We start from the raw sequence: 144,179 nt of genomic DNA on the forward strand, positions 1-144,179 counted from the left end.
GTTATGCCAAAATTTGAAGTAATCAAACAATTAATATATTGCACGACCTTTTAACTTGGCGAATATAAAGAAATTTTGAGTGTTTGAAACTTTGAATTAGTTTATTCGGGAATAATATTTATTATTTTTACTAATTTTTCAAGAAAAGTTTTTATGAAACACCTGAAATGTACACTTTGTCCCTTATTTTTATAAACAAAGTAAGAATTTAATTCAAATATACTGATAAAGACTTTTTCTTAAACAATTTTATTATAATTGTAACATAAGATAAAAACAATAACAAGTTTCAAAGTCATATCTAAAAAATTATTTAAAAAATGATATCTATATATTAAATAGTTGCGTGTGTGAGTAGAGTAGTAACTCACAGAATAAAAGTTCCTCCTGCACGCAATTTTGTAAGTTGATATTGATGTATGATAGTGATATTGGGAGAGGGACAGAAAGCATGAAGATGAATCTTGTAGCTTGGAACTTTTCTATATTTCAAACCAAAAAGAACGTCACCATATTCAAGATTAAATAATATTGTGTCATAGTCAATATAATTTTGTTCTGCACGCGGCTAGCTTTATAGAAGACAGAAGCATATGAGATATGAATGGAAGAAAAATTGCTTCTGGAATTGCACACAAAGTCAAACCAGGTCGCTTCCTTTCATGGAAAATCCTCAAAGGATTATATCACTTTGGATGAAGAAATCAAACCCAAGTACCCAACTGCCAGTGATGGAGGAATTTGCACGAAAGACACATAATAATAATGAAACAACATATATATATATAAAATAAAGAATGAAGAAAATAAAGAATCAGCACACCTAAATGCATAAACTAACATTAATTTTCGTAGAAAAAATGGTACATTGAGACAATCCCACCAAACACTCCCACGTGCAGAAGTTCATCTTCTCCATTCAAAATTTGAACAACGCCTTTTATAATGGGGTGGTGTTTGTCTGAATTGTTTAATGAAGTTAGTCAAAAATGATATATGTAATTATGTTATTGGTTGTGCATTATTTTTAACTATAAGGTAAAAGAAAATGCATGGCATGAAGGCTGGAATGTCCCTATATATATGTATAAAGAAATAGGGTAGGCTTAGTTCTTACGTTTCAACTATTTATTGATTGAGAGAAAGGTTTGCTAGCTAGGGAGAGAAAGAAGAGAAAGAAGGAAAATCAATCAAGGTCTTGCAATTCTCATGAACTGTGGAGTCGTGTTGGGTTTCTATTGTTGGGGTTGGGAGTTCTTAACTGCCCTTCTTCTCTTCTCCTCTTATCAACCTTGTTGAATATCCATCTTTCTCTTCTTCCTCTTTTTCTTCTTCTTCTTCTTCTTCTTCCTCACAAAACAAACCAAAATATATATTTTTGACAAATATACAAGACACCCAAAGAAGAATAAAACAAAATGGAAGCATCAAGTGATAAAGGGTTGTTGTTGGAATGTGGAAGGAAGTGCAGTCCACCTCCATTTTTGTTGAAGACCTACATGCTTGTGGAAGATCCGGCCACCGACGCCGTCGTGTCGTGGAATGCCGACGGAACGGCGTTTGTGGTGTGGCAGCCGGCGGAGTTTGCTCGTGATCTCCTCCCAACACTTTTCAAGCACAGCAACTTCTCTAGCTTTGTACGCCAGCTAAATACTTACGTACGTAACACCATGAATTAACTTACTCTCTATCTAGCATATAATTAGTAATTACATGATTTCAGTTTTTTTTTTATTTGATGTCTTGTTGTAAGTTTTGATGATTTGAGAAGAAATAGAGCAAAACACATTCACCAGAAAAATTGATGACACAATTTACTTGGTATAGTTTAGTTTTACTATATTTTAACAACTTGACCTTAATTATAAATTACGTATTTTATAGAGTGAATTGTATTTATGAAAATTAAACTTATGGTAATTACAGCTCAATATTTCTCGCTTTAAACATGTGTATGTTGTTGGTTTAAATGAATTGAAAATTTCGCAAATAACAAGAAAATAACAGCTCAAGTTTTCTTGTGTTGATGGAACTGGTTACCGATATTTGTTTGACCTAGCTTAGGCTTTAATTAGATTACACTATTCTTCTTTTATTAGGAAGGAAGGAAAAACCTGATGTTAAGTTTCTCATTTAATTAAGACTAGATGGAAGGAAGATATTTTATTTCTTACAGTGGAAAATTTTCGTTTCAAAATAATTCCATTTTTTCCGACCTTTAACAACTTTAACAATTTGAGAAAAAAAACATAAAGTAAAGTAAAAGAATAAAGAAAGATAAATTATGAAATATATGTAAAAATAATATAATTGTTTCATGTATGCTGTTTTTGTGCGAAGTCTTCAAGAAAAGAACAAAATCACTGAATGAAAGCATAATAATACTGATATGAATGTGATCATACTGCTATGTTTGTTTGTTTATTTTGAATTCTTACCCTGTTTACGGCATACACATATTGGTTTGATGTGTCTGGTCAGAGTTTATACCTATACTAATCAAACTTTTCAAGACAAGCACTAACAAAATTCAATTTTAGTGGGCGTGAAGCCGTGCATGACTTAGTAACACATATTCCTTAAAATAACAACAATCAAAAGATCATAAAACATTTAAAAAAAAATTATTCATAAAGGGATTATTCATCATAAGTTCATTTCTTAATTTCTTACCAAAAATGAGTTGACAAGTTATAATAAGGTTTACCTACAAAATGATGAAATTCAATGTATGTGTTTAAGACCTACTTGAATTATTATAGCTTCTTCTTGACATCTGTGATTTGGATTTTGGTCCATATTAAATTACATATTTTCCTTTGAAAGTTGACACCAAAACTAACAAAGAATTACATTGCAGGGCTTTCGTAAAGTTGCAACAAGTAGATGGGAGTTTTTCAATGACAGGTTCAAGAAAGGTGAAAGAGAACAGCTATATGAGATTCGGCGAAGAAAAGCTTGGACCAACAAGCAACAACCTAATGTACCAAACCAAGGCACACCTCAAGATTCTGATGAAGATCAAAGGTCCTCATCAACTTCATCATCTTCTGGCTACACTACTCTGGTAGATGAAAACAAGAGGCTTAAGAAGGAGAATGGAGTGCTGAACTCTGAGCTCAGAAGCATGAAAAGAAAGTGTAAGGAACTGCTTGATTTGGTGGCCAAATATTCATCAGATGCAAAAGAGAAGGAAGAAGATGAAAGGCCAATGCTGTTTGGAGTGAGGCTAGATGTTGAAGGAGGGAGGGAGATGAAGAGGAATAGAGCTAAGATAAGTGAAAGCGCAAGCATTATGCTCTCTCAGTCATGCAAATAAAGTATTTTAGTATACATAGATCCTGAAAAAAAGGAATAATCATATATTTTATTAGTTAGGTAGGATACATACAAAGAGTATTTTGTCCTTATATAGTGTTGTAGTTACTTTGGATATCCTCATTCATGAACACACCCTCAAGCATATGCTGTAATTATGTAATGTGATTTGGGAAGATGACACATAACTAAAATAGGCTCAAGAGGCCATTAATTAGTTTATTGTTGTGGAATGGGACAAATTACACATGGAGAATCAAAAATAATAATTCCGTGATTGTATTTATTTGAAGACAAATTACACCAAAGAGTATTAATATAATTCAATGTTATAAAATAGATAAAATAATTAGAGCTATTAAGTAAGGATATTAACTAGTTTAATATAAAATATATATTATAAAGAATATTAAAAATTACAAAGAATACTAAATAGTATTTACAAGAATATGTCTTCTCATTCAATATTAGTGTTTTGTTGTTGTGCTTAATGCTTATTGTGATTTGATCATTCATAGCTTGCTATGAATATTTGACTCATTGAACATCGAAAAATATCTTTTGTAATTTAGAACTGGATCAAAATACTTAATGAAACTTGATTTTAGGAATAAAACTTCATTCATTAATTTTCTTAAACTATTGTTCTTAAAACAAGTTTACTTATTAAGTGTTCAAGAAATTGACTTTTAATAGGAAAACTTAGCCTTATTCTACTAATTATGATTTGAGTATACTTGTGGGCTAACTTTAGCATTAATAGAAAGAAGTTGAGTGATATATTATGTTTGGTGAAGTGGAATCCTAACAATAACATGCTATATCATTTCTTAATTATTTTGCATTCTAAGTGTTTGATAAATCCCAAATAAAGTTTTTTATTTTTTCATAGTTTTATATTTTTTGAACGTCAACACAATTAATGAAAATATTATTTTGTCTAAATTAGTTATATCAATTGCAATTATTACCCGCACAAGTCTTTTGGAAGAACAATAACTACTTACTATTTATTATTGTGACATGATACACTTACCATTGAATGAATAGTGCTAACATAATAACATCCTTGACTATGTGTTGCGTGAATGGACAAAATGGGATGAGTCTATGGCTTATGCTGAACAGATGAAAAATTCAAACCTACTTTATTTATTTTTATAAGTTCTTCAAATGTCATTGCATAAGGTGAATATGAACACATGAGACATCTTATGTCAAACTTAATTGAAGAAAATAAAAGCTTGAATGACACAATAATTATCTCTTAAGAAAAATCACATTTTTTAAAATAAATGATATAATTTATGCTTAATTTTACACTAAGTCAAATGTCTTCATCAATCTTATCTCTTCCCGTGCTAGTCCAATCTTCTCCCAAACAGAAGAACATGATGATGAATAATTATTGAATTTTATAATCACAATATTAGTAAATATAAAACATTATAGTTTTTTTTTAATATTTATTACTAGTATTAGTATTAATGCTAGATTATATATATTATTTTAATTGAAATTTTAATTAATAGATTACTAAAGTTGGCATATCTTTGTCGTAGGCTGACAAGTCAATAAGCACAAATAAACAAAACACACAAATTTATTATTTTTCACTAATTAAGCGAAAAAATATCATATTTAAACGAATTGCTTTGAAGCAATTTTTTCTTTCTTCAAATGACTAATAATTCAAATCTCCCATTGGTTTTTATTTAAACAACAAAACATATTTTATTTAAAACGTTTTTTTCTCCAAACGACTAATGTTTCTCCTCTCTTGCTTGAAGTAAGTGTTAGCTCACATTAAATGAGACAGTGACATATTAACTTAAAGCATATGTTATCGCAGGAACGGTTATCGAAAGAACATTTGGAGTCCTAAAAAACGATTCCCAATTATCAGTAGCGGAATGCATCATTACTCTATGAACATTATGATCGATATTGTTTTAGCATATTGTATTCTTCATAACTTTCTTCGGATGATGAATAATGATGAGTCTTTGTTGGAAGAAGTTGATCGTAACTTGATGCAAGGAGATATAGATGTGTCACACGCACAAATTCGTGAAAATGACTACAGGCTCGGGTCACAAATTAGGGATACTATAGAAAATATGGACAGGTGATTGTAATAATTAATTTTACGTAACATCCGTAAACTTATATTTATATTGTTGTAAGAACAATTTCATGATTTAATGTTGACATCCACCTTTATTAATATTTATGTATGGAACTATTTATTTTATTGTAAAAGTTCAATCTTTTTTATTAGGTTTTATCATGGATCGCGGGAAGGGTATTGCTCCGGAGTCATCTGCAGGCAAGGTTACCAGACTCGAGAGTCTACTCAGACTTGTGGGAGCCTTGTAAACCCGACTCGTAAAACCGACTCATAGACTCGTAAGAGTCTACTTCACATAAAATTTTAACAAAAAAATAATAATTCATGATACCAATTCCATAATATTGAAATAAAGAAGTTCATACACCCACAAAATAACTAAATCAACACAAATGTTATCAAGTTTAAAAGTCTCATTCATCTAATCCTCTAAGGAAATCATCTCCAAGATCTTCATGATCATCTCCATCATCATCTTCATCACCATCTTCATCATCACCTTCATCACATCAACATCATCATCAAAAACTATATTATCAAAATCAGTTGCATCTAGAATTGAATCATTTAAACTTGTTCCTCCAGCTAAGTCAACATTCACACCATCACCTTCAACTTGAGTTTGCTCAAGCTCAACAACTTCATCTCCTTCTTCAGTTATCCATTCATTATTGATTCAATGTCTTCAAATGGGAGAGCAACAAATCTTCTAATTTGTTTGTTTCTCAACTTCGAGTTATACATTACATAAACCAAGTCATTCATTTTCTTCTAGTGCAAACAATTTCTTCTTTTAGTATGAACCTATAATTAAATATGATTTTTTTTTCAATATATAAATCAAATCAAGAAAAACCTTAAATAACTTCAAGAACATGAATTACCATTTCAAATGAGCTCCAATTACGCTCAACCTTGAAGAACTACAAGTTAAACTCAAAACTCGAACAACAAACCTCTTTAGTTCTGGAGTTCTATCCCCAAACATCTCCCACCAATCTCCAGGTAACATACCTTTCCTACTCACCTTTGCATTTTCCAAAGAAAATGTTCCTCTTGAATAGTGAAAATCAGTAAGTTGCAAATTGATTTTTGTCCTTTCTGCAACATCTTTAACCAATATTTTCATGCATATGTACAACCCCTCCTTAACCTCAACATCATCATTTCTAAAGTTTGGTTTATAGTGTAATTGGGGGTTTAGGTAATAGGCAGTTGCATGGAAAGGCCTATGAAGTTGATTATTCCACCTCTGATCAATGATTTTCCAAATAGGTTTATAACTACGTACCAATTATGTTATATTAGAAATAATTACACAAATAAATAAGTATTTGAATTTAAAATGGAAAAAAGTTAGAAATGTTACCTTTTCTTGATATTACTAAAGTTTCTTTTAATCTTCTCTTTGCCACAATCCATCTCCTCATATATAAATCTCATTGCGGGTTTTACATCCGAATCTACCAATCGAAGGACCACCATAAGAGGTGATGGAAGAGGCCCAAGCTCAGACCCTAGTTCAAGCCCAACAACTAGGTCTTGGCAAAGAGGATTCAAGAAGATTGGGACTCTGCTACTGATGGTAGAGAAATTTTTCTTTATATGTTCAAAGAAGACCACAAGAAGTAAAGCCCAAGCCATGAGAGCTAGTTTCTTTATTTGTAATTTCAGTAAAATAGGGTTTCTTTAGCATAATAGAGGGGGTGTGCTTATCATTGTAGCTTGAGTAAAGCCTTTTAGGATAAGAAGTTAACCTAGCTTCTAGAAGTTTTCTCTTAGGGTGCGACATTGACTTTAGTCAAAACCCTAGCAGCCGCTCTTTTGTGTATTCCCCTTCCTACCCTTGCTCCTTGTTCTCCAAGGCACTTGCGCCTATATAATGGGGTACTTGGCTCATTTTTTAATAAGATCAATTTTATGAGTAAAATGCTGCCAAATATTGCAAGCTTCTACTCCCTTGTCTAGTCTCTCTAGGTTAGACACTTTGATCTTCACCTCCACCTTTCTCCAAGTGATATGGCCCAACCAATCACTCTCCAAACCTTTCATGCACCTACAAGGAACCCATAACTCTATATGATCCTTCCTTGATCCATCACATCCATTGCTTCCTTCACCCTTTTCAAATCTCCAAGAAGAACAACCCATCTTTTGGTATCAACCCATCATTTGGTATCTAGATCCAAGGTTCTTCAAGAGATAAGTGTTCTCTTCATTTTATTTTTATTTTTATTCAAATTTGTGTTGTTCATCTTGCCTTCATTGTCTTGCTTTTTTTTTATGTCATTTTAATTGTGTTGTTGTTTTTAAATTGTTGTACGGTTTTATTTTGGTTCAAATTGTTCTTGAGCTTCCAAACTGTTTTTAGGTTCCATTGAGTATTTTGTGTTGGCTGTTTTGTTTTTAATTTTATTTGAGTCTTATTGATATTTTAATCAGTGCAAAGTGTTTGTGGTTGAGTCTTTTTATTTTTGAATCCATACAAGTTTTGTCAAAGTCATGTTCATCCTACAATGTCATAAATTCCTAGTGGTGCCTTTTATTGTTGATTTGATTGCTTGATTTTGATTTTGAGTGCAGTTTATATTTTTGTTTTTGAAGCTTTAGTGCCTTTCATATTTTCATATTTGAGTTCATACTTGTGTGTTAGTTCCATACAAGTTCTTTTCCAATAATTTCTATTGTGTTTTTGAAGTTTCCTTGTTGTTTTCTAATTCCAGTTTAGGATTTCTCTGTTTTCACTGTTACTATGCTGGCTGGAATCTTTCCTAGAAATTAATTCTGTGGGTGAAAAATTCTGAAATTTTGGATTTGAGTAGTTTTATGTGTTGAGAAAAAGTGAAAAAAAAAGAAGTACATCAAAATTCAAAATACAAAAAAAAATGATAAATGAAATAAGAACATAGTGCAAAAATTCTGATTCTGGAAAAACGGTGATGCGGCAGTGATCTTGAAAAAAATATTAAAATTATTTGGCTCACTGTTTTGGTGAAATTCCAACGCCTATTTTGAGATAAAACATTGAAGTTTCTGTGGTTAAAATTTCAAGCTCAATTTTGAAGTATTTTATCCAGCATAAATTTGGACTTGATCCAACTTTGTATAAAAGTTGAGCAACAAAATTTGAGAAAAGGATCAAGTCGCAAGGAGAGTTCTTACTCTAACTCTTATCCCAAGAAAGAGTATAGAAGAGAAAGGGAGGATAGTATTTCAAAAGATAAACCCAAAGAAACTCCCAAAAGTGTAGGAAAAGGCGTGTCTACCTCACAATCCCGCAGTAGAGATATCCAGTGCTTTAAGTGTCTTGGTAGAGGTTATATATCACCCTAATGCCCAAATAGGAGAACCATGATCTTAAGAGAGAGGGGTGAGTATAGCGGTCAAGATGATGAGTCTAGTGGGGAAGAAGAGAAAGAAGATAGTGAGAGGGCATATCCTTGTGAGGGAGAATTAATGATGATCAGAAGAACCCTTAACAATCACCCTAGTGTGAACCACGAAACACAAAGAGAGAACATCTTTCATACAAGATGTAAAGTTTTAGAAAACATTTGTTCTCTCATTGTGGATAGTGGTTCTTGTTGCAATTGTTGTAGCACTAGGATGGTTGAAAAACTTGATCTACAATTAGTACCGCATCCAAAACCTTACAAACCTCAATGGATCAATGAAGATGGGGAACTAACTGTAGACAAGCGAGTAAAAGTCAGTCTTTATGTGGGGACCTATAAAGATGAGATTTTATGTGATGTAGTACCCATGGAAGCCTGTCATATCTTACTGGGAAGACCATGACAATTTGATAAGAAAGCTATGCATAATGGTCTTACCAACGAGATTACTTTTACTCATAAGGAATTTTATTTTACTTTATCCTTTAACACCCTCACAAGTGGTAAAGAACCAAGTACAAATGAAACTAAAAAGAGAAAATGAGAGAAAAAAAAAGAAAATAGAAAAAAACCTTAGAGAGAAAGTCGAGGCGTGGGAGAAGAGTGTTCCTTCCCACAAGGTCATTCTGAAAGAAGAAAAACTTGAAAATAAGATTGAAAATATACTTTTATCTTAACAACCTTCAGGCCTTCTTCTTTGTAAAGGAACACTTGTATGCACTGCTACACTTTCTAAAGTTTGTGAGTTACCTCCTCAAGTCCAAAAACTTTTAAAAGAATTTGGTGATATATTCCCTAAGGAAGGACCCATTGGACTTCCACCTATTAGAGGTATAGAACACCAAATAGATTTAGTTCCGAGAGCTAGTCTACCAAATAGACCAGCTTATAGAACTAATCCTGAGGAGACTAAGGAGATAGATTCACAAGTTCAGGAATTGTTGGAGAAAGGCTGGGTTCAAAAGAGTCTAAGTCCTTATGTTGACCTGTTTTGTTGGTGTCAAAGAAAGATGGCACGTGGAGAATGTGTTGTGATTGTAGGGCCATCAACAATATCACCATCAAATACAGGCATCCAATTCCTAGACTTGATGATATGCTTGATGAATTGCATGGGTCCACTATATTTTCTAAAATTAATCTCAAAAGTGGATATCACCAAATAAGAATCAAAGAGGTTGATGAGTGGAAAACTGCTTTTAAGACCAAATTTGGATTATATGAATGGTTAGTGATGCCTTTTGGACTCACTAATGCACCTAGCACTTTCATGAGGCTTATGAATCATGTCCTTATGGATTGCATAGGTAAATATGTAGTAGTTTATTTTGATGATATATAGTATATAGTCAAAGCCTTGAGTCCCACCTAAGTCACCTTAGGGAGGTTCTTTTAGTGCTTAGGAAAAATAGTTTGTTTGCTAATATAGTGGACTAAGAAGCATGAGCAAGCCTTTCAAAGGTTGAAAGCTCAACTCACTAATGCACCCATTCTAGCTTTACCAAACTTCTCAAAAACTTTTGAGCTAGAGTGTGATGCATCAAGAGTAGGAATAGGTGTTGTGTTGTTGCAAGGTGGGCACCCAATTGCATATTTTAGTGAAAAACTTCATGGTGTCACTCTCAACTATCTCACCTATGACAAAGAGCTTTATAAACTTGTGAGGGCCCTGCAGACTTGGGAACACTATCTAGTCTCAAAAGAATTTGTCATACATAGTGATCATGAGTCTTTGAAATATTTGAAGGTTCAACACAAGTTGAACAAAAGACATGCAAAGTGGATGGAATTTCTTGAGCAATTTTCATATGTTATCAAATACAAGAAGGACAGTACAAATATTGTGGCAGATGCTCTATCAAGGAGACATGCCCTCTTTTCTAAACTTGGAGCCCAAATTCTTGGATTTGAAAACATACCTGAACTTTATAAAGAAGATCATGATTTTGCACCCACTTTTGTTGAGTACCAACATAGAGCACAAGGAGGTTTTTATGTTTCTGAGGGGTACTTATTTAAAGAAGGAAAACTTTGCATACTCCAAGGAACACATAGAAAACTCCTTGTAAAAGAAGCACATGAAGGAGGACTCATGGGCCATTTTGGAGTTGATAAAACTCTTTAACTTTTAAAAAGAAAATTCTTTTTGCCACACATGAGGAAAGATGTCCAAAGACATTGTCATAGATGCATTTCATGTTTAAAAGCTAAATCCAAGACAATGCCTCACGGACTCTACACTCCTTTACCTCTTGCAAGTGCTCCTTGGGAAGATATAAGCATGGATTTCATATTAGGACTTCCTAGGACACATAGAGGTTTTGATCCATCTTTGTGGTAGTGGATAAGTTTAGCAAGATGGATCTTTTCATACCCTGCCATAAAGTGGATGATGCTAGCAACATCTCTGAGCTCTTCTTTAGATAAGTGGTAAGACTACATGGTTTACCTAAGACCATAGTTTCGGATAGAGATCCTAAATTTGTAAGCCATTTCTGGAGAACTCTTTGGGAAAGGCTTAGAACTAAGTTGACTTTCTCAACTTCTTGTCATCCTCAAACGGATGGATAAACTGAAGTTGTAAATAGATCTCTTTCCACTATGCTTAGGTCAATCATGAAAGGAAACCACAAATCTTGGGATGAGTACCTTCCTCATATTGAGTTTGCATATAATAGAGTAGTTCATAAAACTACTAACATTTCTCCATTTGAGGTTGTGTATGGGTTCAATCCTCTTACTCCTTTGGATTTGTTACCTCTACCTAATCCACAAGATTTTGTGCATAAGGAAGGAGTAACAAAGGCTGAATTTGTAAAGAAAATGCATGAGAGGATTAAGAACAAAATACAACAACAAACAGAGAAATACAGGAAACATAGCAATAAGGGGAAGAGAGAGGTGATTTTTGAGGAGGGAGATTGGGTTTGGCTTCACCTTAGAAAAGATAGATTCCTTAATCAGAGGAAGTCCAAACTTAGTCTCTGGGGTGATGATCCCTTCCAAGTTCTCAAAAGAATCAATAATAATGCATATCAAATTGACCTGCCTGAAGAATATGGAGTACATACTACCTTCAATGTTATAAATCTAACACCTTTTGCAGGTAGTGAAGATGAAGAGGCAGAAGCATGTGATTTAAGGACAAATCCTCTTCAAGAGGGAGGGGATGATGGAAGAGGTCCAAGCTCAGGCCCTAGTTCAAGCCCAACAACTAGGTCCATGGCAAAGAAGATTCAAGAAGATTGGGACTCTGCTACTGATGGCAAAGAAACGTTTCTTTATATGTTCAAAGAAGACCACAAAAAGTAAAGCCCAAGCCATGAGAGCTAGTTTCTTTATTTGTAATTTCAGTAAAATAGGGTTTCTTTAGCATAATAGGGGGTGTGCTTATCATTCTAGCTTGAGTAAAGCCTTTTAGGGTAAGAAGTTAACCTAGCCTCTAGAAGTTTGCTCATAGGGTGCGACATTGACTTCAGTCAAAACCCTAGCAGCCGCTCTTTTGTGTATTCCCCTTCCTACCCTTGCTTCTTGTTCTCCAAGGCACTTGCACCTATATAATGGGGTGCTTGGCTCATGTTTTAATAAGATCAATTTTATGAGTAAAATGCTGCCAAATATTGCAAGCTTCTACTCCCTTGTTTAGTCTCTCTAGGTTAGACACTTTGATCTTCACCTCCACCTTTCTCCAAGTGATATGACCCAACCAATCACTCTCCATACCTTTCATGCACCTACAAGGAACCCATAACTCTATATGAGCCCTCCTTGATACATCACATCCATTGCTTTTGCCACCCTTTTCAAATCTCCAAGAAGAACAACCCATCTTTTGGTATCAACCCATCAAGAGGGGCAACAACTTTTAAGCATATAGTTACATTCTTCCAAAATCGACTATCTAATACCACATTTTGAACTTTTCTCCCTTCTTGTGAAGTTCCAAACTTGCTTGTTTTCCATTCTTCAGAGTTAAACATAGTCATCAATGATGTTTTTATTTCACAAACAAGCTAGGCTCAAGTATGTTGTGGCAAATCTAGTCATTCCAGGCCTTATCAAGTCCCTTCCATTTGTATACTTTTTCAAAATGGTAATTAGCATTGCTCTACCATAAATGTAGGTAGTGATCCTTCTTCTCTTCTTGATAGTAGTTTCATGGACCTTTAATTGCTTCTCAAAATCTTCAAAGATTAAATCAATATAATGGGCAGCACATGGAGTCCGATATTAGTGCTCCCTTTTTTGCATCAAGAGTTCTCCAGCTTCCTTGAAATTTGCAACATTATCAATAACTACCTGCACTATGTTTTCCTCACTTACAAATTCTACTGCATCATCCAACATTTTAAATACTTTTTCTGCAGTTTTTGAGATATCAGAGGTATCTAATGAATAGAGAAACACAATTCCTTTAGAATTGTTCACCAAAAAATTACAAATTGAACGTCTTTTCTTGTTTGTCCATCCATCAGACATAATGGTACAACCTGTTCTCTTCCATTCTTCCTTATCTTCCTTATACTCTTCAAGTTCTATATCAGTTTTGTCCACGACTTGCTTCAGAACCTTCTCTCTAATATCATGATATGTTGGAGGTTTATAGCCAACACCATATCTACCAATCATGTCACACATCTTTGCAAAAGCTAGATTTCTAATAACATTGAATGGGATGACACTTGTGTAGAAAAATTCAGCAATTTGAGCATCAACTTTTTCTTTATCACCTCTGTTGTATATTTGATTCAGAGTAGCTTGAGCACCATCAAGAGATGTAGATTCACTTTTAAACATCTTGCTAGTGATACTCTCATTCTCTTCCTCACCATCAGTTTGTCCAAAACTATTGAACTTTCTTTTCTTCAATGAGGCATATTTAGCTTCCGAGACAACTTTCAACATTAAAACTTTGATTTCTTCTGGTACTGATACACAATGTTCAAAGTCATGTCTTGTTCCAACAAGATGATGTTTGAATATGAAAATTCCTCCATTAAATATTTTTGAGTAGTAATTACATTAAACTTTTTTTTTTCGTTCCCTTAAGCATCAGTTCCATGTTTCCATCCAACATTTGTTATATTTCTTGCAACATTCTTACTTCTAGGTGGTAGTGGTGGAAATGCTGAATTTGAATCACTTCCAAACATCTTACAATGTGCCAAAAACTTTTTTAAAAAATAATCAATTAGGCAAAATTTTAAAAAATTCCAATCTGCCCTAAAATTAAATAAAAACAAATTTGCCCAAAAAGCTAAAAAAAAATCAATCTGTCCTAAATCCAATCACCAAAAATCCCCAATCCTTTATTAAAAGTCTCAACTTAATTTAACAAACCCTAATAAAAACCCAATTTGTTTTAACCCTAAAAGCCACCACAGCAGCAAGCACGACGTACCTGGTTGAGGCGACGATGCGGTGCAATGAGGATGCGCGACGTGATGCTCTGCGACGGGCGAGGCGATGTGGCGCGGTGCGGTGCAGTGTGACTAGATGCTTGGGCAATGGCGGCAGGGATGAAGATGGCACCGTGAGAAGAATGGAGCCAAATAAAAAAAAACCCTAAAAACTAACCTAATCATAATGAGATGCATCGTTTTGGGTTTTTTTTGTGCAACTTGGTGACTCAACCTTAGACTTGCGAGTTTGGCCGAGTTTGACCGAGTCAACTCCGAGTTTACTCAAAAACGAGTTTGCTCCCGAGTTGACTCGACAACCTGCACGTGACCCTTAAACTCGTAAGGGTTTACAAGTTAACCCTAGAGTTTGATAACCTTGTTTGCAGGTATCCGTGAACACAAAAAATGGACTACCAACATGGATTTCGACTGCTGGATGCTATGATCAATGAGGCATCTATGGATAATTGCATTGATGGTAGTTGAACATCCCAGGATTACACAAACATTGTTAAATCCGTACATGAAAGTGGATTGGTAGGGATTACAAAAAATCATGTGAATAACAGGCAGAAAAGCCTTAAGGACAAATGGTGTGAGATCCATGATCTATTTAGTGGACTGAGTGGTTTTGCTTGAAATTTTTTTAGACTGAGTATGAAGTGTGGGATGTGTTGATAAAGGTAATGTATTCAACCTAATGTTGACTTATCATATACATTGACTATTAATTATGAATATCAATGTATTTCTTTTCATTAATGAACAGGCAAAACCCACAACTGCAAAGTGGCGCGTTAAACCCATCAGCCACTACAACTTGATGGAAGACTTATGGGAGCTTGATCGTGTTAGCAACCACAATGGGAAAACAACACTATAGTCATCAACTCGAACTCAATCTCACCTTTTTAATGTAGATCCTAACAATCACAATATGGAGTACATCCCAGAGGAGCCGAATATTGATGCCACCCAATTTGAAACTCCTCGCTCAGTTGGCCCTAATGTCGATTTATACAGTCCTGATCCTAATTTGATACCCTCATTGATAACACCTCAGTCATCCCAGCCATCAGGTGATACTTCTTCTTCAAGGGGATCAAAAGAAAAGCCCCCATGGTCGATGTTGTTGATATGCAATTAGAAATGCTTAATACAAGGTTTGAAGGATTAACTGATATCCTTGGGAGGGGTAGCAATCATTCATGATGTGATTCCACTAGCACACTTTGAATGATTCTTGACATTCTTAGGAATCATCTTGAGTTAGATATGAGATAGACACTTTATCATAGAATTGGATCAAGGTTCTATGAACAAGAACTCACCAAAACTAGTACCAAAACCCAAACTCATATGGAAGTTCCAATTATTGTCAAATTGAACCGATTGAAAAGGAAGAAAAGGCAAAATGCACCGAACAAAATACTTAAGAACTGAATTGAACCAATCAAATAAGCTAGAAAATGAAAAGGAAGCAAAGATGAAACGCAGAAAACATAAGACCGAACCAAAAACAGCAAGAACACAAAGAAACCGAACTGAAATTCAAAGGAAACAAGCTATGGTATGAACATAAAAAGAGAAGGAAGGAAGGAGAAGAGAAAGCTCATGAAGATGGAGGAATGGTTGGATGATCACGCCACTAGGAGAATGGAGACTCCAAGATAAGTGTGCAAGCCGCCACTTGAGGTAACCATTGAACTCTCAAGATAAGACTAGTGAGGAAGGCACAAAGCTCTCCAATTGCTCTCACAAAAATTGAGTATAGTTTCTCTAATCAAAATTCAAATCTGCAATATACAAGGGCAGCACCTTAATTTATAGCCTAGAGGTGCTGAAATGCAAAGCTAAATGAATTCAAAATTCCCCCCAAATACAAATGAAAGTGGCGCAAACTATGGTCATGAAGAAAGTGTGACCTTCTCTCTCACTTTGGCACCTCCCTAGTTACTCCTACACCTATCTACTAACGCACCCCCCCTAAGACTCCTAATCTAAAGACCTAAAGATGCTTTAACAAAAGAGGTTTCTAATGTTTCCCTCTAAGCACCTTCAAACAAAGAAATTACAAAAAGAGAAAATAAACGTCCATTAGCTCCTAAAGCTTTGAACATGCTTCTTGTAAGCCTTTGAGGTGGGCTTTGACCTCCATGGGCGTCCTCCACTTGAGCCTCAACCTCTTCTTGCTCTTGATGATTGGCCTCCATGTCCACTTGAGCTTGATCTCCATCAATTTAGATAGGTTATGTCATATTATTAAGTGACAAGTCATTTCATCTAAGGTTGTCACTTTGTCATCACAACGAGTGGCTAATGCTACAAAAAAAAATCTGCAATATAACGGACACCATGTTGTTGCAAAAGAAGAATGAAACTTCATATTTCATGAACACACTCGCACACTCCGCTATACAGTTCTTTGAATCTGATATCTGAAAAAGGTTAGTAGAGATAAACATACAAGATGAAGATCTGTTGAATACCTATTACGACTTCCTATATGATCATCCTAATGTGAAGTAACTCTTTGACTTACCTCTTAAACGAGGAATGAGAAAGCTTGTGAAGATAATGTCTACAATTTCCTAAACAATGTAAAAATTTGGTTATCTTATATTATGCATATGTAATTTTATTTTCGAATATGTAATCTTAATTATGACACAAATTCTATGCAATTTATAATATTTGTTATGCAAGACTTTATCCATGATTTTTTAAAAATATTATAATTTATTGTATTAATATTTATTTCATAAATAATTTTTGCTTCATCAAATTATATATCAATAGAGTATCGAAAATAATATACTCCAACACAATAACAAAAATAATTTTTTAATTTCATACAACAATAATTAAAAAATAAATAAATCAAAATTACAACTTTTTTTAAAATAAAGTTTATGAATACAAAAAATATACATCATTTATATCTTTTTGAAGTTAGCTCTAATACAATACCAGAAATAAAATTTCAATTACCAAAACAATATTTATTTCAAAACAATTATAATTCACAACTAATAATTAAATTATTTTTTCTACAATTTTTAAATACAAAGACAAATATGTAAACTACATTTTTATAAATTAAAAAAAAAATACAATTTCAATCACATTCATTACATCACTCCCAAACTATCATAATAAACTTTTCTTACACTTTTCACTCTATCTCAACACTTATTATTCCTATTAACTTTTAACTTTTGAGAGTGATTATGTTTAGTAATGTTAAGATAACTTGATATGATGAACCGAATTGAAAAAAATAATATAAAATGGATTAAATAAAAAATTGACTTAAATTGATTATTCTTTTTTCTTAACTTGTTTAGTCTCTCTGTACACCAACTATTCTATAGATATTTTAAAAAATACTAAAAATTGTTGCATTAATATATATATATATATATATATATATATTAACTTATTTATCAAGTCAGTGTATCTAAACCTAAAATTGATTTAATCCATATTAAGACAAAGTTGGACCAAACTTAAAATTTACAACGTATTATAGTACTAAGGATCTGTTTGCATCTGTATTTCTATCTATCTACTTCTATCTCCCTTCTTTGTGACTTTTCTTACTCTACAATAAAATCATCAAATAAAAATTAAATTTAAAAACAAAAAATAATTAATATATATATAATAATTAAATTAAAAACCATTTTAAAAATTAAAAAAGTAATTAATTTTTAAATTAGTTTCTATTATTAATAAATAGTTTAAAATTAGTATGTAATTAATTAGAAAAATTTTTACTACCAAATTTAAAATCTAAATAATTAATAGTCAAAACTTTAATAGTTAATTAAATACCAATTTAGAAACTATTTCTTAACAATAAAAATTAATTTAGAAATCAATAATTTTTAGTCTTTAATTTAGTCATTATAACAATTAATTATTTTTTGTCTCTAAAATTAGTTTTTATTTAATAATTTTTTTTTAGTATTAATAGCAAACAATAGAGTTGAAATGGGAAAAATAGGACATGTAATTCAACAAATATTTGGCGTGAAAAGAGTATTACATTTTGCATTTCTAAATTCATTATGAATTGAATATTTAAAATTGGATTGTAAATTGTTCACTAAACTTATTCAATAATAATAATCACATTAAAAATTTATCAATCCAATAGAATTAAAAATCAATTATAAATTACACATCTTGAAATCCTAGTTACAAAATATATATTTAAAAAATATTTAAAATTTATAGTAATTTTTTTAAATAATTTAAGAATTTTAAAAGCTTAATTTTGTCATTACATGTGTTGTAAGCATTTGCCTTTATCATAGCAACATAGACAATTATAATGGGAATATGATATGTAAACTATTTCTTCGTGCACCTTCATATGGAGTGTGAAAAAGTCCAAATTACCCTTAGATTTTTAGATTATAACTACATAAATTTATTTTGAATATTACAAATTGCACTCCATAAATGTATTCCAACTTACACAATTAAAAAATACATTTTAAATTGTAAAATCAAAATCTACTTCAAATACAAAATATAACAAGACTAGAACATACTTCAAATCCGAAATCCTCCAACCTCCGATGCTATGAAAGCACTACGTGTTTAGAAATAGGTGAAGAATTAGAATACCAATTGGTTAGATCACAACATAATTGTTGTAAGGTTTCAGAGGACAGGTATATGGGAATTTTGGTTGAGAGAGATCGTTCTTGAGTTCATGAGGCAAAACTTTGATGTCTGGGGATGGTTAAGCGTGCACACATGGATACAATCAATTGGATTCTCAAAGTCCAACGACCCATTTTACTTGTACTTAATGACAACATTGAATCTTTGATCGCTCTTCATAACTCTCAATTATTCCTTTTGTTTGAATGACCCATTTTGTGCAGAGTAAAATAACAACAAACAACTCTATCGAACTCCCTATTTTCCACCATTGGGGGTTAGAACGGAACAAGATTAATTAGGGGTAATCCCAAGATGTATCACCCTCAACTAAACAGTAAGATTAATTAATATATTTACAATTCAATGGCACTATAATCTTTGACTGTACAATATCCATGGCCTTAGAATCTCGTCCAAGGCCTCTATGTTTAATCCAAGCAGGAGAAGTGAAGGAGTATCATCATTTTGATACATTTAACACGTTATAGCCAACAAGCAGCAATTTGTGAAAGGGATTCTAAAATGGGGACACCTCATGGATTAGCTGCAAAATGATTAAATATTGTCTCTAGAGTTGACTGGCTGATGCTGTACTCCGCAATCCCTAATGTATTCCTGTAAATATATTTTGGTGGAATTTAGTCACGATTTTTGATGAGCAGGAAAAATAAATAACAGGGCTCTTGCATTTACCTATTTCTTTCAAGAAGTCCAAAAACATCTGCCAAGGAAAAATCCTCATTATATGGTAACTGCAGTAAACAAAAGATGAATTACTTTGAACCTGGATACACTTCATTCACATGCATATACAAATGTTCCACCTTGGCAGAACAAAGTGAAGATAAACTGGCGACCATCAATGACAAGATGTCTGACATTATTCAAGACATCAAACCCGTAACCAAACTCTCTTAAAAGGTTAAGGTATCAAGTAAAGAATCATGAATGATTTTACATCTCTAACATTCTCCCTCTTCGTGCATTAGACTTTAATCTTGACCTATGTAGCTTGGATACTTAGTAAGATGCAATACGGATACAGAAATATGACAGTTTCTTCAAGTTAAGAATTAACAAATTTAGTAAATAATACATTCTGGATACGTTAACAAAGATTTATAAAATATTTTATATATAATGTTGGTAAAGAAAGAGATGTTGATCAATTCTCACTAATCCATAATTATGATGATCACGATTTTACAAAGACATTTGTGATCATAGCAAAGAAATATAGTTTACGCCTACATGTTAGTCTTACTCAAATAAATATTGACAATAATAGCCTACAATTTAGAAATATCATTACTAAATTATTGTCTAAGACTAGTTATTTCATTCTTCTCTTCTCCGTTACCACCATCCAAGAAAATGCCAAAAAAAGTGTAGTTTCTAAATTTGATTCATCAAGAGGTAATTCTGCCAATACAAGAAGTCAAACACTATCATCAACATGATCATGGTCCACTGATGTCCCACAAATTTGTCACTCCATTTTCATACAGTTATATCTTTCATCTTTTGAAGACAAAAGTCAAAGGTTAGAATTAGAAAGTGGACTTCATAACTAACCCAATTTCACAAAACTGGCTTGTAAGGTGAAGTTTGCACCTATTTATATACTATACTTTGGTTATATTTTTTAGTACCCATTTACATTGAAGACTAGACATTTTCAGTGTAAGACTAGATATCTATGGATGGTCCAATAGTAGGTTACACATAGGTCTAATGAACCTCAATAGAATATGGCTCAAATATCATACTAAAACATAGACTTCTAGTCTAACTCAACTTTACAAAACCAATTATTAAGGTGAGATTTGCACTCATTATATACTATAATACGATCATATTTATAGTTGATGTAAGATCTGCGAAAATTAGAATGCACATTGTTAGATATTATTCGATATTATTAGATATTATTTGATATTATGAGATATTATAGATATTGTTAGATATTTCATATTTATGTAATGGGCTTAGCCCGTATGTTTCTTTTCCTATATAAACATAACCCTATGTGTTCAATATACACAAGGGATTTACCCTATTCTTTCTTTTCCTTTAATACACATAAACCAAGTATTCATCCCTTCTTGGATCAAGTGAGAAAATCAAATTGGTTACAAGTTCACATAGTTCAATCCATCTATTGCTTACTCATTCATGGATGTTTGAGTCAAGGTTGGAAACTTCATAATTAATAAAAAGCTTTTAACACCTCTCAGGTTACATGGAAGTCATGTTGGAGAAAGGTAAAGATTTATTTTTCTCTTCTATTTATGCCACTTTGAATCCCTAAAATTGGTATGTAAAAGAAGGATCCAAATATGGTTGGTTGTAGGGCAAATAGGCATACCTTCCAAGAATACGTAATCAAGAAATGGATGCTTGTTGTTCCCATTCTTTTAAATAGAAGTTCAATTTTAGCACAAGGAAGGGTAGGCTAGCACATTACCTTCATGTCCAAAGGACCTTTGCATGAACGGCTTCTAAACTTTTCATGTTCTTTTCACCCAACAACTAAGTGTTTGGAATTTGCTGGTTCATGACTTCTTCTAAAGTAATTAAATCAATTTATTTAACTCAAAATATAAGTAACATAAAATACGGGATTGCTTCTACGGTTGAAATGCATTCCCACTCCCTTTCAAGATTTAAAGTAATTTTTGTTGGAGATCTCACATCAACTAAAAATAAGGACATGTCATAATATATAAGTGGGTGCAAACCTCACCTTATGAGTCGGTTTTGTAAGGTTAAGTTAGGCTTAAAGTCCACTTTCTATGATGGTATCATAGTCATTTAGAGTCTATCCTAACGAAAGGTTATTGGACTTATCAGGCCATCCATTATCGAACTACCATAAATATATAGTTTCACACATGAGTTGACAGGTTTCGGCATGACAGGTGTGTGTTGGAGACCCCACATCAACTAGAGATAAAAACATTTCATAATATATAAGTAGATGCAAACCTCGTTTTATGAACCAGTTTTATAAGGTTGAGTTAGGCTTAAAGTCCACTTTCTAAATAATTTTGAACAATACATATGACAAGACAACTGAATTTATTTTCTCCGAAATGAAATCAAGAGTACATTGGCACTGGATTAAGGAGATCAGCGAGGGAGAAAACAAATATTGGTGTGGAGGGCAACAATTGAGAAGAAATGGGGATAAAATCCAAGATAAGTGTGATTTTCATATTAGTATGGCATTTCTTTCCCTGAATATCTATGAAATTAGTTACAAAGTAAAACTAGTCTACTTCAAGTTTAGATAGTTAAAAGATTACACAGGCCTTCAGATAATCCGATGTGAGGAATTTTCAATTATAATAGAATTTTCGCATTGACAAAGCTGGTAACTAAAAAATACCTGATATCTGATGCTCAAACCATTGCACCCTTGGCATCTTGCTCCACGAAATGAAGAGAGAATAAATGAATCAATTTCTGAGAATTTTTGTTTAGACAGCCACCACTCAGAAAATACTGGCAACGGAATGCCACCTAATTACCAACACAATAGAAAAAGGGGAATTAATGCTAGGAGAGAACTTATGAATTTTGTAAGATTTCAAAATAAAATAAGATCTTTGTGTTATCGTCACAAACCAACGCTCTTTAAAGCTACTATTAGGTGAAGGCTCATGATTGGTTTTGTATGAGCATGTTTGGATAAACTTCTCTACAAGTCATTGTATTACAAAGTGGAAAACAGAAAGCAAAAATAAAATAAGCTTTTCCCATAATCTAAAACTAGTTTATACATAAGATAATTTATAAAAGCTATCTTATTTAGCTTTTCCAAAATCTGATTTTAATTTTTGCATAAACTAATTTGAACTTATAGAAGAAACTTTTTTCACATTTTCTTCTCCTACAAATGTTTGTGGAAAAATTTATCCAAACAGGATTTAGGTATTTAAATGTGTCTCTTTTTCTTCATCATTAGCTCAGAAAGAAAATTATGAAGAATTTGCATAAAATTAAGTATGAACTATAAAAGATGATATTTAGTTTGTCGAAAAAGCTGACTGAAGTTTGAAAACCATCATTCAATTGACACGGATTTTTTTAATTCAATACACATAAGACAGTGGAATTTTTACAGTGTTTTTGTACTTGCAAAAGCTGCTTAAAATATAACTCACACATCTCTGCTTCTGTTATTATAAGATAACTTAAATTTGAAATTAAGATTTTCCCGAAAAATTTAGTATTTTAATTATATAAGGATTTTGGTCAATACATGTATGTATACTTACAAAAGCATTAAACACAATACGAATTCTTTCTTGAAAAAAGGAATTCCACAAAGAAAAAAAAAGATTGTTGACTTCAAAAAGTTTCCAACGATACGTACCACCTCGAAATAGTTGTTCTGATAATTGTTCCAGAGAAGCTCCATCACAGACAGGCGTACAAGAGATTAATGTCTTTACTCGTTCTTCATTGCCAAGCCAGTGCCCAATTAAGCTTATCATTTCTCGTGTCAAGCTAATCTCTGCAATGGAGGTATTTCCTGCTGATGTGACAGAGTCAGTGCCCCCAATGCAAATTTCAAGGTCATTAAGTAAGCTTCTAGGATGAGACGGGACTTCAAGAAGTCTTTCTTGAATAGCTTGGCAGAGGGTTTGCAAGTCCACAGAACTCACTTCAGTAGGTTTGACCTGGAAAAGGGTAACCAAGAATCACATATTTTAAGATGCTTTTTGTCTAGTAAAAATGAAGCTAAAAAAAGTGCCTTTTGTTACTGTAACCATAAATACCTCTAGTTCCAGATGATTCCCAAATCTTGTTTTCAGATGCTGTGGACTTCCAATGCATCGTAATTGTCCACCAACCTTAAGAAAATAAACAAATAATAGGTATATGTTGGTGGGTGCAAGGCAGAGCTTCAAGAGTCAAGAGAAACGAAAATATGTTTGTACCATTATCCCTATTCTGGTACATAAGGCTTGGGCTTCATTCATGCTGTGTGTAGTCAGAATTACTGCAGTCTTTCCTCGTCTTGTTGAGATCCTAGATATTACATCCCACATGAACCTTTTGGCAATGGGATCCATACCTAGAAGTGTAAAAAAATCAACGCTGATGGATGTTACTTTTCCAATTCATCAAGCATAGCAATATGTCTCACATAGCTAATCTATGTATCTACATATAGCTTAAAAAACTCTTTTTCCTGAAATGAGAGGTCCAGTTGCTTCGTGTCAAAAATCATTAGACCTATGCTAAGACCCATGAATGGAGAACTAGCCCCTTCACTTCAAAATAAAAACACAATTAACAAATAAAAATGCAGAAACCATTTTAAAACAAAATTTTAATAAAAGAATTGAAGGCAACAAATATTCAATTCTGGATCACTTGGTGAACTGGGATTTTATAGCATCACAAGGAACCACATGAACTAAACATTTAGGCTTCTAAATCAAGGACCAAGATAGCTTTTAGCGCAATTCTAAAAATTAAAATGGTAAAAATGCATTTTCATGATGTTTAAATAAATATGATTATTGAGAATAACTGTTATTGTACCTGTTGATGGTTCATCAAGAATGACTATAGGTGGATCACCAATCATTGCAATTGCAACAGACAGTTTTCTTTTATTCCCACCACTAAGTGAAAATGATGGTTTATTGGCATGTTTCAACAAGTCAAACTCGGCCAACTTTTCCATAACAACCTGTCCAAATAATCATAGGTAATGAAAGAGAATATAGTATATGAGCACACACATATAATATAACATAATGAGGAATCAAATTACTCAAACTCTAACCCTGAAAAATGTAATCTCCATTATATAATGTGTGTGAGTGTTTAATATATATATATATATATATATATATATATATATATATATATATATATATATATATATATATATAAAACAATGTTCATAACATTGAATTTAGTAGTTTGTTCTATTCAAATATTTTAAAAGTATTGATGTGAATCAAGCAAACAAAACCATTTAAAGCAAATTTTATTTTGTTTGAATCTGTTCTATGTGAAGGATAAATTCCAACTGAAATGACTAGGCTTTGAAGAAAATGGTTAATAGGAAGTCACTGGTGCTATCACCCTATAGATCAATATTGGCCATCGATGACTCCTTTTTAAGTCTTAGACTGTTTAATAACTACTATTTAAATTAAAGAGTTGAATGGTTAGTATGACAAAAGAGTTTAAATTTAACTTAAGGGCGAAAAATAATTCAAACTCTGATTTCCTTTTATATCTTTCATATATAAGATGTAATGCCAATGTTCATATACTGTAATTACTTTTCTTGGCTTTTCAAATTTTTAAGGATGTTTGCATGAAATTATGAATTATAAAATGATTATGCACAAATGAACATTATTTCATAAATTATCCTAACCATAAAGATAATTAGAAATTTCTTACACATACATTTTCCATTGCAAAATCTGGAACACCTTTTATTCTAGCATAAAGCTCAAGATGCTCTTGAACAGTTAAGTATTCCAATAGAGCATCAAATTGTGGGCAATATCCAATCTGAGAGTAAAAATTAAGATACACAAGGATCAGATGGATTCAGGTATATCTTAAGTTGTGAGTGTTCGTTTCTGAAGAAAATATCACATACATATCGACGAGCAGCCTTTGGATGGGAACATATATCTTTGCCAAAAATAAAAGCAGTCCCATCAGAAGGAGATTCTTCCCCTAATCGGAAAAGCAAAACAGAACTTCAGTAATAATAAACCCAAAAGAAGTGTAGAGAAATGCCTAGTTCACAGCTTTTCAACACTGAGAAATTACAATTAAAAAAATCTTTTCTAATGTATAATTGTTTAAAATCTACTAAATTTTGCCTAACATAAAAAAGTCATCACCTTGGGTTTGTTTAAGATAGAAGATTGAACTTATTATTAGAATAAGAATATAAAGATATATTTTTCTCTAACTATATTATCTTTCAGTTACAAACAACATAACAGTTGAAAGAAATAGATAGATTGTACTTCTGAGATGTGTTTACAATTGTGATTACAGTTTGAATTTATAGACTATTTACGACCTAATTAAAGAAAGAAATAATCGGTAATTAAAGCTATACAAATCAAATCAAATCACTAAAAGATATCAAATTTGTCCTAATAAATAGATAATGAAATCTGCACTTAATTACAGAATAATTTTCCTAATTATGGAACAATAACATTACCCTTTAATTCATTTTGCCACCTGTCCCTTTTTGGGTGACTCTATTTTCAATTTCGATTTGTTTGCTTTTGCAAGGTTAGCAACTATAAATGTTTTTGTTCAAATATATGGTGAAGCAACAAAAACTAATCTCTTTGTGTGTGTCTATTCCATAGAGCATGTATATATATAAATTTATATATACTAGAATTGATTATATTTGTAACAAACTTGATTCATATGATTTATATACATTGAGAGGAGGCTCAAGAACCATTAGCTATGGTGACAGATGGTAAAAAACCAGAAGTGGAAAAGGAAGTGAAAAGAGACTTATTGCCAGAGATATGATCAGTGACCCCAGAGTTCAGGACCCAAAGGATCAAGAGAGATGGGCTGAGTTAGAGCATCAAGTGAAGGGTTGGTGTGTGCAACAAAAGTAGTGGAACCAAATGTCTGTCGTTCCTCGTACCAAATGGTTCATATTGCTCTCAAAAGGTGTAAGAAGCTTAGTCATTTTGAAGGGAATGGTCCAGCCAAAGCTGACACAGATTTTGAAACACGAGAAATATAGAAGTTGCACATATCTAGAACCAAACATAGAGAAATGGGTAGATAGTTCATCAAAGAGAAGCTGGACAATAGACTAATAGCTTTGCCCTACACCTCTTCTTTCCTACATTTCCTACTTCCCTTAATATTTTCAGTTTCCCTAGCTTATAAAAGAGGATTAATGCTTGTTTTACAAACTCATCAAATAATATTCAATTTCCCCTTTTCATGTTCTTCTCCTTTCAAGCATGCCCCAACAATTTTCAGCAGTTACTTTGTGTTAATTTTACTATGTCTCAATGTATTTCAAAGAGTTTTTGGTTGAAAGAAAAAGTAGAATCCCTACTGGACATCAGTTGTCTCTTAAGAATGTGCAGTTCTTCTACATACTTTGGAATATTTCTATTTCTCTTATAGGGGAAGCATCTAGTAAATTTACATAGACATCAACATCTATGTTGTATGTGTCTTGTCTACACTTTTTCTTTTTAATCTTTTCTTCTTGGTCTTGAATTATTTAGCTAGAATATTTCTCATCCTGTATTTGAACTTTTCTCCTTTATGTTAAAGTAAAATGCAGGTTTTCAGAGGTAAAACACAGGGCTTATCAACATAACATGTAGTAAAATATCATTCTCATAAATTTGACATACCGCATAGCATAGAAAGAGTTGTGGTCTTTCCAGCTCCATTTGTTCCTAAAAAGCCAAAACATTCTCCTTCCTGGACTGAGAAAGTTAAAGAATCTACTGCAACCTTTCTTCCATGATGCTTCTCCTCAAAATATACCTTAAATTCAGAAAATATCACTATAACTGAGCATGATGGCAATGATTGAAATGCACAATATTTTTCTTTACAAAAAATTTGGTAAAGTAAATATTACTACGAAATACCTTACGAAGATTGCGCAGGTAGATAATGGAATTATCAAGGGAACCTGAAAGTACTCTATTTCTTTCTGTGTTTACATCTACATCTTCATCAAAGTCCATAACAACAGTTTCGGAAGAAGGTTCCAACAGAGGTTCCAAATAAGGACTATCATGCCGGAAGATATTAATTTTTTCCCACCACTTCTTGACCATGAATGAAGTCAAGTTGATAGAAGGTAAAATTTCAAGTGCAAGTGTCAACAGAAAATAACTAAAGCTCTGTCATCAAGAAAAAAGTGGATTAGCTAGAGCAAAATAATTTTGTCCCAATTTATGTGTGTTTTACACTTGGGTTTTGTTGACATTATTCTGAAACAAAGCAGTTAATGCAGCTTTGTATTTTCAATGTAATAAATGCTGTTTCTTAAATCTGCCCAAAGATCTAATGTAAACAAAAACAATTTGTCTAATAGTTTTCAGTTTTAAACGTTGAAACTTGGAAAGGAAAAAACACAATATCAGCAAAATTAGATTGAAATATTTGCACCTCAACAGCAAGATAACAGATGGAAGCCCCAGTAACATTCCAATCAAACACTCCATCACTTGTTTTATCTTTCATGCCTTGCCGCAGAAGAGCTAACGAAGCAAGACCATCAGCAAAACAAAATCCAGGAGATATTCTGAAAAAATTCTGGAAGAGAACATCAAATGAATATTATTATTATTAACTGTTTGCCCAAGTGAATTGTCAGAAAAACCGTTTCTAATATTATTCATAGAGAAGAAATTGCTCTTAAATAGAATACAAAGACTTAATGGGCCCAAAGTGTTCTCATAAGTCAAGGTTTGTAGGATAGAAACAGACCAAAACCCAAACTCTTAAGACTCATTTTATGGTTTTATAAGATTGTTAAAGATTTGATTACCTTAAATAAAGAAATAAGATATGATTTAACTACGTGAAATAGGAAATATGTTAAAGGTTGTCAAACTCGAGTTTAAGTAAACTTGTGGGACCTTTTAAACTTTGCATTAAAAAAAGTATTAAAATACATATAAATCATATAATATTATATGAAGTTATAAATAACTTTTAATATTTTTGTAGTGTAATATTATTATTATTAGTAGTAGTAGTATATCATATTATACATATTTTAAATATTTTTTATATATCATTAAATATTTTTATATTTTTTTAATACTATTATCCTTTTTTTTATTTTTCTAATATTATTATCCTTTATTATTACTCTAGTTTTTTTTATTCTAGTTGATTATGTGATATATTATGCTTTACATAAAAAAAGAAATTGTTGGTCTTAAATGGAGGCCCAACTGTCTAACATGGCTAGAGAGGAGTAAAAAATCAAAAGCTAAAACCCTAATATGATCTACCCTCTACTTTTTAGCTTATTTGAAACTATAAAGAGAAAGGAAAATAGAGTAGTGAGATAGCAAAGAGTGAAGAAGAATCTAAAACACAAATAGCATAGAGTGTAGTGGAGCTGAGAAGACACCAAGCAAGATCTATTGGTGCGATAGGAGAACCCAATATCAACACCCAAAACAGAACCAACGAAACATGAATTTTCCCTAGGTGTGTTTTGCATAAATCATGACCGAGAAACAAGCAAATCCAGTGCCGATTTTGGCTTTCTTAATGTCCAATCAAGCTTACTGAAGAGCCTCTAAACTTGCGATTTTATACAAGCCTACTAAACACAATTCTACATGTGAGTTAACTAGGTTTGAGGGTGTGGAGTTTAGGAGTTGACTAGTGATTTTGATAACCAAGATCTTAACAAATATTTCACATCATTAGAGATAGATTTTGTTCCTCACTATAAATACGAGTACTCACATGTGTACAAGATAGTAACAAGCAAGTGGCACTAGAGTGTACCATCCTTCGTGCCTTGTTATTTCACTCAAACTTCCTCTCTCGGATAAATAATACCATTTAGGATCTTTTGTTCTCTGGTAGTCGTTATGCCCTCTTAGTACTATTGCTTTCTCTCAACTGTTGCATACTCGAACCATTTGTGCCCTCTAAGAACTTTCGCTCCCTGGCAGTTTCTCATGCCTTTCAAGTATTTTTGCTCTCCAACAACTAACTTACCTTTTTAGCATTTTTGGTGTTTGGCAATCGCTACACCCTTTCCGCACCATTTTTTCTTTCAAGCATTCACACCCACCAAGCATTTTTTGATCTTCAAAAAATGTCACGCCCATTGAATACTTCTTCATTTCAACAACCATTATGCCTTTTAAAACTTTCTACTCTCCAACAACCACAACTTCCTTCAATCTTTGTCACGACCAATCATTGCAAGGTGCTACTAGTAACTCAATGCATCATCTTCATGTCAGGCTTCTCCATTGCTAGTTTGTTAGCATGCCATGTCCACACACCTTCACCAAATTGATTTGTGTTAGATATTATGAGATATTAATGACTCGCAGTGAAGTAGATCATTCACTTTTTTATAGTCACTCGAGTGTTGGATGTATCTATCTTGTAGTATATGTTGATGACATTGTTCTTACAGGTAGTGATCACCATGGCATCGCACAAGTAAAACACTTTTGTCAACAGTTTCAGACTAAAGATCTTGGCAAACTCAGATATTTCTTGGGAATTGAGGTAGCACAATCCAATACTGGTATTGTTATCTCTCAAACAAAATATGCATTGGATATTTTGGAGGAAATTGGGTTGATGAATTCGAAATTTGTTGATACTCCCATGGATCCCAATGTCAAGCTTCTACCCAATCAGGGGGAGCCCCTTTCAGATCCTGAGAAGTACAGGAGATTAGTTGAAAAATTGAACTATCTCACTGTTACTCGTTCTGATATTTCCTTTGCATTCAATGTGGTGAGTCAATTTCTTAATTCTCCATGTGATCATTGGAATGCAGTTGTATACTGAAGTACATTAAACGCTCTCCTAGAAAAGGTTTGTTATATGGTCATAATAACCATACTAAATTCGTTTGTTATTCAAATGCTGATTGGGCAGGATCTCCATCTGATAGAAGATCAACTTCTGGATATTGTGTCTCCATTGGTGATAACTTGATCTCTTGGAAGAGCAAGAAACAAAGTGTTGTAGCAAGATCTAGTGCAGAAGCAGAATATAGAGCTATGGCATCAGCTACTTGTGAGCTTATTTGGCTTAAACAGTTACTTAAAGAATTGCAATTTGGTGAAGTCACTCAAATGACACTTATATGTGATAATCAGGATGCTCATCAAATTACCTCAAATCCAGTCTTTCATGAAAGGACCAAACATATTGAGATTGATTGTCATTTCTTTTGAGAAAAGATTATATCAAGAGATATCAAGATTGAGTTTGTAATTCAAATAATCAATTAGCAGATATTTTTACTAAACCCTTACGAGGGCCTAGGATTGATTACATTTGTAACAAGTTTGGTATATATGATCTATATGCACCAGCTTGAGGGGGAGTGTTAGATATTATTATATATAATTAGATATTATTAGATATTATGAGATATTATAGATATTGTTAGATATTTCATATTTATGTAATGGGCTTAGCCCATATGTTTCTTTTCCTATATAAACATAACCCTATGTGTTCAATATACACAAGGGATTTACCCTACTCTTTCTTTTACTTTAATAATTTGTAATGCTTTGTCATCTCTAGCAACCAACTAGTTGACATGGTCACCAAGTTTCTCAAGGAGTCTTATTATTAGTGATTGAATTCGTTCCTTAGCATACATAAGAGTCTTGTAACAAACTTGACACAAGTTATAAAATGAGGGGTAGTGTTAAAGATATGATATGATTTGATCACATCAAATAGGGAAATATCTAGATAAATATTTCTTATTATTAGTGATTGATTTTGTTCCTTAGCATATATAAGAGTAGTCACATGTGTACACATTACACAATTACATGGGAATAATAGATATCCATCAAGCTGGATGGGGAGTGTTGAGTTTTTTAGGAGACATTATCAATCTTTGTAATTATTAAATCTAAGATATTGTAGGACACTAAAGGGAAATTGTAATCATTATTCAAAGGTAGTAGAGCTTTATATATACCCTCTTGTACTGGTTTACAATTGGATTAATTGAATCAAAACTTTTTTCTCATATACCTAAACTCTTCTTAAATATTATACAAATGTATATATAAGATAATAATGACAACCCATGACGGTGACCACTCACTAAATAACCTAAAATATGCAGATCTATTCATGACATGTGATAGAAAGAAACCAGTCTATTTTTAGTATCCACTTATCATGGAAACCCTAAACGGTAAAGCAGAAAGTAGTGACAGTAGTAAGCAGAAAAAACAAAATTGGGAGCTCAAAGGCTTAAAATATTGTGTTGGCCTTTCTTTTACTGAAAATTAGTCCACCAAAAATATTTTCTCCTGTTTTTTGGTGCTTCAGAAAAAAGAATTACCCAGTAAAACCAAATAAGTAAGGCTGGAACACTTGAAGAAAATTAAAGGGGATACCTTAAGAAAAGAATTGGTACTCATTGTTGATGTCATGAGTCCCATAATGAATGAGATAACCATTAGTATCAATCCGGTGAAAAAGTGGATCAGCAGAACCACGTTCTGTAAAACAAGTGAATCTCTTAGCATTTTATAACAAATATAATTAACAAAGGAGAAAACAAGTCTCCGCATACCTGAGCCATGGTGTGGTCAAAAAAGAAAAATGTAAGGCAATAGGTTGATGATGCAATTGCAAGTCCATATTCCAATAGCATGAGGATTGTTGGTAACAAAGAAACGCCTCCGACAAACTGTTCCAGACCTACATTCAGTAGCAAGAATTAGCATTGACATCCATGGTATGATACTGTAAGATAGAAACCCCAACAACGGGGTTAAGGCATGGCAGTATTGCGGTGCATCAGGGATCATATTTCATACCTATTCAACCACCTCAGAAAATCCCAGGTGGTGATGGTTCTAATGATTTCTTTTTGGTAATTGAAAGTTTAGGGATAGGACAGGATTGAAAGGTTCTAATATTAAAATAACTAATTATCCCAAAAATTTGACTTAACAAAGTTAAGCTGTCCGAGAAATCAAATATATCTATCATGCTATGCAAAGGCTCTCCACTGTGAGAAGTATATGCAAATAAATAACTGTTACGAACCAAGAAAAACACACCCAAAGATAAACCGAGAACACAAATTCTACTGAATAATCTCTGTATTATTGCTTCTGCATTTTACACTCAGAACATCCACAAAGGAAACGATTATTCCTTTTACACAGGACTTTCCCTGTCTACCAAACGGAATTCAAAAAGGTAACCCCCTTCACTAAACCGGTTGGTCTTTATTAAAAGACCACTAACCACACTAACCGCCACTACCGCACTAACCGCTACCTTACAAACACTAACCGCTACTTTATAAATCACTAACCGCTATCTTACCCTTTATTCCTTATATTTTTCCTATAATATACCTTCCAAGTTTTGTCCTGATTTTGTGTCCTAACAATAGCACTATTATATTGTCCTGAAATTTAATTGATATTTTAATACACTGATGAAAAAACTAAACTAAAAGATAAATCATATAAATGAGAGCTAATTAATATCCCTTAAATATCTCCCAGACCAGGAATAGTTTGTCTCATGTGAGTTTTCCACTTTTAATTCTCTCTTTCTTTACTTGGCCTAGTAACATGAAAAACACACAAGGATCTATTCTCCACCACAAACACAAATATGTACGTTGAACATAATACAAAAAAAACCCACATATTTTGTTAAAGATGAAAATAAAAGGCTTAAGATCAAAGTCACTGCTTAACTTTTGAGAAAAGTGGTTTTAATGTACAAGAACAAGTTAAAATATGACTTCAAGAATGATAAAAACATACATAGTTAATCCCTAATAGCTCCACAGAGAAGACGAACCCATAAGCAATACAGCCGGATTAAGATATTCCTAATGGAAGAATGAAACCATCTTTGTTGATGAATAGGATGGGAAGAGAAAACACAATACGAATCAGAAAAAATAAAAATTTGAATGATTGAGCAAAGAAAAGAAAAAGAAAAAACAGTGAAAAAAACCTATTATACTTTGAGAGAGGTGAAAGAACAAAAGTAAAAGAGCCCAATGTCAAGGGTTGGTCAGCACAGTGATAGGCTATCCCATAAATGGCTAGAAAACATTGTGTTATTATGGAAATCTCACCAGAGAAAGGTTGAACTTCAAAAGAGAAAACAGTTAGGGTCCCTCTAGGCGGGAAGGGCACATAAAACCGACTGATAAGGTGAGGTTTGCACCCACTTATATACTATGAAATGTACTAATCTCTAGCTGACGTGGGATCTCCAACACACACCCCTCATGCCAAGCTACCAACTCGTGCGTGGGACTATATATTATGAGTGGTTTGATAACGGCCCGATAGCGGGTAACCTAATAAACACAACAAACAATCGCTAGGATAGACTCGAAATAGCTCTGATACCATATTAAAAGAAAAGAAAGAATAGGATAAATCCCTTGTGTATATTGAACACATAAGGTTTTATATAGGAAAAGAAACATATGGGTTAAGCACATTACATAAATAGAAATACCTAACAATATCTATAATATCTCATAAAATCTAATAATATCTAATTATATCTAATAATATCTAAAAGGTTTCTCATGATTAATAGAAATGGGGTGAATCCCAACATTCTCCTCTAAAATAGCACCAAACAACACCATTTTGAGGCCCGAAGGCCTATTTGCATTCATGAGAAGTGATGACGATGATTTCATGCAAAAGCAGTGACAATTCACACTCGCTACTATACATATTGCTCCAAGCAAGTCATTCAAAATTGGCAGGAGTGTGATCACACAGTTCTAAAGTGGTGCTATCACATTTGAATGACTGCTATGAATAAGAAATTCTCCAAGGTAGAAAAAAATACAATGAAAGGATAAGCATGATAATATAAATTGGAACATTTACTACATTAACATTGTATAGCAATACCTAAAAGGTAAAAAAATGAAATAAATAACAAACAACCTTTGTTTTTGAAAAAAAAAGGGAAACTCAATGCACAAGGCTCCCACCTGGAGGGTATTAGAGTTAAGAGAGTAACTTTTGTATTGATAAAATGTACAAAGGAAAACAAGGATTCTCTTTATATAGAGAATGAAAAGAAACAAAGCGGACAAAAAAAAAACTATAAAAAAACTATATCAAACAAAATACAACAGTAACAATGGGGTTTGGAGAGGGCAGATATATACACCTATGACCTTTAGCTCACAAGGCAGCCATCTTATTGCAACAATGTTTGGTCTTCCTAATAAAATAATAGATTTTATTGAAAGAGATGGAAAAAGTCCAAATGATATAAATTCCTTGTCTTAAAGAAACAAAAGAATAAGGACAGGTCAGGTAAGCCAAATTTGCCAATCTCTCTTGTGATAAAGTAATGTAAATAAACTATTAGACTTGGGTTCGTGATCAATGTTAGTTTTCGCAGCAAATTAAATGTGCAGATAAAACTAAGTATTAATAATTATTTGGATACATACCAAAGATGTAAAAGAGAACTATGGCAAAAGAGGCTGGAAACAAGAAGCCCACAAAGTCCCAAATATATGTAGAAGCCCAATATGACAGGATAGAAACCTAAATAGCAAGTTCAATGTTAGATGATTATTCAGAATGAGATAGAAAAGCAACATTGAATGCTGTCTCATTTGAAAAATTATATACCCCACTGATTAGTTGTTGCTGCTTAGCTTTCACTTCACGTTCCTGTACCAATCAACAATTTACAAATGTTTAGACAAGAAACAAGCAATTTGAGAATGTCAGTAGTATTTGACACTCTAGTACCAAGAAGATCCCTCTAGTGAATTCATGACTCCACAATTATCTATGATTATTATGTATCAAAGAAACTTCAAGGAATCTTCTAACAAAAGTTCTCTTTTATAAATTGCTCCTGGAGGAAGAATAGAACATAATTAAAAAGACAGCAAGCAGGAAGCAGTTTAACACAACTTACCTTAACAATTGAAACGGCAAACGAGGCAGGTATAAAAGAGAAAGCAATGTTGACAATAACTGCAGCAGAGAAGGCATCCAGGTCCTACAGAATTTCATCTACAGCTTATCAAATCTTTAATTTTCTGTACAACGTAGAGGGATAATATAAAGGGCATTGGCACATTGTCATATTAATCTATCATTACTCAATAGTGCAGCTAAATATAAAAGTCAGTATTGGAGATCTCATGTCGTTGGAGATAAAGACATTTCATAATATATAAGTGAGTGCAAACCTCACCTTATGAGCCGGTTTTATAAGGTTGAGTTAGAATTAAAATTCACTTCCTGATACAATGCAATATAATAAGGAAATAAATCTAAAAGCCCAAAGCATGCCCATCACTACAACTAACTGGAAAATGTATCATGATACTTAAAGAATATCCACTCCGGTGAAATAAAATAAACATAGGCTTACATGACGTTGTAAGCGCTGGCTTTGTGTCGTTGGCAAAGGGTGGTTGCGTGTCCGAATTGTCATATTTGTGTCTTGAGTTGCAAGCCTAAGAATAGCAGAATTCATCAAATTGATAAAGGTGGGAGCAGCATGTTGACAGGAACAGTTGTGTAATACAGTGTATCCTAAGCTTCCATCATTACTTTGATCATCCATCACAATTGCCCCATACCTGAATATCAAAACATATCAATAAAACACAACTATTTTATCATATAAAAATTGCATCAATTGTTTTAACTGAGTTGACAAGTTAAAATATAATTAAAATAGCACATGTATTTGTTCATTATTTTCTTGGAAAATAACTATAAATCCCAACAGCACAAAAGTTTAAATATGACAACAGATCCCCCACAAGCAGAAAACAACAGGGCTTGACATCTGGATCCCCCACAGCATAGACTCAGATCAACCTTTTACCAAAGCTACAAACTACTACATCAACACAATTTTAATTTTTGGACAATGACAGCAAGGAAAAAGCATTAGCACAATATTGACTTCTATAGTTCAAAGAAATCACCCATGATCTCCATACAAAAGTATGTTAGTGACACTCAAATATATAGAGATATCAATGAAAATAAATAACCATAGATTCTATGAAGGAAAATTTGGCTTCATTTAGGTTTGATCAAAATAACTTCAGTGTAAATGCAAAATTTAGCCTACACACGACCTAAGATTTTCTCAAATTTCTGAGATGGTACACTTCGTGTATGTTAGCAATGAAAAACTTCAGAATCATCAAAGTTGAACTAGGACAAAATGATTGGTGAGCTTTATTCTTTGAGAAGCTTATATTTTCCTGTCCTGTATTCGTATAAGCAATACTATTTTCAAATAGATTTTGATTTCCCTCAATGATAAAATCAGAGGAAGAGCAGGAAAGAAGAACAAATACTATAATCTCGTTACAATTGCTTGAAAGTTCTTAAAACAGATAAAATATAAAAAAGAAGCAAGAAATTCATATTTCCACACCTAGATTGGTAGGATTCATTAAAGCTAGACATCAAATATTCACTCATAGAAAGTAGAGCGGGTCCCAGAGTTGGTCCTGCCACTTCCACTGCATCAGCCAATTCCTTCTCTGAATTAGGGAATCTGTACGAGCTCGACTTCAACTTCTGTATCCAACCTCCCATGATATTTTGTGCTACCTTTATATCAAAATAAAAATTTCAGCCAAACTCAATCAGAACAACCAGACTCCACTTTTTTTAGAAGCAATAAGTCTACAAAAACAAAGAACACAAAACATAAAAAAACGGAATTAAATCAGTGACAAACCTTTTCAGTAATTGGAAAAGATAGATTAAATGGAATTGGACCTCCCCCGCCCCCGCCACTCAATAGAGGATTAAAGTGAGAAGTTGAAAGGGTCAGTGATTGCTGATCAGGATGTGGCTTGAGCTTAAGAAATAGAAGACCAACAAACAGGAAGAGAGTAGGAATTATTAGCTGGAAAATAATTGTTTTGTGATCTCTCCGAGCAGATATTGCCCTTTTAATGAATAAGGCTTTAAAATGTTGCCAAAATGTTGACCTAGTAATGAGACAGCAACTACAGCACTGCATACCCAAGAAGCTGATAAAACTAAGAAATGTAGCAAAAATTAAGCGACAAGCTCTTCCCAACATGGTAGCCATGAAACCCAGAATCCTCTTATAATTTCCAAAAGTTTTAAGATAACTTATTTTTGTGGAAGGATCATCATTAGTAGGAAGTGAAGCCACAGAGTCAGATATCAGAGAATGCTTATTTTCTTCAAAGCATTCAACCTCATCATCATCACATCCTGCAACTCTTAAAAATACCTCCTCCAGGGTTGTTACAGATATACCATAGCTTTCAATACCAAGATTCTCCTTTTCACCATTGCCACTCAATTCCATGTTCAAAACTGGTTTTTTCATGCAACCTTCAATTTCCCTAAACATCCTCTCAAAGGCTGATGAGGATGTCATTGGAAGCCTGAAAGAAATCTCTGTTCCAACCTGGAAATGCATTTAGAGTAAGAACAAAATGGAATCAACAACCATAATCTCATATACAACTACAAGTAAGATAGACAATTAAATTCTTCACAAAAAATGGAGGGAAGAAGAAAACAAGGGCTTTGGATACTGTTAAACATGAACTCACCAATACACAATCAATTATCACGTTGACACTGTTCAAGTCAAAAAGTTATGATTTCACTCAAGAACTATTTAACATGTAGAATATGTAGTCAAGTGAGCATTTATAACTTTTATTTGTTCTTATCGTATTCCCACTCTTGATAATTGAGCAGATGTGCTGACCAAACCTCTATCTTCAGCTCATTTTACTTTTTTTCTCAGAGGGAAAGTCAACATAAAGATTTTTTTCTTGTGAAAAATCATCTCCTTTGTATAGCTGTTAGTTTTTACAATTGTCAACTATTATTACCAATAGTTTTTTTATATAAGAGATTAATATAATCTTTGTTGTAAGTGATGCCTATAAATAAGTTTGTACTCCTCTAATTTCAAGTGTGCCGAAATAATAAAAATTTCAGTTTGTTGTTCCTCTTGTTTGTTTACTCTAATAGAGGGGAGTGTTAAATGTAACTAAACATATGGGCCTTGGTCCATGTTTTTGTAACTTTGTATTTGAGATAGATAGATAGATAGACATATACACTCTTTTTTTGTAATACACACAGAGAGATTATTTTTGTCTCTTCACCATAGATCTCAACAATTAGAATATCAATCATCACCAAAATCCAATCAATACATCATTAATGATCATAAAAATTACTTCTCTCTCTTCTAAAATTACACTAAAAGGTCGGTGTTGTTTCAATATAGAGGTTCTGCAATTATACACTGTCTTCTAATTACTCTAATAAAACAAAAGGAAAGAGAAAACTATGGTTTATCTCACTAGTGTTGGATCCAGCAAAGTTGTTGAAATCAATCATCATATGCCAATTTCTTACATATCAAATCAAATATACCAAACTACATTGCAAAACTTTAATCTTATCCTAAAAAATCAAAATATATTTAACATGACATTTTCAACAAAATCAAATGATTTATATTAGTATCTAGATGTTAGTATAAATAAATATATATACTTTGTAAAACTGTTAGTTTTTACAACTTTCAACAATTATTTAACAATTTTTCTTGATGTAAGTGATGATGTAAATAGTTCCTATATATAAGTTTGTACATCTCTTATTTCGAGTGTGATGAAATAATAAGATTTTCAATTTTTATTAAGGTGGTATCAGAGCAATTTTTTCGACAATCCATCTTCAAATCTAGGGCTCTTCATCACTTTCTTCTTCATGACTTCGCTCTCACTACTCATCTGATTTCGCTCTTGTGTCTCGTGTGATTTTGCTCTTGCATCTTGTGTGATTTCGCTCTTACGACTCGTGTAATTTCACTCTTGTGGCTCGTGTGCTTTGGCTCTCACGACTCTTCGTGATTTCACTTTCACAAATTGATCTTTGCGACATCTTCGTCTATTCCCGCCCTTGATCAATTGGGAGATGTTCTAACCAAGCCTTTATCATTAGCTCATTTTACTTATCTTGGAGGCACATTCAACGTGAAAAGCTTTTCTTGCGAAAAATCTTCCCTAAGTTGGAGGAGATATGTTAGTATAAATATAGTTAGTTTGTTCAGTTGTTAGGTTTTATAGCCATTAGCTATTATTAAGAAATGGCTCTTGATGTAAGCGGTGCCCATATATAAGTTTGTACTTGTCTTATTTTAAGTGTGATAAAATCATAAAAGTTTCAGTTTGGTCCTCTAGTTATGTAAAGTGTAGCTCTAACTGAGCACCTACAATTATTTCTACAATGTCATTCACTTACAAAGACAAGGTCTAAAACCTTCAAAGTATTTAATGAGTCTTGTATTTTGTCAAAATTTTGAAGTGTTTCTTGGTCATGTTCAGAGATCATAGCAAGAACAACTTAACAAGAATGACAAAATTTTAAAGCAGTGCACTATGTATGTGATTAATTGGTGCTGGTTAAAACAAAATGTTCAAATTTTCAAAAGGAATATTTGAATCTGGATCTAATGTGGGATAAAATAATTGTAGTGGCCACTTTTCTGTACTCAAAAAAACTTTAAAGGAATTTCTCTGGTACACAAGACACTAAAACCAAGAAGATCTAACCTATGATATTTTTATTTTAGGAGAACCAACCTTTTGATTAAAATAAACTTCCTTCATGAACACACACATACTCACTAAGGAGAGGGAAGAAATATGCTCACGCACATTAACATTGACGCATGAATACATGCATGGTATTGACATTAATGGGTATCTTAATGAATAATACTGAGAAAAGTACCTCGCTTACACATGTTGCAGATGGAACATGACGGTATACTATATCACTAGCAATAGAAGCAGTGGGAGCTGACTGAAAGCACAAAAAGAAATACAAATGAAAACAACTAAAGTCTTTCAATTGTGAACCATCATAGACAAGTGGCATTAAACACAAAATGATCAAGAAGTGAACAAACCTTCACAAGGGTTAGAGTATAACCAACTCCATAATGATGCTTCAAGAAAAGGGAACTGTCAACAAATCAAAAAAAAAAGTAATTATTTTATTAATAAAAATCACACCAATTTATTTGTAACAATAAATCTCTTTAAAATAATAAAATAAAAATATGTTCAAATGAATAGGAAGTTTCTAAAGATATTTTCTCATATTATGGAGATATTGCATATATTTTATCCCAATAATCCACTATTTATAACATTCCCCTTTAAGTTGGTAAATAAATATAGCTTATTCCCAACTATCTTGGAATCTGCCCAGGAAAAGCCCTTAAGTGAAAATGTCTGTTATATAAAGTCATATAGGAACATGGGTATCTGTTAGGAACCAAGAATTATAAAGAGAAGAAAAGAAAGGTTTTTATTGAATAGAAAGAAAAGAACAAGAAATAGGAGAGCACTCTCTCCTTCAAGGGCTTCCCCTTCACAAAGAGCTAAAGCTCAATCTACAAAAATATTACACACTCCCCCTCCCCCTCCCCCTCTTCTTCTTTCTTATTTATATCTAACTAGCAAATCAAATAACTAACTCATGACTATTCTAATTCTAACTAACTCCTCCTCTATGTGTAACCTAACAGTATCCACCACAAGACCTCTATCATTAATGAAGTGTCCATGAATTTCAATATGTTGGTATCACATCAGAAGCTATAAATGAAATGGAAGAACTTATTGCTAACTTAAAGGATGAATACACTAAATTTAATAAAAAGGGTAATAGCCTCCCTAAAATTTAGACATTCAAAAAATGCTAATGTTTCTGAACTTAGCTTCCAAATGGATTTTTCAAGAGTATACTCTCTAGAAGGAATTATTACAAAATTAAAATACCTGGCAGAATATCAAGACAAAACAATATCTAAGAAAAAGTGGAAATGAAATTAACCTTCCACAGCATTTCAGAGAACCATTGGCCATGATAGCTATCCTGTCACCTAGTTCATCTGCTTCATCCATAGAATGTGTAGTTAGCAAAATTATCCTTCCCTTCTTAATTTTTTTTATTAACTGCCAAGTCAAGCGCATTGAGTATGGATCCATTCCACTAGTAGGTTCATCAAGGATTATAACCTGTCAAAGTAAATCCAAAAGATTCCATGCAGTTTTCTTCAACCAAATATAAGAATGTCGTGTAGACGCAGATCCTACCTTACTGTTTCCAATCAATGCAATTCCAAGTGACAATTTCCTCTTCATGCCACCAGAAAGAGTTCTCACAATACTGTTGATTTTATCAGCAAGGCCCACCTGTTTATGAAATAATGTTATCTAAAATTCTATATTGACAGGATTGTTTTGCAAGTTAACAATGATAATAGGGTGTTAGTTATTGGTAAGTTTTGAGGCTTGCATGATTTGTACGGGTCCATGATGTCTGAGTTACCCCCAACTCATGGACCCTGAATTCAGGTCATGACAAAGACACATACAAAATAAGAATGCCCAGAACCTTTCCTTGCTTAGTAAGCAAGCTGAAACCTAAACACTATTTAATATTTTGCATGTGCAATCAAGCGCAAATAATTACACATTTGCATAGCAATAATTTTTATACTTATATTTTACAAACTATTTACAGCAAGAAAAATGCGTACTATAAACTTAAGAGAAAAATAATATTATAAGAGTAACTATATCTACATCAATTACATAAATTTTACCAATTCAACTCCCTACAAATTACCAACAAATAAGCCATTCTCAATCATACTTCTTAATGTTGGAGATGAAATCATGCCAGAGGCCTTGGCCCCCTGGATTTTCAATTCTAGTTCTAGATTTGTATGTGCGTGTATGTGTGTGTAAATTTAAATAAAATAATAATATCATTCAATTATTACTTTTTAAAAAAAACATAGTATTCTTTTTTGTTGTTAATAAAGAGATTACTGTATTTTTTTATCACTTCTACATCAGTTGAAGAATAATTTATTAGAAATTTATTTGTCTTTCTAATAGTTTTTCTTTTGTAATGTTATTAATAGCATTTTATTAATGATTTAAAAATTAAAGATTATTTATTACATGGGTAAAATTGTTAAAAATAAGGAATTACTGGAATAAAAATATCCTCATACCTCTATAGTTATTATCAAAATTATCCCATGCATCTACACATTCTTTTCAGCTGATTCTATTTCCTCTTTCAAGAGAGTGTGATTGTTACAAATAAAGGAATTCACATTGTAATCATTATAATTATAAAGTTGAAAGAAATAGATGAAATGTATTTTTGATATGTTTTACAAATATGATTATAATCTAATTTATAGACTGTTTACAACCTAATTAAGAAAAGAAATAATAGGTAATGAAAGCAATAAATAATGAATGATTAAAGGTGTACAAATCAAATCACTAACAAATTTATCCTAATAAATAGAGAATGAAATCTGCACTTAATTACAGAATAATTCTCTTGATTATGCAACAATGATCAATAAAACATTTATTTTCTCTCTTTTTTCAAGTTGGTAATAGAGCTCCAAATCTTGGGGGTTCTATTTCTGCTGTCTCTGCCACCACCGACCACCCCCAATCACCAATTTCTATGGATCCAAATGTGGTGGATCCCCACCGGTTTTATGGCTGAAATTATTTGCAGTGGATTCAGTACATTTGGAGGAGTTTAAAAGGACTATCAAGATTAGACTACATCAATGGTGGAGGACCAAGGTCAAATGACCTAATTTTGAGATTGGGGATAATGAATATTCACAGAACAGGACCCGGTTGTGGTATTCCACAGTTGCTGACATGAGTCATAATTATGTTCTATTCTTATGCTAAAGAAATTGGGATGACTTTTAGTTGAAAGAAATAGATGAAATATATATCTGAGATGTATTTACAAATGTGATTACAGTCTCAATCTATAGATTGTTTCAACCTAATTAAGAAAAGAAATAATAGATAATGAAAGCAAGAAATAATAGGTAATTAAAGTTATACAAATCAAATCAATCACTAAAAGATACCAAATTTGTCCTAATAAATAGATAATGAAATTTGCACTTAATTACGGAGTAATTATCTCCTAATTATGAAACACCTATATAACAACTTTGCTTTGAAAAGCTATTTTGTTGCTTCATATGACACTGGAACCAAGGTGTTTAATACCAGAAAAGTTTCTCTCTCAATATTAGAATATCATGGATTTTTGAATGAGTTGTGGATCAAATTAGATCAATACCAAAATTTGAAGATGTGCAAAGCAAGTGTTGCTGCACATGTTGAAGTTGTTGAAAGATGAGGAATTTTTAAATTCCTATGATGTGAACATGAATATGACCCAATCAGAGTACAAAACTTAGGGAGAGAAAAATTGTCTTCTCTATCAAAAGTGTTCTTAACTATCAAGGGAGAAGAGATTCAGAGGGACATTAAACTTAATGGAGGAACCTCTAACACAAGCTCTATCATAAAAAGGGTTGTCTGGATCAAATATTGGAGGAAAGCCCGCTACAAAAGGCAACCATGGAGATTATTGTTCATATTTTAAAAGATCTAGGCATACTAAAGAAATATGCTTCAAACTCCATGGGAGAAACAAATTAGTGGAACGCATAGGAAGCAACAAAGGAAGCTCACAAAAATGGGCAGGCAATACTATCTCAAAACACCAAGACACAAATCAACCCAGTACTCCTCCTCAACTAGATCTTGATATGAAAGCCTCTAAGGAGGAACTTGATCGTTAAGAACAATGATCGAAGCAATAAGAAAGTCCTCTGAATCGAGTACCTTGTCCACAAGATATAAAAGTTTATTCAATATAAATAGTTGGGCATGTATCTCAGGATACTTGGATTCTTGATTTAGGAGCAACAGATCACATGACTCTGTTTCCTATGTTTTTCAATTCATAGCATAAAATGAAAAGAAAAAACTAATGAGTTGCAAATTGTGACAATATACCCATATGTGGATCTGAGAATATAATTTTAGAATCATCTATTGAATTTGTTAGATATTATTAAATATTATTAAATATTATTAGATATTATTAGGTATTATTAGATATTATGAGATATTGTTAGATATTTCTATTTGTGTAATGGGCTTGGCCTATACGTTTCTTTTTCTGTATAAGCATAACCCAATGTCTTCAATATACACAAGGAATTTATCATATTCTTCCTTTTTTTAATACGGTATCATAGCATACGGTTAGGGTTCAATTTTTGTTGGTGAACCCACTGTTCACTAGTATTTTCCAGCCATTGCCCCGCCGCCTCATTGATGTCGGAGCCGTTGTCGAACTCTCGCTGAAGCCGCTATTAGAGTCTTGCCGAAGTTTTCACCGAAGGCATCATCATTGTTGTTGTTGCCAATTGGCTAGTGACTAGATTTGTTCTTGTCATCTATGGCTTCTTTTGTTGTCACTATACCAGATCCGTCTATTTATACTAAATATGCCAATGTCATCTCTCCATTGAAAAATTGGATGGAACCAATTATGACACTTGGACCTCAGATATTAAGTTATGGCTCAAGAGTCAAGGTGATCATCTTACTGGTCCCATTGTTGCTGAAAATCAGGTTTCTAGTTGGTTGAAAATTGATGTTCAATTATGCATTATTATCAAATCTACCATTTACTCATCTTTAAAACAAATTTTTCATACCTATGAAACATGTTCAAAAGTTTGGGAACAAGCAAAATTATTATACACCAATGATACTCAACGTCTTTATGGTGAGTGTCAAAATCTCCTCACAGTTGTTGCTGCCAAACGTCTGGATTGTACAATGGTGGAATATATGGGTAAACTTCATGCTCTTCTTCATGATTTTAATGAGTTATTGCCTCCTACCTCCACTCCTTCTCTAGAACTAGAGCAAAGATCCAAGTTCTTCAAGTTATTGGACTTGCATGGCCTTCCTGATTATTATTCTCATGTTTGTGATTAAATATAGAGCCATGTCATCGGCTACTTGTGAGCTTATTTGGCTTAAACAGTTACTTAAAGAATTGCAATTTGGAGAGGTCACTCAAATGACACTTATATGTGATAATCAGGTTACTTTTCATATTAGCTCAAATCCAGTTTATCATGAAAAGACCAAACATATTGAGATTGATTCTCATTTCATTTGAGAAATGATTATATTAAGAGATAAAGACAAGTTTTGTTAATTCAAATGATCAATTAGCATATGTTTTTACTAAACCCTTACGGGGGGATCTTGGATTGATAACATTTGTAACAAACTGCGTACATATGATTTATATGCACCAGCTTGAGGGGGGGTGTTAGATATTATTAGATATTATGAATATTATAGATATTGTTAGATATTTCTATTTGTGTTGTTAGATATAATTAGATATTATGAGATATTATAGATATTGTTAGATATTTCATAATTATGTAATGGGCTTAGCCCACATGTTTCTTTTCCTATATGTGTTAGTCAATGGGAGCCCTACGGAAGAGTTTAAGCCATCTAGAGGGTTGCGGCAGGGCGACCCCCTAGCACCTTTCCTTTTCATAGTGGTAGCAGAAGGCCTTGCAGGGTCAGTAAGACAAGCCTTGAAGGCTAATATGTTGACAGGCCTCAAGATTGGAAGGCAGGAGGTGGAGATGTGTATTCTACAGTTCGCAGATGATACTCTCTTTCTATGTGAAGATACCATTGACAATGTAGTAACCTTGAAGGCCATTCTGAGGGGCTTTGAGCTAGCCTCAGGACTGAAGATTAACTTCCATAAATCAAGGCTAGCAGGTATTAATGTACAAAGCAATGTTATAGTATGCTTCACTAAGATTTTGAACTGCATTCAGATGGAGGTACCCTTCAAGTACTTGGGACTGGAGGTGGGAGGGAACCCAAGGAAGAAGCAGTTCTGGGAACCAATTCTAAACAAGCTTAAAGCAAGGCTCAGTGCTTGAAAGGGGAGGTTTTTATCCTTGGCAGGGAGGATTTGTCTAATTAACTCTGTTCTAAATGCCGTCCCTTTGTACTACTTCTCTTTGTTCAGAGCACCGGTTTCGGTGTGTAAAAGGATTATAAGCATTCAAACAAGATTCTTGTGGGGTTGGGTGAAACTGTCTAAGCCAATTGCTTGGGCTAGTTGGAAAGACGTATGCAGACCAAAAGAGGAGGGAGGGTTGGGGTGTAGGGATATACACTTGTTTAATCAAGCTCTCCTAGCTAAATGGAGATGGAGGTGTGTTTCAGAAGAAAAGGGAAGGTGGAAGAAGTTGTTGGAATCCAAATACAATCTGGGAATTGATAGTAGTCAAACACCAGTCAAGTCCCAGTCTTGGTGGTGGAGAGACCTTTCTAAGATGTGTAAGGAGGGAGAAGGTAAAGGGTGGTTTCAAGAAGAGCTAGGCTGGGTAATAGGCTGTGGTGACAAAGTAAAATTTTGGGAAGAAGTGTGGGTAGAAAGTGTTGACCTTAAATCCTTGTTTCCGCGTCTATACTCACTATCTCTAAACCAAGGCCAAACAGTGGGCGAGTTAGGAGAATGGATTGACTCGGAGTGGAGATGGAGAATGAGGTGGAGCAGAGATAGATTTGAGTGGGAGTCATCTCTGGAGAGGGATCTTACTGCACTCCTAGGTCACTCTGAAAAAGAATGTCCAGGACATCCAAGTGTGGGGGAAGGAGGTACCGGGCTTGTTTTCGGTGAACTCTGCTAATGAGTGTTTAGCTAAGCATGATAGAGGCAACCAAAGTGAAGTGTATAAGCTCTTGTGGAAGGTGAAGGCATTCCCAAACGTGGTAGTGACAGCCTGGAGGGTATTGATGGGTAAACTTCCTACAAGAGTGAGTTTGAGTAGGAGAGGGGTGATGTTGAACTCAACGGTGTGCCCTTTGTGTCAGTTAGAGGAGGAGACTTGTCAACATCTCTTTTTGGAGTGTCATCATGCCCAACGGGTCTGGTCTCTATGTTTGCGTTGGGTAGATATCTCCTTCGTCCAGCATAATGATTTAAGGCTGCATTTCCAAAGTTTCCACTTGTTTCAAGCTAGCAACAAGCAAAATAAAATCTGGAAAGGGGTATGGGCAAACATCATTAGATGCATCTGGGATCAAAGGAACCTGATTACCTTCCAGCAAGGGGTAGTAGATGCAGAGGAGATTTTTCAGAGGGCTCAACTCAAGTCTTGGCTGTGGATGAAGCATAAAGCGCATTCGTCTTCTTATTCCTTTGTTGATTGGGTTCTCAATCCAACAATCTGCATTAAAAGCTGCTAATTGGAAGGAGGACGCACTCTTTTTTCTTGTTCTGTTCAGAGGTGATGGATTTGGAGAACCTAGACTATTAGGCTCTCCATGTGAAGTATTTGGTTTGGTAGGACCCTGTTATGGAGCAGGATTGAGTTCCCTGGGGGCATGAGAGAGTATGTCTGGACAGCGGGAATATGTAGTGTTGTAAACCGTTTCGGGGTGGTTTTTATTGTGGTGAATGCAGGAACATGTTGCTTGCTGGAAATGGAGAGCATCTAGGTAAGGAAAGCAAGTATGTTGGTATGGTTGTGGTGCTCCAGCAGTCAAAGAAGATGTACAATGCTGCAGTGTAGTCCCGGGTAGTAGCTGCTTATCTTTGGCCTATATGGCATAGGTTCAGGGAGAAAAAACCCTACCGGTTTTGGATGTTCTTAGACCCAGTCAGCTCTAGCTGGAGATGTTTAGTCATGGTCGAAGAAAGTGTTGTGGAGGTGGCAGCTGCTGCTGGAGTCGTGTCACGCACACCAGGTGTGGCAGCAGCTGAAGTAAGGCTTTTAGTAGGGTGTACAAAAACAGATTGGAAGTAAGACTTTTAGCAGGATGTACAAAAACAGTTTGGAGCAGTAGAGCGATGCTGTCGTGCAGTGAGTGCAAGACACGGTCCTGCTATTAGTGTGGAAGTGTGGCGTTTAACCTAGTGCTACATCATGCTCCTGGCTGGTTTGAAGTGGATGGCTATGAACATAAGGGCTTGTGTGGCTGCTGGTTGGAGAAGGATGGTGAGGTTACGTAGAGCTGGAGTTATAAGTAGATGACTCTATGTTGTTTTGGTGGTCTTTTGCTGGTCATTCTTTGTTGCTCTCTTTGTTGACAAGTATATTAGTTGATAAAGTGAGGCGTGGAGGTCATTTTGTGAAGGGTAATGGTATAAAGGTGAAAGGTAGGAAGTATAGGTTGTGGATGTAGGTGAGGGTGTAGGTGAGGCCAAGGTGGTGTAGCGGTGTTTGGATGCCAAGGTGTAGAATGTACTGCTGCTTTTGTGTAGCAATTATTTTGGTTGCTGTCATAACCGTGTAGGTCCTCTGTCATGATGGTGCAAATTGGTTTGTTGTTCTGTGGTTACAGCTTTATTTTAAGCAGGTTATGCCACACAACAGTTGTCTCCCCTAAGCCATAAAGGGGAGTAACTATGTGGTTGATGTATACGGGTTGGGATACCCCTAAAGTATCCCTCTTAATTTTATTTATTTATTGCTGATAAAAAAAAAAATAACCCTACGTGTTCAATATACACAAGGGATTTATCCTATTCTTTCTTAGTAGATGGTTGTGTTGTTTTTGTAATTAGTGATACTATATGTATTCATTTTTCGCATATTTTTGGCATTAGATCTAACATTATACTTGGTGAGATAATGTTTCTAGCTTTCTTTGTCTCGAATTTTTCAGGGATAGGTTTGATGAAACCATTATAGTGCCAAGGACTAGTTGTTGGTCAGGTGTGGAGCTCCACTCTTTCTTTGTACTTATGCTTTTATTAATGATATTTTGAGGAATTGCATATGATTGATGTTATTTGTGGTGCTAAGATAGTGGTATGGCAAACAACATTGTGATGTCTTAGCATTCTCACTTTTATTAAAAATAAATCTGAAATGAACATGTTAAGCCTAGGCATTATGTAAGTACTACAAAAGCAAATTAGATATCAAACTTTTACCATAATTTGGTTTTAGAGCTCTAGTCTTAATCCCTTGTTTTATTTTCAAATTGTCTTAAAATAAATTATATTTTTCACCGATTGCTGACTACCGTTCTCTTCAAAAATAATTTAATGACTAACATAGTTTATTCTAATGTTTATTTTCCAAGTATAATTAATTAGAATTTTAAAAAAATATATGGACAATAAAAATCACTTCTATAATAAATTCTTGAAGGGTATGTAAAATTAGTGTTTTTATTTACTAGTACCTTAATAAATAATTTAATGAGTAATATAAATTATTCTAGTTTAGATTATTTTTCATGTGTGATTAATCACAATTTTTTTTTAAAAGTATGGATGTTAAAATTACAAATTTTTATAATAAATTCTTGAAGGGCATGTGAAATTTGCGATTTTATTTGTAATTTTGGATCTTAAAAAGACTAATATCTAATACAGTTTGTATTTCATAATTTTGAAAAAATATAAATACTTTGTATGAATTTTAGCCCCCCCTATTTACTACGTCTTGGTTCCATCCCGTTTCTTTTATGTACCTGTTTCGTTTCTGTTTTTCTCAATGAATGCTTTCTAATATTTATATGGGATTTGTGTAACAGAGAATAGTCAGTTAGTCATTGTATTCTTTTCATTCAAAGAATTAATATATATTTTCTTTCTGCTTGAATACTTATGGGCGTCTGTGGTAAAAACAGAAGTTGTTAAGACTTCTAATTACTGAACTCACCTCATCAGCCATATTAATAACAGCATTGTCCAACGAGTGTTCCTCCACTCCCTTCAATATGGCAAATAGTTCTAAATGTTCTCTAACCTGGGTAAATTCAATGAAAGAATTCAGCATATCATGCATTGTAAAGTTGAAAGACAGTTTTAGCAAAAAATAAAATAAAAGTAGCATTGCAATCTAATCAGGTATCCCTTAGAAGCACGTGGGTGGGTGTGTGCAATTATTGGTGAAGAAAGAAAACATCATGGAGGTAGAACCCTTAGATTAACACATAACTTTATACTTATTTATAGTATTGAGCATCTCAGTGTCTATTATAATTGGGGAAATGACCCCCTAAAAGCTGTAATGGACCTAATCATTTGAGGCAATACCTGTAAGATTGTTGGAAATTGGAGTATTTAATGTTTACTATCTTTCCAAGTAGTTTAGTTGATGTTAAGCATAGTTCAATGTATCTTACTAAGTTGTGATATTTTAATTGTTCTCTTGAAAATAGAAATTGTTATTTATTGTCCTTGTAATCACTCTTGTTCTAAAATAAGTCAATCTAGTGAGTGGAAAAAAACTGAAGCACATTCAGAACATTTCCTCTCACATTTTCTCCAAAGGACCTATGGCAACATATACATGAAATTGGTAAACATAGCATGTAATACTCATAAAAGACATAGTAACAAACAAAATAATTGAAGAAAAAGTTACAATTATTTTCAAAATGTAACAAACACAATTAGTTGAAGATGATCTTTATCTTCCAGTTGCCTTCAGAAAATGAACCAGAAAATGCACTGAAAAGCCACTCTATAACTTACTTGAATTATGTCTCATTTTACAACTTATTCCCCACCTGTAAAATATTTATTGCAAATCTAAACTGTATCTCAATTCCCACAAATGTTTTTGAGGCATTATCTGATAAAAATTGGAAACAAGCTACGGATAGAGATAGAGGTTGTTAGATATTATTAGATATAATTAGATATTATTTGATATTATGAGATATTATAGATATTGTTAGATATCTCATATTTATGTAATGGGCTTAGCCCATATGTTTCTTTTTCCTATATAAACATAACCCTATGTGTTCAATATACACAAGGGATTTACCCTATTCTTTCTTTTCCTTTAATATGGTATCAGAGCCATTTTCGAGCCTATCCTAGCGAATATTTGTGTTGGGCCTATCGTGCCACTCGCTATCTGGCCGCTATCGGACCACCCATAATATATAGTCCCACGCACGAGTTGGCAGTCTCGGCGTGAGGGGGGTGTGTTGGAAATCCCACATCGACTAGAGATTAAAGCCTTTCATTGTATATAAGTGGGTGCAAACCTCAACCCTATGAGCCGGTTTTATGGGGTTGAGTTAGGCTTAAAGTCCACTTCGTAATATGGTATCAGAGCGCAAGAATAGACATCTTGTTGAAACAACTCGTACTATTTTAATCCATGGTGATGTTCCTCAGCGTTTTTGGGGTGATGCCGTTCTTAGTGCATGTTATCTCAATAATCGCATGCCATCTTCAGTTTTAGATAACAAAATTCCTCATTCTATTTTATTTCCACATGACCCTCTCCACTCTTTACCTCCCAAAGTTTTTGGGTCCACATGTTTTGTTCATAATTTTAGTCCTGGTCTTGATAAATTATCTCCTAAGTCACACAAATGTGTCTTTTTAGGGTTCACTAGATCACAAAAAGGATATAAATGTTTCTCACCGTCTTTAAACCGTTATTTTATTTCAGCAGATGTCACCTTCAGTGAATCTTCCCTTTACTTGAAGTCTTGTCCTTCTCCTTCAATTTCTTCATCTAATCAAGTTAATATTCCTCTTGTTGTGCCTAGTGCACCTAACAATTCACCACCGCCGCCAACTCTTCAGGTGTATAGTCGTCGTCAACCGTCTCATCGTCCATCAGCAGACTCTATTCTGGTGCCAACACCTCATCCCCCTCCGGCTCCTATAGTTGAACCTCCGACTGTTGAACCTGATCTTCCTATTGCTATCCGTAAAGGTATACGTTCTACTCGTAATCCCTCTCCACATTATACTGCTTTGAGTTACCATAGACTATCTCAACCCTTTTATACCTGCCTTTCGTCTATTTCTTCTGTATCCATTCCAAAATCTGTAGGTGATGCCTTAGCCCATCCTGGTTGGCGTCAGGCCATGCTTGATGAAATGAATGCGCTTCAGAATAATGGAACTTGGGAACTTGTTCCTTTACCATCTAGGAAATCTGTTGTTGGTTGCAGGTGGATTTTTGCTATCAAAGTTGGTCCTTATGGTACTATTGATCGTCTCAAAGCTCGTCTTGTGGCTAAGGGTTATACCCAAATTTTTGGTTTAGACTATGGTGATACTTTTTCTCCAGTAGCAAAGATGGCCTCTGTTCGCTTATTCATAGCTATGGCTGCTCTTCAACAATGGCCTCTTTATCAACTGGATGTTAAAAATGCTTTTCTTAATGGGGATTTGCAGGAAGAAATTTATATGGAGCAACCTCCCGATTTTGTTGCTCAGGGGGAGTCTTCTGGATTGGTATGTCGTCTTCGCAAATCCTTATATGGCCTCAAGCAGTCTCCTAGGGCTTGGTTTGGAAAATTTAGCAATGTTGTTCAACAATTTGGTATGACTCGCAGTGAAGGCGATCATTCAGTTTTTTATCGTCACTCGAGTGCTGGGTGTATCTATCTTGTAGTATATGTTGATGACATTGTTCTTACCGGCAGTGATCACCATGGCATCTCACAAGTAAAACAACACCTTTGTCAACATTTTCAGACCAAAGATCTTGGCAAACTCAGATATTTCTTGGGGATTGAGGTAGCACAATCCAATACTGGTATTGTTATCTCTCAAAGAAAATACGCATTAGATATTTTGGAGGAAATTGGGTTGATGAATTCGAAATCTGTTGATACTCCCATGGATCCCAACGTCAAGCTTCTACCCAATCAGGGGGAGCCTCTTTCAGATCCTGAGAAGTACAGGAGATTAGTTGGAAGATTGAACTATCTCACTGTTACTCGTCCTGATATTTCCTTTGCAGTCAGTGTGGTGAGTCAATTTCTTAATTCTCCATGTGAAGATCATTGGAATGCAGTCATTCGTATAGTGAAGTACATTAAAGGCTCTCCTGGAAAAGGTTTGTTATATGGTCATAATAACCATACTAAATTCGTTTGTTATTCAGATGCTGATTGGGCAGGATCTCCATCTGATAAAAGGTCAACTTCTGGTTATTGTGTCTCCATTGGTGATAACTTGATCTCTTGGAAGAGCAAGAAACAAAGTGTTGTGGCAAGATCTAGTGCAGAAGCAGAATATAGAGCTATGGCCTCGGCTACTTGTGAGTTTATTTGGCTTAAACAGTTACTTAAAGAATTGCAATTTGGAGAGGTTACTCAAATGACACTGATATGTGATAATCAGGCTGCTCTTCATATTAGCTCAAATCCAGTTTTTCATGAAAGGACAAAACATATTGAGATTGATTGTCATTTCATTCGAGAAAAGATTATATCAGGAGATATCAAGACTGGGTTTGTTAATTCAAATAATCAATTAGCAGATATTTTTACTAAACCCTTACGAGGACCTAGGATTGATTACATTTGTAACAAGCTGGGTACATATGATCTATATGCACCAGCTTGAGGGGGAGTGTTAGATAATATTAGATATAATTAGATATTATTTGATATTATGAGATATTATAGATATTGTTAGATATCTCATATTTATGTAATGGGCTTAGCCCATATGTTTCTTTTTCCTATATAAACATAACCCTATGTGTTCAATATACACAAGGGATTTACCCTATTCTTTCTTTTCCTTTAATAGAGGTAATAGAGAAGAACAAAACGTGAGAGCTTGTTTCTTTGCCAAAAGAAAAGAAGTCATTTTTTTATAAGTGGGATTATACAGTAAAGTATAAGGTAATGGGTTGATTGAAAGATGAAAAGTGAGATTGGATGCTAAGGATTTCACTCAAATCTATGGGATAGATTCTTAAAGACATTCGCTCCTGTTACAAAGATGAACACAATTCGGCTAATATTATCTTTTGCTGCAAATTATGACTGGGAGTTACAGCAATTTGATGTGAAGAATGCTCAGATTAAGAAAGCTTTATGTGGGTTAAAGATCCCCTGTACTTTTCCTGTTACTTTTCTCACCAGACCAATCTGAATCACAATAGCCAAATACTTCATCAGAAATGTTTCTATCATGTGTTGAAAACAGCAACCCATATCCTAAAGTTCCCTTAGCATATCTCAATATCCTCTTAGGTGCAAGCAATGAGGAAATCTTGCATGAGCCATACATTCTACTAATCCACCCCACTCCATAAGCTATGTCAGATTTACTGCTGCACAAAAATCTCAACGAACCAACAGTCCGTTCATACAAGGTTGCATCAATTATCTTGTCACTTCCTTGCATTTCTAACTTTATACCATAATCAACTGGTGTTTGGACAGAATTACAATCCACCATATGAATTTTTTTCAATATTTCAGTTGCATACCTCTTTTGATGCATGAAAACTCCATCACTAGTATATATAAATTCTATTCCCAAAAAAATAGGATAGCAATCCCAGACATGTCATCTCAAATTCCAACATAATTCTCCTTTTAAACTCCTCAAAATTTACTGCATTGCTGCCAGTAACTAGTGGGTCATCGACAGAGGCAAACTATCATCAAATCACTTATATAGTAGCTCTCACATAAATTCCATATTTTTCTGTACAGTTTCTGAAACCCAACTGCAAAAGGATGTGATTTGTTCTTTTATTCCATGTCTGAAGGGCTTTTCTTAGCCCATATAAAGCCCTCTTCAATTTATACACCTTATCTTCATGTCTTGTCACTTTAAAAGTAGGAGGTTGATCAACATGAACTTCCTCCTCTAGTGGACAATTTAAAAGGGCTGACTTTACATCAAGTTGATGTAATGACCAACCTCTAAAAGTGGTTGAAGCAACCACTAATCTGATAGTTTCAATTCTTGCCACAAGTGCAAACACCACATTGTAATCCAAACCAGCATTTTGCAAAAATCCCTTTGCAACCAGTCTAGCTTCGTAATTTGCAATTTCTCCAGTTGATTTTACCTTCACTTTATAGACCCATTTTACTCCAATAGGCCTTTTGTTGTGAGGTAACGTGGCAAGCTCCCATGTGTGGTTTCTCTCTATTTCCCTCAACTCCTCCTCCATTGTTGCCTTCCATTTAGATTCTTAGATAGCTAGCCCAAAATACATTGCCTCTGTGTCTATCAACAAAGCAAAATGCACTGTCTCCATCTTCATTCACTGCATAGTCAGTAATAGATATAAAATCTCTAATACTCTAAGGTTGTTGTTTGTTTCTTTGAGGTCTTTGTGGCTGAATCAGACCCGATTCTGCACAATCAGACTGTACATGTGATTGAATCAGAACCATTTCTGCTCTATTTCCAGACTGGATATCAAGCTGAATTGACAGGGATTTCTACTCCACTTATGACACAGCCTTCACAAACCTCCTTTGGTTGCTATAGAGAGGGAAAACCATGCACCATCCCTTTCATATTTAGTAGACTCAAGCTTCTAAAATTTGGATGCCCAAATCGCTGATGCCAAAGCGAATTCTGATCTTCCCCAATAACTACAACAGAATGACTTTCACCAATCTGAATTCTAATTTTAAAGGTTCTGTTCCTTGAGAAAGGAGCCCTCATAATTAGTTTTCTCTTGTTGTCATAATTCATCACATTCTGCTCCAAATTCATGCCATAGCCTTTCTCCACTAACCAAGGCTTAACAAGTTGGTCTTCATTTATGGTACATAAAGAACATCTTTTATGAATTATTGTTTTCCTTCATTTGTTTGAATCAAAACTGACCATCCCTTAAGCTGTAATAGTGCTATTATCAACAAACTTCGCCTTTCTTTTGACTTCATCAAGACTAACAAACCACTCTATTTCCTGTTATGTGATTTGAACATCTAGGGTCCAAATACCATGAATTAGATTTGGTACAATTTGATGTTGTCACCATGAGAAGAACATGATATGAATCCGAATCATCACTATCACCTAGTGCCATTTGAGCATCACCCTCCTTCACTTGCTTTCCTTTGTTGCTGTAGCATTCATCTACAAAAATGACTCCATTTTTTACAAGCATTTTTCTTATTAAATGATTTCTGTCCTCCTTTGCTTTGATCACCTCTCTTCTTGAAAAATTTCCCACGACCTTCATTCTTCTTATGAGTGTCACCACTAAAATTCTTATTTGAAAGTCTACTAGTCCTTCAATTTTCCCTTTGTTTTGCCACCCCAACCATCATTTCTTCAAATGTTTGTGCTTGCAAAGCCTAAACTACAGCTCTCTCAACACTCCTCTCAAGAAGCCTTTGTCTTAGAGCTTCAAGAGGATTTGCAGCTCCTCCACCTTCAACTTTGATTACTCAATTGCCACCACAATGTGATCAAAGTTCCTCAAACCTTCTCAATTATTTGCTGATCTAAAAACATCTCACTACAAGTTTTCATTGAGTTGACCACCACAATTCTATTGAACCAATCCCCTGTTAATTCTTGATCAACCATGGATAGCAACTCATATAGTCTTCTAATTCTAAGGGATTGAAGCTTCACTTTCTTGATTTTCTCAGCACCTCCATATGACTAGTTCAAAATATCTCAGGCAACTTTAGCTGAATTTGTCAAAGATATCTTCTCAAAATTGGCAGAATTTAAACATTGATGGATCAAGAAGAGAGCTTTGTAATATTTCTTCTTAGATTCCCTATGAACTTCCCTCTGCACCATTGTAGCTCCTTCCTCAAGTTCTTCAACACCATTCTTTACAATTTCCAACACTTCTTGGAAACCAAAGATGACACCCATTTTGACACTCCATTGATCAACGTTCTTGCTATCAAGAATTGGCAAGTTAGTAGGAAAAAAAACCCTTTAAAACCTACCATGATTCACACTCTGAACCTTGCTGAATTCCACACCAAAAAGATTTGCAAAACATATAGAAAACCCGCACCTGAAGGGTTTCTCACAGAATACAAATACCCCACAAGCTAGTGGGTAATCAAAATAGCTCTAGATACAACTTGTTAGAACACACTCACAAGGAAAAAGAAGAAATGCGAAAGAGAATAAGGGATATCGATACTGAATCAAAAAAATTATATTTCAGACACACTTATCGTGATACCTCATTACTATTTACAGAACTATTACAAGCAGTTAGTTAACAACACACTAACTACCTAACTAACAAACAACTTTAATGGAATTATCTATAACAGTACCAGCATGTAGTGGGAAAAACAATTTACTTACTCACACAAGGTCAGATATTTCATTTTCTGCTAGTTTGGTTAGCCAATTAATGCCTTGTCCAAGAAAAGTTCACTTATAGACCAGTTACAAAATTCTGCAATACCTTAGGAGGACACCAGGAAAAGTAAAAGCCATAATATTGTAGTTTGACCAAGTTATGGCACTAGGTATTTGTGAATTGCTTTGGCAGAAAATTATCTTAGAAAGCATTGAAGAAAAATGAGATGAACCTACAGAGCTCTATTGCAATAACAAGTCAACAATCAACATGACTCAAGATCTTGTTCAACATGACCAAGCAAACATAGCTAAGTGGATAGGCAAGTTATCAAAGAAAAACTGGACAGTGGTTTGATCTGTACTCCATATGTACCTAGACAAGGTCAACTAGCAGATATTCTTATTAAAGGATTGAGCTGTCCAAAATTTGAAAGAATAATTTGCAAGTTGGGAATTGAAAACACCTATTCTCTAGCTTGGGGAGAGTGTTGGAAATAGGAGCATTTAATGTTTATTGTCTTTCCAAGTAGTTCAGTCAATGTTTAGTATAGTTAATGTACCTTAGGAAGTTGTGAATGCTTTAATTAGGCTTAATTATGTTCTTAGTACTTGAAATATAGAATAATTCTAGCTTTGATCCCCCAAATTCAAAAAAGTTTTTTAGTTCCTCAAAATTGAAAAGCTGTGATTTTAGTTCCTAAACATTTAATTTGAGAGACTAAAATTACCTTTTCAGGGTTTAGGGTTTAAAACTATTTTAGTCCCTCTTTTTATGGAAAGGTAGGTTTGCTAAAGCATCATGGTATAGCTTAGAATTTAATTTGAGAGACTAAAATGACTTTTTCAAGGTTTAGGGTTTAAAACTACTATAGTCCCTCTTTTCATGGAAAGGTAGGTAAGCTAAAGCATCATTGCTGCATACCAAAATGACATATAAAAAATAAATAAAAGAAATAGAAGATAGTGGGGGAACTAGACCCTCAAATTAGTGTTTAGAGACTAAAACCATATTTTCATAAATTTGAGGGACTAAAATAAACTTTTTTTTTAATTTGAGGGACTAAAAAGGGACTTATCTAAAATTGTAGGGACTAGAAACATAATCAAACATTTTAGTTATTCTCTTGAAAATATTAGTTGTTGTCTATTATCTTTGTAATCATTCTTGTAATAAATAAACCAATTTAGTGAGTGGAAAAATTAATCAAGCACATTCAGAAAATTCCATTGCAACATTTCCTTACAGACATGTAGCAACATATACATGATAACAGGAAAACATAGCATGTAAATTGTAATATATATAAAAGACATAAAACAAAAAAATAGTAATTGAAGAAAAAAGTTACAATTATTTTCTACGCTATTGTATAAAATAAGGGTCAAAAATCCCTAAGATTATGTTGCTTTCAATCATCATGACAGCTACACAATAATTGAGATGCAAGTGACAATGGCTGAAAAGCCCACCAGAATGAAACGAAAGAAGTACTACAAAATATTTAGGATATGAATATGAATTAGCCCTTAGAACAATACAAGCAATTAGTTATAGAAAAAGGACAATGATTAATATTTTAGAAGTTAGAAAGAACTACCATTCAACAAATAAGCAGAGTGCAGAGAATAATTACTCACAATACAGAAAATAAAAAAATAAAGAAAAACATACATCTACTTACCGTTAATTCAGGAAATAGTATATCATGTTGTGGGCAGACACCCAAAACCTTCCGTATCTCATCCTACAACAGAAGATGATTGCATTTTGAATGAACACAAGACTAAGAGTAAATGATCAACAAGAAAGGGGAAGTAACAAAACAACAACTTCAGAAAGTGGATATCCATACATTTATAAACAGAGTGCAGTTTCTGTTTGCTTCTGTTGCAATAGACAATTTTCTGTTTCAGTTATTATTCTATTGACATATTATATATGATATCTGTTCAAATATTAATTTTGATATCAATACAGGTTTAGCTTCTGTTTCATATCAAATCTTCTATTTTCTAAGTTTTCCATTTACTTTGTCTTGTTTTCTCAGCTTTTCTGTACTCAAGAATTTTATCAAGCCTAATATCCCTGGAAAGTGTGGTTTGGAATTGCAGCTCACATTAGCTCATCACAGCATAAGGACTAAAAAGTAAAAAATATTTAAAGCCAACTAATGAGCAAATATATTAACGGCTTTTATTGTTCCACCTTTACATGTAGAAGGCATTGTCAATACATCAACAACACAGTCCTATCCCAATAGGTGAGGTTGGCTACATGAATGAATCCACTATGTCACTCAGCTTCGTTAAACATAAAGTCTTTAGATATATTAACTATGAGATCTTATCAACTTCCTCTATGGTCTTTCTAGGTAGATCTCTTTTTCAAAGGTCTAAAAACTATACCATCCAATCTCAGTGGTGCCACCAGTGTGGCCTGCTTAGTACATTCCAAACTCTAAATCAATTTATCTAATTCTCTTGACATCTTTTCCTCAATCAGTGCTACATCAACATCACCTCATACACAATCAATTTATATGCTTTCTTTTTTGTTTAGCCACACATCCATCTAGGTATTCTTATTTCAGCTACGCCACATTTTTCTCATGTTATCCCTCTAAAGCCTAAAAATTCACTACCAAAGTTTGCTTCAAGTAAATACTGTCCATGAAATATATCAGGGCTATGTTATCTTAGCATGCGTTCCAATTTGCATATTGTGATATCTAAAGCTTATAATAAAACACTATACAGAGAACTTTTGTCAGAAAAACTCATTATTTAGAAGTCAGACTTCCTTTTAGTGAACAAGTATGCACTAGCATCAGTATGCTATGCGCAACCGAACTAAGTTGACATATAATCGTAATTTGTCTTGAATTTAGAAGTCAATCTAAACAAGACATGCAATTAATTTCTGCATAACAAATTAAAAGCTTGAAGTTATGTCATTCATACATGTGTATCTACTCCCTCAATGTTGATAGCATTAGGACATTGAGTTTGGGCCAAAGTTCAATAACTAAGCACAGTAGGGAAAGGGTGTTTATCTGTGTACCCCCACAACTTCCATCCGCCCTCCCATAAAATTCAAAATACCCAGACTACCCTTTTTCTATCATTAGCAATGAAGTAGGCACACCATTGTTGGTTTTTGTTGAGGTCGGTGGGGAGAGCTCACAGAGAAGGTGAAGGTGTTGAGAGGTAGATTTTGACAATATTTGAGCTTAAGTGAAGATCATTAAGCCTGAAGATGAGTAGTTCTCTGAGTTTTGTTTTTTGTTTTAGGCACCCTGGGTTTCTGGGTTGGAGTTCATCCGGAATGTGCAATCCGAAGATGTTTCAGATTGTACAATTTGGAACTCAAGTGATTATTTCCAGAATGTACAATCTGAAAGTCTGTTGTGTTATGGATTGCACAATCTGAAACACATTTTTTATGTCAACTTTGACTTTCGCTTAGTTTATTATGTTTCTTATTGGAGGAACAGTAATTTCATGGTATAGCAAGAAGTAGATTGTTGTTGTTAGATCAAGCATAGAAGTAGAGTATTGTGCTATGGTTCATACTACTAGGGAACAATTATGGATAAAGCACTTTTTCCAAGAGTTGAAGTCTTGTGACTCTTTGAGATGGGTCCTATGGAGCTTAATTGTGATAATCAATCAGCTTTGTACCTTTAATCAAACCCATACTTTCTTTACAAAAATAAACAATACGAGTTTCATCAGAGCAAAGATTCTTTCAAACACCACCAATACTTATTTTGTGAGCTCCAAGGATTAAATATTAGATATTTTAATCCAGGACTTTCAGGATCCTACCTACAATTGCATACATATGTAATAAGTCGGATGCATGATATATACTCTACAACATGAGTGGGAGTGATGGTTGTGTTTGTAATTATAAGCTATTCTTCCCTTTTATTCATTCATATGTTTTCAAAGTGTCCATAGAGAGTTCAGGTTGTTATTATTGACTCTAAAACCCTAACCATTAGGAAATTCATTATGTTTCACTTTATATATTTGTACTAGTTTTGTCAAATATCAACTATTTGCGCATCATGGCAGAGTTATAGCTTGCCACCACAACATGGCAATGGCAACGCAGGTTTTCCATGGCTGCCCATTGCAGCTGCTTTGGGCGTCACAGAACGGACATGGTGGACGTTGCGGAGTGGCAGCATGACACTCACATGCAAAATGATGGAAATGAAGAAGGACAAGCCTCCAATCTGCATGACCCAACCAAATGTAAGGAAATGAAACCCTAATCTCTACTTATTTTCCTAGCAGGTTAAAAATCTAGTCAGACCAAGTGTTTTTCTTTTCTTTTACAACAGGAGTTGGGCCATACAACCCGGTCCAAATCTATTACAACAGAAAATTAACCTATGGCACCCTACCCACATTATAGCAGCCTCTTCTGTTATTGTGCAGTCCCGCCTGCAAGTCCCTTTTTTCTCTTTCAAATTCCATTTTATTCAGCACCACCCATCCTTCCTAATTTCTTTTTCTTCTTCTTTTCCACTCTAATTATTTTCTGGAAAATTCTATCACCTATTCAGCAACAACAATGGTCATTGATATTATTATTAATTATGGTTATCTTTTATTATTTTTACATTACAGTTATATTTCCGATATATTTTCTAAGAGTATTCTTGGGATCCCCATATATTTTGGTTATCTCATATCTATAACACTGATTGGTACACACAACACAAATTCCAATTCTGATCATCCAATTGGCACATACGCACTACAGTAAATTACCATAGCAATGACACAAGACTGTAATTACTGAATAGTCTACCAAATTTCTCAAAACATACTATTTAAGACTAAGAACATTCAAGAGAGTAGATAGCACCAGACATAAAACTTACAATATCTGATACAATATTCTTTCCGAATACCAGAGCATCTCCAGAAGTAGGAGGAAGCAGACCAACAAGCATTGAGATTGTCGTGCTTTTCCCAGCTCCATTATGTCCTTGAAAACAAAAACAAAATCATTGAGCAACAATGTCTATCCCTAGCAGTAGTAGATAAAAGTAATCAGCGAATCTAAAAGTAAATTAAGAACTGGAATCAGATATCCTCTTAAGAAAAAGAAAACATTCATAACAAGAACAATGACAAACGGGGATGAATGCATATGAGTTATAGCCTTGAATTACCCTTCAGTTTATTATTACATTGAAGAAAACAATATTTTCATCTAAATTGAATGACAAAATGTGATCAGTGCAAGTGATTTTTCGAGGAATCAAAAGGATTGAAGGCATGCACTCATGGTATTAGAATCGTTAGATCCTCATGATACCATAATGAATTTTAGAAATGAAAAAATCAGAAAGGATATAGAATTTTGAGAAAGAATTACGGAATTTATTGAACTGAAATGTCTGGGATACAATTACTTGTACTATTCCAAAATAGTTGCAGATCGCTGCCATTGATGTAACAGCTGAGCCACAAACTGAATTCTAGCCGCTGTAAACTAACTAGAATGCAGTAAGATGGCCCTCGTCGAAGTGCATCCACATATTACCATCCACATGCCCAAGGGGGCTAGAATAGCAATACAAGTGTATCTTGATAGTAACAAGCTTAAAAGCTTAGAAAGTGTCCTAAATAGCATGTTATTAGGATAAAATATTGGTAAGATCTCCTTAGCAATTGGAAAAAAGATATGATCATAATCTTTCTATTTTTTCAGCATATTTCTATTTCCCTTTACTAAAGGATTGGGTTATTACCAATAGAGATTGTGAAAATGTAATTAGTGTCATTGACATCAATAAAATATTTTTTATATTTCAAGTTGGTATCAGAACTCTTGATCTTGGAAGTCCTGTTTCAACTGCCTCATTAATTGTCGTCACTGCCTTTGTTCTCCATTGTCTTTGAGGTTAGTGGTGACAGAAAGGTGTACCACACTTGTTGCTGCCATAGGAAGGGTCGTCAAGACCTCTTCAGTACAAGGGGTGACGTCTCATTTGACTTTGATTTGGTTCCATTGCTAAACATGTTTTCTTTTTTTGAAATACTTAATGAACCTTTCATGGAACAGAATCATTCTAGGTAAGGCCTACACTTCAGGTAGAGAAAACACTTGAAACAGAGGAGCTCTCCTTTTACTCAATACCATATTTGACTTTGCAAGATGCTCAAGATCCAAGTGACGATGTCTCCACAAATGGGATCGAACCAGCCTATAGTGACGAAGAGGAAGAAAAAATATTAGGCAAAAAATATCAAAGAAGACAACCCACTTTGACTTTGGAGCAAGAAAAGTTGTTTGACTTGGAGGTGAGCATCCCTAAAGGCCGTAGTGAGAAGGTAAGTGTTACTGAGGATTTATCCATTGCGTTTAGAAAGGCAAAAGGATTGTGTTAAATATCATATTTCTCAATATGTTTGCATAGACAATCTTAATAATAGACATCGAATCTTTGTTGTCATGAGAAGTGAACATTGGACTCAAGCTTCGAGAGAGAAGATGGATGTATTAGAAAGAAACTCAACATGGGAGATTTTGACAAATCAAGTGACAAAAAGACAGTAAGGTGCAGATGGATATTTATAGTGAAACATAAGGCAGATTGGTTAATAGATAGGTATAATGCTAGATTGGTTGCAAATGAGGAGATTTTTCTGATGTAGCAAAGATAAATACAGTTTGAGTTGTTGTTGCTCTAGTAGCTCATTTTGGATGGAATTACATCAATGTAGAGGTTCCTCCCGGATTTGAAGGAATAAGATATACCTCCTAAAGAAGGCCTTCTATGGTCTTAAACAATCTCCATGGTTTGGGAGACTTAAAAAAACAATTGTTTCCTTAGGATATAAGCAAAGCCAAGGAGATCATACTTTATTCATAAAACATTTTGTTACAGGTACACTATTATTGTCTACGTAGATGGCATGATTATTGCAGGAGATGATGAAACAGAGGAATTGGTTTTAAAGGAAAAATTAGGAAAAATATCTTTAAAATTCTTCAGCATATTTTTATTACCTGTTTCAAAGAATTTGGTTATTACAACCAGAGATGATGAGAATGTAATTAGTGTGATTGACATCAGTAAAATAATTCTTTATTTTTTCAAGTGTAAGTTTTAGCTTGACAATATGTTGTAGAATAAAAAAACACCTCTTAAGATTTATCTCTGTTAATCCTTGAAATAATCCGAATGTTGTATAATAATATCTTGATTAAATCTAGGGTATCTTATATTATCCTAAATCATCTCTGTTAAGATTAATTTTCATATGCCCTTACTATCTCTTAAAATTAGTTTAGATGTTTTCTAATTTTTAATGATTTGTTTCCTTATTCTATGTGATACAAGAGTTTGGGGAAAAAACCTTATAAAATTAAAATGAATTCTTTTGTGTGCAATAGAAGTTTTAAAAAAAAAACTTTATAAAATTAAAGAATCTTAAATGCTCTATTTTAATATTATTATTTTTTGGTAATAAAATAAATAAATAAATTAAAAGTAATAAATTTTTAATTTTAATTATATTAATTAATTATCAATGATCATTATGATTCAGTATTAGCATAAATAAGGGCTAATGGTTTATGTTTTGTAACACATAGAACAACAAATTACATCATATTCCTATGTTCCCTCTATTATACCTAAAAGCCTATAATTTCAACGGTATTTATGTCAAAGAATAAAAGAAAAACCACACAGACCTAGGAGGGCAAGAATCTGGTTTTCATACAGTTTCAGCTGTAATGAGTTAACAGCACAGCAATCTCCTTTGTCTGTAGCATACACTTTATGTAAATTCCTGATTTGAATGCACCTGAAAATTAATAAGAAATCAGAAAGAGGCAACGCATCATATACCAAATTGAGGCACTTAAATTGTATATCACATACCTGCCATCAAGCTCCTGTTGTTTCATCTCTAAGCTTATTGCTTCAATAGCAGGTCTGGAAGTATATTCCCCTGAAATATTCCCTTCTGACTCTGGATTCTTCCCAGATATTTTAACTTCTTTTTTCTTCCTCCAGAAGTCCTTTTGGAAAATAAAGCTCCATGGGTATCTCCTTCCATACTCCCTTGGAAGAACCTTCAAGATGAAGCGGAGTTCAAATGGTTTTACCATTTATAAGACAATATGGAAAGATAATCCTTGAAATTAAAGAAAAAAAAATCAAATATCATTGAAGAACAACAAAGAAATGGCTAATCTAGAAGATGTGTCTCTTTTCTAGCTTCTTCAATTTGAGTTTAAGTCAACTCCACAAAACCAACTTGTGAGATGGGTCTTTCCCCACCAATTATATACTTCAGACTTTATTTATAGTCAATGTGGAACTTGAGTTTTTAGCAATACTAGTTATACATCCTTTTGGAAAAGGAATATAACTAATCTTACCTTTCTTAGGTACATTTCTATTATAAAATGGTAACTTTAACAAATTGACTTTTGACTAAAATCCAAAACGGCAAAAGACAACTTTGATGAGGACTTAGGGAGAAAAACAATGAATATTATACATACATATATATATTAGTGTTGCATAATCAGAGAATTATGCTGTAATTAAATTCAGATTCCGTTTTATATTTATTAGGACATGTTAGTGATTTGATTTTATTTGATTTGTACAGCTTTAAACAACCATTATAATTGTCTTTTATTACTTATTATTTCCTTCCTTAATTAGATTGTAAAACAGTCTATAAATAGATATTGTAATCATATTTGTAATACACATCAGAAATACATTCCATCTATTTTTTTCTATTCCTTCCAACTTGGTATCAGAGCTCCTGATCTGGGAGACTCTGTTTCTGCAATTTTTTGGCAGCCTTCATTGCTGCAATTACTTTTTTGGGCGGCCTTCATTGCTGCAATTACTTTTATAGGCAGCCTTCATTGCTTGCTGCAAATACTACCGTTGTCGACCATCGACTACCACCGACCTTTGACGCCGACCTCCGCTGCCAACCTTCGTAGCCGACTTCAATGACGACCTTTGTTGTCGACCGACGTTGCCGACCTCCGACGCCGACCTCTACCTCCGCTGCCGACCGGCGTAGCCGACCTCCGACGCCGACCTTCGCTACCAACCGACGTTGACAGACGTGCCGACCTCCGACGCCGACCTTCGCTGCCGACCGACGTTGACCGCTGCTAACGCCGACCTTTGCTGCCGACCTCCGCCGTTGACCGCTGCTGCTGGAATCTTTTTTTTTTTCCAAACAGAAACACCACCAGTTTTGTCGTATTTCGGTCAACTCTTACCAATGGCGACTAACAACACAACCTCTCTTAGCTCCAATGATTTGCCGATGTTGCAAAGCAGTTATCATCTCGATGGAAACAACTACCTGCAATGGGCCCAATTGGTTCGTGCTACTCTCAAAGGAAGGAAGAAATTGAGTCACCTAGAAGGGAACCCTCCAGCCAAAACTGATTCGAAATATGAAGACTGGGACGATGAAGACTCTCTTATCATGACCTGGTTATGGAATTCTATGACGCCAGAGATTAGCCGAAATTGTATGTTCTTCTCCACTGCTAAGGAGATTTGGGAAAACCTTTGTCAAACATACTCTATGAAAAAAGATACTGCAGCATGGTACGAGATAGAAAACAAGATCTTTCATACCAGCCAAGGGAGCCTTTCAGTAACAAACTACTATGATATGTTGAATGGTTTATGGATCGAATTAGATCAATATCAAAATTAGAAAAGATGAAGTGCACAGATGACTCTATTGCACTAACACAATTTCTTGAAAGGGTACGCATATTTAAATTTCTTTCTGGATTAAACCCTGAATTTGATCCAATTAGGATTCAGATTTTGGGAAAGGAAAATTTCCCTTCTCTCTCAGAGGTTTTTCACATTGTACGAGGGGAAGAAACTTGGAGGTTAGTAATGTTGGATGGGGACAACCCCGTTGATAGTTCAACTCTTAAGTACTAACAACTCTAGTGATAGTTCAGCTATGGCGACTGGCAAGGGCCCTATAAAAGGTTCATTTCCTTCATTTGGAAAGCCTCCCACAAAGGCTAATCGTGAAGATCGTTGGTGCAGTTATTGTAAAAAAGACAGGTCATACTAAGGAAAGATGCTTCAAACTTCATGGAAAGGAAAAGGTCTTGGAACGTATTGGAGGATTCAAAGGTACCACACAAAGGCATGCTAATCAAGCATCATCTGACTCTGAAAGTACGACCTTACCTTTCTCTCAAATAGCAGAGGAGGTCCCCTCACTCAGCAAAGAAGAGTTGGAACGTTTACAAGCTCTCATGAACTCTCTTAGTAAGACTAGCTCTTGTTCTTTAACCATGAGGGGTAAGAGTTCTAGTTTCTTATCCTTTAATGCTTCTGGTACTGAGAATATCAGGATTATAGACTCTGGTGCTACTAATCATATGACACCTCATTCCTCTTATTTTTCATCCTACAATGCCTTATCTTATAACCAACATATTATTGTAGTTAATGGTTCCAATACCCCCGTTACTGGTCGTGGTAGTATCCACCTTCAACCTTCCTTCCCTTTAAAAAATGTGCTTCATGATCCCAACCTATCTAATAACCTCTTGTTTATTCATAAGATTACCCAAGATTTAAATTGTGCAATGACATTTTTTCTTTCCCATTGTGTTTTTCAGGATCTTGCCACGTGGAAGACAATTGGACTTGCTAAAGAGAGGGCGGGTTATATTACTTACAACAGGAAGAAACTAAAAAATGTGCTAAACTATAGGCACACACTTCTAGTCTTCAGCAAGGCACTGAATCTTGATCATCTTCTCAGATATGGCTTCAACACAGACGTCTTGGACATCCTCCTTTTAGTACCCTAAAATCCTTATTTCCTGTTTTATTTACAAAATTATCGGTTGAGTCTTTTCATTGTGATGTTTGTCAGTTTGCTAAACACCATAGAACAACTTTTCCTTCGAATAATAATAGGATTTCAAAACCTTTTGATCTTATTCATTTTGATGTATGGGGACCTTCATCTATTCCTAATATCTCGGGTGCAAAATGGTTTGTTTCATTTATTGATGATTGTACTCGCGTTACCTGGATATTCCTCATGAAAGATAAGTCTGAAGTTTTTCACTTGTTTGTAAATTTTTACAAAATGGTTCAAACACAATTTGAAAGTCTAATTAAGAGATTACGTTCTGATAATGGACGAGAATATGTCAACCAGAACCTTTCAAAGTTTCTTCAGGAAAATGGAGTTGTTCATGAATTAACCTGTGTGCCTCAACAAAATAGGGTTGCTGAAAGAAAAAATCGTCATCTCCTTGAGGTAACTAGAGCTTTACTTTTCCAAATGTCTGTTCCAAAATCTTACTGGGGAAGCCGTCCTGACTGCCACTTATTTGATTAATAGATTACCTTCTCGGGTTCTAGAGGGTGTTACTCCTATTCAGCTTATGACCACATTCTATCCTTTTATTCCCATGTTAACTAGTCTTCAGAGTCGTGTCTTTGGTTGTCCAGCTTTTGTCCATGTTCATAGCCCGTATCGAGGTAAGTTAGATCCTCGTGCCATCAAATGTGTCTTCATTGGTTATGCCCCCAACAAAAATGTCAAAGATGTCACCTTCCATGAAACAGAGTCTTTCTTTCCTAGTTCTCAGCTTCAGGGGAGAGTATTCAAGAAGCAGAGGACCTTGAGTTGCCACCTTTTCCTTTGTTGCAGAATTTCGTTCTTAGAGAGAATGACAAAGACCCTATGCCAACATCATTACCAGAGAAGAATAATGAGGACAGATACTTTGGGAAACAATACCAACGAAGGCAACAAGAACCCGTCCTGATAGAACAGCAACTTCAATTGTCTGAACCAGAGGTAAGAACTCATACCTATAAGACTCTTGAGGACACTTTAAATGAAACTAACCTAGATGATTTACCTATTGCCTTGAGAAAAGAAAAAAGATCTTGTGCCAAATATCCTATATCTTAATTTGTGTCTACAGAAAAACTTTCTATGCAACACCAGAGTTTTCTTTCAGCTATTGATTCTATTAGAATCCCTACATCAGTACAAGAAGCCTTAAAGGATGAGAATTGGGTTCGAGCCATGAATGAAGAAATGAAGGCATTAGAAAAGAATCAGACTTGGGAGATTGTAGAGAGACCAAAGGATAAGAAGGCAGTGGGTTGTCGGTGGATATACACAGTGAAGTATCAGTCTAATGGCACGTTGGATCGATATAAAGCAAGGTTGGTTGCAAAAGGGTACACTCAAACCTATGGGATTGATTATGAGGAAACTTTTGCTGCAGTAGCAAAAATGAATACAGTCAGAATTATTCTCTCCTTGGCAGCACACTTTGATTGGGAGATGCATCAGTTTGATGTTAAGAATGCCTTCTTGCATGGAAGCTTGGAGGAAGAAGTATATATGGAGATTCCACCGGGTTATGGTAATGTTAATGAAGAAAATAAGGTGTGCAGACTTAAGAAGGCCTTGTATGGTCTTAAACAATCACCTCGTGCTTGGTTTGGAAGGTTTACTCAAGCTATGGTATCTTTGGGGTATCGACAAAGCCAAGGTGACCATACTCTGTTTATAAAACATTCTCAAAATGGTAAACTCACTCTACTTTTGGTCTACGTAGATGATATGATTATTACAGGTGATGATGAGATTGAAAAACAAAATTTGAAGGAGAGAATAACTGCTCAATTTGAGATGAAGGATCTTGGGAAGCTGAAGTACTTTCTTGGGATAGAGGTTCCTTACTCAAGACAGGGCATCTTAAATTCTCAAAGGAAATACATCCTTGATCTTCTCAAAGAGACTGGTAAGTTGGGTTGTAAGCCCACTGGAGTGCCAATAGAGCAAAATCATAGGATTGGGAATGATGAGGAAAACCCAAAAGTGGAGAAGACACAATATCAAAGACTTGTGGGAAAACTCATTTATCTATCACACACTAGGCCAGACATAGCCTATGCAGTTAGTGTGGTTAGCCAATTTATGCATGATCCAAGGGAAAGACACTCACAGGCAGTAGATAGAATTCTTCAGTACTTAAAAGCCTCTCCAGGAAAAGGATTGTTATTCAAAAAGGGGGAAAACTTATCCATGAAAGTATAAACTGATGCTGACTTTGCAGGATCGATTGTTGATAGGAGATCCACAACAGGCTACTGCATGTTCTTGGGTGGAAATCTGGTGACATGGAGGAGCAAGAAGCAAAATGTAGTTGCAAGATCAAGTGCAGAGGCAGAATTTAGAGCCATGGCTCAAGGGGTGTGTGAACTATTATGGGTGAAGATCATACTTGATGACCTTAAAATAAAATATGAAGCTCCTTTGGGCTTGGCGTGTGATAATAAGTCCGCTATCAGTATTGCACATAATCCGGTTCAACATGATCGAACAAAGCACGTAGAGATAGACCGACACTTTATTAAGGAGAAGTTGGATGATGGTCTTATAGCCACTGAGTACATCCCGTCAGACTACAATTGGCAGATATGTTTACTAAAGGACTTCCTACAAAACAATTCGAACATCTTACTTGCAAGTTGGGAATGATAGATATACATTCACCAACTTGAAGGGGGAGTGTTGCATAATCAGGAGAATTATGTTGTAATTAAATGCATATTCCATTTTATATTTATTAGGACAGATTTGTTAGTGATTTGATTTTATTTGATTTGTACAGCTTTAAACAACCATTATAATTGTCTTTTATTACCTATTATTTCCTTCCTTAATTAGATTGTAAAACAGTCTATAAATAGAGACTGTAATCACATTTGTAATACACATCAAAAATACATTCCATCTATTTCTTTTTATTCCTTCCAACTACTAGAATCTTACAAACAAGATTCAAATCCTATGATTTGGCTACCTATCAATTTATATCATAAGATGAATTTCAAATGACTTTGAATGTTACAATGCATGAAGGAATCTATAAATTTCACATCAATGGCACAAAATGACTTTTCTTTTTCTACTTTTCTTTCACCAATTCTCATGAAAGATGTTAGAATGTAATGAGTCATTGACTATTACAGAATTGTTAATCATTAGTTGTTAAAGATTCTAGGAAATTAGGATCATTGATCACTAATTATTAAGCAAGAATTTAATCTAAAATTAGTATAAATACATACCCTATGGTCAGACACACAACATTCGGATAATTCTCTCTTAATATGGTATCAGTAGCTTTATGTTTTTCGATCCCTTTCTTTTCCTCCCAGGTGAACAGTTCCTGCAGTCCATAGAAGATCTGTTTTCTCTCGGGTGAACAATACCCGCAGCCATCACCGCACGCTCTTTTCTCCAATGATCGATATACCACTTGAAGTTTCTCAAGACTTTGAGCTACTATCTTCAACTTGCTAGATTTGGGTGACCTATTCAATAATGCAAAAGTTGTGGGACAAGGTAGCAAAACAGGACTTGGGTGGGCTTCTTTTCAGATGATAAAGTCCTCGTGATTTATGTCCTTCACCAATCAGACAACATATACCATGTTCCAATATAATAAAGGAATCAACATCAAAAATTACAAAACAATTTAGAAAACAAGTTAATTGTCTTAAGAGACTAAATTATAAGGACAATGTAGAATGTACTAGACAAAAGATTTAAAGGAGACAAAAGAACTTCACCAATTCCTTGAGATGCATCTTTCGATACATTAGCTACGATAACTATGTGGGGGATTTTTGAAGAACAGATAATGAGAATGAAGACTTAATACTAGAAATATGATCAACGGCACAAATTCAGAAATACAAGCCATTGAAACACTTGGCACCGAAGAAGATTGACCTTGATCATGAAATTTTTCAAATTTAAGTGTCAAATACTCTTGGTACTCCTCGTGAGAAAACTTCAACTCTCCTTTTCCAAATTTAGGCACATGAAGTGCCTTGTCTAGAAAACCATGCAAGGAATGGCAACTCTCTTGGGTACGACCCATATGTGCATAGAGGATGTCCACTCCGGAAACCACATCTTCCTTGGTTGCTACAACCTTGTCCTCTTCCTCATGATGCTACCATTGCTAATGTTTCAATAACTTAGCGAATTTTTATATTTTAACAAGGTAGAAACCCGAGGAAGTATAGTGGCTAAGTTGTCCATTAAAGGAATCTAATCACCAACAAAAATTTGGTCATGTACATGATCAAATCTTGAGTGTAGACTTCTCAAATGTACAACTTATCAAGTTTTGTGTTGACATCTTCCAATGAATCATCCACCACAAATCACTTTAATTCCTCCACTACAGTATGAGCCTTTGCTACTTGTAAAATCATACAAAGATTGGTCTATGCAAAAAAAATTACTCTAAGTTGCAACAGAGAGACATTGACTATTATTAGCAAAAATATTTTGCACCTTTTTCCAAAAAGAACATGTCTTAAAGGATTCGAGTATTTCTAAAACGCTATGTTCAACTGACTACCATAAAATAGCACAATACTGGAAGTCCAAACAATCATGGTATCCTTAAACAAGGAACCATAACTCCATGGACGCGAACCAAGATAAGTAGTTTTCCAATTCACCTTTCTCATGCTAATGTAGTGGTAGTAGAAATAGGAGCCAAAATAGTAGAGGCTATTTCAGCGACAAAGAGATACAAACAATGATGAGGAGAGAGGGAAAAAGTCCTAAATGTGAAAAGAAACCCTAGCCGTGAGGGGAGAGAGCTATGTGCAAAGAACCAAGACAAGGGCAGAATTGTTATTGTACAATAAACAGTAATGATATTGTAATGCATAGAAGTGAGAAATAAAATTTCAGATTCAGTACCCATATCCCCTATTCTCTCTCCTATTTCTTCTCTGTTTTTGTAACTGTGTTTAGTGTGTATTCTAACAGTTTCTTTCTCCATTCCAGTGTGTATTCAGCTTTGTTACCACTTCATCCACCTATATGGTTTAAGAGAAAGAGAGCTTGGGAGAGAGATTGTGCTTTAGATATAAAATAAGAAAAAGATAAAGTTTGAAAATACTATTTGTGATTCCAAATTGCACTTGAAAGAGTGAGTTCTGAGTTTTGCTAGAGTATGAGATTAAATTCACAGCTGCACATGCTTCTTGAGTTTATTGGGGGACTAAATATAATTTCTTGGTGGTCCAAGTAACAAAATTTGGTGGTCAAATCCAGCAGAGAGGAAAAATACAGATGTCTAGCCAAAAAATGCGGCAGAATCAGTATGGATTCAGTCTCTTCACGCTGAACTGTCTTAGTTGTGACCCGTACCATCTACTACCATGACAATCATACTATATCTTTTTTGTTAGAGAAAAGAAGTTGAACAAGTCAATCTTTGTCAACATTTCAGCATCAGATAGCATATATCTAAACCAAATCTCCATCCCAGCGTAGGTTTCGACATTGAGAGACAAACACAATGCATTCTTTTGAACCACACTGAGTTTGCAAGAGATGATAGATGAATATTTTAAGTTGCTATAACATTGTATGAAGTTGACCATTGGTCAACAGTGCTAGACGCAGCTTTTCGTAGTGTTCGTTCTGCTAGTCTTTGACAGCTGTTCAATGTAATTGTCGGCTTTAAGAGAATGAGGAGCTTGCTGAGTAAGCCACTGTCTCCATAAATAGGGGCTGTTGTACTGATATAATTATTACAGTTCTAATTAATGAAATAAGATTCAAAATTATTGTAGAGATTCTCTCTCAATTTTCAGTAGCTGTCAATCTGACACCTAAACAATAACTGAAAAATCAAAAATTCAACAATTTGTTATCCAGGAAGAGAACTATTTAGAGGAAATGTTCAATACGTAAAAAAACATGGACCATTCTCCTTTCTACAAGTGCCATCCCACAATGCTCTTAGGTAAACTAATACATCAGTAAATTGGTCATGCTTCATTTTATCTGGTAAGAAGCAAAGGATTGAATGGAGTTCATCTAGACAAATGCAGGCTTCCAGCAAGGAGGTAAGGACGACACTTAGAGTGATCCCCTTCCATTCTAGTCCTATTACTCGAATAATCTAATTTAGAGGATATATATTCACACAACCAAAGACATACCTTGTCAAAATAAAGTCCAATTGCACAATATAGCAGTGTATCAAATATCATCATCAGAAGACATGCAAGAAAGTTTACTCCAGATGATTCCTGAATGATAAATATCAGACAAATTTTAGGTACAAAAAATAAGTTAAAATAGAAATGCTTACAACCAAGCAAAAACTCACCCTCCATATGTTGCTCCAACGAAGTCCAACGTGTGCACGCTCGTAATCAGCAAAGTTGATTGAACCCAAAGCAAAGGCAGTAGGTGAAAGCAAAGAAGCAATAACCTTCAAGATTCTGAAGGTGTCGTCCGGCCTCAGTGAATAAAATATAGACTCAAATATGAAAAAAATTGAACTACAACAATAACAGTTATTTGAAAGACAAGCACTCACATTGAAACTCCCTCATCATTTACTGTGTAATATGGGAAAAAGGCTCCAAGAAAAGATAGAGTTCCAACAGCTACAGCTGTTTTAGCCCGTTTGAAAAATGTTGATATAAAGAATGAGAGCATGATTGCACTTAGCCCAAAAACAAAAAAGTATGCAAACACCAGTGTCTTATCGCTATACTTGAATAAATTATACATGGTGCAAGCTGTAAGGATTCCAGAAGAAATTCCAAACTGCAAACATCAAATTATAAAAAGATGAGAAAATTAATAATTTCTTGATCTAGGAATGGTAAGAATCAACTAATCACATCATAGTCATACAATAATTTCCAACTTTCAACACAATTTAAGGTAAGAGAAGAAATAAAGCAATTGAGTTACAACACAAACTAACACAGCAGTTGGCATCACTATGAATTTTGACATCTCAGTTAGGCTGATACTTCAAAATCTACCAATCATCACACAAGAAACATAACATAAATGAGAAAAGAAAGGAATACAAAACATGGGGGACCAAACCAAAATCCATGTAAGAAAAAGGAATACAGCCTAAACACAGATTAAACGAAATTGGTATCTGTTAAGGAAAAAATCCAAACTAAGACAAGGAGGCATAACAAAGTACCAAAAAAAGTATAATTTATTATCAACACCCAGATTAGCCAATTTATCAGCACCATTATTGTCTTCCCTAAAAATATGAGAAATTTTGAAGTCCATGCCAACACATAGCCTCATACACCTTCTCCACCTCTCTCTAAGATCCAAGGAACCACATCAGCATAAGAAAAAGCTTGAAAGAGCAAAGTAGAATCACTCTCCAACCAAAGCTTTCTAAACCTAACACTCTGAGCATGTTCAATGGCAAGACTAGTCCTCATGGCCTTAGCATACGAGGAATTATGATTCCCCAAACAAGCATAAAAACCACCAATACATTCTCTCTGGTGGTTAAACCTATCACCATTCGTAACAATTACACTTACCCTCACTTATATGTAGCCTCTAGTGCAACTTGATGCAAACAATGTTTTTCATAATGGGTGCTTCGAGAATAAGTTTATATTGAAACCTCTAGGTTTTGAAAGTTCTAATAAATCTCTTGAATGCAAGTTAAATAAAGCAAACTATGGTTGAAAACAAGCCCCTACAGCTTGTTTCAAAAGTTCAGGTCTATTAGATATTATAAGATATTATAGATATTGTTAGATATTTCATATTTATGTAATGGGCTTAGCCCATATGTTTCTTTTCCTATATAAACATAACCTTATGTGTTCAATATACACAAGGGACTTATCCTATTCTTTAATAAGGTCTACTCTGCAGTTTGGGTTTACAGATAGTAAATGTGATGCTTCCTTGTTTGTGCTCAGCAAACAATCAACTATTGCAAACTTATTAGTTTAAGTTGATGACATAATCATCACAAAAAGCTCCTCTGCACTTATTTAGCAAATTGTCAATATCTTTCCAGACATTGTCCCCTTTGTTTTTTATGAGTTGACAATTACTGGGTTGGATAAACTTCTCAACAAGCACTTGTGGAATTAAAAAATAAGGTAGTAAATTGAACATAACAATTATTGCTTAAAAAAAATTGAAGAGGAAAGGACCACAATGCCTCCACTCAATTTTGGCTCCTCCCCCTCCCACCTGTTCATTGGGGGAATTTGAAGGGTAGAGAAATTTCTATACTAATTTACTATCCTTAACTAATGGCTTTATTTGTCAATTTTAAGTATATAAAAGTTCAATACTCTATTTTCCTGCCCTCCCTCCGCGAACTTAACAAGGTGTCCTCTTATTTCCTCTCCCTCCCCCCACTTTTAAACCAAACAATGCATTAGGGTAGAGTAAGTTTAATTCTTGAATTGGATTTTCCAATGCATTAATCCCGATAGGAAGCAAGATTGTAAACAATGCAAAAGAAAAGAAAGTCCTACAACAGATGGAATATGAATAGATTTACCTGCAATGCATATGTGATAAACCAAGACAGATGAAATATACCATCTTTCAGGCCCATCATATACAGTCCTTCTTTAATCTTCTGTTCCTGAAATATTACATCAATAAATCGGTAGATACAAACAAACAAGAGATGATGGTTCTTCATATCTCACAAATTATTGAATAATATTAAAAAAAAAGGGAAACAGATAATAAAGGGCCTTAGAAACATATCAGGCCTAACTTACTCCTGAAAGCTAATTCAAGCTAAGAGGTTTTGTCCAAGTCTTATAAAGAGTATTCTAGGTGTAGGACATCATAACACACATCTCTTATGCCTAGAAGTGGACTTTCAGTGCATTAAATTTGCAAGACTAGACATCTGCTATTAGCCCAAAACTAAGATAGGATGGGCCATTATATCATATTATGAAAAACAGACTAGGCCTAACTAATTTCAAAAATCTAGCTTTACGGAAGTGGATTGTCCAAATCTTAAAAGAGATATTATTGCCATATTGTGGCCCATTTAACAAACAAAGAACATACATAAACCAAAAAGCAATACTAACAAAAGAACCAAACCTTTTCGAACACAGAATAACTGATTAGGCGAGAAATTGGATAGAGAAATCCCAATAAGTACCTACACATAAAAGTCTTCATTAAAAATAATAGCTTGTTTAGAGATATAATCTAATAATACTCGAAACATGGTATAAAGGTTTCCGAGACAAACTTACAATATTCCCATGACTTTCTTTATGATTGACTGGAACTGGTCATCAGTATACTCTCGGGTGGGAAATGGAGCTATTCGTATGTGAGCAGGGTTAAACAGAGTCCATGGACTTTTCAAAAAGAAAATACTGTCATTGAAGCCTTGAAGGGGAAGGTCCAGACTTTCAGCATTGAAATTTAAGTCAGACTGCTGAGCTACTAATATTACGAATGAATCAACCATTTGCTGGAGCTACAGAACCAAAACATATAAATGCATTAATAATGTAACAAAGTATAGATATCAAATTCAAAAATAGCAGCACCAAGATGCAAATATATAACATAGGAAAGCAAGGAAGAACAGAAGAAAGCAAGATTCCCTCATTCCCACCAGTTGAATCAGCCCAAGGCCTTTCTGTCTAAGGCAAACTATATCATTTCAAGCTTTGCATCCTTAATTGTTCCTTGTATACTGAATTAAAACTCCACCTTAAGGACCCAACCCACAACTTCTTCATCTCCACTAAATGTGGGTATGTTTAGCCTCCTCCATCATTCTTTCAGTCTTGATGCAAGTTCAATCCAAGTTTTTCCCTGTCCCCTTTAAACTCATCTCTATGAAATGCAGAATCTCTAGACCCACCTTGCATACTTGCATCCATTTTCTGCATCAACTACACCATCATTGCTTCAAATCTACTAAGTGCTTAAAGATCAGAGCCTTGGGTTCAACTCAGATTTCCAATGCCCTATCTCTATAGTTTTGATCCTCCCTTTCATTTTCCTTCCCACCGTCAAATTTGTTTTTTGGTGTATTGAGCTCTGATGCTAGTTGACCAATTGTTCCATAATTAATCAAACTAGGGTTCAACAAGCAGATGATTGAGAGAAAACATACCAAAACTTAAATTTGTTAAAGGCTAAGAATTACAAAATGTAACTTTCTAAAACTGGGGGATAGTTTTTCCTTTATTTGAATTCCCTAACTACCACTATTGAACTCTATAAATATGGGTTTAAGTCTAACTCAACATTACAAAAACCATCTTCTAAGGTGAAGGTTGGCCCCCACTTGTATAATCTATTTCAGTCATATATCCATTAAGATCTCCAACAAACATCACTCAAGTCAATGACTAGACATTTTAAATGTGCGACTAAACATGTGACTAGACATTTTGAATATGCAACTACACATTAGTGGGTGATAGACAGCAACCTAATAGCAGCTAGCACAATAAGCCAATAACCATCACTGGGCTAGATTCTAATACCATCTCAGAATTAGGCCAAACTTAATAACTAGCTGGTAAACCAAGGGCTATTCCTTGCTTATATACTTTATTTTAATCATATTTGTTGCAGATGTGGAATCTCCAACACTAAGTAATTTTATGTTTACAATGACCCATGGGTGTAATTCCCCTCTAGGTTCATATTCCTTCTACAGTACACTTCAGTAATTGGGTTCCTAATCCCAACACGAGCAATATTACACTTTCCAAGTTCCAACTACTTCAGTATATTCAAATACATACTAGAGGTAATAAAATAGGCTGGAAAGAGACAAGAACAAATAAGAATTTGAATGAGATAAAGCAACATACGGTCAAAAACCCACTGATGCTGTATTGCATTGTTGGTACTGCACTAACACCAAGTTCCAAGTCATTAAGAAAAGGACCATTTGTATCCATTATTGTTGTAACATCTGGAAAACCGGAGAAAGCCCATGTATGATTGAGGCGTATGCTATAATCAAAGGATTGAGGGCCTTGTTCATAAAACACAATTGCTCCTTTAATTTTGGGATTTGAACAATTCCTAAACAGGTACAAGAGAAACAAAGTAATCAGTTAAACAACCCATATGAATAAAAACATCATTTTCATGTGTTATGTCACCAGCTAATAAAATTACAGTAAAGACGTTACTAAAGCCAAAAATAAAGTAATAATCTAAAAGAGGTAGTCATATGAACAATTTCAATTTTTAATAAAAAATGTATATAAGCTAAACTAAAAGCACACACAAATTAGTACACACTGTACTGAACTAAAAATTCAAATTTCAACTAGCAGAAGAAGATTTGTTTATTTGATAGGAGAGATTATTTACAAGAAAAAAGCACACCAGAATCCAAACTGATGGTAACCCGGAATACTAATAACAAAATAAATAATCTATGAAGCAACTTAAATCTTAATATCCTATGCCTTGCCTAGCATGAGTATTTTAAAAAAAAGCACTTAAATATCAATATCCTAGAACTGAAGAATGTAGATAAGGTCGAGAACATGAAGAAGAAAAATTGTACAGCAGCACAATAGAGCAATTTGGAGAAATAACCAGAAGAGAGTAAGTATTATTGTGCAGCTATCCAAGGAGACTGTCTCCTTACAACTGAGTTAAATCATTAAGAATAAAACCTAAATTGCTATCCACAGATGCAGCATCCCTAAATACAAATAAATCAGAAACTACCCAGACCATTATATTAATTGCCCTAACAATAGCCAGCCCATCATTTCTTTCTCCTTGCATACACCTGCCACTCCATTTCCTGGGCTGGACCTCTCTCAGCTAAGCCTACACCATTAACAAGATATCTCAAAAATTATCCTACATTGGTTTGCAACTATCCTTCACCCCTTCTAGTATATAACAAGTGTTTTATTGACCTTGTATGTAATACATAAATAAAAATAACATCACTCCAGTAGGATTTATTGCCAAAATAGCAAAAGGAATTTACCTTGCTTGATTGCAGGTACCATAAGCATCAGAGCGGATGTAGGTTTCCAGCTCTACCTCTTCTTTGTATACTCTACTAACATGCTGCATTTAGGCATCAAATTTTAGTTGGCTTCAGTCAAAGAAAAGAGAATATACTTATCTGCTTAATGTAAATTCAGAAAGGATAAAAAGTTGTAACTTGTAAGAGAATTTGTTTGAAGATGCATTTAGTTGCAAGAAGATACCCCCAAAATAAAGGGGAATGACTTAATTTACCAAGGTAAAATAGCAGCAAAGAAATAAAGCTAGGACAATGACTTCTGTATACAGGCATTGGGAGTTAGTAAATTACTTCTTTCATTTAAATAACCATCATTCAATTTTTTGTCAAATTTTTATCCTCCCTAAATGGAAAAACGTTACAAGGGAGGTTTGATGCTCTGAGAAGCTTTTCTAAGAAAATATCAGTCACTACTACTAGTTAACATTTTGTATACACTAGTTAACTTGTTTCAATTACCAAGATTAGTACTTTTACAATAAGATACAGGGATATACTTCTTTTTTCAATTTGGGATTTGACGCGAACTGGATAAGTTAACAAAAAATTATAGAAAATTTTATATAGGTCCAAAATATTGGTGAAGATTGAGACATTGATCATTTCTCATTCAATCATAAATACTCCAATTTCTCTCACAACACGAGGAATGACATGGATTCACAAGAAGGGTAGAAGATCCATGCATCAATCACCATGTTGTTAAATAACTGATATGATACCTACTTAAAGCAAGGGAATTTATCAGCTTGCCGTGGTGTTTTTAGGAACTCTAAGGTTGAAAACATGGGATGCTTTTCTAGTCCCTCTTCAGGTTTGCAATACATATGAAGTTGAGGTTATGGGAGTGGTCTTTGATTTGGAGCTAGCTAATCAAAAGGATTGGAATTGGTTTGGATTGAAATAGATTCTTTACTCGATCTGCATTCTCTCAATGACAATATGTTAGTTCCTTCTATATTTTTATGACTTATCACTCAACTTCTCACATTTTTTGAGTATGGAGTCAATATCTTTATTTAAATTAACAAGAGGTGATCCATCGATTTCTACATTTGTGTCACAAAGACAATCAAATTTCATCTTGAACCAATTCGCACTAAGCGAAGTTGTCCAACAAATATATAAGTCACACTCCAATAATTGAAGTAGGCAATGTAAGACTTTCCAACACCAACAATAACAGCCGGAACCAAAATAGGCAATTTACCAAGATAAGATATATGCAATAATATCATATCATATTTCATCTTAAAACCAATTACCATTAAGCAAAGCTACCAAAAATTGAGGCAAGCGATGTGCAACTTCCCAACAAAGACCCAAGGCTAAAAAAAATATCCAAAAAAGGGGTTTAAGTGTGCAATTGTGCATGATACAAGGAGAAACTGCATTCAAGCACCCAACCATAGCAAAGCTTAAGCTTGGAAGAGGGTACATTTCATAAATTTGGAGGAATCAAAGTAAAAATATTTCACCTTCATATCAGGGATATATTAAGCCTAGAATCAGAAACTATTACACAATGAATGAATGGGTACCTTCAAGAGTGGAAATTTTATTGACACTACATCTATCAACAGCTTCGTCTCATCAGTATCTGGCACAAAAGCTAAATACTCTCCACTATCCACCAACGATTGCAAAAGTAGTTGAAAGTTGGGTGATATGCCTTTGCCCACTTCCACAAACATATCTTTTTGAATGTGCCTGCTCCATTTCCACATAAGCGTTACTCCTCACAAATACTAAATGTGAAAAATATTCAAAATTTCCCTCCGCATAGACCAGCTTGCGAAGGTCATTTCCATTCACTTTTACTTTCTAAATATACGAGTATTCAAAACAAAATTAAAAATTCGTATGAGAAAAAAAATTAAAACCTTCTACAGTTCTCCATACAACACAAGATAGAGAAATAATTAAAATACACTCTCACGGTAACAGTGAGCAATGAACAAAAACACTCACGGTTGAGCAGGATGAATTTGTGTATCCTCTTTTGTCCTTATAGCTACTAACAGCAGCAATACAATCGTAGGGAGCAAAATCTGCCATGGATTGAGCGATATGGATAAGAATTCCAGTATTCAGCAGATTGAAATGCAGTTGAAAGAAAAACCGACAAACACTCACACAAAAGCCTAAACGCATCTTTAAAAGAATATGTAAATGCATATGTATACCATAAAAGAAAAATTACATTACATAACCGGAAAAATAATCAACAACTTTTATCAAAACCAAAAAAAAATAGTCAACCATTAAAAAAACAAATAAGAAAGTAATAAAAGGCGAAAAATAAGCAAAGATCATCACGCAAAAGCAACCAAACACACGGAATCGTTCAAATTAAGCAAAGGATCAAACTCATAAAACAGGGAGGGAGAGTGTGTTATGCGTGTAAGGAGGAACTGAGAGAGTGAGAGAGTGAGAGAGAACATGCAAAGCAAAATAAAGTTGAAAGTGAGAAGAAGAGAATGCAACCTCGGCGGCAGTGACGAAGGGATGACGAATTTTGAGGAGGCAGTTCTTGCGGAGCATGACCTTCAACTGCCTCCACGCAGCCCCCATGGCTGCAAAACCTAGAACGAGAAGCGACAACGCAGTGGTGATTCAGAGGAAAAGAGATCAAATAGCGAAAGGAAGAAGCGAAAGAAAGAAGGAAGAATAATCGTGCAGTGTAGCTTCACGTTGAACTCTCTTGCGCTAGTAATTTGGCTGTAGTGGGAGAAGTTGGAGGCTCATGATGACTAAACCGACAATACCAAGACCCACCAGCGTCTCCTTTTTATTTTTCTTTTTTTTTTAAACTATTTAATTAGTTACTATTATTGTGTTCCTGCTTGCGAAAAGTGCAAGCGAACCAAACAAAATAACGGTGTTCGGATAAGTGTGGGAATATTTATTTATTTATTTCTTTCTTCTCGAAATAATTGAGGAAATTAATTAATTAATTAATTAAAGTGTTCTGAGCAGGTGTGGGGCCTGTTTGGTTGTGGTTGAGACTTGGCGCGCCGGTGTCGTCTTCTTCTTTTCTCGCGAGAAAGAGAAAGAAGCGAAGGAAAGAATGGAAGCGGTACTATCTTGACAGAGTCAGAGTCTCGTAGGGCCGCACTCCAAAGACATATTTTCTCATTTAATTTTTGTTTTAATGATACGCCTTCAAATTGTAAGTAATTTTTTCCCACAATGGACAAACAATTTAATGTTTATTTAAAATTTAATTTAAGAGTTTTAATAAAATAAATCATTTTAATTATTAAAAAAAAAATAGAAAATATTAACAATTGATGTTTTAATTAATAAAGATAATGAAGTGTAAGTAAATTTACACATAATACAACTAGATATTAAATATGTGTACCATGTTTTACAAGTAACTAAGTATTTATAGAGTTGATGTTCGGACATCTTTAATATGTCTCTCATTAAAATCTTCCAGGATGTCTTTAACTCTAGAAATCTTTTGTTATATATATATATATATATATATATATATATATATATATATATATATATATATATATATATATATATAATATTTTTCTCCTCATTGCACTTTTATAGTGCAATCAAAGTCCATTCTTGGTGTAGGTATTCAAAACTTTTTGTCTCATTTACTGAGCGATTGATTTATGATTATCAGCTCTACATTAGATGATGATGATTATGAGTTTTTTTTTACTAATATAAATGTATTGTTTAGTGTAATTGTGATAAGAAGAGGACAAAAAAGGATTTTTTTTTATATGAAATGACTATTTTCTCCTCAACTTTCTTTTCTCACATCATTTACAAGTGTATTTATAAGAATAATCTTTATTAGTATTAGTTTCAAAAAATAAAATATTTTTTGTATTGTTTTGTTTTTATTGTATCTTTTAAAAGAAAAAATTTCATTTTTGTAGTTGTAGTTTGGATTAAAATTGAGTTATAATTGAATACTCAATTCAAGTCCAAATAATGTAACATGGGTGAAGCAATCATGAAAAATAATATTCTCAAATAAGAAAGAAAAGTGTGTGTCTCATAGCATGACATAAAATATATTTCTTACATTTTGGTCAATTGAAAGAAGTTTGAACGTTTCAATTTGAATTTGAGTTTTTGAATTACTCTATTATATTTGTATATTGGTCGGTACCAGACGAACTTGACATGACCGTCCGAAACAAGTAACAACATAAAGAGCATCATAAGTAATGGGTGTTGGCGACGGTTACCATTAACATTGAATAAATAATAGACATCATTAATAGTCTTCATGAGCATTAAATGAATAATGAATAGCATTAATAGTGATCATTAGCATTAAATAAGCAGGGATGCGATATCTCCGAGGTGTAACAGATGGAGACAGGAAACATACTCATATAAAAGAGGTTAGAGAAAGGAGAAAGGTACGTTTTCAAATCCTACCATAACACATCCTAAACTGAGCACGGACTTGAGCGTCGGAGTACAATCGCAAATACCCCTACCCCTCGGCCGATCGACTACCAGCTTCGAAGAAGTAGACTTGTGGACATTCGAGCATCGCAAACACACCAATCATTCTACGCCAAGCCAAGTTCAAGTACAATTTGTATTTGAAATTTTAAACTTTGATGACTATAAATATGCATTCCCTTTATCACTTTTGGAGATATGTGAAATTTTTCAGTGTTTAGACACTTTTGAAAGTAATCTTCTTTATTTAAGTTGTATCATAGATTTGGATATTAAGTTAATCTTATCTATAATTTTTTTTTTTCAAATTCTTCATGATGTTACATAATATTTATGTATGGTTAAATGTAAAATGGTCTTTATATTTCTAGTGATACTTATGGTCTTCAACGTTAATTAGAGTGATTTTCCCATTTTTTTCAAGGTTATGAATAATTTCTCCTTAGGTTGTTGTTTTATCTCTTATACCTAGTTTAGTCTTTTTCTTCTTTATCATGATAATCTTACTTTTACCGCTTTTTTATTTAAGGATACCAATTGTTTTTCCACCATTGATAAAATTCGTCATAAAAATTTGACGTGCATTTTAGTTTTTTTTAACGTGAGCGTTATCTTTTTCTATTACATAATTCAAATATTGGAGCTATTTTTTTACCACATTCTTAAAAGTTACATTTTTTTATAAGTTTTCTCCTTTCTAATTAAGTTATGTATATCCATTATAATTCCTAAAATATATTAAGTTAATTTAGGAGTTGTCTTATTAAGTACTAATTTTATCACACACTAAAAAACAATGTATTTTGAGTTGGATATTATTTTTTCAGGGATTACATTCAACACAATTGTGTTTTTCTCATACATATTCTGATCTGCCATGAAATTATTGATTTTCTCACTAAACTCAGGATCTTCTTTCAAACAATTCATAATAAACTTATTGTTATTGATAAGCCAGCCATAAGTTTAAGGTGAATACTTGACAATATATAGAGAGTTTTTTGTCATGCTCTGTTTTAGGGAGATTATGTTTTGTTTTATAGTTTTGTGTACTGTTTGGTTGTTTTCAAGTCTGGAAAGTTTTTATACTGGTAGGCTTCTTCATGTTTTTTAGTCAGTTAATGAAATAATTTTCGATTCTCTTCTTTATTTTCGTTTTCTTTCTTCCTTACACCGTCCACAAATATTATTAATAGTAATAATATATATATATATATATATATATTAAGTGTTGGGGATAAAAACATGAAATTAAAAGAAAATATTCCGTGACTAGTGAAATTTTTAATAAAAATAAGTTATTAACAATCCAACGAGTGCCACATATGTATATAAAATTAAATATCTATCATATGCAATCATTATAGTACATCGGAAACCAAAACATGTCACCGAACCATAAATATGTTTTCGTAATTTTCTATATGGTTAATTAATAGAACATTTGTTAGGTAGAAAACAGAAGGTCCAAGAAGTAGGATAGGGAAATTCATAAAAATATAGTTGTGCTTTCAATCAGTTTTTTTCCAATTTTTTTTTCTCTCTTCTAATTGATATTTTGAGGTTTTTTAATGTTGCGAGTAATTATTTTAGTTTTATTTTTCTCTCTTTTAACTTGTGATATTTTATGTTGCAAGTAGTCATTTTGTGAAAGAAAATCATTTAGTAGTTATTACCGTATTATGTGAATATTGTGAAGATGAGAAATCATGGAAGTTTCAAAAACATATGAATTTTGATATTACTATGTGTATAAAACTGTCACGTAATTCTTTTAAGAAGAATACGAATAATGATATTATTAATTTTTATATTTTAAAGTTTATTGATATTCATATGTGATCATGGAAATAAGTTAGATAAAAGTTATTTGGAGATGTCTAATTTTGGTTTTGGTTTTAGGAATTCAATATGTTGAAAGTCCCACCTTAGTCACACATGAATAATATGAATAAGATTAACAAAATATAACATTGTCTTAAGATTTTTGGTTAAAACTAATTAGGTTTTTTCACTACTTGTTGGTGTGGAATATTCCTGATGTCTCTCTTGAAAAACTTAAGAGAAATGTTCCAATGTGAAAGAGCGTCACATTTTCCTCTTGAATTGAAGGTTCATAGTCCTTTATATGGGTTTATACATGACTTATTAGCGTTGAATCTCTACAATGTTTATCTAGACTCTACTTGGTTTGATGTTTTACCTTGTATCATTAATTTAGATATTTTTCATAATATATATCAATTATCGGGCTTTAAATAGTTTATTTTAGAGTTGTTAGGTTGCTATTTTTTTAGATATATTTCGTTTCGAATTTTATACATTTTTTCATATACACTTTATTTGGATGGGATTGTTGAACTTTGCAAGAAAATTTGGAGGTTGAGAAAGGTTAGTTGATGTAGCAGTTTGGTAGGGAGGATTTGAGTTGATTTGCATAGAAAAAAATGTGAGAGGGGAGGGAGGAAACACCTCCTTTGAAGTGTGGTGATTTGCATGGAAATGTTGGTCATTGATGTTCAATTACTACTATGTCTCTACGTGGGAATATTGGTTTCAACATTGATGTTGTTTGCATGAAGTTGGTGAAGGCTGAAATTTTATGAAAGTGGTTTGCATGTGCTTATAACCGATTAAGAAAGGTTACTTAATTGGTTACAATGAGGCCATAATCAATTATGACTTCGAAAATATTAAAAAAAAATACAAAATACATGGATGAGAAAGGTGATCATTGTTGGACTGATATTGTGACCATTATTTAATGTGTCTTTGAATTTGAAAATATGCATATGTATATTATATGGGATAGGTGTACGTAGTTGCTTGTGGAAATGAAACAGGCATGGATGTGCCCATACTACATGCATCTGAAGCAATGGAAACACTAGTTGTGTAAAATGAAGGGGTTATAGTTGATTATGTTGTTGAATCAAGTGTGTTCAAAGCTTTGAAGAATCCAAACCCTTTGAAGGTTGATGAAAGGCTGGATGTGCTTGTTGTTGTTGAGCTGTCTTTAGATAGGATTTGGGGTAGATTATATGTGTAAATCCACTCTTGATTGAATCCAAAGCTTAAGCATTCTCAAACCTTTTAAATGAAAAGTGTTTTTCGAGCTAAGTGAAAAACAACCTGTTGTTTTGTCAAAACAACTGATTGTTTTATACTTAGGTGTTTTTAGAAAGGTTGAAAACTGTTTCTGATGGTTGACTTGCTGTCAAACCAAAACAATCGATTCATTCGAGCATTCAACCAATTGTTTGTTTTGGGACTATAACAAAAAACTGTTTTGTGCTTTGACTGAGCATTAAATGATTTTATAGCTGAATACGCTCCAGTTTTAAATGCTTTGACCAATCTTTGAATGCAATAAATAGTTTGTTCGGATTATGTAACAAACAACAACTGAGATTTAATAAAAGAAAAACATATTTGAGTTTTTCACTGATTTTGCTTTTGAAGAGTTGGAGATTGCTTGGATCAAAGAGAAATGCTTTCTTTACATTGCAAAGTTTAAAAAGGAAAATGCTTTCTTTACAAAACCTTTGTCCAAATGGACAGATGATGAATGTAAGATGGCTCAGCTTGATAAGTCTGCCCAAAATATTATAGCTTCTGCACTAGAAACTAATGAATTTTTCAGAATATCAAAGTGCAAAACTGCTAAGGAAATGTGGGAGACACTCAAAGCTGCTCATGAACCAAAGGAAGCAATAACAAAGAGTCAAGCAAGAAGAAAGAAAAGGCAAAACAAGAAAAGCCTCAATCTTTGCTTAATGGCCAGAAGGGAAGATGACTCATGTAGTGTAAGTTCATCAAACTCTTCAAACTCTGAAAATTATGGTCAATTGCATCAAGCCTTTCAAGAAACTCATGAAGAAGCCAACCGATTGGCTCTCTTGAACAATCGGTTGAAAGAAAAGAATAGCTGGCTTGAAAACAGAGTAAAGGCACTGGAAGAGGATTTAGAAAACTCAAAAATGGATTTTGAAAATCTGGAAATTATTTACAAAAACTCCTCTTGCAAGTGTGATACTCTAATTTGTGAAAATTGCGAAAATCTTGAAAAGAAGGTCCACTATCTTGTTAAAACAGTGGATAAGCTTTCTAAAGGCCAATCTAACTTTGAGAGTGTGCTAGCATCTCAAAATTGTGTTTTTGGAAAATCTGGATTGGGTTTTAATCCACAAAACAAGCAAGATAGATTTTCAAAATCATTTTCGAAAATGCCAGAAAAACAATCGATTGGACCATCGAAACAATCGATTGTTACATGCTTCTATTGCATGAAAAGAGGTCATTCTGTGCGATTCTGTAAAATCAGAAAACATGTTGTTCCTAAAGGGCTTATGAAGTGGATTCCCAAGAAAAATAAAGCTTGTATTGATGAGCATAAACCAAATGGACCCACATTCATAAGGGGACCAAACCTATGTACTTGATAATGTTTTTGTAGGACATCTTGGAGGAAAGAAAACATCTTTGGTACTTGGACAGTGGATGCTCCAAGCATATGACAGGGGACAAATCAAAGTTCCTGAGAATATCCTTCAAGCAAGAGGGTTATGTCACCTATGGAGACAACAACAAAGGAAGAATACTTGGAAGAGGATCCATAGGAGATGAAGGCATCTTGGTGATTCATGATGTGCTCTTTGTTGAAGGCCTAAAGCACAATCTTCTGAGTATTAGCCAACTATGTGACAAGGGATATCAAGTAATGTTCAAGACAAACACATGTGAAATCTGTCTACCCAACACCAAAGAGGTAATGTTGGTAGGTAAGAGAGTTAATAATGTGTATCTTCTAGATATCTCTACACCATGTTCAATTGGATGTCTTCTATCCAAGCAAGATGAATCTTGGCTTTGGCATAGAAGAATTGCTCATATTCACATGAATCATTTGAACAAGCTAATATCAAAAGATCTTGTGATTGGGCTGCCAAAACTCAAGTTTGAGAGGGATCACATTTGTGAAGCTTGCCAAAAGGGGAAACAAGTGAAGAGTTCTTTTAAAACCAAAAATCTTGTCTCTTCATTGAGACCTCTTGAACTCCTTCACATGGATCTCTTTGGACCCTCTAGAACTATGAGTCTTGGTGGAAATTATTATGCTTTTGTTATTGTTGATGATTTCTCTAGGTACACTTGGACTTTGTTCTTGGAATCAAAGAGTGATGCCTTTGCTGCATTCAAAAAGCTAGCAAGAAGGCTTCAAAACACAAAGAACAGCAACATTGGCTCCATAAGAAGTGACCATGGAGGGGAATTCCAAAATGAGAAGTTTGCAAAGTTCTGTGAGAAGTTAGGAATCCTACACAATTTCTCTGCTCCAAGAACACCACAGCAGAATGGAGTTGTAGAGAGGAAGAACAGATCTCTTGAAGAGCTTGCAAGGACAATGCTTAGTGAATCATCACTTCCTAAGTATTTTTGGGCAGATGCAGTGAGCACCTCTTGCTATGTGATGAATAGGGTGCTTATAAGGCCCATCTTGAAGAAAACCCCATATGAGTTGTTCAATGGAAGGAAGCCTAACATCAGTCACCTCAAAGTATTTGGTTGTAGCTGTTTTTTTCTCAACAATGGAAAGGAAAGCTTGGGAAAGTTTGATGAAAAAGCTGACCTTGGCATTTTCATTGGTTATTCCCTCTCAAGCCATGCATATAGAGTCTACAACAAGAGATTGATGACTGTAGAAGAATCAGTACATGTAGTCTTTGATGAGGTAGATCGCAGAATCAGTGAGAACCCAAAGATCAATGCTGAGGAAGACGAACAGAGCATCAGTTTAGAGAAGCTAGATATCAGTGCAGAAAAACAACCGGTTGATTCGCAGAAACAACCGATTGAAATTCTGCAACAGAGTGAGTTGCCCAAAGAGTGGAGGATTCCTAGAGATCTATCAGTGGATAACATCATAGGGCAGATAAAGGAAGGTGTCTCCACACGTAGCTCCATCTCAAACTTCTGCAGGCACACAACTTTTGTTTCTCAAATTGAACCAAAGTCAATTGAAGAAGCTCTCAAGGATGAGAAGTGGGTTGAAACTATGCATGAAGAGCTAAACCAATTTGAAAGAAATGAGGTATGGTTTCTTGTCCCTAAAACTAATGAAATGAATGTTATTGGTTCAAAATGGGTTTTCAGGAACAAGCTAGATGAGGATGGAGTGATCACTAGAAACAAAGCAAGGCTAGTTGCCAAAGGCTACAATCAAGAAGAGGGCATAGACTATGGTGAAACCTTTGCTCCTGTGGCTAGATTGGAGGCTGTGAGGCTGCTGCTGGCTTTTGCTTGTATGAGTGGTTTCAAACTCTTCCAAATGGATGTAAAGAGTGCCTTCTTGAATGGCTACATCAATGAGGAAGTCTATGTAGATCAACCACCGGGTTTTGAAGATCACAAGTTTCCTAATCATGTCTTCAAGTTGAAGAAAACTTTGTATGGTCTGAAACAAGCTCCAAGGCAGTGGTATGAGAGGCTTAACAACTTTCTACTATCTCATGGTTATGAAAGAGGAATGGTAGACAAGACTCTCTTCATCAAGAAGTCTAATGCAGAAATTATTCTTGTGCAAATCTATGTTGATGACATCATTTTTGGTGCTACACAAGATAGATTGTGTGAAGAATTTGTGGCTGCAATGAAAGGTGAGTTTTAAATGTCTATGATGGGAGAACTATCTTTCTTTCTTGGATTGCAGGTTAAACAAACAAAGGATGGGATCTTCCTAAGTCAATCAAAGTATTGCAAGGAAATTCTCAAAAAGTTTGACATGGAGAATTGCAAAGAGGCAAGCACTCCAATGCCATCAAGCTGCTATATGGATGCAGATGCTGCTGGAAAGAGTATAGATTAAACAAAATACAGAGGTTTGATTGGATCATTGCTTTATCTCACAGCAAGTAGACCGGACATCATGTTTGCGGTGTGTCTATGTGCAAGATATCAAGCAAATCCTAAGGAGTCACACTTCAAAGCTGCAAAAAGGATTCTGAAATATCTCAAAGGAACATCTTCTGTAGGACTATGGTATCCTTCTCACTCTTCAATACATTTAATTGGCTATTTAGATTCTGATTTTGCAGGTTGCAAGCTAGATAGAAAAAGCACAAGTGGCACTTGTCACCTTCTTGGCTCAAGCCTAATCTCATGGCATAGCAAGAAGCAAGCATGTGTTGCTTTTTCTACTGCTGAGGCAGAATATATAGCTGCAGGTAGCTGCTGTGCACAGATCCTATGGCTCAAGCAACAACTTGCAGATTTTGGTTTACAAATCAGCAAAGTTCCCTTGATGTGTGATAACACAACTGCAATCAATCTTACCAAAAATCAAATTCAGCACTCAAGGACCAAACATATTGAAATAAGACATCATTTCATCAGAGATCATGTGCAAAATGGGAATTGTGAAGTGAAGTTTGTGGAGACCAAACTGCAGTTAGCTGACATCTTCACAAAGCCTTTGCCAAAAGAGAGGTTTTTCTTCTTAAGAAATGAGTTAGGTATTCTTGATCTTAATAATCTCTCTTAAATTTGTTTTTAATACATGTTAAAGTCTATTTGTGAAGACAAATAGGGGGAGAATTATTGGTTCTTGTATATCTATGTCTTATATGCATAAAATGTTTAAATCTCTGCATTTAAAATTGCTTTCTGCTGCTGCTGACAGAAACAACCGATTGTTTCGTGTAAACAACCGATTGTTTATTATGCTTAATGAAGTGAAATCCAACTTGCTGCTGTAAGAAGCTTTGGATAGTATAAATGCTTTCTCTGCAGGAACTGCTTCAGATTTAATCAGTACAACACAAGCACTAGGGATTTGTCTTCATCAAATAGGGGGAGATTGTTGAACCAAGTGGAGTTCAATGTTTTGAAGAATCCAAATCCTTTGAAGGATGATGAAGCCTCTGCTTTGCTTGATGTTGTTGTGCTGGTTTCAGCCTTGTTCTGGGGTAGTTCAATGTTGTAATCAACACTTAGATTAAATCTCAAAGCAATTAGCATCTCAATTTTAACAAAGCAAAATGATTTTCAAACTAAGTTGAAACAACCGATTGTTTTGTCGAAACGACCGATTGTTTACACTTAGATGTTTTGAGAAAGTTTGAAAACTGTTTTTGAATGGTGTATTTTGTTAAGTAACAAAACAATCGATTGATTCGATGAAACAATCGATTGTTTGTTTTAAAACCATAACAGAAAAACTGTTTTCTTTGACTGAGCTTTAAATGCTTTAACTGAATACGCTACAGTCATTAAATGCTTTGACCAATCTATTTTAAATGCAATTAAGAGTTTGTTAAGATTTGATAACAAACTATATTCTTAGATATATTCTGAAAAACAGTTTTGATATATTAAGAATCTTGAAACAAAGTTTTAGAAGAAGAATTTTTAAAAGTATTCTGAGATTGCTAAAGAGTTGAGAGATTGATCAAGGTGCTGAATAGGGATTCTACTTGTATTGATTTCATATTTCCATTTGTAACAAGTGTAATCTTTGTAAACTGCTGAACAATTCGTTTGTGTGTGTTGCTGAGATTGGCTGTGTGTTCTTCAGGTGTTCAAGATCAACAATCTTAGTGTTGGCCAAGGAGAGTGTGTTTTTTGAGGTGTTCAAGGTCATTCTCTTGGTTGTGGTGTAAGTGATCAAGTGGCTATTGCTTAGTGGATTTCCTCAGGGTTTCTGAGAAGACTGGATGTAGCTATGGATTGGAGTGAACCAGTATAAACAATTGTGTACAATTTCTCTATCCCTATCTCTTTAATTCAGTTTGATATTTTGGAACTGATATAAACAACCGATTGTTTCGTTAAAACAATCGATTGTTTTTCCAGCTTTGTGCTTTTTGCTGTTTGTTTTGGAAAAACTGAATTCTCAATCAAGGTTCTTCTGAAGTATTTCCATTCTAAGCTTAAAAGTTTTCAAAAATCCTTCTTAAACAATTCACCCCCCCTCTCATTTAAGGCCATATATTCTAACATAAACCTGTGTGTTCAATCTCTCTATCCCTTGAACTCTTTAAATTCAGTTTATATTTGTGAACTGGTATAAACAACCGATTGTTTTTATGGTGTTGTGCTTATTTGCTTTGTGTTTTTTGGCAAACTGATTTCTTAATCAAGTTTTCTCGAAGTGATTTCATTCTAGACTTAAAAGTTTACGAAAACCCTCTTTAAACCATTCACTCTCCCTCTAGTTTAAAGCCATACATTCTAACAGATGTTTGACTCCATAATCTATTATATCCCATAACGTAATCGATTAGGATGTTGTACATGACCGATTCAGCATGTGTTTGTAATCAATTAAGATTGTGTAGTTAACCGATTGAATCAAAATATTTAAATGTAGATTTTTTTTTCTTTAATTACAATTTTGAAGCAATAAAAAATACCAACTTTTTTTTAAAATAAAAGCTTTTATTTTAGGCATCACTATGTAACTTGAGATCTCAACTAGGCTGACATCTCAAGTAACAACAATCATTTTTCATCACATGTAAAAAATATTATTAAAAAAAAATACAAAAATATGGGGGGCTAAACCAAAACCCATATGTTAACAAAAACGATACATAGGTAGATTATACATATTCATAACGAAATTCTAAGAATAGATTAGATGGAAGCCTATTATACTAATGCAAAGATTCTTTATGAATAAATCCTAAATTAGCCAACTTATCAGCACACACATTCCCTTCACAAAAAGTATGAGTAACCCTAAACCTAATTTTCTCACAGTAATTAAGACAAGTATTTCATCGATTACGAAGCATCCAAAAAAATATGAGTAACCCTAAACCTAATTTTCTCACAGTAATTAAGACAAGTATTCCATCGATTACGAAGCATTCAAAGAACATTTTTCCTAGCAGTAAACGCAACACAAACCAGAGTAGAATCACATTTCAGCCAGACATTAGTAAGCCCCATCTTTTGAGCTTCCTCCATAGCATGTATAACCCCATAAATCTCATTAACCAGAGCAGTCTGAACTTCAAGAAATGCAGAAAAAACTCCAATAAATCCCTCATACTCCCACGAAAAATACCTCCACAAGTAGCAAGACCAGGATATGCCCTAGCAGCCCCATCAGTGTTAATTTTAACCAAGCCTGATGAAGGAAACTCCCATCTAACAGGAAGAGGACGTAGAACTTTACCAGAGTGTTAATACCAAAACACTTGAGCACAATGAAATCGAACATATCATTCTTCATTGAAGCTTTAGACGAATTACCTACTAGACAAGTTAAATATTTAATAACCAAAATAGCCCTAGAACCTCAATCTTATCCTAAAAATGAGCATAATTTCTCATACGCCATATCATCCAAATAGAAAAAGTTATCACATCAAGCTTAACCAATTTAACCAAATACCATCACTCTTAATAAAAGAAAGAAGATTATCCTTATTAGAGAAATGATAAGTAGGAAAAATGTGTCGACCCCAACTCCAAATACGCAAAGCATTAGAACATTCAAAAAATAAATGTTGAATAGATTCCTCGTGCTTTTCAGAAAGCGTACACATAGAACAAATATGCAGACCTTTATTTTGAATATGTTGATCTGTAGGAAGCCGCCCATGAAAAACTTTCCAAAGGACAAGAGTTTTGGAAGGCAGAATATATGAAGACCAAATAAATTTACCCCAACCACAGGGAACTCCTGGATCCAAGAAAAAAGTCCTAGCTGATTTAAGAGTGAGACGACCAAACTCATATAGAATCCAATTAGGAATATCCTGTTCTGCCCCAACCATGATATGACTAAAAAGATGAGGCATCTACTGTAAAGACAATGGAATATTCCAATCACCACTTGTCCAAAACTAAGAGACTGTATCCAAAATACCATCATCATATAATCCTGCAATATTTGTTAAAGAAGTAGTAGCACACCATTTATCATTCTAGAAATTAATAAACGAACATGTACCAAAAGTCCAAGAAATATAATTAAGTATAGTAGAATAAAACTGCTTAATTCCAGGCTAAAGAGATGAGGATCTATAAACCATTCGAAACTCGTATTTTGATTTAAGAACCCTGGCTTTCAAGAGCAAAGACCAAGGTTTGTTGCTATAAGCAAAGTTCCAAGCAAGCTTAAGAAGATATGCATTATTTCAATGGTGAAGGTTAATAATTTTCAAACCTCCATTCTCAAGGGGAGAACAAATCGTATCACAATTAACAGTAGTTATACCTTTTTTCAGAATTTCAGCAGTCCAGATAAAATTTCGACACCACTGCTCAACTTGCCTAGGAAGAGAAACAGGCCATTTATACAAATTAAAACTATAAGCTAGAAGACCCGTAATTACCATATTGACCAACTGAACCCGACCCATCGTGCTAAAAGATTTACCTTTCCAAGAAGTTAACTACAACCGTTGAAAAAAAGACCATTTGGAACACCAACAAAGATAGGCACTCCTAAATAAGTGAAAGGCAAACAACCATGACTACAAGAAAGAATACGCTGAATTTTGGTTACAAATCTCGTAGAATTATCCATAGTGAAAAAACTACTCGTAGAATTATTAACATGTTGACCAGAGAAATCACCATATGTTTTAAGAAAATTACTCAAATTTCTAAGAGACTTATTATCTGCCCTACAGAAAATAAAAATGTCATTTGCATATAAAATATGAGAGAAAGTGAGAAAACCTTGCAGAGTAGGCATATGTAGAATCTTCTTATCATTCACAAGCTTTAAGAGACCTCTACTAAGAACTTCCTCTGTAAGACAAAAAAGTAGAGGAGACAAAGGATCACCTTGTCTAACACCTCTACTACAAGGAAAAAAAACCCCAGACTACCATTTATTCTGATAGAAAGCATAGCTGAACAAAGAATAGTACTAATCCAACCGACAAACAAGGGGTGAAAACAAAAGCGTGACAAACTAATAGTAAAAACTTTCAACTTAGAGTGTCAAAGGCTTTGTGAATATCAACTTTGTAAGCCACATTACCTCCGTCAACCTTTTTAGAAAGCAAGTTAATAACTTCAGAAGCAATACAAATACAATCTTGAATCTGTTTGCCTTGCACAAACTCATATTGATTAGGATAAATAATTATGGCAGCCACAAGAGCAAACCGATTTGCCAAAATCTTGGAAACAATCTTAAATTTAAAATTAGCAACAACAATTGGTCTATAATCTTTAATGGATTCAACATCCTGAATCTTAGGAATAAGAGATACCACATTACTGTTCATTTCAGGGAGAACCAAGTTTTGTTTACCCTAAACCAACTCAGGAGTATAAGTACCAATAAAATCTTCCATATTGTTTGTATCCTGAACATGAGAAATACACTCAGCATAAAGAGTTTTATAAAAGTTTAAAATATGTTCCTCAATGAGTTTAGGATCCTCAATAACCACATTATCAATCCGTAGACGATGAATCTCACTAGAATTATTTCTCCTCTTGACCACAACATGGAAAAAAGCAGTATTTCTATCCCTATCTTTAAATCAAAACATCTTAGCCCTTTCTTTCCAAAACAAATATTGACAGTGAAGAGCCTGATCAAGCTCCTCCTTAGTGATCTTTTCTTGATAGAGAAGGCCATCAATATTAGACATACTAACAGTCTCTAAGGTTGAATACCAAGGAGGAGACCCTGCTTAAGAAGAGCTGCATTGTGAACATTACCGAAAGAATTTTTATTCCAATTGAAGTTCAACTTTCAACATTTTTAACTTATGTTGTAAAATAAACATATTGAGATTCAACAACCTTATTAACCCAAGAATCATGAATAAGCTTCATACATGAAAAGTCTTGAAGCCACAGAAAAAAAACGAAAATTGTTAACATTCCTCAAAGAATTACTAGCAAGAATAGGGGAATGATCAAAACAATTTTTAACAAGAACCTGATAAATACAAGAATCTCATTTATCCAAACACACTCCGTTACATAACGCCCTATCCAATCTTCTGTGAATTCTATACAACCCTCTCCTTCAATTACACCAAGTTCCAGTAAAATGCATACAAGAAAGATCATTAGTATTAATCCAATCAAAAAATTCATTGCAAGAAACCTGATTAGGAGTCACCCCTCCTTTACCATCAAACATTATTCTTAATTTTAATTAAAATCTTTCAAAAAATTAGATATGAAATTTTTGTAAAATAATTAACAATACAATTGCATGCTTCACATCATAATATTGGTTGTATTTTTCTTCTTCTTAATTTCAATTTTCAAACACAAATATATAAATATATATTTATTTTTATTTTAATTAAACTCTTTCACAATTTCAAAACAAAAATATTTCGGTAAATTAATAAATTACGCAATTAATATTTTTTTATAATAAATTCACATCAATCAAATTATCTATAATTTTTTTTATTTACTTTCAACTTATTTTATGCACATCCAAACAACATAAATTTTCATTTTCTTGCTTCTCATTTTTTTCTCTTTTCACTATTACGCTAAAAGAAAGTGATAATATATATATATATTAATTTTTTTCTGATAATATATATATATATATATATATATATATATAATTATTCAACTTTGGGTAACTTTTACTAAAAAAAACATAGTGAACTTTGCTTATTTTTAATAAAATTTCGACTTTCTTTTTCTTTTTCAACCTAATCTTGTACGTTCAAATAATCAATTATAGTACCCCATTTAAGCATGCATTATTATAGCCATTTGGAGAGCATATTATTTATATTTTACTTAGCGGGACTTCTGACAGAAGAAGCATAGTGCCAAAAAGAAAAAAAAAATCTCTTAATTGTAAATCAAGAACGTTTGGTCGGTGGTTTTATAATGTATTGTGATTATTAAAATTTGGAGGAATTGTTTAATGAAAGTTGCATTATGAGAGTTTGCACATTATTTATAATCTATGACTTGTCTTTTCCTTATCTTCAAACATTAAACGAATCATAATGTTTTGTCTAAAAGAATAGGACGAGGTTTAATTCTTCATTTTTTCAATAATAAAGAATACAGTGAGTTTTTTTGAATTATTTATCCATTAAAAACTCTTAAATTTGGACTCAAGTCATTCTATTTAGTATCATGAATAAACAAATTGACATTGACCCTAGTTTTAGAACCATGAATCTCTTTTTCCTCTTTAAAGATTATAATATATTTGAATACAATAATATTTTCTATTCTTTACAAAGCAAAGAAAAATGGAATATTGGAACTAATTCAATGCAATCATATTTCTAATTTCGTTAAATACAACCCTCTTAGTTATTTTAAACATAAGTACAATATTATATATATATATATATATATTATTATTATTATTATTATTATTGTTTTACAAGTTTCTCTTCTGGAGATAATCTTATTCAATTGGAATGATATTTTTCCAAAGAGATATAAGGGGTGTTAGAGTCTCCCCATGACCTTGACTTGCATTTTCTATTTTTAGGTTGTCAAAACCATTATTGAAAGAAAAAATGAAGAAAACGAGTGGGAGCCCTAAAAGAGAAACGAAGAGTGAAAAAGATGAGTTCCTACACATCACAATGAGCCAAGACAACAATACCTAAAGAATCATCATCATCCTCAATCTTCTTCCTCTTTGAATTTGTTGATGGGTCTTCATTTATGATTTCACACTCATCACATGTGCGTGAAAAAAAAATCATAATATTTCTCATAGGTGTCTTGCTCTTTCTAGAGAAAATACATAAAGGAACAAGGGAAAAAGGTGTTGGCCTTTTTTTTTTCTTAATGTCTTCTTCCAATAAGAGTGTTATGTAATTGTAGGGATGATGAAAGTGCGTCTACAATTATTTTTAACTTTTCATATGCTTCTTTAATTGTTTTGTGTTTTTGTATTTCTCCAGTCTCATATCTCACTTAACAAATAACAACACTAACAACTAATAAACATCACATACACACAAATAATAGTAGAGTGAATATCCACGTCTAATCCCCTTAGAATTTTTTTTTATCGGCAATAAGAAATCAATAAATGTGAATCATTTCAGGGGTGATTCAACCCGTATACAAAAAACACAAACCAACTCACCTAACTGGACCCTGAGATCCCACCTAAAAGAACAAACCCCTGGAAAAAATATTAACAAATCATCCTCATACAACCAGAGGGTCAAGACACTAGTCAGAAAAAAAAGAAAAACGTAGCATGAGACTTGGCAGTGACCAACAACCAAGCCTTTAAGAACCAAGGCAAAAACTTCTGAAACGTCAGTCACACCCCTATTAAAAATTGCATTGTTCCTATGCTTCCACAACTTGCTTACCACTGCAATCTAAACCGCTTTCCATACATCGCCTGAAGCATATATGAGTGTGAACTGGAAAAATTCAGCAAAGGAACGTTGTGAGACACGAACTGCACTATAATTCAATCAAAGCAATGGCTCCAAACTAGCCAAGCAAATCTACACTCGAAAAACAAATATCGATTGGACTCCTCCTCCACCCTACAAAAACTACACAAAGGACTATCTAACACGATCCCACGCTTTTCCAAATTGACCCTGGTGGCTATCTTATTCTCCATCACCCTCCAAGCAGTAACGAGTGTGGAAGGTTGCGCTTTACACTTCCAAAACTGCTTATATACGGTTGCATCCTCCCCTTTCCAACTCCCCCTAAGACGATTATAAGCTGAATTAACGGTATAAGATACTGCCTCCCCACCCTTCCAAACCCAACTATCCTCCTTATCTAAGTCAAAACTCAACCCTTGGATTACTTGGAAAATTTGACACCGATTGCTTTTCCCATTCGAATAAATTCCTTCTCCAGAAAGAATTTCAAACCCATACACCGTTATTCCAAACCCCTAAATCTGCCACCTTAGAAGCTTTTGACAAACTCAGGGAGTACAATCTCGGGAAAACATTCTTCAAAGCACCACAACCCTCCTAGTTATCCTCCCAGAAAGAGAATTCCTTCTCGGATCCTATCTTCCACTTAAAAATATCTTCAAAATTCTGGCCCCAACCCTCCAAATCCCAAACCTCCTTCAGATCTTTCCACCAAAGGGAATCCTTTCTATTCTTCCCAACCTCTCGCAAACTTCTTCAACCCTCATACTTAGGATCAAGAACCCTTATTCGACCCCAATCGCCAAGTCCATTTACCGAGTAATGCCGAGTTAAAGGTCCTCAAATCAATGATACCAAGACCATCGACCTTACATGGCTCACAAACCTTTTTTCGAGAAGCCTAGTCTACCTTTCTTCCTTCAAACCCCCACCCCCATAAGAATTTTTTTTAAATACTTACTAGCTCGTTTGCCACCGTAATCGACATTTTGAATAAGGACATATAGAACAACGGTATAGAGGAAAGTACCGACTTAATCAGATAGATCTTCTCGGCCATTGACAAGAATCTACCTTTCGACCTACACAATCTACTCTTTAGTCCATCAACCACTCCTCCCTAGAATGCATTTCTCTTATGGCTCCCCCCTACCGTCATACCCAAATAAACGAAAGGAGTCATCGTCACTTCACAATTTAGAATCGCAACAAAATGCTGGATTGTTAATTGTTTAACCCCCAGACCACCAAGCCTACTCTTCATAAAGTTCACCTTAAGCCCAAAAGAGAGTTCAAAGAAATTCAAAGCTACCTTTATGTTGAAGATGCTTTTACAATTAGCTTCACAAAAGAATAAAGTATCATCAACATATTGTAACATATTTACCTTCACCTTATTGCTTCTGATCTCCAGACTGTTGATCAGATTTTTCTCAACAGCCATTCTAGAGACTCCCGCTAAGCCTTCAGCCACTAACAAGAACAAAAACGGAGCTAACGAATCACCCTGCCGAAGCCCCTTCTTAGGAATGAATTCTTTAGCCGGACTACCATTCACCTAGATTGACACAGTGGCGGACTCTAAGCAACCCTTAATCCACTTAATCCATTTTCCACAAAAGCCAACCCTTTCCAACATGTAGTAAATGAACTCCCACCTAACTGAGTCGTAAGCCTTTTCATAATCAACTTTAAAGAAGACACACCTTTTCTTCTCTCTCGTCATTTCATCCAACACTTCATTGACCACTAACACACTACCCAACAAACCCCTTCCCTCCAGAAAAGCAGACTGCATGATATTAATTACTTTACTAATCACCTTTTTTAGTCGAAGAGATAACGCTTTCAAAACAATTTTGTACATACATTCAACCAACAAAATGGGTTGAAACTCACCAAGTTGTTGAGAATTATCTACTTTAGGAATCAAACATAAGAAAGACGCGTTTAACCCTCTAGGCCATTTACTGCTACACTCAAAATCTTTCACTGCCGCCATAATGTCCGCTTTGATAAACTCCCAACTGAACTTAATAAAACCCAAATTAAAACCATATGGACTAGGACTCTTTGAACTATCACAACTCCAAACTGCTTCCTTGATTTCCTCCTCAGTAAAAGCTCCAACCAACATTTGGTTATCAACCTCTGAGATAGAATTAAACTTGACGTTATCCAGCTTGACCGGAAGCTCTTCATTCCCGACAAATTTGGCTTCGAAGAAGTTTTTGACCTTATCTTTGACTACCTCCTTACTTGCGCACCATCGACCATTTTCTACTACCCCATGTAACTCATTTATAGCCCTCGTCCATTTAACTGACGAATGAAAAAACTTCGTATTAAGATGTCCTTGTTTCAACCACTTTTGTCTTACTTTTTGTTTCAAGATCGCCTCTTGCTTAAAAAGATTTTTGTTGAGTTATGCTAAGAGAGACCTTCTTTCCTCCCTCTCGTCCACTTCTAACTCATCTTCGTCTTCTTTAGCATCCAACTCACTAATCCTTTTTTGCATCTCGTCACCAGTTGATCAACATTTCCAAAAACCTCTTTGTTCCACACTTTTAAATCTGCTTTGAGTTTTTTCAATTTTTCTTTGAAGATTTATAAACCTCCTCCACACACCTCGTAACTGGGCCATTTAACACTCAGAAACTCCTTAAATCTGCTGTCACTTTGCCAAACATCTAGACACCTAAACAATTTCGGGCCCCAATCCACAAACTCTTCTCTTAAGACAATTTCACAATGGTCAGAAACAGATCTACTCAAAATGAATTGTTTACAATGCAGCCAAGCTTCGATCCATTCCTTTGACACAAGTACCTTGTCAATCTACTCTTCACTAACCCATTTGGTTTATACCAAGTAAACTTTTTGCCAATCAATGGAATATCAACCAATTCTGATTTTTTAATAAAGGCATTAAAACCCAAAATTTCTCTACTATAGTCGACCGTAGAAATCAAACTTCATCTCCTCCCTACTTCTGATAGAATTAAAGTCCCCGATAACACACCATGCCTTTGATAACTAGGTTGAATTGTAAGCACCAATCTCCTCTCAAACCAACTTCTTCTCCCGTAACGAACCAGAGCAATAAATGTTCACAATTATGACCTGAACCCCCGTCCCTACCTTCCAGAACCCTTCAATGATAGAGAAATTCCTACCATTAGAAAATTTGGACATCTGGAAACAATTTTTTTTTTCGAATCGTAATAATCCCACCAGCACTATTACTTGCTCCATTTTTAACCCAATCAACTTCATTAGACCCCCACAGAAGACAAACACTTTCCTTGCTAAGCTTTGAGCACTTCGTCTCTTGTATACACACCATATCCGCTTGATCCTTCCTGATCAGGTTTCTGAGGTAATTTCTTTTAATATTACCTCATAACCCTCTTATATTCATACTAACAACTTTCATCATTAGAAATACTGATCTCCCCCCTAACATTCCTCCACTTAGAACTATTTCGATTTTCCACCGATTGGAGGCTACAGATAACCACGTCTTCCTGTCCAGAGAATGCATAGCCCATTTTTGTACCACTTTTCCAAATTTTAGCAGCCTAAAAAACATCATTTTTCGATCTGTAAATTCTGCTGCAGTTTTCAAATGCACTATCCAACCTAAGATTAGAAACTGCTTTTGGTCTTGATTGCTGAAAAGGATAATCTACCTGAACCACCCTCACTTCGACCAAGTTACTTTCCTCACACTAAAAATCCAATAAAACTGTCCCTTCCACACCTAAACCCGCCGCCTTACTAGATTCTAAACATAAAGAACGACCAACCCCGTTTGTCACCAGGATACCAGCCAAATCATTAACCTCCACCAATCTCTCACTCGAACAAGCACAATCATTTTCCTTCAATCCACTATTCAACCTTTGGCTAACAATTCTTCCTTCCCAACTAACACCCACCCCTGCTACCTCCTCTAACGTCTCCGGGACTACCTCTTCCACCAAAGACACCCTAAACTTTGGGCTAAAATCACTGTGCTCATTCTCCAAGCCTTGCGTTAACATCACCCTTGATAAACCTTTTAGTACCACCACACCTTCGCTGGTACAACCAACTCCTCCCACCAGGCTCACACGTCCATCGTCGCCCACAGGGCTCACACAACCATATCCGCTCACTGGGCACGTGGTCCCTGCACCGCCGCCCACTAAGGTCATGGTCCCTTCAACTCCCAACACCAACACACCAGATTGCTCTACTTCTACGAGACTTGTTCCAGTCCCTACAAAAACTCTCAATCCTTGCGCTCCAGGGAAACCAACGTGCCAATCATCTTTATCAATTATATTTTTCCAATTATAAAAGTTGGTGAGGCAAGGAGCATGCACCTCATTAATGACAGGGAACACCTCCTTAATAGGGTTGATGTGACAAGGAGCATGCACCTCATTAATGCCAAGGAGCACCTCATTAATAGAGTTGTTGAGACAAAGAGCATGTACCTCATTAATGACAGGGAATACCTCATTAATAAGGTTGAAAAGGCAATGAGCATGCACCTCATTAATGTCAGGAAACACCTTATTAATAGGGTTAGTAAGGCAATGAGTGTGTGCCTCATTAATGCCAGACACCTCATTAATAGGGTTGGTAAGGCACGCCTCATTAATACCAGGGGCGTTTGTTCTCCCCCAAAGTAAATGCACTGTTCATTGCTTACTACTCCATGCACATCATTTACCAGGCCTGCCTTTTCACCTCCCCATTAACCATAAATAAATTCAAAGCAGAATTAATGCCCCACTAAAGGCATGTCACGCCTAGGGAATTTTCCTCTTGCACCACCGGATACTGAACCGACGCCTTCGCTCTTTCTCTAACACCATTGCCGACCTCTGAATTTGAACCTACAGAGTCCTAGAACTTCCTTCTATCTCCTTCCTCTAAACTGACGTCAGACACCGGAACTGAGCAAGCTCTCCACTTGCTAAAAAAGCTTCTTAACGTGTACTCCGAGAAGCAAACCTCCTCTTCAAGAGACACCAAACAAGGTATCTTATTAATGCTCACCTCCTTCGTAACCTTTACTGAATCGTTCGTCGGAACACAGACTCGTAACCGAGCATACTCCAACACTTCTCTTGCTAAAGTTGTTTGGTCCACTTCAACCATCTTCCCAACCAAAGCCCCGATACATTCGAAGTACTGCCTATTCCAAAGTTGCAGAGGAATTCCTCTACACCGTACCCATGCATACCTCTCGTTAACTGCTAAGGAATTGTTCCAGGGGAAGATCAAATCAAACATACCTGCGAACCATTCCTTATTGTCTACGATAATCTTTCCAATGAGACCATCTTCATCATAGGACAAAAGAACCAGCTTCTACTCGATGTATCTTAACCTAACGACACTAAACCCACCCAAAATAAAACTTTCTTTAACCAGCTGCATGTTGGGTACCTCTAAAAGACGACCCATGAAGCATTTGTCTAACAAGGAAGATGACTCCACTTTGACGTTAAACCAAGAAGCACCCTCATTCGTGAAAGAATTTCTCCCATTCCCATTTGTCACCATTTGTGCAAAGGAGAGCTTTTGTTGCTCCTTCACCTTCAGTTTCCAACCGTTGTGAGGATCCTGAACCTTCTTAAAAAGCTGCCCTTTCTTTGACACTTCGTTCCTACCGAATTTAGGGAAATTCACCTGAAGTTTCCATGTCCCAATCCAGATAGCATCCAACTTCCTTTATAGGGAATAAACGTCTAACACTCAGTGAAACCTAACAAAACCAAACCTACGATTCCTAGAATTAAGTTTATTGGAAATGAACACATCCAAAACCCATCCCCATCGCTGAAAGACCTTCCACATATCCTTTTCAAATAAATGATCTGGAAAGTTTGTGAAGAAAAATGATGTATCTGCCACCGTCCTCGCCGAAAAACAGCTCTCCCTTACCGGAAAAAACTCTTTCTCTCTTCTTTTCTCTCTCTTTTAGAATCTTCGCTTTGACATTAAAGAAAAATGACTTCAATCTTAGTTAAAAGTGAAAAAAATCTATCAATTCATTAAGGTTTAGGTGAGTATCCATAAATACATTATATTTTTCATGCTTAGATAGACATGTGACCGCAATAGTTGTTAGAGATATAATAAGTCTAATTGTATATAATTGACAAAAATGAGATTGTTATTGATGGAAAATTCATCATTTTGGTGCAACTTTCTATAAAAATTATCACAATAAGAAGTTGTGTATTTTTAGTATTGTTTTAACTTTTGTTTTTCAACCTTGAAAAAGTCGAACTTAATATACATTAATTTCAATTTTTTTAGCATATGACTTTGATTTTATCATTTTTTTTTCATAATCATGTTAAAGTCTTATATCATAAGCATGAGTTTTGATTGTATTTTTTGACATTGAATTTGTGTATGAGAAAAGAAAATATTTAAATTTGTTTAAATTGAAAGTGAGCATGACAAACATGATTTTTATTGTTTTATGTTTTGTATTTATACAGAAAAAGAGGACTTAGATAGTATCTGGAACTAGTTGTAGAATTGTTGAGGTGTCGGTCATTTGGTCGCTCTCCTGCTCTTTACTTTAAGTCTCCTTTCTTAAGTTGTTGTTGCTCAATCGGGTTGACCTGCAAAAGATAATCTGATGATCAAGTAAAGTACTCAGTATTCAGAGTGTATATTATGAATTGAATCAAAGCCCACCTTACTCCTTTTTAGAGGATTTATTTATAGTATTTGGTCATAGACCCTCTGTTATGATGGGCCGAATCTATCAAATATTAGTGATTTTTTCGGTATGTTACCGAGATTTGGTGGGATGTGCCCCTGATTCTAAGGGAGTCTTTACAACTGTCTTAACTGCTATTTATTATAACTGTTTTAAATGTTTAATCTAGTCGATCGGACGATCACCAAGATTGAGTGACATGACTTATCTGGTACCGACCGATACATGTTTAAATTGAAATCATACAAGACAAAAATGACTTTTGATTTTTATTTTTTTTTTGTAAATAAAAGTCAAGCATGGTAAGCATGACTTGTATTTTTTTAATTAAATTTGTGCAAAGAAAAAAACACTTTCTATTGTTTTATGTTTGAACTAAAGTTATGCATGACAAACACTATTTATATTATTATTTTTTTAACAAAAGTTGTGAATAAGTAAAAGTATTATTTATCATACACAACTTCTATTTAAAAAAAAAAAAAAGACTAAAATTCATGTTTGTCATACATACTTCAATTTCATCATAAAATAAAAATATGTTTATCATGTTGGTTATTAATTCAAATTTTATTATTATTAATTCTGATTTTATTATCCTTAAACTATTTTACCGTTATATTGGATTAATGGTCAGTTTACAGACCTGTTAGTATTCCTATTTTATAGCTTCCAGTAAGTGTAATTTTATTATATATATATTATTGAAGTAAATAAAAATGAATAAGATCAGTTTTGCAATTTTGTGCAATTACGTTGAATCAGTTGCTATAACCTTTTGCCTTCTCTTATTTCCTTCAATTAGTTCCTACAACTGGTATCAAGAGCTAGTCTGTTATCATGAACTCTACTTAATTATCAGTCCCTATCCTTGATGGAAAAAATTACAATCGGTGGTGTGTGCAAATGAGAGTTTTGTTTGATTATCATGAGTTATGGGATGTCGTTGAGAGTGGAGTGTCTGCATTAGCTGCTAATGCAACTGAGGCGCAACGAGTAGCGCATCGTGATAAGAAGAAGAAGGACAATAAGGCTTTGTATCTCACCCATCAAGGAATGAATGACGAGACGTTTGAGCAGATAGAAGGAGCATAAACTGCTAGTGAGGCTTGGACAATTTTGTTAACCAATTATAAAGGTGATGATAAGATCAAAAGGGTGCGTCTTCAAACCCTAAGACGCCAATATGAATTGCTGCAGATGGAAACCACAGAGACTATTGATGTCTATATAAATAAAGTTCTTGCCTTGACAAATCAGATGAAGACCAATGGTGAAACACATTCGAAGCAGGCAAAGGTGGAGAAGATTTTGAGATCTTTAACTCCCAGATTTGAACATGTTGTTGCCGCAATTGAAGAGGCCAATGACATTTCAAAAATGACAGTAAGGTTATTGTCTGGTTCTCTACGAGCGCATGAGCAGCGGATGAATGACAATAAGATTGAAAAACCAATTGTGCAGGCTTTAGAAGCACAAACCTCAATTGGTAGCTCCTATCATAAACATGGTAGCTATTTCAACAAAGGTCGTGGTGGCCAGAATCATGGAGGCGCTTGGCGTGGGGAACGTGGTCGTGGAGGACGAGGAGGCATTTACAATAAATCAAATGTTGAGTGTTATAATTGCCATAAACGTGGCCATTATGTGAATGAGTGCAAATCAAAAGGTGATAATCATGCTTCCAATTGTGCTCAAGAAGATACTAATCACGAACAAGATGAAGAGGATCATGAAGTATTAATGACAACCACATCAAATGAAAATCCAAACAACCAGACTTGGTATTTGGATACAGGTTGCACGAATCATATGTGTGGTCAGAAGGAGCTGTTTGCAGATTTGGATGACTCATTTCGCACAAAAGTGAAATTCGGTGATGGCAGGTTCATTCCGGTGATTGGAAAAGGGCGAATTCTTATTACATTGAAGAATGATGATCACAGGTACATCTATGATGTTTCCTATGTATCTGACATGAAAAGTAATTTGTTGAGTGTGGGACAACTGGCCGAAAAGGGTTACGTGATGCACATAGTTGAAAATAAATTCTCAATTTTTGATAAAAAAGGTAATTTGATTCTTAAAACCTTTTTATAAAAAACCGCATGTTTCCAGTAGATATTCATATGGGTAATTTCAAGTGCTTGAATGCAATAGTGAATAATGAATCGTGGTTATGGCATTTACGCTTTGGGCACTTAAATTTTCAGAGTTTGGAAAATCTTTCCAAAAGAAATTTAGTGAATGGTTTACCCCATATTCATCACCCTGATCAATTGTGTGAGGCTTGCAATTTTAGAAAGAATCACAGGATACCATTTGTTAAGGAGCCTTGGCGTGCAAAATTTCCTTTGGAGCTTGTTCATACAGATGTTTGTGGCCCGATGAACATATCATCAGTTGGAGGTAATAAGTATTTTTTAACTTTTATTGATGATTTTTCAAGGAAAACCTGGATTTATATATTGAAAAACAAGGATGAGGTATTCCACTGCTTTAAAATATTTAAAGCATTTGTTGAAAGAGGGAGTGGTAGACAAATTAAGATGGTGCGTAGTGATGGAGGAGGTGAGTACAAGTCTAATGAGTTCAAGAAGCACTGTGAAGAACTTGCGTTGCAACATAACATAACTTGTCCTTACACACCTCAACACAGTGAAGTTACCGAGAGAAAGAATAGAACAATCATGGACATGGCGAGGAGCATGCTTAAAGCGAAAGGTATGCCAAATTATTTTTGGGTTGTGGTTGTTACATGTGCGGTATATTTGATAAACAGATCACCCACTTGGAGTGTTCCTAACACAACTCCGATTGAGGCATGGAGTGAATTCAAATCCAATTTGCAGCACTTGAAGGTATTTGGGTCAATTACTTATGCTCATGTTCCCAATACAGCAAGATCGAAGTTGGATTATAAGGCAGTGAAGACCATTTTCATTGGATATAAGCATGGGGGATACAAACTGTACAATCCAATGACAAAGAAGGTGATTGTTAGTCATGATGTTACATTTGCCGAAGATGAGGGATGGAAATGGAATGCAGTAGCTGAAATAGATTCGAAAAAATGATATATTTATGTTTTAAACGATGATATGGAAGATGGAGTCACTCTTGAAGCACCTGCAGTTCAACCTGAAGCTGCAGTTCAACCTGAAGTTGTAATTCAACCTGAAGTTGCAACTCCAATTGCAACTATGATGGAGCGACCAAGAAGGCAACAACGACAACTTGTACATCTTCAAGATTGCGAAGTAAATCTTGATGATGAAGTTGATGACAATGGAGATTTGGTTCACTTTGCTTTTCTTGCAGAATCAGAATCTGTGAGACTTGCCGATGCCATTCAACACCCCAAATGGCAAAAGACTATGAATGAAGAATTGTTGGCGATTGAGAAAAACAATATCATGACTCAAATTGGGAAGATTGTTCCAAATCAGAATTAAGGGAGGATGTTGGTTATTAATTCAGATTTTATTATTATTAATTCTGGTTTTATTATGCTTAAACTATTTTACCATTATATTGGATTAATGGTCAGTTTACAGGCATGTTAGTATTCCTATTTTATAGCTTCCAGTAATTATAATTTTATTATATATATTATTGAAGTAAATAAAAATGAATAAGATCAGTTTTACAATTTTATGCAATTACGTTCAATCAGTTGCTACAACCTTTTGCCTTCTCTTATTTCCTTCAATTAGTTCCTACATATCATACACAACTTCAATTCAAACATAAAACAACACAAATTATATTTGTGATACATTATTCCAGATAAATATTTTTACAAATTATTCTTGATAGGAACAAATTTAATATAAAAGAATTGATATTATAGGTCATGTTGATTATCTACGACTTTAAAAGAATTATAAGAAAACCCTAAACCCTAAGAAAACAAGTTTTTTTTTAATATAAAATCATGTTTTCAAATGACAACTTACTCATTCACATAATAAAATTAAAACTTATCTACTTTAATAGTTTTTTTTTTTGTGAAAAATTACACCGAAACGATGAATTTTCTATTATTAATAATAGTATGATGAAATACTTTTAACTAAATGAATTCAACAAAACAAATATTATGAAAGTTCATGCTTGTTGTTGGAGATCCCACATTAATTAGAAATTAAATCATTTCATAATATATAAGTTGGGTGCAAACTTCATCTCATAAGTCGGGTTTATGAGGTTAAGTTAGACTTAAAGTTTACCTCTTAACGTGGTATCATAGTCATTTCAAGCATATTTTAGTGAGATTTTGTTGGACTTATCAGGTCACCCGCTATGGACCGTTATCGGACCATCTATATATAATATGTTTGTAAGACGGGTATTGTAGTTATTTTTTCTTTAATTTTTTTCAGTCTGTTAAGAATCATTCCTATACCAGAATTATTCTTTCACTTATGAACCAACTTAGTAGAGTCCAATACTATACCTTAGAAAGAATCAGTTCTTAACTAAAAAATAGCTCATTAAAATTGCTCCAACTTCAACTAACGAAACAATTACTTTCCTTCATAAATAGTGAGAGTAATTTCTTTTATGATCTTGTTTCTTATATTCAATTTTTACACCTACATTCTTGTTGAAAGTAAAATATATTTTGACACTTAAATAAAATGATTTTGATATTACAAATTGTGAGTATAGTTTTTTTAAACAATATCTAATAATTTGTTGACACATCACTAAAAAATGTAAATCTACGTAACTCTAGTGAAAGAAAAAAGTATGTATTTATTACACAATAATCTAACCATTTATTAACACGTCATTGTTAAACAAGTATAACTTTAAGTTGTCAAATTAATAAATTATATTGGGAGGATAATGTCTATCTTGTTGCACTCATTATTTCAAATGATATTATTTATTACTTTTGACAATTAATAATCCACATCAATATCATGATTAAAAAGAAAGAAAAAAAAACGGTATAACTTTTAGCTGTGAAAGCAATTTTTCTTACTTTCATGAAATTAAGTAATAGTTTAAAAATTCTATACTGTTAATAAATTAAAATTGAGCATTTTATTATAAGTGAAAATATTATTTCTTTCAACTAAATACATTTTTTTAAAATGTTATGCCCACCCTTTTTAATTTTTTATTTAAAACAATCATGAAAAGAAAACACAGGCATCGACGTTAACTAAAATACAATTAGTACTAAAGAATGTTTGATGATTTGAATGAGAAACGATATAGAACATGTTTACCTCTATTTTTGTTCTTACCAAACTTTCCACATCACAAAAAGATTTATCGTGGAAAATGAAGTTGGTTGGGTTTTGGGGGCGGCTAGAAAATGATAGGGTGGGGGTAAGTGATGTTTGTTAAGTCAAAGTTGGCTTTTTTCCAATGCCATATAAATATAAATCGGCAAAGTGCAATAAATATTGGCATTTTGGCGATAAATACATAAGAGTCAATTAGAACACCTTTGAGATAATAAGAACAATATATGGACAACCACATTTTTTTTATATAACCATGTTACAACTCTCAATACTATTATTTTAATACTTTTTTATATTATTTAATTATAAATTTACCTTTTATTATATATATTTATTTCTAAACCTATCACATCAAGATTGTATACAACTCTTTGAGTTGTCACATTATCATTTTCCGAGATAATAATTGTCTCGGCTCACTCCGATCACAGATGCAAGTGCAGAGTTAATTGTACGAAAGCTAAAACGTGAATTCAAATTTTCAATGCTGTTCAACTTGTTTAACACTTACACTTCAATATAAAGCTTTTGCTTCTTCCACTAATTATTTTTTAAGGCAAATTCTCTCTCCACCTGAATGGGTTTTCTTGCACCTCAATACATTATGATACATTAGATGTATGTGATATTCCAATTTTACTTTTATTTAAACTTTTAAAAGTTGTACTTCTCTCTTAACCTCACATTGCACTCTTTCATTGTACAATTCGGTATGTGTGTGGATTTGGGTATACACACGGAATTATATAATTTAGTATGTTATTAATAAATAAATATGTAATTGTACAATTCAATATTAGATTCGCGATATACATATCGAATTTATAATTTAGTATGTTATTTAGAAATAAATATCAGATTGTACAATTTGGTATGTATTACTGGATCCGTGATATGTATTTTGAATTTACAATTCGATATTTATTTTCTAATAACATACAAAATTTTGGAATATATATTCAAATTCAATAATACACACAGAATTATATAATTTAGTATGTAAATTTAAAAGACATACTAAAATGTACAATCCAATATACAAGAAGAAAAAACGCAAATGAAAACCATGAAAAAAACACACAACTCATCTCACCAACTAACCTTCACGACCTTCAACAACCACTTCCAATCAAACCACTAAGAACCACCCACAAACACCCACCACAATGAATCAAAACCCTCAAAATGAAGAACAACTCACCCACTCAACCAAAACCTAACATATACTGCTAAGGGTAGCTTTGGTATTTAAAAATTATATGGAGGTGCGGGGAGAATTTTCCTTTTAGAACCAGTAACCCTAATATTAAGAAAATGGCATAAATGCCCTCAAGAGTTTAAAAAGTAAGTTTTTTCTTTCCTCCTCCCCATATCTTCCTGGTTGTGGATGCACATTTTATCTCTTTGCTTTGGTTGCCCTTTTGTGTCTAGTTGGTGTTTTTCGTTCCTTTTTGGTTGGGTTCTAGTGATCATTGGTACCATTTTCATATGAAGATCGTTGAAGCGCTGTAAGTGTGACATTTTTTTTTTGCTTTCCAAAAAGGGTGGTATAGAAGAATATCAAATTTTGAATTCCAAAATAGGGGAAGGTGTGGATTATCTGATCTCTTTCAAAATAAATTTTTCATAATATGTTTCTAGATTAAGCTTTCCATAACATAATTCTAGAATAAAATTTCCATAACAACTTTCTAAAATAGTTTTTTTTAAATATGTTTAGAATAATAATTCTAGAAACATATATTCTTGAAAGTTGTTCCAAAAAGCTTATTATGGAAATATGATTTTTTTTTGTTTTTTTATGGTTGTGTTTAGCTATTAAATATTAATACTATTTATGTTTATGAAGAGAAACGTGGTGAGAAGTAGAGGAGGATTTTCTCAAATCGATTGTGTATATCTAACTGCTTTTGTTAGACGAAGAGAGCGGGATGGTGCTAGTAACATTGTTGAAGGTGACAAAGGTGAAGAAAATATGGTAGTTGATGAGGCTCATGTAGTCGATGATGAAGCCTATCCTAGATGGTCAGTAGATAGGTCATTGCTTGCCAATTATGAAGACCATGTGGCTAGAAAATTATGGAATGAAGTGGTAAGTAATAATATTGACACACATGCATTAAATTAATGTGTTATTTATTATATTCCAATTCTCCAATGATATTTGTTGACTATTGTAGGATCGTGGTGAGTTGAAATTGGTGCCTTATGGAAGAAAATTGAATAAGTTGGGAGTGCCACATGAACGAATAGAAGTTGTGGTTGAGTTGTCGGGGTTAGTCAATCTGGTTTGTGCTAGCGACAACACTATAATAAACAAAGGTTTGATTTCTACCTTTGTAGAGAAGTGACATCCAAATATAAATTCTTTTCATCTACCTATGAGTTGACCATCTGATAGGTGCCTTCTAGCCGTTTGCATTATTTCTTGAATTTTTGGAGGAACTCGGCTAAAGCTCATGGGCCATATCACTTGTAGGTGCATGAAGAGTAGGGAGAGTGATTAATGTTGATCAAGAGTGATCAAGTGCTTTGTAGAATCCAAATCCAAGATGTTTGATGGAAGACTGGTATTGTTGTTGTGTTTGAGTGGGATCTGGGTAGAATAAAGTGTGATCCACTCCCTTGTTGAATCTAAAACTAATGTGAATTAAAACCTTTTTGAAATTAAGTGTTTTTCGAACTAAGTGAAAAACAACTTGTTGTTTTGTCGAATCAACCGGTTATTTTACTCTTAGGAGTTTTTGAAAAAGGTTGAAAGGTGTTTGGTTTGGTTGACTTAACTGTCAAACCAAAACAATCGGTTGTTTCGTGGTTTCTGTTTAACCAAGTGGTGTTCAAGCTTTGAAGAATCCAAACCCTTTGAAGGATGTTGAAGCCTTGGCTGTGCTTGTTGTTGCTGTGCTGTTTTAGTTTAGTTCTGGGGTAGTTTGAGTGTTGTAATCCACCTCTTGATTAAATCTAAAGCATAGGCATTCTCAATCTTTGTGAAAGAAAAATGTTTTTCAAACTAAGTTAAAACAACCGATTGTTTTTTCGAAACAACCGATTGTTTATACTTAGATGTTTTGAGAAAAGATTGAAAACTGTTTTTCAAATGGTTGAGCTGTTAAAACCAAAACAACCGATTGTTTGTTTTGGGACCATAACAGAAAAACTGTTTTATCTTTGACTGAGCTTTAAATGTTTTAACTGCTTACGCTCCAGTCATTAAATGTTTTGACCAATCTTTAAATGCAATTTAAGAGTTTGTTAAGATTTGATAACAAACAACATCTTTGAATAAATTCAGAAAAACAGATTTGAGTAACAAGATTTTTGAATAGAGTTTTTGAGTTTTTCAAAGAGTTGACATTGCTAAGAGTTTGTGATTGATCAAAGTGTGTGGAATAGGATTCTGCTTGTATTGATTTCATATTATCTTCTGTAACAAGTGTAATCCTTGTACTCTGCTGAACAAGTTTCGTTTCTGTGTTTGCTGAGATTGGATGTGTGTTCTTGAGGGGATCAAGATCAACAATCTTAGTGTTGGTGTGTTGGCCAAGAAGAGTGTGTGTCTTGAGGTGTTCAAGGTCACTTTCTTGGTTGTGGTGTAAGTGATCAAGTTGTGATTGCTTAGTGGATTTCCTCAGGGTTTCTGAGAAGACTGAATGTAGCTCTGGATTTGGAGTGAACCAGTATAAACATTTGTGTGCATTTTCTCTATCCCTATCTCTTTAAATTCAGTTTTGATATTTGTTAACTGGTATAAACAACCAATTGTTTCGGTAAAACAACCGATTGTTTTTACTAGTGTTGTGCCTTTGCTTTATGTTTTGAAAAACTGATTTCTTAATCAAGGTTTTCTCGAAGTAATTTCATTCAAGGCTGAAAAAGTTGCGAAAACTCTCTTTAAACAATTCACCCCCCTAGTTTAAAGCCATATATTCTAACAATTTCAACCGATTGTTTCTTTGAACATCCTAACATAATTCAGTTTTGAATGGTGAATCTATTTTAAATGTTTTCTAACTGAATACGCTCCTTCATTAAATGTTTTGACCAATCTTTGGAAAATATAAATAGTTTGTTTATTTTTTCAAATAAGGAAGAAACGGTTTTGAAGAATTCAGTTTGACAGATTTGATCTTAAGATTTCAAGATTCACATCAAGCTTTGGATTTTCAAGTGAGAGTGGAATAGGATTGCAATTGCATTCAATTCAGATTGTACTCTGATCAGGTGTAATCCTTTCTAAACCTATTGTATTTCTGGTATTGTGTTTCCAAGGAGTGTTGTGTGTTCTTGAGGTGTTCAAGATCAATACTCTTGGTGTGGTTTGCCAAAGGTAGCGTGTTTCTTGAGGGGTTCAAGGTCACTATCTTGGTGTGTTGTGTTTTTGTAATTTGGTTTGATTACATAGTGGTTTACCCAATGGTTTCTGAGGACTAGATGTAGCTCTTGGCTTAAGAGTGAACCAGTATAAACTGTTTGTGTGATTCTCTCTTCTCTGAACTCCTATAAATTCTGTTTTAAGTTGATTGTGTTTTTAACTGGTATAAACAATCGATTGTTTCGAAGAAACAACCGATTGTTTTTCTGTTGCTTTGTTGTATAATTGTTGATGTTCTAAGCCAACTTGATTCCTGTTATGGATTTATACATAGAATTTCATTAAATCTGAAAAAGCTTTCAAAAATCTCCTTTAAACAATCCCCTTTTGTTTAAGGCCATATATTCTAACAATTGGCATCAAGAGCTAAGTTCTTGAAAATTATTCAAGTTTGATCCTAAAAATCTTTTTCTATGGCTGAAAAACTACCTTTTGGGGAGGGTGCCTCAATTAACAGGCCACCTTTGTTTTTTGGTTTGAACTATCAGTTTTGGAATGTTAAAATGAAAATCTTTGTTGAATCTCTTATTAAAGGAATTTGGGATGCAATTGAAAATGGTCCTTTTATTCCTAAATTTGAAAAGGATGGTGCTTCTATTGAAAAATCTTGGTCCCAATGGACTGATGCTGAAAATAAAGGCCAAGTTTGATTGCATTGTCAAGAACATCATAACCTCTGCTTTGAACTCTGATGAAGTTTTTAGGATCTCACAATATGCATCTGCTAAGGAAATGTGGGATACTCTAGAGGTCATCCATGAAGGGACAAATGATGTGAAGAGAGCGAGGAAACATACTCTAATACAAGAGTATGAGATGTTCAGAATGCTCAAAGGATAATCTATTGCTGATGTACAAAAGAGATTCACTCACATTGTCAATCATCTAATGAGTCTTGGAAAAATCTTTGACAAAGAGGAGTTGAACATCAAGATTGTCAAGTGTCTTGATAGATCTTGGCAACCTAAAGTCACGGCTATCTCATAATCAAAGGACTTGACATCTTTGACTACAACCTCCTTGTTTGGAAAGCTTAGAGAACACGAGTTGGAGATGAATAGACTCAATGTTCAAGAAAGTGAAGACAAACATGTAATGAACATTGCCTTGAAAGCTGCCAAGAACAAGAATAAGCAAGACTCAAGTGATGAAGAAACTCTTAGTTTGCTGTCTAAAAAGTTTAGCAAATTCTTGAAGAAAACTTACACCAAAGAATCCAACAAAGAAAGGTATGGAAACAAGAAAACTAGTGATTTTAATCCTAACAATTACAGTTGCTTTGGTTGTGGAGAATAGGGGCATATAAAAGTTGATTGCCCAAATAAAGAGGGCAAGGAAAAGAAGTTAAGCAATAAGGAAAAGCAAGGGAAATCAAAAAGAGTCTATATTGCTTGGGATGAAAATGAAGTCTCCTAATCAAGCTCCTCATCAAGTGAAGATGAAAAAGCCAATCTATGTTTGATGGCTGAAGGAAATGATGATTCAAGCAGCTCAAGCAATGTAAGTTCTTGTGCCTCTTTAAATGTTGAAAACTATAGTCAATTGCTTCAAGCTTTTAAAGAAGCTAACCAACTGGCTCTCTTGAACAACCGGTTGAAAGGGTTAAATAACGACTTGAAAACATCGTCAAGACACTTGAAGAATAATTGGAAAATTCAAAAACTGATTTTGAAAATCTTGAAATGCATTACAAAAAGTCTTCTTGTTTGTGTCACTCAAAAGCTTGTGAAAATTGTAAAACTCTTGAGAGTAAAGTCCACTATCTTATAAGAACTGTGGATAAACTTTCAAAAGGTAAATCCAACTTTGAAACTGCCTTGGCATCCCAAAAATTTGTTTTTGGAAAATCTAATTTGGGGTTTAATTATCAAAACAAGAAAAATGGGATTTCAAAGCTTTTTCGAAAGTGCTAGAAAAACAACCGATTGAAAGATCGAAACAACCGGTTGTTACATGTTTTTACTGCATGAAAATAGGCCACTCAGATAGATTTTGTAAAATTAGGAAATATTCTGTTTCTAAAGGTATTATGAGATGGATTCCCAAAGGTTCTGAAGTTTCCAGTGATAAAGGTGAATCAAAAGGACTCACATCTGTAAGGGGACCAAATCTTGTTGCTTGAATTTGTTGTGTTGCAGGGATACTAAAAGAAGCATGGGCTCTTGAGTTATCAGATCAAGCTTTTGGAATAAAAGGTTTTTTTCTGGAAATGAATTAAGGTTCTGTACCAGCTTAAGTCCTCTTGAAAGCCAAAAGAAGCTTTCTTGATCATGAATAATGACTCATTGAAGAGACTCCATGACAAAAAGGATAAGATTTTCTTTGTCTTTGTTTTTTTTTTCTGTTATTAATCCATGCTAAAATCTTCACCTATCTGTGTTATATGTGTACAATTACACTTTGATTCTTCTCAGTTTTTAAAATTCAAACTTGTTGCTTCAAAAAAACAACTGATTGTTTCTTCGAAACAACCAATTGTTTCTTCCCTGACAACACTGCATAAAATTGATTTAATTTCTTTATGCATTATATCTTTTACAGATTTCAATCTTAAAGGAATTATGAGTTAATAGAGCAGTCATAAGAGTCTGATTTGGTTTAGGAGGAGGTTACTTCTTGTCATAAAAGGAATATATTTCATATCTTGGAAATTCAAAAGTGCCTTTATGACTAGTCAAATCCACATGTGTTGACCATGTGTTTTTCTGGTATGGGCTGACGTGGTTACTATGCAAGCTTGACTAGATTCCTCTTCTTGAAGACTGGAACCCACTGCAACCAAAGGATCAAAGAGGATTTATGTTTTGCTATAAAACCCTCTACAGCTGTTTTTCTACACAAAAACAACCCATTGACACATCTCTTGCTGCATCTCATATTCTTCTCTGTTTTCCTTTTCTCTCATTCTGTTATCATGGATTCCACTCCTCCGTCATAAAAAAGGATTAAAACCAAGGCTGTAAGAACATGAGGGCATCTTGAAGGTTGGTATTCAGGAGATAATGAGTTGATTGAAAAATATCGCTTTGAAACAAGTAGAAAAGTGATAAACAATCCTAAAGTTGTCTTTTTCAGCTGGTTGAAAATTCAAAAGCTAGATGATGTGAGAAATCTTCTCAAAGGACAACTACTAAAGAGGTTATTGGAGATGAAAGGGAACATTTATCCTGATCTTATTCGGGTTTTCTACGCCAACTTGAAGTTTGATGGAAACAACCTTGTTTCTCATGTCAAAGGTGTGGATATGGAGATTACTCATGAGGTTTGGACTGCTGTAATTGGTTTAAAGTATGCTGGAATGAGAATCAATAAAGGGAATATTGGTGTGATGTAAGATTTCGGTATTATAAAAGTTGTTTGAAGAATCCTCAAGCACAAGTAAGAACTTGTTCTGTTTGAGGGTTGAAGTTGAATGAAAGGTTGTTAGCTCTCATTGTAACTTGGATTCTAACACCAAGAGGGAGCAATCATTCTATTCTCACTGAGGAAGATCTTGTTTACATATACTGCATAATGAGCATAGTCAAGATCAATTGGATCCATATCATCAAGGAACACATGTAGAAATCTATGAGGTTAAGTAACTATCATTATCCTTATGCTATTTTGATTTCTAAATTCTTAAACTATTTTGAAGTAGATCTTGAGGAAGAAACATATGAATTGGTGAAATCAACACAAGAAGTGAACAATGGTTCACTAAGCAAGATGGGTTTTACGGTGGAAGATGAGTAAGCAAGGATGGTGAACATGGTGGTTCCTCAAGTGGTGCACATGGTGAACATGATGAAGAAGATCAAGAAGCTGCTGAAGGGGCTGATGATGCTCAAGATGAAGATCAACCTGTTGTTGACATAGGTGCTGAAACAAGTGCTGGAAATCAAGGAAATAGATTTCTCCCAATGTCTTCTTTTGGGAGATTCATGGTCAATAGGTTGGACAACTTTGGTGAAAATCAAAGGAATCTTCATGATCTTTGTGCTACAAACTTCCAGAATTTTGACAACAGATTTCAAAGCATGGATACAAGTTTTCAAACCCTTGATGAACAGATTGAAGTTGTTCAAAACCAACTTTTTGAGTTGCAGTATGGGAAAGAAGATTGAAGCCAAGTTTTGTTATTCTTTCTATGCTTATATTGCTTTATTTTGGACTATTATGTTTTTATTTTTTCCTGAAGTCTATTTGTGAAGACAAATAGGGGGAGAATATGGTTTATGTGTTGTCTTAAAACTATTATAACCCTGATTTAATTATTCGCGACATTCTGGTTTGTATGGTGCTGCAGTTTGGTGTGTTTTAGCTTAGTTATTTGGCTTGTTTTTCTACTTTTGTGATTATGTAGAAAACTAGTTTATGTGTCATCATAACCTGCTATGAGAGATTCTCTGGATTGCATAGCTTTTTGTTTTGCAGGTGCTGTTTCAGATTCAATCAAGACCAACACAAGCAACCAGGGATTTGTCTTCATCAAATAGGGGGAGATTGTTGATCAAGAGTGATCAAGTGCTTTGTAGAATCCAAATCCAAGATGTTGGACGGAAGGCTGGTGTTACTCTTGTGTTTGGGTGGGATCTGGGTAGAATAAAGGGTGATCCACTCCCTTGTTGAATCTAAAACTAATGTGAATTAAAACCTTGTTGAAATTAAGTGTTTTCCCAACTAAGTGAAAAACAACCTATTGTTTTGTCGAATCAACCAGTTGTTTTACTCTTAGGAGTTTTTGAAAAAGGTTGAAAGGTGTTTGGTTTGGTTGACTTAACTGTCAAACCAAAACAATCTGTTGTTTCGTGGTTTTAACCGATTGTTTCTTTGAAAATCCTAACAATTCAGTTTTGAATGGTGAACCTGTTTTAAATGTTTTCTAGCTGAATACGCTCCTTCATTAAATGCTTTGACCAATCTTTAGAAAATATAAATAGTTTGTTTATGTTTTCAAATAAGGAAGAAACAGTTTTGAGGAATTCAGTTTGACAAATTTGATCTTAAGATTTCAAGATTCACATCAAGCTTTGGATTTTCAAGTGAGAGTATTAAGATTGTACTGTGATCAGGTGTAATCCTTTCTAAACCTATTGTATTTCTGGTGTTGTGTTGCCAATGAGTGTTGTGTGTTCTTGAGGTGTTCAAGATCAATACTCTTGGTGTGGTTTGTCAAAGGTAATGTGTTTCTTGAGTGGTTCAAGGTCACTACTTTGGTGTATTGTGTTTTTGTAATTTGGTTTGATTACATAGTGGTTTTTGGGCACTGGGTGTAGCTCTTGGCTTAAGAGTGAACCAGTATAAACTGTTTGTGTGATTCTCTCTTCTCTGAACTCCTTTAAATTTTGTTTTAAGTTGTTTGTATTTTAACTGGTATAAACAACCGATTGTTTCGAAGAAACAACTTATTGTTTTTCTGTTGTTTTGCTCTATAATTGTTGATTTTCTAAGCCAACTTGATTCCTGTTATGAATTTATACATAGAATTTCATTAAATCTGAAAAAGCTTTCAAAAACCTCCTTTAAACAATTCACCCCCCCTCTCTTGTTTAAGGCCATATATTCTAACAATTAGTTGGGTCATATCACTTGAAGATGTGAAGAAGAAGATCAAAGGTGTCTATCCTAGAGAGGTTTAGACAAAAAAAGTGTTTAGGCTAACACTTTGGCAACATAACACTCATAAAATTGATCTTAGAAAACATGAGCCTAGCACCTCATTATATAGCAGAGAGGGTCGACCATTGCTTACAAGAAAGGAGAGAGAAATTCAAACTAAATTAGAGTCACATGACAAGCATGATTAAGTGTGCTCCATGTGACCTAATTAGGTATAAAGGACTGACCTATGGTAAATCTGGACTGCAATGAAGCCCTGATTATACCCTATATAGGTTTTATATGCATAACCCTAACCTTAATTCACTTAAGAAAATTACAAGTAAATTTCATACTCTAATTTTAGCAAAAAAAAAATTCTATTCTAGAAAAAAACTACACTAAGTTATGGCATGTTTAACATATATAAAAGGGTGTCTCTGCCATCAGTAGCAAAGTTTCAATCTTCTTGTATCCTCCTTTCCATAACTCTAGTGATTGGTCCTAAGTTGGATCCTCTGTCATCACCATCACATTGGATGATGTATCAAATTTGTTGCACTTGTTCATTGTCGGACAATTTTACACGTACCTTACCTTAGATGCAAGGGCTACAAAGTTGTTGGTAAAGGCACTCTATGTTGACATTGTTGTTGCAACTTTTAAGACTAGGAAATGCAGGGGTTGTCATGTGCAACTTAGTTGGTTGAGAGAGCTATATAAGGATGCATACGACAATGATAGTAGATAGTTGTTGCTTGAACTTATTTGTTGCACATAGTTAGTTGCACGATTTTCGCAAATAAGAGTGCGACTTTAGTAAATGTTTTGTATTTGGGATTATTCGACGATTGTTCCTAATTGGAGGATATATTTAAACAACAATTACTTTGACTCATATGTATAAACAATTGAAAGATATCAGTTATATAAATACGAAGCAACTAATTGAATATACAAACTCTTGTTACATGTTAATTTGAATGGATGTTATTACATTTTGTAAATATATAATATATTTTATAATTCATTGATTGTTTGGAGCATACTTATTGTAGGCATGAATTTATGAGCATTTTCCATTTGTAGATTTCAAACAAATACGTCTTGATTACGTAAAGAATGACCCAATGCATATAGTATGTTATTGGGAGATTACCATTACCGATAACCTACCAACCATGAGCATATAGATAACTTACCATGTATTTGCCATGTCAGAATTCTCATTGCTTTTTATGCTCCTTCAATTTTTCTATTCACACCTCTCAAAAATTATTTTGTCAATTTTATTTTCATATCGTCTCAACACAAATTTGGTTTCATTGGTATGGAATCTAAATTTTGAACGTCTATTTACATGTTTTAAAATTAAATTATAAGAACTCGATTTGTATATTCCAAAAATTAAACTTTCGGATATATATTGCATGTTCCAAAATTAAACTAGAAATCTATTTGTATATTCCGAAATTAAATTTCTAGACATCTATTTGTTAGACATTCTACAATTTAACCGAGATTCCTGTATAAGAAAATAGCGCCAGATAAAGTCGCAAGTTAATAAATTAACGAACATGTTATTGCATAATTCTACCTCTTATTCTGTACAGAACATTCCGCATAAAATCAAACTTTATCTAACTCTGACTGCATATACATGATGGAGATGTTAACTGATACATATCTGACTTGAAATGAAAAGATTCGTGCTAATTATATATTCTATCATCGATGAAAAACCACGGTAATATATTATTTTCTATGGCCTCTAAAAACCCATGTAATCTTGCAAAAAAACCATGGGAGCATTCTCTTAGTAGACCTGCTTGAGCACTTCAGACCAATATGCTGTTCTTTGTTTGATACGGGGCTCAGCTTTCAGGTGTTTGCCTTTGAGCATTTTTCAATTAGAAATTCAAATGCCCAATCATTCCTCTGGCTGAAACATTGTGTATGATGAACTGGTCTCTGTCTTGGTAACCTGCACTTGAATTTACAAGAATGTTACAAGCAATTCTGATCTTACCATATACAATCAATTGTTTCGTACTGCCCTCCCCACCCCGCCTTATTATTGTCAGAAAAAAGCTATAGTGCGTTTTTCTCTAGAAATTGTTGGATGATAATAAGAAAATTTTGGGCAACCAAATCTCCAAGAAGTAATAGAAGGCTCGAAAGTAGCGATGTATATAAAATTACAACTTCTGGCTCTGTAATTCAAAATTTCATCCATAGGTTCTCCACTTTGTGTCAACACGAAGAGAAAGGGACCTTTTTGCGTTAAAAGGCTTAGAAGAAGTGAGAAGCACTCGTAATAATGTTCAGCTTTACATTCACCATATTGATCCAAGAGATTACAAATTAAATTTGTTGACTCTACCATGCTGGCTTAATAGAATAGGAAATCATGTAATCACAAGACTTAAAAAAGATCATTATAGGTGATAATTCAAATCAGATTTTACTGACAACAAATTTTAATTGATATACTCACAAACTCCGGCAGATTATATTGATATACTGGGTTTTCTCCCGAATTTGATGAATTATTTTTTTTTAATATCAGTTGACATGATCTATAAAATGGACCATCAGACGCTCTCTACTATTTTAGCTCTCTTGAATAACTTTTCATGTAATTTCAATAAAGTAAAACACTTGGTCATTATACCAACCTCAGTCGTACGAGAAAGGCCAGCAGGATGTACGGGGGGAACAAGAGACGTCCAGAGAACAGGATCTACCATTGGATCAACAGTATTGTAAGCTGTCAAAAGTGGTTGAGACAAGAATGGTGTCAAAGGATAGACATTTCTTTGAAGAGGCATTGTCCCACTCATTCCCATTGCAATGTCAAGCCGATCATTGCCTCCATCATGATTTGATGGTTTCTCAACTGCCTTTCCATGATCCAATTTGTTGACTGTATTTTTGTTTTCATTCTCATCGTTATCAATACTATTTTCCTGTCTCTTTGACGCTTTCTCTTGCAAGCTCTTGTAAGCAGCAGATTGTGAAAGGATACTTAAGGCAGAGACCGAAGAACTTCTTTGCTTTTTCTCATTGTGTGGCCTGCCTAACTGTGGCATCTGATAAGGTTCTGTAGGTTGAACTTTCTGTTCCAATTGCTTTAGTTCACTGCAAATATCTCCAGCAGAACCAAGTTTTTTTTCTTCTGATAATCTTGTACCAGAGTCAGAATGTCGAGTCTTATTAGATCCCCACCATTTGATGTGACTTGTTAAATCAATCTTTCTTTCTATGCAGAAACCACTGACATATTCACTTTCTGCTGCTGAATCATCCCCTGCACCTTTAACGTTGTAAAACAATAAGACGATAGTTACCTACCAGATAAACAGGTAAAAATAGTTGAAAATACTATTTTGTTTTTTCCAATAGCCATAGGTGGTGCACAAATGGACGTGCTTCATATAACTCTGTTTGCTAGAAGATTAACTTGAACTTTAAATTTGATTATGACATACCATAATGCATGCTATTGAAGTAATCAGATCCAGACATGCGGCCATATGACGATTCCCATCGACTAATTTTGTTAGCACCACATGCAAGATGAACGTTTAAGTTAGCAGTCAAATCCACATCAGATTTTATACACTGGATGAATGACAGCTATACCAGATCATAAAAATCTGTAGCTGTGTAGCAAAGCAGAGAAGAACTAGTTCCCCATACATACCCACCCAAACCCGAGGAGATGTGGATATAGATAAGTTAATTTCCAGACAGCTTCAGTAAAAGAGAGTTGTTAGATTCACACACCTGGAGAGTCCACGATATTTTGATAGTCCTCTAGAAAAACCACTGCTCTTCCTGCAGAAAGCATCACGTGTAAGCAGCAGCATGGTTACATGATATAAAACATTTTAAAGCATATACACACCGCCGTAAAGATGCAAGGTACTCTTCTCTCGACACATTCTGCATTTCTTCAAGATCTCTTGTATAGTCAGTCACCTGCAGCACACACATCAAAAGTGCTATAAAAAATTACTATATTCACCAGAGACAATTATCAAACACCCTTCTCCAAACAAAGGGCACCGGATCTATAGTCTCCACTGTCAAAAACCTAGTCATCAACAAAATAAATCCATCTTATTCTACCTAATACCTTAGGCAAAGTAGGCATCATAGATACTGTACCAAATAGTCAATAGTTATCATACATAACTAATAGGACACAATTTTCATTAACTTACTGGAAAGTTAATGAGAGTCCCTGGACCCCAGTATTTGAGAGCAGCAAGATCATAAGCTCTAGCAGCTGCTTCCTCGTCATCATATGCCCCTATCCAAAATCCATCAGCAACTAACATCATTACCTTACAAAAGGATGCAGCACAAGAAATTTCAATGATGATGATAAGCAGAAGAATAAGACCATATTTGGATAAACTTCTCCATGTACAATTAGAGCAGAGAGCAAAATAAGAAAGTTACTAAATTAAATTATCCCATCCACAGGCTCTTTCATCTAATTTAAGAGGTGTGTATAAGTTGATTTTAACATACAGAATAAGTTTAATCCATTTGGTCATTTTTTTTCTCCTACACGTATTTTATTTCGAAGTTTATACAAAGATGATCTAATACAAGAGAACTGAGCACCGCATCGCAAACTCACCCAAGTAAACTGGCGCCACCAGGAACGAACCATTGTCCAACGAACCAATTCCGAACAACGGGAAAAACAAAACAGGTAAGCAATTTCAGCCAGACAAAAGTCCAAACCCGAAACGAAGAACAAACCAAACCAAACCAAACCTTGTTTTCCCTTCTTATTCTGATTCTGATTCCACGTACTCTTATCCCAGAGATGCGCTTCATAACGACCAGTCCACCTATGCCTAATCAATCCACAAATTTCGGTTAGCAAAAATCCAAGACACATTTTCATGTCACCCTCGGAACCATTCCATTAGTCGATCGGCTTCAACTTCCGAGAAAAAAAACTCCATTCATTTAATCCAAACAGAACTAACTAAGTAACTACCTGGTGACACCGCGGTAAATTGAGCTGCGTTTTCCAGCAGCGCAGGGAGGCATTTTGCTGATGCGTTCTTTGGCAGTGCAACCTCTTTCCTTCTTCGCTTTCTTCAATCCTCGGTAGAGTAAGAGCTGATCGGTTGCCACCGCCACTTCCGACGTCTCCGCGGACTTTCCGGGATCGGAGGAAGACGAAGCCATGATCGAAGCAAACCCTAACCCTAACCTGAGAGAGAGAAAAGTGGTGTGCGCGTGTGAGTGTGAGTGTGAGTGATTGGAATTTGGGAATGGAATGAAGTGAAATGGGAGTGGGAGTGAGTGAGGGGGAAAATTACAAAGGAAGAAGGAGGAATGAGTGATGAGCGGGGTTAGTTACCAAAATGCCCTTTCCGGGTTTTGAAATGACCAATGTGTAAAGTGGCACTGTGAGGCGATGTAACGGCTAGGACCCCCTGAGGGTACGCATGTCATTTCACGGCTTTTTTATTAGTATGACCATTGTGCATGTTCGGTGCCACTTGTTGTCTGCTCCTCATTCCGCTTCCCAAACTCACCATGCTACTAACTTCCCACCAATAATTTTTTTAATCATCTTATTTCTTATTTTTTAATATAAAAAAATAGCAAATGAGAATGGACCAGTTTTTTGAATTTTTTTCTACCAAAAATAGTATCTTTTAAAAAAAACTCTCAAATTAACTCAATATATTTTATTTTTTCGAATGGTTATGTAGTGGTTGAGAATTTGAATTTGGTTCTAGGGGAGCAGGGAATTCGATTTTTTTGAGCTGAATTCTCAACTGATTTTTTCAATTTTCAGCTCCGAAAAATTTATTCCAATCGGCTTTGTGAGAATCAAACTCATTTAGAAAAAAAAAAATTTAAAATAATTTGAGATTAAATTTTAATTAGTTTGAGAAAAGAAAAAAAAGTTTAAGGGTGAATTACTTTTTGTTTTGTAATATTGGTTTTATATAATTTGGAATTAAATTTTTTATTATTATAATGGTTTGTAGAAAAATGAAAGATATATGAAAATTTAAAATCTGACAATATTATTATTGGTCTCGAATCTAATGATGAGTTTCAAGAGGAGTAGTTTCAAGAAGAATGTGAGTAGTATTTGATGAGTTCCAATATACAACAAAGAAAGTGCATTCTATGATAAAATAAAGTAAGCATTAGATAAGTATAAATTGTTCTATAACCAATGCATTTGTTGGACATAGGATGATCTCTTGAACATATTTAGCAAATTTGACTAAGAAGTTGGGAAAGACACTAGAATTCTGACTTAAAGTCATTCATACTTTAAACAAGAACAATTATTGATAAGATATTTGACAATCTCATACAACTACTATTCCAAAAAACTATTTGACATCATCTTTGAAATACTATAATATGAAAACAAGTTATAAATTAACTATTGAAATTCAGTTAAAGTTCTTTCTTAATAAAAAAACTCACGATTCAGTATAAATATAAAATAATGTTAAATTCGTATAACTGACCAATCATTGGAAAAATACTTAACTTCTTCATTCAAGTATGCAACGAGAAAAATCACTCGTCACTACCCGTGGATTGTTTGTTAAAATCAAAATTTATACAATAGAACACTTAATAAACTGATTAGAGAATTACACGACAATATTTTTATTAATATCACGACATACAAAAATTCACTCTTGGTTGAATGTGTATCAATTTATTCAAATAATAATTATGTTTATAAGTTTAGGTATCTTTTTCTTTTTAGCTTTAGTTGTCAAATAAATGAATTTCAAATAATTGTCACTAAATATTCAAATTTTATTTATTAAATATCAATGATATATGTTTTCTTTATATAAGTTTCTTTTTCAAATATTATTACATAAATTTATTATTATATTTTAGTACATTATAAAATAAATTTCAGATTAAAAAATTATTCCATTCAAAATACGATTTATTTGTTAATTTGACATTTTAAAATTTTAATTTTAATCATAAATCATTATTAATCATTTTCAATTTTTATCACCAAATTCATCATATCAAATATATTTTTTAATAATAAATTTCAAACAATCATACTTTTTTTTTAATTTATTTATTAAACATCTTAAAAAAATTCTTTTAATTTTTTTCCACATCCAAAAATTTAATTATCATCATAGACTTAACAATAACAATAAAAATTATTAAATTATTAAATTTTATTTTAAATTTTTATATCATCCGAAATTCTAAAATTAAAATGATATTTTCTATTATAATATTTTTTTAAATGATTGATATCTAAAGTAGTTTCTATTATTAATAAAAAAATTAAAATAGTTTCTAAATTGGTATCTAACCATTAACCTTGCTAGTTAATGGTTAGATATAATTTTAGAAACCATTTTATAAATTTTTATTAATAATAGAAAACGCTTTAGATATGAATAATTTTTTAATCTCTAAATTAGTATCTAATTTAGTTAATATAATAATTAATTATTTTTTGTCTCTAAATTTAATTATTATTTAATGATTTTCTTGTATCATAAATTTAGATTATTATTTACTGATTTTTTTATAGTGTGATAATTCTTTACTTGTAGGTTTTGATGTTATTAAAGTGAGTGTAGATGCATAAATCAATTAATCTCATGGAAATGTGTTTGTAAAAAAATAATTTATACCTAATTCCTTTAAACTATCTACCATGCCCTAAATTCATGTTTATAACAGGGCATAATATAACAATAGATGACAAAAGCATAAATAATTGTCATGTGAATTATTTTTAATCAAATATTCATCAAGCAAAGACCTTATTTAGATATTTAAATGTGTATCTATCCTTATCTCTAATTTTAAGGAAGTAAATCTTCAATTTAACTTTTAACTATATTTCTGTGTAATTTGTTTCAAACACGGAGAAGAAAATAGGACAAGGTTGTTTTTTCTTCTCAAATATGTAAAAATGTAAAAAGTACAATTTATGAAGAGAATAATCACGTATTTTATATATAAATAAAGAAAAAAAATGTGAAAATTGTCATAATTAATTATATACTAAACATAACAAACTATTTATGCTAGATAATCATGACCTAAAAATGTTATCAATATTTTTTTATAATAATAATGATTAAAAATTAATATTAAAATAATAAATTAAATTACTAATAACAAAAAACTATACTTATTTCAATTATTTTACCCAATTCAAACAAACTTCTCAGTTTTTTTTTCTCACCTAATTCAAACCACCTCTTTATATTTTGTTTTATAGCTAATTTTTTTAATGGCTTTTACTGTTACCAAACATTTGTATGTGAATCAAATTAAGTTAAATTAATATAATCATTTTTTTCTTCTACTTCGAAGTAAATGACACAAATGTTTTTTTTTTAGTTTAGTAATCCCATCTTCCTTTTTTTCACTCTTATTCTAATTCTAATTGAAATGCTTACCATAATCAACAATTGGTTGAATATTCTTGATAGAAAGTTGGGTATGTTTTTAAAAAAGAACAAGAGGTAGGACATGTGGACAAGATGATTAGGTACACTGCAAGTACAAGTACTTATCCATTTGGTTGAAGTAAAGAATTAGTACTTTATTTGTGAATTAAAGTTCAAAGAGTAAACTAATTGCTTTTTAATTGAGAAACAAAGAATTTGTTAGAATTGTATGTAATTTCAGATCATTTAAAAAAGGAAAAAAAAATAAAAGAATTCATTTTTTTGGAAATTTCCTTTTCAAAAATGGGAAAATCTATTAGGAAGCTTCCTTTTCTCTTAGCCAGTATCTCAAATTTTGAGAGAAAAAAAAAAAGGATAAAGACATTTTGATAGCTAAGAAGTTACATGTTTGAAAATTACAAAAAGAAAGAACAAAATAGAATACGCTCCCAGTGAATTTAGAGAAGAGAATTGAAGATTAAACAAATTTGAAATTCAATGGTAGCTTCAAAGAAGCACAAAGAGGGAAATGTTTTAATATATTTAGAAAAACATATACTGAATTTTTTATATTTTTTATAAAACTTTTTATTTATGTTCTTAAATCATTTGTTGATCAATGTTGGAACAACTCACAAAAAATGTAAGAAAAGGTAGCGGCTAAAAAACAATAATAAATAAATAATATTTTAATTTTATTTAAAATTGGTTTTAATATGGTAAAACCTTTTTTCACATTATCACTCATCAATGCATACCCAACATATTAAATATATATATTATATATTCACTAAAAAAAGTGTAAATATGTTAATGAATAATGGTGTATTGAGATAACATTAGACCTTAACAATATGTCAAAAAGAGAAAAAAAAATTGCATTAACAAAGCACTAAAGTTAAATTTAATAAAGAATTTTTTAAAGTAACAAACTAAAAATCAAATTAATTTTAGTATCATTTACCCTAATAGAAAGAAATTGATGATGAAACATAAAATCATAAAATAAAATAAAATGCATTGAGTTTTCCATAATATGAGTGTAGTGTAGTGATTGGAAAAGTGGACAGGAAGATCAGAAATTTCAGAAAATGATTCAGTTTGATTATTGGTTGGGAGAATAATTTTGACCACTTTTGACAAACCCTAAATCTTCAAGATGCTCTATCATTGCATGCAAAACTTTAGTTAACGGTTTGATGAATTTCATCACTTTATCCTTTTCTGGTGCCATGTTCCAACATCTCAGCATTTGTTTTTAACTTTTTACAGACACCTTTTCTTTTCATAACCTTTCTACACTGATAGAACAGTAAAATCGCCATTAAATTATAACTCAAACTCTTTTCTTCTTTTCAATAACACATTTCTAATTTTATCTGTTACCATTTGCTACTTATAGAATCAAAATTTTAACTGTTATTAGATTATTCTAAGAATACTATTATCAACATATATAGCCATTATTTATGGCTAAACATGGTTAAGATTCACATACTATATACTATTTTCTTTCCCTTTTTATAAGAAAAAGAAGATGCCTACTGTGATGAATTAATGATACTGGTATTAAAGAGTATGATCAAGAAATATGATTTTCCTTTAGACAATTTCTTTTATTACCTTAGTATTTTTTTTTTCTTGTATCTTCATACCTATGGAGAAAAGTATAAATTATTCATAGGTCAAAAATATTTTAAATTATACCATTCTGAAATATATACTAAATTAAAAAATATATTTTTAAAAGATATAATTTAAAAGTATAAATCATATGTCTTCTCCCTGAAGACGGTAGGGTTTTGTTTTCTGCCGCGCGGAGCCGCTATTTGGCTCTCCAATTCCAATTTCCCTCCGCGTTCTTCACTGCATTGATTCTTCTTCCTCTTTCTCTTCTGATCAAAATAGACCGTAGGCGGTGAAAACCAAATCCTTCCCTCAAATAGGATCACCCCATTTGGGGGTTTTAGGGTTTTCTACTACAGGTCCGGCACGGTCGACGGCGGTGACTGCAGAGGTGGTGGCTCACGTGGTGGTGCGGTGCGGTCGCTATTTCGTGTGTTTTGCGGAATTTTTTGGCGGCAACTTGTTAGCCTTTTAAAATGGCGGAGGGCTCTGCGGGTTTCCTCATTCCATGGACTTGTTTGATGGATCGAAAAGTATGCCCTGATAATAAAGTATACTCTATGTCCGGTCAAAGGAAGACTTTTGCTCAGGCTTTGGGAAATACATGTGACATTCCTTTGTCCCAGCTACCTACCCCTTGTATTAAGGGGGACATGATTGCTGTCCGGATTGATGAGGCAGATTACTTGGCTGGTCTTGAGGATTGCAAAACCCATCTCCATGGTCGGGTTATTCTATCTAAGGGGGATAAACCTCTCACACACCTAGATTTAACTAAAAAGTTGCAGCCGGTGTGGAAAGCTCTTGGACCATGGAAAGCAATTCCTCTTGGAAAAGGTTTCTATGAGTTTGAGTTCGCTTCTATAGAAGACATGCGATGGGCCCTCGGGATGGGTTCGCTGAAGTTATCTCCTGGTTTATTGAGATTGTTTGCCTGGACAAAAGACTTTGTCCCAGCTACCATGAAGAGTACCAAAGCTCAAACATGGGTTAGAATCTACCATTTGCCTTTGGAGTATTGGAAACCAAAGACAATATATTCCATCGTTAGAGGCCTTGGTACTCCTTTGTCTTTGGATGAGCATACTATGAGAAAGAATAGGGGTATGTTTGCTAGAGTGTTGGTGGATATTGATCTACTGTCCCCTCTCTCCGATCAACTTTTAGTTGAACGTCCAGACTTTGCTTTTGTAGCTGGTGTGGAATATGAATGGCTCCCTCCATTTTGCTCTCATTGTAAGATGATTGGGCACGAGCTTGCTCAGTGTCGGGCGATCCATGACCAGGGTCGTGTTCTTGGGCCTCAACATAAACCTTCTCAGAAGGCATCTTCTGATGAACGGGACCAAGGGAGGATTCCTAAGCAACGTAAAGAATATAGAAAAAAAGATCCGGAGACAAAACTCGTGGAAGGCCTCATTGATAAGTTGAAAGTTGATGAAACAGGTGGAGTGGAGGATGATTTTGCAGATATGCCTCCTCTTGAGGATGCTTCAGATCATGATAGGTCCTCACCCAAGCAGGGGTTGTCCACTCCCACTTTGGATTCACTTGCTGTTATGCAAGCTAAGGACTCAGATTCAAATTCAACAACTTTTATTGATGATCATCATGTGGAGATATCTGTTCCTGTGATTGTACCATCTCCGTTGCGTACTACCTCTCCTCGGAGGGTTAAATCACATGCGGATACTAATGCACCAGTTCCTAATGTGGAGGTCTCTGCTATTGTGACTGTACCATCTCAGTCGCCTCATACCTCCCCTCGGAAGGCTAAATATCTTGGGGATGTTAAAGCAATATCGTTGGTCCTTCAAAATCACTTTTCTGCTCTTGATGGTTTGGAAACTACAGATGTGGGAGGTGATTCTCTTATTGGAGCGTCAACTATTCCGTCTACCATTGTTGGAATTAATTCTGATCATATTGAAAATCAGGTTGTTTCAAAATTTTGGGCTGACTCTAATGACATGGAGGAGGATGACAGTGATAATGGGGAGGAAACAGTTCGCACTAAAAGAAAACCAGGGAGACCACCTAAGGGGACTGGTAAATCCAGGAAAACTGCTAAGGCAGTTCTCTCTACAACGTCGCAATGAAGGTCTCTTCATTTTTTTGGAATGTTAGAGGATTGGGAAACCACAAAACTGTGGAGATGTTGCTTAGTTTACTTAACCTACATAAACCTCTCCTGGTTTTTCTTGCTGAACCCATGATGCCGTACACTAATGTTTTCGACGTCCTTTTCAAATCTGTTAATATGCATTTGGTGGCTACGTCTCCTATTGTTAATAAAGTTGCTAAGCTTTGGTGTTTGTCGGTTCCTAATCTTGTCCAAAATTTCTTGGTTAATGATCAATTTATCTCTGTAACTTGTCGTCTGCAGGATAAAAGTTTTAGCTTTGCAGGTGTTTATGGTGGTAACACATACTTGTCTAGACGATTTTTATGGAGGGATCTTAGTTTCTTCACAGGGCCTTGGTGTATTCTGGGAGATTTTAATGTTGTGCTCTCGGCGGATGACTGTAAAGGGGGGGTGGCTCCTAATCAGATTTCTTGTAATGAATTCCTGGACTGGATTAATACTAATAATCTTTCTTGTATGCCTTTTACTGGATCTTGTTATACTTGGTGTAACGGAAGGAGAGGGTTGCATAGAATTCACAGAAGACTGGATAGGGCTTTATGTAATGGAGTGTGTCTGGATGAATGGGAATCTTGTACTTATCAGGTTCTTGTTAAAAATTGTTCTGATCATTCCCCTATTCTTGCTAGTCTTGCTAGTAATTCTTTGCGGAAGGTTAGCAATTTTCGTTTCTTTTCGATGTGGCTTCAGGACACTTCGTGTCTAAAGCTTATTCATGATTCTTGGGCTAATCAGGTTGTTGGTTGTCCTATGTTTATCTTACAACATAAGTTAAAAAGGTTGAAACTTGAGCTCCGAGACTGGAATAAAAATTCTTTTGGTAATGTTCATAATGGAGTTCTTCTTAAGCAGGGCATCCTTCTTGGTATTCAAAAGAGCTTAGAGACTGCTAGTTTGTCTGATAGTGATGGACTTCTCTGTCAAGAAAAGATTGCTAAGGAGGAGCTTGATCATGCTCTTCACTGTCAATATTTGTTTTGGAAAGAAAGGGCTAGGATGTCATGGTTCAAGGATGGAGATCGAAATACTGCTTTTTCCATGCGGTGGTCAAAAGGAGAAATAATTCTAGTGGGATTCATCGTCTACGGATTGATAATGAGGTTACGGAGGATCCTAAAATCATTGAGGATCATATTTTGGACTTTTATAAAAATCTTTATGCTGAGTCTATTTCTAATGTTCTGGATACTGATAATATGGAAGATTTTATTGGTACTTATATTCCTGCGATGGTTTCCTCTGAGGAGAATATGATGTTGATTAAATGTCCAGATTTTTCTGAAATTAAAAATGTTGTCTTTAATCTTAACGGTAATAGTGCTCCTGGTCCTGATGGTTTTGGTGGTGTTTTCTATCATTCTTACTGGGAAATTATTGGGACAGATGTTTGCAATGCTGTTCAACAGTTTTTTAAACAAAACTGGGTTCTTCCTGGAATGAACAGTAATGTGGTATCTCTTATTCCAAAGGTTCAGGGTGCTGATTCCATTAAAGATTACAGGCCAATTGCTGTTGCTAATTTCAAGTTTAAGATTATTTCCAAGATACTGGCGGATAGGCTTGCACTTGTGGCTGCTAGAATCATTTCTCCTAATCAATATGGATTTGTGCAGGGTAGACAGATTCAGGATTGCATTGGTATTGCTTCTGAAGCTATTAACATGCTTTCTATAAAGGTTAGAGGAGGTAATGTGGCTTACAAAGTTGATATTCATAAAGCTTTTGACACTCTGAGTAGGAAGTTCTTATTATTAGTTTTAAAACGCTTTGGTTTTCACCCCTCATTTGTCGGTTGGATTAGTACAATTCTCCGTTCAGCTATGCTTTCTATAAGAATAAGTGGTAGTTTGGTGGGTTTTTTTCCTTGCAGTCGAGGGGTAAGACAAGGTGATCCATTGTCTCCTTTACTTTTCTGTCTTGCAGAGGAAGTTCTTAGTAGAGGTCTCTCTAAGCTTGTGAATGATAAGAAGATTCTAAATATGGCCAGTCCGCAAGGTTATCTCATTCCCTCTCATATTTTGTATGCTGATGACATATTTATTTTTTGTAGGGGGGATATTAAGTCTCTTAGAAATTTGAGTTCTTTTCTTAAAACATATGGTGATTTTTCTGGTCAATATATTAATAACTCTAAAAGTAGTTTCTTCACCATGGATAATTCTCCAAGATTTGCCACCAAAATTCAAAATATTCTTTCCTGTAGTCATGGTTGTTTGCCTTTCAATTATTTAGGAGTGCCTATCTTTGTTGGTGCTCCAAAGTGTCGGTTTCTTCAACCTTTGGCTGATAAAGTTAAATTGAAGCTAGCATCTTGGAAAGGTAAATCTCTTAGCATGATGGGTCGAATTCAGCTGGTCAATACAGTGATTACTGGATCTCTAGCTTATAGTTTTAATATGTATAAGTGGCCTGTTTCACTTATTAAGCAAGTTGAGCAGTGGTGTCGGAATTTTATTTGGACTGGTGATATTCTGAAAAAAGGTATTGCTACCGTTAATTGGGGGAAAATTTGTTCACCTCTTGAGGATGGAGGCTTGAATATTATTAATCTTCATCATGAAAATAATGCATATCTTCTTAAGCTTGCTTGGAACTTTGCTTATAGCGACAAACCTTGGTCTTTACTCTTGAAAGTCAGGGTTCTTAAATCAAAATATGAATTTAGAACGGTTTATAGATCTTCCTCTCTCTAGCCTGGAATTAAGCAATTTTATTCTACCATACTTGACTATACTTCTTGGACTGTTGGTACAGGTTCTTTTATTAATTTCTGGAATGATAAATGGTGCTCTACTACTTCTTTAGCAAATATTGCAGGGTTATCTGATGGTGTTAACATTCTGGATACAGTCTCTCAATTTTGGACAGGTTGTGATTGGAATATTTCCTTCTCTTTACAGCAGATGCCTCATTTTTTTAATCATATAATAATTAGAGAGGAACAGGATATTCCTAATTGGATTCTAAATGAGTCTGGTCGTTTCACTCTTAAATCGGCTAGGACTTTTTTCTTGGAACCAGGAGTTCCAGGTGGTTGGGGTAAATTCATTTGGTCTTCATCTATTCCGCCTTCCAAAACTCTAGTACTCTGGAAAATTTTTCATGGGCGACTTCCTACAGATCAACATATTCAAAATAAGGGTTTGCATATATGTTCTATGTGTTCGCTTTGTGAAAAGCAAGAGGAATCTATTCAACATCTATTTTTTGAATGTTCTAACGCATTGCATATTTGGAGTTGGGTACGACAAATTTTTCTTACTTCTCATTTCTCTAATAAGGATGATCTACTTTCTTTTATTAAGAGTGATGGTAGTCCTTTGGTTAAATTGATTAAGCTTGCGGTGATAACCTTTTCTATATGGATGATATGACGTATGAGGAATTATGCTAGATTTCAGGATAAGATTGGGGTTTCTAAGGCTATTTTGATAATTAAAGATTTAACTTGTCTAGTGGGAAATTCGTCTAAAGCTTCAATGAAGAATGATATGTTGGACTTCAATGTGATTAAGTTTTTCGGTATTAAGACTCGTAGTGGTAAAGTTCTTCGTCCTCTTCCTATTAGATGGGAATTTCCTTCACCAGGCTGGGTCAAAATTAATACTGATGGGGCTGCTAGAGGGTATCCTGGTCTTGCTACTTGTGGAGGTATTTTTCGTGGGAGTATGGGAGAATTTATTGGTGCTTTTTCAGCGTTTCTTGAAGTTCAAACTGCTTTGGTTGCTGGCTTGAATGTGATTCTGCCTTGGTTTGTGCTGCGTTTACTGCTAGGACTAATGTTCCGTGGATGCTTCAGAATCGATGGAATACTTGTCTTAATTTTTGTGGGACAATCAGGTTTAGGGTAACTCATATTTTTCGTGAAGGGAATGCGTGTGCAGATAAGTTGGCTAATTTAGGATTTATTCATAGAGAATCATTTCATTGGTATAATAGACTCCCAGCTAGTCTGTTCTTAGAATTCTTTATGAATAGGTATAATCTACCTATGTATCGTTTGTGTTAACATATGGGTTTTGGTCTAGTCCCCCCATATTTTTGTATTTTCTTTCTTTTTTCTTTTTTTAGTAATTTTTTTTTCATGTGATGGCAAATGATTGTTGTTACTTGAGGTGTCAGCTTAGCTGAGATGTCAAGTTGCATAGTGATGCCTAACACGAAAACTTTATAAAAAAAAAAAATCATAGGTATAAACAATTCACAATATATTTTTAAATTTTACTATCTAAAAGATAAACCAAACATTTCAAAGAAAGGCATGAAGAAACCCACAACCATATACAAATAATTTGTTGTCTTTGAAGACAACAAAATTCAGCTATCTTGTTCTTTATCATCATATAAGTGTTGGGTATGAAGCCAAGATCAATTGAGTTGGGTTGATTAAATACCATGTTTAGTGAGTGAACTTAATCATTGTGTCTCCTGTTGGAGATCCCACATCGACTAGAGATTAGAGCCTTTCATTGTATATAAGTGGGTGCAAACCTCAACCTCATGAGCCGGTTTTATGGGGTTGAGTTAGGCTTAAAGTCCACTCTTTCGTAATATGGTATCAGAGCCATTTCGAGCCTATCCTAGCGAGTATTTGTTGGGCCTATCGTGCCACCCGCTATCAGGCCGCTATCGGACCACCCATAATATATAGTCCCACGCACGAGTTGGCAGTCTCGGCGTGAGGGGGGTGTGTTGGAGATCCCACATCGACTAGAGATTAGAGCCTTTCATTGTATATAAGTGGGTGCAAACCTCAACCTCATGAGCCGGTTTTATAGGGTTGAGTTAGGCTTAAAGTCCACTCTTTCGTAATATGGTATCAGAGCCATTTCGAGCCTATCCTAGCGAGTATTTGTTGGGCCTATCGTGCCACCCGCTATCGGGCCGCTATCGGACCACCCATAATATATAGTCCCACGCACGAGTTGGCAGTCTCGGCGTGAGGGGGGTGTGTTGGAGATCCCACATCGACTAGAGATTAGAGCCTTTCATTGTATATAAGTGGGTGCAAACCTCAACCCTATAAGCCGGTTTTATGGGGTTGAGTTAGGCTTAAAGTCCACTTCGTAACATGGTATCAAAGCCATTTCGAGCCTATTCTAGCGAGTATTTGTTGGGCCTATCGTGCCACCCGCTACCGGGCCACTATCGGACCACCCATAATATATAGTCCCACGCACGAGTTGGCAGTCTCGGCGTGAGGGGGGTGTGTTGGAGATCCCACATCGACTAGAGATTAGATCCTTTCATTGTATATAAGTGGGTGCAAACCTCAACCCTATGAGCCGGTTTTATGGGGTTGAGTTAGGCTTAAAGTCCACTTCGTAACATCTCCTTTATCATTTTTATTTAAAGAGATCATCATACTTGTAATTGGGGTGCAACAGGACAAAAATAAAACCTAATAGTTACCCGTGTGGATGTATGTTGCAGTTGGCGACGAACCATGTTAAATCCTATGTTGTGTTATTTTTTTGCAGTTGATTCGTGATTGTGTGTGTTGCTTCCGCGTGCATTTTTTCCCATCAAGTGGCATCAGAGTTTGGTTCGTTTACACATTAGAGATTCGATAAGTAGAAATTAATCGACGCAACGTGAAAATTGCGGCGTCCCAAAGCTAGGGATTCGCAGGGGCGGCAGTGGCATCCCAAAGCTAGGGTTTCGTAGGGGCGATATCGGCGTCCCAAAGCTAGGGTTTCGCAAGGGCAGCAGTGACGTTCCAAAGCTAGGGTTGTGCATTCTGGAGGTGTGTTGTGTTGGGTCTATTAGTGTCTAAGTTCAAGAGGGGAGGGGTGAATTGAGCTTATAAAATTTTCGCAGGAACACACAATTTTCAGTATACCAGAGGCAAAAAGAACAAATTGTTTTTACATGAAACAGATTGATTCTTCAGAGCAGTCTAGCACAATTTGAATTTGTTCAATGTAGAATTGTGATTAACAGAGAATTACAACAGAGTCAAATCAGCTGAATATTATGAGGATGAAGGATACAGTTATGCTTAGAAACCAAACAAATTTACTCAACACAAGGTTCTAAGGAGAATGGTTCTTTCTCATATTTTAATGAATAGATTGTTTGTTCACAGATCACTTAAACCATCATATACAACTGTCTTGTTTGTGATTAGAAAGCTTTAAAAAATCAGGAAGAACAGTTTTTACTTAAACTCAGAATTAACAGATTCAATTTCAAAAGAACAGATTTAGTTCTTGACAGAATTAAGCAAAACCAGAAGTGAGTGTAGGGATGAAAAGAAAAGGCACACAAGTATTTATACTGGTTCACTCATACAGAGCTACGTCCAGTCTCACCTTACCCCAAGGTTGAATCCACTAAAAACAGTACCAATTACTTACAAACACAGCAGTTCTTGAACACTACAAGAACAACACAATCAATGCTGAAAAACCCTATTTCAACACACCTTGCACTCCAAGAAACCCTATCAAGGAGTGACTAACACATACACCTTTACAAACCAGAATAAAGGAAAGATTACACCTGAAAAGAAGATGCAAGAACTCAAAACCAGTAGTTCAATTTGCTGCAGAACTGCATCAGCACCTTCACCAAGATCAAAGGTTTCCTAGAACAAGCACACTTGAAAATCTCTTTGGAAAACCTTTCAAAAATCTTTTGATCCTTCTTCTCACATGGAAAATGTTTGATCTCTGTCAAAAACGTAATTGCTCAGCTCCTTTTCATGTGAGAGAGACTTTTCTTTATATAGAAAACAATTTCTAACTTCTTTTCAAAAAAACAGTTGAAAAACATTTATGAAAACAACAAATTCATTTTTGAACTTAACAGATTTATTTTGTGAAAACCGCCAACTCAGCTAACTGAAATAACTGTCTGAGTTGTACCTTTGGTGCCCTAACTAACTTGTGAAAAACCTTTCAACTGACCAAAGAGCAAACCGATTCTTTCACAGTGAAACAAATTAAAAGATAGCAAATAGGCCAGCTCAGCTTTAACGGAAATAACTAACTAAGCTTTACCTGTGGTGTTTTATCAGAACTTTAGAAAAGCCTTTTAACAGAGAAGAAATAAATCGATTCTTTCTCCATAAAACATATTTATTTGTGTACTGATTTAAAACTTTTAAGAGCACTTTAAAAACTTTTCAAAAACCATTTAACCGCATCATGTGCTTGATCTAGGCTTGGTTAGGCATCTAGGATAGATCATGTAGCAAAAGGCAACCTTACACAAATACAAGCCTACATACAAGATCAACTAAACCTATTACAAACATTACAACAAACCAGCTATTTTTCTACATCAAACACATACTAACACTAGGTAGAGAAGAGGCTTCATCCATCTTCAACATGTTGGTCTAAGACGACACAAAGTGCAGTGCGACAACAGTGACCAACGACGGTGGTGGTGTGAAGCGCCAGTGCAATGGGGAATGCGACCAGGTCTGTTGGTGAGTGATTTTGGGTGGTGCAATTTTTGTGTTCTTCATTTAAAAAAAAAAAGATTGCCAAGATCTGAAATTAGTTGTACCAAGTATCTCGACTAATCGTTTCAGATGGCAGAAGTCGGAAAGTTCCGAATTGAAAAATTCGATGGTATAGATCTCAGTTGGTGGAAAATGCAAATTGAGGATTTGCTAGTTCAGAAAGATTTGGACCTGGTTTTGGGTGACAAGTCAAAAAAGATGTCTGATGCAGAGTGGGTAGGTTTGTATCAAAAGGCTATGTCCATTATTCGACTCTCTTTGACCAAGAATGTTGTGTTCAACATTCTGAAGGAGAAGACAACAAAAGGTATCATGGAAGCATTGTTTAACATGTACGAGAAGCCATCTGCTGCAAACAAGGTGTTTTTGATTAGAGAATTGGTAAACACAAGGATGAAGGAAGACAAGGTGTTTCTGATTAGAGAATTGGTAAACACAAGGATGAATGAAGACAGTTCAGTTACTGAGCACATCAATAAAATGAATTTGATCTTAGTCAGATTTACGTTAGTGGGCATTAAGTTCGATGATGAAGTTCAAGTTTTACTACTGTTATCGTCTTTGCTTGACAGTTGGTCCGGAAAGGTTACAACAGTTACCAATTCAGCGGGATCCGATGGATTCACTTTTGAGAAGATTCGTGATCTCATTCTTGGCGAGGATGTCCGAAGAAGTAGTTTTGGGGAATTATCTAGTGAATCGCTATATGTCATCAGAGGTAAGAAAAATATCAGAGATAGTGGGAGCAAGAACAAAAGAAGAAGTGAGTCAAAGACTTGGGATTGCTCAAGTGTAACATGTTGGAATTGCAAGGAGGTGGGGCATTTCAGGAATCAATGCCCAAATGATAAATAAGTCAACATTGCAGAAGACTCCGCGGACGAGGACCTCTTAGTCTGTTGCGCGAATAGTAGTGTGAATTCCTGGGTCATGGATTTGGTGATTCATTTCATGCTACCCACAACAGCGAAACATTGCAGAATCTAATTATTGGAGACTTTGGAAAGGTAAGACTAGTAGATAACAAAACTCTTGATGTTACGAGCATGGGTGACATAATGTTTAAGACACCAGTTAGTTTTTGGACTTTAAAGGATGTCAGAGTTGTTCCAAGCTTGACAAAAAGTTTGATTTCTGTTAGGCAGTTGGACGAACAGAGACATGAAGTGAAGTTCGGAAATCAGCAGTGGAAGGTCGTCAAAGGAAATCTTGTCATGACCCGTGGAAGAAAAAGAGGTTCGTTGTAAATGGTCGAATTATCGTTTGAGAGAGTGACCATCCCAGTTCAGAAGATAAACAAAGTCTAGTTCACAGAATCTCGTGGGCAGAAGAGGGTTATCTTTACAAGAGAGAAACTCAGAGCCACATGTCAGATTCAGGATGAACAAGCATGGAAAGGTTCAGGTAGACCAGTCAGAGGTACTTATGGCAGTGGGAGCGCGGGTCGTGCTTCAACTGAGGTTCCTAGAAGACAGTGGGTTAGGAGAACCAGTATTCCAGCTGTTGAAACATCTCTAGAAAATTTATTATTGAGTATGGAGTATGTTTGTTCTTAGGCTTCTAGGATCCAACAATTCATGTAAGTGGTAACCGGTAGGAATAAAGGATGGGTCAATGGCAGTTTCAGTCATGACAAACGTGTTGAAACTCATGGGAGTTTCAAAGAATTCTTCAAGATGATTAAGAAGGCAGGTGACAACTAGAGGTGGAATAATGAGTTTCGTCGACAGATTTCAGAAGTACATGTACACAGTTGAAGCGCATGTGAACATTGTTTCGTGACTTCAAGTGGGAGATTGTTGGGTATGAAGCCATGACCAATTGGTTGGGCTGACTAACCATTTAGTGAGTGAGCTTAATCATTGTGTCCCCTTTATAATTTCTATTTAAAGAGATCATTGTACTTGTAATTGGGGTGCAACAGACAGAAATAGAAATAAAACCTAATAGTTGCTTGCCCATGTGGATGTAGGTTGCAGTTGGCGACCGAAACACGTTAAATCTTGTGTTGTTTATTTCTGCAGTTGATTTGTGATTGTGTGTTGCTTTCACATGCATTTTTT

The 144,179-nt window shown here is 34.3% G+C and overlaps 3 protein-coding genes and 3 pseudogenes across 9 annotated transcripts; 2 read left to right on the forward strand and 4 right to left on the reverse strand.

Moving 5' to 3' along the window:
- Positions 1-972: 972 nt before the first annotated feature.
- LOC137814032 (heat stress transcription factor B-3) lies at positions 973-3,535 on the forward strand. The gene is made up of 2 exons (XM_068616556.2): positions 973-1,658; positions 2,861-3,535. The coding sequence occupies exons 1-2, from the start codon at positions 1,419-1,421 to the stop codon at positions 3,317-3,319; spliced, it is 699 nt and encodes a 232-aa protein (XP_068472657.2). The 5' UTR covers positions 973-1,418; the 3' UTR covers positions 3,320-3,535.
- Positions 3,536-5,862: 2,327 nt separating this feature from the next.
- LOC150029625 (uncharacterized) lies at positions 5,863-13,997 on the reverse strand (annotated as a pseudogene).
- Positions 13,998-19,254: 5,257 nt separating this feature from the next.
- ABCA1 (ATP-binding cassette A1) lies at positions 19,255-83,556 on the reverse strand. Of its 4 annotated transcripts, none has more exons than XM_068616557.1 (40): positions 83,157-83,556; positions 82,641-82,720; positions 82,211-82,379; positions 80,628-80,710; positions 79,480-79,696; positions 77,893-78,122; positions 77,735-77,795; positions 77,169-77,255; positions 75,192-75,424; positions 74,979-75,093; positions 74,809-74,898; positions 65,647-65,840; positions 65,457-65,569; positions 62,629-62,735; positions 59,413-59,475; positions 50,358-50,444; positions 41,863-41,961; positions 41,600-41,784; positions 40,668-40,722; positions 40,490-40,561; positions 37,428-38,135; positions 37,119-37,297; positions 36,093-36,303; positions 35,631-35,714; positions 35,336-35,377; positions 35,152-35,248; positions 32,260-32,387; positions 32,081-32,185; positions 28,104-28,250; positions 27,578-27,835; positions 27,335-27,470; positions 25,570-25,649; positions 25,371-25,478; positions 24,486-24,636; positions 23,876-24,012; positions 23,714-23,788; positions 23,308-23,614; positions 22,318-22,451; positions 19,620-19,678; positions 19,255-19,541 (listed from the first exon to the last, which is right to left on the reverse strand). In XM_068616557.1, exons 1-40 carry the CDS (start codon positions 83,241-83,243, stop codon positions 19,460-19,462), a joined length of 5,655 nt encoding a protein of 1,884 aa, XP_068472658.1. In that variant the 5' UTR covers positions 83,244-83,556; the 3' UTR covers positions 19,255-19,459. The 4 variants fall into 4 exon arrangements, with proteins under 4 accessions (XP_068472658.1, XP_068472659.1, XP_090158482.1 ...); XM_068616558.1 differs by having other exon boundaries at positions 77,735-77,809; positions 83,157-83,394; XM_090302349.1 differs by lacking the exons at positions 19,255-19,541; positions 19,620-19,678; positions 22,318-22,451; positions 23,308-23,614; positions 23,714-23,788 and having other exon boundaries at positions 23,993-24,129.
- LOC150029626 (uncharacterized) lies at positions 43,757-44,629 on the forward strand (annotated as a pseudogene).
- On the reverse strand, positions 72,017-73,163 carry LOC150029627 (uncharacterized; annotated as a pseudogene).
- A 40,418-nt stretch (positions 83,557-123,974) lies between the features above and the next one.
- Positions 123,975-127,816, reverse strand: LOC137814034 (Integrase-type DNA-binding superfamily protein). Of its 4 annotated transcripts, none has more exons than XM_068616563.2 (9): positions 127,438-127,816; positions 127,209-127,291; positions 127,069-127,077; positions 126,644-126,732; positions 126,325-126,398; positions 126,204-126,254; positions 125,906-125,967; positions 125,093-125,724; positions 123,975-124,398 (listed from the first exon to the last, which is right to left on the reverse strand). In XM_068616563.2, the coding sequence occupies exons 1-9, from the start codon at positions 127,629-127,631 to the stop codon at positions 124,345-124,347; spliced, it is 1,248 nt and encodes a 415-aa protein (XP_068472664.1). In that variant the 5' UTR covers positions 127,632-127,816; the 3' UTR covers positions 123,975-124,344. The 4 variants fall into 4 exon arrangements, with proteins under 4 accessions (XP_068472664.1, XP_068472663.1, XP_090158494.1 ...); XM_068616562.2 differs by having other exon boundaries at positions 125,093-125,730; XM_090302368.1 differs by lacking the exons at positions 127,209-127,291; positions 127,438-127,816 and having other exon boundaries at positions 125,093-125,730; positions 126,121-126,254; positions 127,069-127,207.
- Positions 127,817-144,179: the final 16,363 nt, after the last annotated feature.

This window comes from Phaseolus vulgaris, chromosome 1, assembly GCF_051622355.1.
Source record: "Phaseolus vulgaris cultivar YP4 chromosome 1, ASM5162235v1, whole genome shotgun sequence".
NCBI classification, from domain to species: Eukaryota; Viridiplantae; Streptophyta; class Magnoliopsida; order Fabales; family Fabaceae; genus Phaseolus; species Phaseolus vulgaris.

Excerpts from the sequence above, each read along its gene's own strand:
- LOC137814032 (XM_068616556.2), top strand. The coding sequence starts at position 1,419 with ATGGAAGCATCAAGTGATAAAGGGTTGTTGTTGGAATGTGGAAGGAAG. Across the intron at positions 1,659-2,860 it reads TACGCCAGCTAAATACTTAC|GGCTTTCGTAAAGTTGCAAC; the intron begins GTACGTAACACC and ends ATTACATTGCAG.
- ABCA1 (XM_068616557.1), bottom strand. The coding sequence starts at position 83,243 with ATGGGGGCTGCGTGGAGGCAGTTGAAGGTCATGCTCCGCAAGAACTGC. Across the intron at positions 82,380-82,640 it reads CAAATTCATCCTGCTCAACC|GCACATTCAAAAAGATATGT; the intron begins GTGAGTGTTTTT and ends GAAATGGAGCAG. Across the intron at positions 22,452-23,307 it reads AGAACAACTATTTCGAGGTG|GTGGCATTCCGTTGCCAGTA; the intron begins GTACGTATCGTT and ends GTTGGTAATTAG.
- LOC137814034 (XM_068616562.2), bottom strand. The coding sequence starts at position 127,631 with ATGGCTTCGTCTTCCTCCGATCCCGGAAAGTCCGCGGAGACGTCGGAA. Across the intron at positions 126,399-126,643 it reads GGACTCTCATTAACTTTCCA|GTGACTGACTATACAAGAGA; the intron begins GTAAGTTAATGA and ends TGTGTGCTGCAG. Across the intron at positions 125,968-126,203 it reads AAATATCGTGGACTCTCCAG|TCGATGGGAATCGTCATATG; the intron begins GTGTGTGAATCT and ends TAACAAAATTAG.